Genomic DNA, 123,502 nt, shown 5'->3' with positions numbered 1-123,502 from the left:
CAAACACACTGAGAGAATTTTTAATGTAACCATACTCTGAATAATGTTAAAGGTTAAGAATGATGAGAGTTCAGACACTATATCTGACTATTGGAAAATTCAAAGGATGAAATCAAGCAAAGCAATGTTTATTGCAGAAAATTATGTGGTACTGCTATAAATTCTATGAACCAGAAAGGGCTGCTATTTATAATCATTTTTTTACTGTCTAAGACATAGAAGGGTTACCTTAAAGTTATTTTTCCAGTCATTCAAACAAATGTTGAAATCATAACTGATAGCATCTTGGAAAATTTCTAAAGCAAATGCTGAACCCAAGGGCTAGCAAGCTGTTGAAATTCACAAAAGCACCAATTGTGTAATAGAGGTGTAGTTTTGATTAGACCAGATGGAAAAAGAAGAAAACAGAAGGTTAACTGCAACCATTGATTTTTCCACTGTATGTTGCTCCACCAGACTCCAAGTAGGATTTTCTTCTCTTCTTCTAGAGCAGGGATGTCAAACTCAAGGCTCAGGGGCCAGATGCGGCCCACAGGGTGCTTATATCTGGCCCACGGGCCACTCTGGAAACAGTGAAGGGCCAGTCCGCGGTGCCTCTGCCAACAAAAAGGAGCTTGAGGAGGCCGCTGGCAGAGGGCTGCAGGAGGCCATTGCAGCTGATAATGGGGCCTAGGAGAATTGTGTGCAGCCCCCCACCCCTAAACTCTGCTTTCACTGGCAGAAGACTGCAGGAAACTGTTGCTGCTGAAAATTGAGGTCAGGAGCCCATGTTCTCTGGCAGAGCACTCCGGTCACCACAGTGAGGTCAAGCTGGCTACTTCCACCCTGACCACGCCCATCTTCCCCCTCCCCCCAGAGGTCAAACACAACCCTGGTGCAGCCCTCTATGAAATCACACCTATTCAAGAGACCATCAGGATCAACTGCCTTGTCAGAAGGAGGAACAAAACAATATCTCTATCACCACATTAAATAAAGCTTGTTTTAAGAGCACATTATTGAGTTACTATTCTTATGATAACATTCTGTAAATCTTGCAGCTGAACCTATTTTAAAAGTTGCTTTATGATGACTTAGCCCATCCCATCTAGTGGAAGCTGGACTGTCTGGAAGTGGCTTTCCAAGGTTTTAGTTTAGAGATGTGAGTGGCAATATCATATCTAGGCACCAGGATAGCAAAATGATAACACCAAGATTCAGCAATATTTTTGCTTTGGGGGAAAAATGTTAAACTTAGTACTCAGGTCTTGTCTCTAATGTTTACTAGTACTCTGGCTCAAACAAGCAAGAGCATTTAATGAGGGATTTGTTTTGCTCTCAATGGGGAAAGAGGAGGGATTCTTGTGATTCTACTTTTGTGTAAACATTATGTTTTCATATTGGTCCTAGTTAATATGAAGTGTGAGGTGTGATGCTAGTTTGCCTCGTGGGGCACCCTGGATAGCATGGAAGTGTGAACCAAACACACTTAGCAGAAATTGTCAGCCACACTACACTGAAGAATTGGCAGTTAATGACAGTTGGCAGTCAGACAACTTTGTAGAACTCCTGGCTCTCTAAATACATGACAATGGAGCCTGAGCCACATTGCACCATCAGCTCTACGAAGGTAGGAAGCCTTAGTGAAGGAGTACAACAAAATTACAACTTACTCAACAGCTGTCAACACACAGTGGAAAGTCAAATGGGCTGCTGAACGCCCAGATACAGGCAGTTACGTAGACGACCCTAACACAAAATATGCCAGATTTTGACCTCCCTTGCCAGCATTGGTCAACTCTGTACAGGATCTGTATCCAATGTGGTGTCTGCCAGTACTCATTGTTTAAGTGGGGTCTTGTCTCTACCCCTCAGTGTGACTGTGGTGCTCCTCAACAAAATATTCATCACATTGTGTCAATGTCCATCAAGAGCTTACATCGGTATCTGATTTTTCCGGCATAGACCACCCCGTCCTTGAATGGCTGTGTGGACTGGACATTAGCATTTGAGCTACTGTAAGTCTATGTGTTTGCCATACACCAAATAAATAAATAAATATGAAGTGTTTTTTATTAAGTGACATGCCCAGTTTTCTTCCTCTATAATGTATTTTTCAGTTCAAGTTATATTACCTGGTCTTTTTCACAGCAATCAATTTTTGTAATTGCTTATGCAACCACATGATATTAAAGGGGCGGGTGAACTCTTATACTTCTTTTCTTGCTGTCTCCAAAGTCTATTTCAGTTAAGCTTATCATACACTTCCAAATCAAACAGGTTCAATTTCAAGGAACATTTAATGTTTTGGAGGTGGGGAGAAAAATTACTAAGACATCAAGAATAAAGGCATTTTTGGCAGAGAAGTTGTAGACTAACCAAATAAGTATGGAAGAAAAAATATACATCTCATTTGAAGTAATGGATTGTTGCTATAGTTCAATTCAACGTTTGAATTATTATTTTTCTAGAAAAGGAAAGGGAGTTTTCTTGCAATCATTTTTTTAAAAAAAAACCCGTTTATTTATATATTATAATTATAGTTCCCTAACTATACAATAGAGTTTAAAACAAAGTAATCAAAACAACTCAGAGAAATCAAACTCTCAATGCTTGTTCAGACAAAATTATCTTAACTACCTAGCTGAAGACTGGTAGAAAAATACCAGGTTCATTTCCAAGAAGACCACAACTGGGAAGGATTGCTTTGAGATTTGATTGTGATTGAATTATCCTAAGGAATGGGATCTTGCAAGTACCCATTGGCCAAGCATACTCTATCTGGACAAGATGATTCCTACAGAACATAGAGCCAAGGAATATAGGTCAAAACCAGTGCTGTGAAATGTTAATAAAATTTTATGACTCTCCCTCTTGTTGACATCATCATCAACTTTGAAGTTACATTATATTGTAAATATCAACAAATACATATATACACTTTTTTCTGCTAATTAATTGGAGCAGTAAAATCTGTCTACTAAACAATGGAATTTTAGAGTTACCAAACTCTTTTTTTATTTACCCCAATAGAATTGGATGGCCTCCAAATAAGTTCAAATCATTTTTGAAATTAGGACTCAAAGACAAGTATATATGAAGTACCATATAATTTTTTTTTAAAAAAAAACCCTTTTAAATTCATTTCTGCTTTTGTTTCAACTGGTAAAAGCATTTTATGAGATTCCAGAAACTGGTCAAATCCTTCGTACTGAAATGAGAGAATTCTCACCCAGGCAGTCTGAAGTCTGAATGCTATCCTGAGAATTTTAAAATGTACTAGAAAAGGGCAATGGGATACTGCTTCTATACTGAAAGAAACTTATAAGGGGATGCCCAGGAAATAATCAGAAATAAAGCTGACGTGAAAAAAATTGTACCCAGAGAGCTCTAAACAAACTGTTTATTGCCCTAGTTAACATTCTTGAAAATTGGATATCTGATAATAGGAAATATTATTTCTCATGTAAGAATTTTGCATGTCAAAAGTACCGTAATGTCTCATTTTATTTATTACAGGCAGGGAGGAAGACTTGTTTAGTCCCTTTCTTTCTTAGTTTCCATTATAAAAGAGAATTATGACAGACCATCACTAGGAAAACATCTTGACACACTCTAGGATATCTAGCTGAGTTCTTCTACCATGAAAAGTAAGGTATTTTTGACTTCCCAGCAGCCTGAAGAAATAATAAACGTAATCTTTGGCCAGGTCATAGCTGCGTAACCATGCAATCATAATCAAGAGGAAGGTTTTAATAGAAACATCTCTTATTAAACCAAACCACTAGGTATAAAAATAGATTTGCTGGAAAAAAAGGAAACAAAAGAAAGCAGAAGAGACTTCCAAATAAAATAATATAGTCAATGGGATGAATCAGTTACTTATTATTTGCATTGATGAGATTTTGGATCTAAGTGCACATTTTAAGAGAAGGGAATAGTCTGTAGCTGAATAATGGGTAAGGATATACAAGTAACCAATCAGTAGTGTCATTATACAAATAAAAAGATGAAACCATTGCTTAGAAAAATAAACCATGAAAAGAAGACAGCTTAGAAATCAATAGGAATTTTTCTGTTATGTACACGATTCAAATATATACATGCCCAAGTGCTGGAATCAGACACAAAATCAAAATTTTGCAATTGGTCTTTTAGGTTTCCATTTGGAAATTGTCCTAAGCTGTGCTGCATAGACATTTTCACCTGAACCATTTCCTATCCCAGGTCCTCATGACTTCATCTCAAACACCTTCATCCCCAGATCATAGTTCAATGGAGCAGATGTTCTGAACATGTTTCTGAAACTTGAGTGTCCCCCGAGAATTTCAAAGAGCATTGCCTTCAAGCCAGCAGGCTTTTTCCATGCACTTGTTTCCTAGATCTAAAATGTGTATTTCCATCAGAGGCTTATGTGCTAATTTGTTTAGATGCTAGCAAGCCTTGCAGAACTGTATCCACTGAAGAGGGAAAAGATCTCTGAATAAAAGTGAAGGGGGAAAACTTCAAGATAATGAAGGGAAACTCTTTAAAATATTGACTGGATTAGAATGCTGCTAGAAGTAGAAGCAATGCAGAATTCTGGGGAATATGTTTGACCCATTAAAGAGGATATACTGAACGGCTACTTAAATCTAAATAATTGAAAGATATTCTGAGTTCATTTATCTGCAGTAACCATAGTTTCTAGAATACACTATATACATATATATGAGGCATAAGGAAATTGTGCACACACAAAGAGAGACCTATATGCATACATATATGGAGAAATCTAAAGTAATTATCTGAAATGTGTGTGTGTGTGTGTGTGTGTGTGTGTGTGTATTCAGGAGATGCCTATCTATATGTGTGTGTGTGTGTATTCAGATAATTAATATAGATTTCTCTATATAGTATATGTATGTGCACACATATACAGAAAAATCTATATTAGTTGTGTGTATACACAAAAACACACATATACATATATACACATACATACATACACACACAATTTCCTTATGGTTCAAATCTGTTTATATTGACTACTGAAGGCAAATAAATTAGAATTAGTCTGCCACTAAGACCTTTCTCCCCAATCTTTCAGGCATTTCTTTGCCTTAAAATTGTCTGAAAATAATATGTCATTGCTATTCCAAATGGAAAGAAAGAAGATTGAGGTTGAACACCTCTGCCTTTTTGAGTAATCAATTCAACTTTTCAACCATGTTAAAATTGTTTTTCTGATATTCAAATTACCATTTTCTCCCTCTATCCTACGCAAGGAAGAACAGATGTTCCCCTTCTGTCATGGAACACCTTTTCAGGCACCTGAAGATAGCTGTCATAGTGTCCCAATTCAATTCCATCTTCTCAAGCTTAAACATCACCAGTTCCTTCATTCCTCCTGAATTACGTAAACTTGATCAGATTCCTCCAATGTTCCAATCATAATGTAGGAAATCATGTGATTCTCTACATTACCTCTCTTCATATCTCACCTCATCCTAAGGATCATGTTCAAAGACTGCCTGATTTCCATTAGCAGGGTTGTTACGTGTCTTCCAAGGACACTGCTGAGGAAGAGAGCTCTCTCTGCCTTGGGAAACAAATATTCTAAAACCAGATTACTGCAAAAATAAGAATATTGCTTGGAGCCTGGCAAATGAGTTTGACAGGTATAAGACTATGGACGAGTGTGTGCATGCATGTACATATCCATCCCTCAAAGGCACAGGCAATGTTCATCCTACCATGTTTTTACCTGTTTAACTGATAATATTTATGGCGGGAGGGGAAGAAAAAGTTGCTGTTGTTTTTCCCCTTGAATATATGTCTGAAACTTCCTTTATATATGGAATCTGTAATCTTACCCATACTGTAGTGGAAGTTTGAATAAGCAGAGTTGCTGAATGCATAGTTATCTCTTATAGACTCAATGTATGTGTATATGGAACCTTGCACAGCTGAACTTTACTTGAAACTCATTTATTTATTTATTTATAAAAAAAAACCAGCTACACTAAAAAAGTGAACATAGGTCACTCCTGGATAACATGAGACTGAGATACCATTTAAAAAAAATTAAGTATACAAATATGATAATGGATGCGTTTTGGCCAATTAACATGATCGTATTTCAGAGGTGGGTTCCTACTGGTTTGGATTGGTTCGGCTGAGTAGGTAGCAACTTGGCCTGCCATGCCCCCAAACCGGTTCTATCGTCGGTGGCACTATCTTGATTTTCGGTTCTGCACATGTGCAGAACAATCTTCATTGCAAAAATGGAATTTTCCTCCTTTTCAAACGTTGTGCACATGCACAAATCTTTTTAGGTACGAATGGACATGTGCAAGGAGTGCATGTTTGGTGAAATTTGGCAAAAAAAAAATGTACGCAGAACCGGCAGTAATGCCAGCAGCACCCCACCCCTGCCGTATTTTGCTCAGAATGCAACCTGAAACAATATGTACAGACTTCAGCTAGTTGGTTGGTGTTTTTTTTTACAGGCTCAGTTTATAGTTCAATCTGTAATTTTGCCATTTTGTAAGTATGCCAATTATTTGGGTTAAGATGCACAGCTAAATAATCATATAGTTTTGTTAGGAATGGCAAAACCTAGATAATTTGCTAGGCATTACAGATATGGAATCAGTGTGTGTGTGTGTGTGTGTGTGTGTGTGTGTGTGTGTGTGTGTGTGTGTGTATGAGAGAGAGAGGGAGGGGAGAGAGAAAGGAGGAGGAGGAGGAGGAGGAGGAGGAAGGAAGGAAGGAAGGAATAAGGAGAGGGAGGGAGGGAAAGAAAGAAAGAAAGAAAGAAAGAAAGAAAGAAAGAAAGAAAGAAAGAAAGAAAGAAAGAAAGCTAGCTAGCTAACTATTGGAAACTTCTCTGTAAGTGGGGAAAAAGACATCTTGATTTCATTGTTTTATTTCAAAATGCTTAAAGACAAAAGCCTTGCCAAGACAGCATACACATTACTTTCCCATATTTGGGCTAAAAGTTTCTTAAGCTTTTATTCCCTAACAATTACTTGAGGAATTTTAAGTGGAAAAATTGCAGGCAACAAAGGGTTAAGTAATTATAGCCCTCACTATTTTTTTCCCTGTTCCAGATGGCTCTGGGGTTGCTGCAAGTTTGAGCAAAGAAATAGCCAACCTTAGTTGTTCATCACCAAAGATACATTATCTGCTCTAAAATATTTCATTTGGCTTGAGATGAATGATGATTTAGGATAATCTTCCTCAGCCTGGCACCTTTTGTAGGTGTTGAAGTACAGCTGTCATAATCCTCATTTAATAGAGATGACTGGAGATGTTGGCAATGTTGAGGAAACTAGCATAGGGGGTGGAGGAGGGGTGCAAGAGAGAAAGTTTAGGCAGTACTCATTGCAGTGAACCGTAAGCATCTTCCATAGCTTTGAAAGTCCTACTTTAGGTCAACAATTACTACATTTTCCTTGCTCAGTTCTTCTTTAAATGGATAGGGCTAGAGTCAGGAAAATGAAGCCTTAAAAAAATAAAAAAAATAATGACAGTAAAATTTAAATTAAAAATATTTTAAAATCAGTTATAAAAATATGCCAAATCCACAGCTGCAACAATTCTCTCGTAGAAAACCTGAATTTAAAAAATCATCATTTTGACATATAAAGATATGCAAAGGGTTTTTAAAGAGATTGAAGTTAAAGAAAGTATTAGGTACTGTTGTGACTCAGCAGAAACCTCCCGTGAGTTGTTTTGGGATGCAGGGCTGACCGACTCACAGGAGAGGATAATGAGCAGCTGTGGTTCATTAGGATCTCCTCCTGCAGATAAAAGACTGATGGTGCCATGTCCTAGTTGCAGAAGTCAACGTTTGTTACATCCCGTTCCGTTCCTGTTCTAGTCAAGTCTCTGTTTGTTTGCAATCATCGAGAAGAATCACTTGGATTAGTGATTTGATTTATATAAACCTGTTTTGCTGTAGTTTACTTTTGCCAGAGAATTTATCTGTGTTTATTTTGGGCTCGCAGCCATCAAGAGCCGGGACTGATAAAAACATTCCTTTGCAAGCTGTGTGTGGCTGTCGTTTCTGAACGGGCAAGGTGGGGGTCAGAACAGTTTGACTTCTGCCCAGACAAACCTCCATTCATAAATTATGCAGCAACTTTACGCTAAGAATGCCAGACTGGCCCAGCAAATAACAGTATTGGCTGATCAAATTTCTCAATTGCAGAGAGCTGCAAAACCCCCACAACCAAGGAGGAAGTGCCCAGTGGCTATGCTGGATAGATTTGATGGAAATCAAGCCATGTTTGCAGCATTTCTGGGACAATGCCAGCTGTTCCTGAGTTTGAGAGCAGAGGACTTTCCCACTGACCGGACGAAGGTGGGATTTATTATTAGTTTACTCTCAGGCACAGCTGCCCGTTGTGCTACCCCTTGTTAACTCAGCCTAGCCTGTTGTTGGATGACTTCCAGGGTTTTTGTCAATACTTTAAGCCTATGTTTGAGGATCCTATTAAGGGGGAAACAGCAACCAGTTGTCTTAAATCACTGCAGCAGGGGAGTGGTTCATTGCAAGACTATGTGAGTGAATTCAGGCTTCGTAGCCAGGATTCAGCATGGAATGAACCAGCTCTGATGGACACTTTCCAAGACGGGTTGTCTGAAGCCTTGCAAGATGAACTGGCGAGGGTGGACAGGCCACCGACGTTCGACGCATTGGTCCACTTGTGCCTTCGAATAGACACCCGGCTGCAGAGTCGGAGGCCTCGCCATGCATTCCAGGAGACCACTAGCGTGCCAGTTCATCAAGAGACTGCAGTGGAATGGGAGGAACCCATGGAGTTGGGTGCTGTCAGACCTCGAGTGTCATGTACAGAGATGGACCGACGATGTACTGAGGGGTTGTGTTTCTACTGTGGGGATCCTGGACACCTGGCGGGGAGTTGCCCCAAGAAGAATAGAAGGGTTGCGCGGTCTGCGGCCGTCCCTCAGCAACGAACTATTGTGTCAGACAACCGGCACATTTGTGCAGCTCTGATACCCCGCTCGCACAATGTAGCGTCCATTCGTGGGGTGTGGAATCCAAGGGCGGATGCCCAGCCTAGGCAATTGGAGAACTCTGACCCTGTGGACTTGCTTCCACCCCGGACAGTTCTACCCATCGCATCCTGCACTGCAGTTTATCATCCCGTGAGCATACAGTCTCTGATACGGGATGCGCAGCAGGGTGATGAATGGGTGGAACGATGAAAGGCTGAAGTAGGTACGGCTTCCCTGTGGACTTTGGAGGAGGATCTTTTGAAGTATCGGGGCCAGCTCTATGTTCCCATAGGGCCCATCCGTAGACGGGTGCTCTCTCAGGTTCATGGCGCTTCTGCAGCGAGACATTGGTTTTTTTTCCAGACATTGCGCTTGGTATCCCGTAGGTTTTGGTGGCCCCGCTTAAAAAATGACGTGCGGAAGTGCGTGGAGTCATGTGTCCAGTGCCAATGGGCCAGGTCTGCGAGGAGGGCTTTGCCATGATTGCAGCCTTTGCCGCCCCAGTCCCCGCAGCACAGGGCTTCGTTTCTAGGATCTCGGCGGGGCACCAGTGTCTTGGACTGTGTTCTGTGGAGGCCGTCACCCACCCTTCCAGGCCGCATCCTGAGCGTCGGAACTGGGGGACGTGCCCTGCGGTGGGGGATAGTGTTGTGGGCTGGCAGGAGTCATTGGAGCTGCTGACAGACTCCGAAGGCAAGGGGTCTTATGAGTTGGCCTTGGAGGAGGTGGAGGACCTTGGACAGGGTGTTAGGGCCCGGCAGGAGCCATTGGAGCTGCAGCCAGAATACAACAGTACGGGGGCTGGTGGGTCGGCCTTGGAGAAGGTGGAGGACCCTGGACGGGGTGTTGACACCATGCAGGGTGGGAAGAGACGTGGTGGCCACCGGATACCGGGGGAGCATTGGATCAAGGGGAATGTTCCTGAAGGTATTCGGGAGTTATATAAGGAGACACACATGCTGAGGATTACTCAGCGTAAGGAACAAAGGAGGAAACACAGGTAATGTCGGGCCTATCTTATGGACAACCCATTCCGACCACATTCAGACCGTCAGACCTGGGGGAGGGCTCTGTGGTGAGGGATAGTGTTGTGACTCAGCAGAAACCTCCTGTGAGTTGTTTTGGGATGGAGGGCTGACCAACTCACAGGTGAGGATAATGAGCAGTTGTGGCTCATTAGGATCTCCTCCTGCGGATAAAAGACTGATGGTGCCGTGCCTTAGTTGCAGAAGTCAATGTTCGTTACATCCCGTTCCGTTCCTGTTCTAGTCAAGTCACTGTTTGTTTGCAATCATCGAGAAGAAGCACTTGGATAAGTGATTTGATTTATATAAACCTGTTTTGCTGTAGTTTACTTTTGCCAGAGAATTTATCTGTGTTTATTTTGGACTCGCAGCCATCAAGAGCCGGGACTGATAAAAACATTCCTTTGCAAGCTGTGTGTGGCTGTCGTTTCTGAACGGGCAAGGTGGGGGTCAGAACAGGTACACAATTAAAGTTACCCACAATACCATATATGACATGTTTATAAGAATAATAATGTATTTGTCCAAAATCTAATACTCACTTTGGGAAGTATTATAGTCTTAAATATATACTTTTTTCTGACCTCTCAACTTATGTAATATAAACACCAAAAATAGATGAAATTGGTGCAAATCTCTTCTTGGCCACAAATACCCTTTGCTCCTTAAGCATGAATTCAATGGGGGGGAGCACCTCTCAAATTTCAGTTTTGAAAGTCACTCAGTCTTACTGGGATTGAGCCTGATTCTGTTTCTTCCCATTCAGATCCCATAATCTTCAAACCTCCAGCAAGAATTTGATATGGGATTGTGAGATCTACTCCCAAAGCTTATGAAAGCATATTCAGGAGGTATCTTCTTAACCTAGACAAATTCAAAAGTTAATATTTGGGGGAATTTGAATGGATGGGAGGGAGAGAAGAAGGAAATATAGGCAATAGATCACTGAAAATAAACATTCACTATCTTCAGCTATCATGCAGCAAATCAAGATCCAGAGAACAACCATAGAAAAAGCATATTATTTAAGCATAGGTACAATTGAGGGGGATGATATGCAATCTGCCACTATATATATCAGGAAAATATTTACTCTGTTCTTCCAACTGCCTAGTGCTTTGAAATTGCAGAATCAAAATTATACAGACCCTGACTATGTAACCAAGGAGAGCCAAATTAGTTTGGACCAAACTCCTTACTGGCCCCCTGTTACACCAGAAGAGTTATCCCGATTGATCGGAGCCGTAAAGGCTAATAAGGCACCTGGTGCTGATAATGTCTTGCCAGAAATAATCAAAAAGAACGCCAGTTGGTGGGCTCTACTTTTAGCATCTCTGTTTACATTTATAAGCATCTCTGTTTACATTTATAGATAAAACAGGCCATATGCCAAGAGGTTGGGGAGTAGCAATTATCATACCCATTTATTAAAAAGGTAATAGAAATGACCCAGGCAATTATAGACCCATTAGTCTTCTGAGCGTTATTGGTAAACTGCATGCCAAACACCTAAACTATAAACTTCAGGATTGGCTAATTTCAGGGGGGATAATCAAAGATGAACATGCCGGTTTTAGAGAAAATCCTCTCTTTTTGTGGCCTTCCTTGATTTTAAGCAGGCCACCCTCTAGGCAAAATTAAAATGCACCACTATTGATAAACGCCTCCTCTTCCTCATACAAAAAGTGTATACCAATTCCACCTTGAAAGTGATGTGTAATTCCCAAGGGAGTTTAACCAGTAAGGGTACAAAATGGGGTATGGCAGGGTTGCATCCTGTCCGCCTCCCTCTTTAACTTCTATATTAATCCTCTGATTTATCTCTTACCTAAGCCTGATTTCCACCCTCCTAACCTAGCACAACACAAAGTTCCAATTCTCTTATATGCTGATGATACCGCTATGATTTCACATACCCCTGTGGGACTGAAGAGAGCAATTAGGGCAACACTCGGCTACTGCAGGCAAAACAAGTTGGTCCTTAACTTTGATAAATCAAAAAAAATAGTTTTTGCTAAAAAAAAAACCTAGCCAATACCCCTGGAAAATAGAAGGACATTATTTGGAACAGGTTAGAACATTTAAATACCTTGGGGTGGTTTTCCATTAGCAAGGGACATGGAAGACACACCTGGATCACACATTGCAAGCAGCCAATAGGTCCTCAAATGCAATTAAACGCTTATTTTACACAGGCGGAGGTCAGTTAGTACCTGCTGCCTTAAAACTTTTCGAGGCCAAAACATTGGCACAAATTCTATATGGGACACAAACTGGAATCCTTGCAAGAAAGACTTGCTAGAAACCATACAAACCAAATTCCTGCGAGCCATCTTAGCTGCACCCAAAGGAACTCCAAATGCCCAGTTAAGAATTGAGACAGGAATGCCTCAAATTCAGGTAAGAGCCTGGAAGATGATGATCATTCATTGGCTTAAAATGCATTTTTTTTCCAGAGGGACTGTCTCCACTAGTGTTGACTGACAACTTCCCTTCCCCCTGAAAACAGGCAATTGATCACAGGATGGGCTCTTATGGACTCTCACCGGTATTCTTAATGTCTCTAGGCTTTGATCAAGCAAAGCTAGTAATAATCAATAGAATGAAGGACATGGAGTTCCAAGAAGAACTAAATAGGTTGCCTCTCCACAGTAGGGACAGAATCAAACAGGGTGTGTGGGAATCGCAAGATATCTAAATGACCTGATCTTCCCAAAACAAAGAATAGCTTTCTTCAGAGCCAGTTTTAACATTCTTCCTTCAGCACTCCTCCAGGGCAGGTATAAGAGAACACCTATTGCAGAACGGGTTTGAGCTGAGGTGGCGCAGTGGGTAGGGTGCAGTACTGCAGCCACTTGAGCTGACTGCTAGTTCTGCAGCTCGGCGGTTCAAATCTCACCGGCTTAGGGTTGACTCAGCCTTCCATCCTTCCGAGGTGGGTAAAATGAGGACCCAGATTGTGGGGGCGATATGCTGACTCTGTAAACCGCTTAGAGAGGGCTGAAAGCTCTATGAAGCGGTATATAAGTCTAACTGCTATTGCTAACTGCTATATGTGGTAAAGGAGAAGTTGAAAATATTTCACATGTTCTATTACACTGCGAGCTATACAGAGTTTGTAGGTCTGCACATATTCTCCCTTTTGAGGACTGGGAAATGAAGGATGCGAGAGCCAGGGTAACAAACTAGAAGAACCTTTATTCGAACAGTAGAACGAAGTGACAGCGATTCAAACAGGCGCTGGTCGCGCCAAGGTATTTATATAACGTTAACAGCCAATAGGAGACCAGGGACTGGGCAGCAACAGCTGTCAAGTCCCTGGTCCAATCAAAGGTATCTCTCAGCCAGCAACAGCTCCTGCTGCATCTCAGCCAATCCGGAGGCAGCAGGCTGTTGCTGGCCTTTAGTAAAGTACTGAACTGAATGAGCTATATTTGCATAGCTCATGAATATACAACACCCCTTCCCCCCGGATCAGCGCATGCTCCCCTGGTGGAGCATGCGTAGTCCTGTAAATAGGCGGGGCGGCGCCGGACCCGCCCAGATCTTCGCAATTCTACAGGAGTCGTCGGCGGAGGTGGACCTGCTTGTTGTAGCTCCTCCCTGAAGGGGGTGCAGCTCCAAGGGACGCCATCTTGGAAAGGCCCAGAAGGCGGGCTCAACAACAAAGGTAGGCTGGGCCGAGGTGGCGCGTCCCTAGCGACAGTGTATGGCATGGGAGGAGAGTCACTGGGGGTAGGAGCGATAGGAGGAGTCTCTGCGGCGGTTTGAGCAGTCTGTGGGGCTCCCCGGGCCTGGTGTTGCGAAGGCCCGACGCCGTGTTTCTTCGGATTGAGCACCTTCATCATCTGGCAATGGGAAGGCGAGGCCTGATTCAGCAAAGGCCTCATTCGGCAACTCCGGCTGTGCGGTGTTGTCTTGGAAGTGGCCCGGAACGCCGGCTGGTGGCGGGAGGCGCCTCCTTAGTTGATCCAGGTGGCGCCTCCATTGGGATCCGTCAGCCAGTCCGACCCTAAAAGAACAAGGGCCTGTGAGGGCGGTTACGGTGGCCGGAACCCATTGGGGATCCCCGGAGAAGGAGCGGGCCCAGACCAGGTCCCCCAACTTAAAAGAACGGGCAGGGAGGACCCCCAGGTTGCTCGGCTGATCCCCTGAATAGAGCAGATGGAGCCTATCCAGGGGAGTCCGCAGGCGCCGGCCCATCAAGAGCTCCGCGGGGCTTTTGTTGGTTGTTGGGCAGGGGGTGGAATGTTGGCTTAGCAGGTAAGCTGCCACTCTCGCCTGCCAGTCGCCCTGGTCCATGCGGCCCAGGGCCTCCTTGGCTGAGCGGACCGCCCGCTCCGCCCAGCCATTGCTGGCCGGGTGGTATGGTGCTGTGGGCACGTGCCGGATCCCTTGCTCAGCCAGGAACCTCTGGAATGTGGTGGACGTAAATTGGGGCCCGTTGTCAGAAACTACAATGTCCGGCAACCCGTGGGTTGCAAATAACCTCCTTAAGGCCCGGACCGTACTCTCGGCCGTGGTGGAGCCCATCAGGACCAGCTCCACCCACCGGGAGTAGGCGTCCACCACAATCAAGAAGTTCTGGCCGTGGAAGGGACCAGCGAAATCAATGTGGAGGCGTGACCACAGGCCTCTCGGAGCCTCCCACTCTCGAGCAGGCCCGGCGGGGGGGTTGGGCCTCGATTGTTGGCATGTAGTGCAGCGGCCTACATAGGCCGCTATCTCTGAATCCAGCAAGGGCCACCAGACATAGCTACGGGCCAAAGCCTTCATCCGCGCTATGCCTGGGTGATCCTTGTGGAGCAGAGGCAGAACTTGTGGCCTAAGTGCAGCAGGGATCACTACCCGATCCCCCCAAACGAGACACCCCCCGTGGAGGGAGAGCTCCGCTTGCCTAGCTTTGAAGGGCCTAAAGCCCTCTGCCACTTTGTCTGTAGGCCATCCCCTCAAGACCCAGGAAGCGACCTGGGAGAGTATTGGATCGGCCTTTGTGTAGGCCGCAATGTCCGCGGCAGAGATGGGGAGGCCGGAGGATGCGATTGAAAGGACAGAGAGGCCTGGCACAGGGGCGGTGTCAGTCTCCGGCAAGGGGCAGCGGCTCAGGGCATCAGCATGCCCTAGCTGCTTGCCAGGACGGTACTGCAGCGTATAAGAATACGCTGCAAGGAATTCCGTCCAGCGTGTCATGCGGGGGGAGAGGATGGGGGGGGGTCGGCTTGTCACCTGCCAGAAGCCCAAGGAGCGGCTTATGGTCAGTGACAAGAGTGAAAGGCCGACCGTAGAGGTAATCGTGAAACCTCTTAATCCCGGACACTGCAGCCAGAGCCTCCTTGTCGATCTGGCTGTAATTGCGCTCCGCCGAGGAGAGTGTCCGGGAATAAAAGGCCACAGGGGCCTCCGAGCCATTCGGGAGGACATGGCTCAGGACCGCCCCGACCCCGTAGGGGGAGGCGTCACACGCTAGCATCAGAGGCATCCTGTCATTGTATTGAATCAGGACTGCCGATGACGTCAGCGTCTCTTTGACAGCCGCGAACGCATGCGCTTCGCGGCTCCCCCAGCGCCAGACCGCAGATCGGTCGAGCAACCGATGCAGCGGCTCGGCTAGTGACGCCTTGTGAGGAATGAATGGGGCGTAGAAGTTCAGAAGCCCTAGGAACGCCTGCAGCTCCGCCTTGGAGGTGGGTGCCGGGGCGTTCCTAATGGCTAATACCTTTGAAGGTGTGGGGTGGATGCCTTGGGCGTCAATCAAGAAGCCCAAGAATTCCACCTTAGGAACAGCAAACGAGCATTTGCTGCGCTTGAGTTTTAGGCCCGCGCCCCTGAAACGACTGAGGACCTTCCTTAGTATTTCGATGAGCTCTGAGCGGCTGGAAGCAGCGATCAGAACATCATCGAAATATGGTACAACGCCCGGTAGCCCATGGAGCAGCCGCTCCATGAGGCTCTGGAAGATCCCCGGGGCCACGGAAACGCCGAATTGAAGGCGGCGACAACGAAAAGCCCCACGATGGGTGACGATGGTCTGGGCAGCCGCCGCATCGTCATCCACTGGGAGCTGTTGGTAGGCCTGCGCCATATCCAGTTTGGCGAATGTGCAACCCTGCCCCAAGGAATGGAGCAGGTGTTGCACTACAGGGACTGGATAGGGGTTTGCCTGAAGGGCCAAGTTGATCGTCAACTTGTAGTCGGCGCAGATCCTCACCGACCCGTCAGGCTTGACTGGGAGGACGATGGGTGTCTCCCAGCGGGCATGGTCAACGGGCTCGATGACTCCCTGCGTCAGGAGCTTATCAAGCTCGGCGTCAACCTTGGCCCTTAAGGCAAAAGGCACCCTGCGGGCTTTCAGCCTAATGGGAGCAACCTGAGGATCGAGGCTCAGAGAGATGGGTGTGCCCCGATAGCAGCCGAGTTGGCCGTCGAAGACGTCGGCAAATTCGTTTAAAACGTCTTCCAAGGAAGTGGGAACTACCCGGTGCACCCCCCCAATGGACAACCCCAGGGCAGGAAACCAATCCAGGCCCAGGAGGGCCGGCAGGGCTTTTTTTACTACCAAGATTGGCAGCTTCCCTTGGAAAGCGCCGTATTTAACAGTAATAGGGAAGGACCCCAGGGTGGGAATTAAGTTTCCCTGGTAGTCCCTTAAAACCGTTTGGGCAACTTTTGGGCAGAGGCGGGAGAACGCAACCCAGGACAGCAGAGAGCGGGAGGAGCCGGAGTCCACCTCCATCTGGCACGGCTGACCTTCCAGCTGGACGGTGGCTGCGATCTTCCGGGCTCCGGCGGAGGCCTGGCTGACCGAGCCCTCAGCAGCTTGCGGCAGGGATACGTTGTGGCAGTCATCTCCCCGGCGGGTTGGCCGCGGTGGCTGGCGGCGCGGCTGCGGTCTAGATTGCGCGTTGGCTTGGAAGAAGGCGGGGGCTGGCAAGGACGCCCGGCAGACTTGGGCAATGTGCCCCGGCTTCTGGCAACGCAGGCAGATAGCATTTCAGAATTGGCAGACTGAGCGGTCGTGGCGGCCGCCACAACTGAGACAGCTTGTCCTGGTTGCCTGGGTTGCCGCTGCTGGTGCAGGCTGTCTTCGCCTCGGTTGCGCCCGCAACTGCCCCACAGTTTCGGAGGTTGGCTCATCGGGAGGTGGCACTTCGTCAACCTCATAGATCTGGGATGCTGGTGGAGCGTGTGGATTGGTCCCTGGTGCCTGAGAGGCCAGCTGCAGCCGTTCTAGGTCAGCGGTGGACTGCTCCGAGAGCTCGGCCGCTCTGGCAGTCTCCACCGCTTGCAGCAGCGTGATGTCGTGGTTGTGGAACATTCGGCCTCTCAGGTGGACGTCCCGCACTCCACACACGAATTGCTCCACCAGGTTTTCCTCCAAGTTTGAAAAGTCACACTGTGCGGCAGTGGTGTGCAGGGATTCCAAAAATTGGCTTATGGATTCGCCTGGCTTTTGTACCCGGCGGCGGAATGCGAACCGGCGGGCGATTTTTGAAGGAGTCGGGGCGTAATGTCCCTTCAGCCTGGCCATTAAGTTGTCCCAGCCAAGCTTGTATGCTGGCCTTGGAGCGGCCAAGGCCCTGGCAGAGGCGAACATGGAAGGTTCGCAGCAGGAGAGGAAAAAGCTACATTTTTCTTCATCTGTTTGTGCCTGGTTTTTTGATGCGATGAGGTACGTCTCAAACCGCTCCATGAATCCCTCCCAGGATTCTCCGGCCGAGCCGAATGGAGCGAATGGGGGCAAGACTGAATTCATTTTGGCGGAGAGTTAAGTGGCAGGCACGCAGTGGAGAGCGAGGCAAAAAAGGAAAAGAATTTTTCCTCCGTCAGCGTTCGTTGCCGGCGCGGATCGCGGCTTGTGGCAGCTGGCTGAATCTTCTCTCTCTCTCTTCCCTAGGCTACTCGGGAATCGCTGAATCCCATCCTCATCGCCAGTTTTGAGGACTGGGAAATGAAGGATGCGAGAGCCAGGGTAACAAACTAGAAGAACCTTTATTCGAACAGTAGAACGAAGTGACAGCGATTCAAACAGGCGCTGGTCGCGCCAAGGTATTTATATAACGTTAACAGCCAATAGGAGACCAGGGACTGGGCAGCAACAGCTGTCAAGTCCCTGGTCCAATCAAAGGTATCTCTCAGCCAGCAACAGCTCCTGCTGCGTCTCAGCCAATCCGGAGGCAGCAGGCTGTTGCTGGCCTTTAGTAAAGTACTGAACTGAATGAGCTATATTTGCATAGCTCATGAATATACAACACTCCCCTTATTAGAGAGATTGCCAGGGAGGGCAGACAATTTTTATGTAGGCTTTCTCCTCCAGGTCACAAACCCGGCTACCACATATGCAGCGGCAAAGTTCTGTGTTGCTGCAATGTCCACAAAAAAATTGGTTACAGAAGTATAGTTGTCATCTTGTACCAATTATTTGGACATATCTCTAACAATTTCTGGACCATTGTATTTAATCCCATACTTATCAGCTTTGCACCCAGGTAAACCAGGGAGTGACCTGAACAATTTGAGAACATGTATGTTATTATCCACTTTTAACGTCAATACTTTTAAATTATATTTCAATGTCAGTACTTTTAACATATGGTAAAAAGTAATGTGTATTGCTGGTCTTTGACCATAATAAAGATTTATACTTATACTGTAGAAGCAAAAAGAAAAATAATTTTGGCCTCATTCATCCACCAAAAGAATCTGGGCCACCAATTGCTATTTGAGTGAGAACACTTGATATGGGACGATCAACCTAGTCCTAGTCCAAAAGCTAATTTTAAACCATCTGGTTCTGGGGTTCAGGAATCCCCCCCTTTTCTCCTTCCCTATATCTGCTAATACTAAGACTCAGGTGTCTCCTAAAGCGACTACATTGTATATTGTGAACTCAAATGTAAAGATTTCTAATTTCCTGGTAGAGGGCTTGACCTCCATATAATAACATCTGGCTATTCACATCTTAGAAATCCCCCAAAGAATGAAATTGGTAATGTGAAACCTACCTCCTAATGATCAATTTTCTAATATGTCTATTCTTTTTTCTTTCCAAGCCTGGTTGGAAGCTTATTTTCTTTTTCTCTCAAACTCTCTTTGAATTGCAATGAGCCACTGAGCAGAAAGAAAAAGTGAGAAAAAGATTAACACAATCAAAATAGGGAACAATCTTGAAGAAGAGTACTGTAAAATTGTTGGCCATATCCATTGAAAGGGCACTTCTGTCCAGAACAGTTCTGTTTATTGTTAGCCAATTCTACTGATCTATTATATTCCATAGGAATAAGGAATTTTGCTTCCAGAAAATATAACTCACCCTGCTAAGAATATTATATTGTTCCTATTTTTAAAACAGTAAACTACCCAGAATTATCTGGGAGTCTTAAAATTGCTTGAGAGAGGGGAAGGCTGCTACGTAATATGTGAGATAAATTAGGCACATTAAAACAATGTTATTATTTGGCCCACACAGAATTGCCAATGTTACTTTAGATATTGTGATATGATATACAGTGGTTGAAAGGCAACACAAAAAACAATGGAATTTGTAGATGATTAAAAGTGAAACACAAATTGAGGAAATGTAAAGTTCCTCATTAATTGAAGTTGCTGTAAGTTTCTGACAGACTAACTTTAAATTATTACTATTTTAAATGAAACCATATAACTACAAGACCTTGAAAATTTTGCTTTGGAGCGAAAAAAGTAATTTCGATGGCATACGTGGACAGGCGCAATGGTATGTGGGAATGGCCTTTGGAAACAGAGGGAAAAGTAGTACCAGACCAGATTAGCATCCCAAGCGGTGTTTAGATCTGGCCGCAGGGCTGCTCTGGAAACAGCAAAGGACCACCCCACAGTGCCTCTGCCAGCAGAAATGGAGCTCAGGAGGGCCCTCCCAAGTTCTGTTTCCACTGGCAGAGGGTTGCAGGAGGCTGTCACAGCCGAAAATGGAGCTTGGGAGCCCATTTTCGCTGGCAGAGTGCTCAGGCAACCACAGGCGTCTCTGACATTAGTGATGTCAAACTGGCCACGTCCAGCCTGGCCACGCCCACCCCGGCTCCCCGAGGTCAAACACAGCCCTGATGTGGCCCTCAATGAAATAGAGTTTGACATCCCCCATCCTACAATAAAACATGCTTTTTATCTGGATTGCCTTGCAATATCAATAATAGGTGAAAAGGTGCCATAGGCTGCTTCACCCCAAGAACAAAGGCAGACAATTTAGCTCAGAAAAGCAAAGGTCATATTTCAAGGGTGGACTGTTGAACTGAATATGCCCGACTGTGGTGGAATGAGCAAGCAAACCAGCACTTTAAAATCCCTCTATTGTAGATGCCGATAAATGTATGCAGTATGAGCACAGATGCTTGCTTCTTTATGCAACTGTTTTGAAAACATGTTGAAGATTAAAGAAATAAATCTATCAAAAGCATTGGATTGGTTAGAAAGCATAATAATATAAATTGTTAGCATAAAAGCTTAATGTTTTGGTGATGGACATTAAAACTGTAAAAGAAGAAAAACCGATCACAAATCCTGAAAAATCTCTTGAGAATCAGAAGGCAAAAAAAGGGGGGGGGAATGAGGCAGATGTCTACCTGTATTACTTCCAAATGTTTTCAGCTTCAGGCAGAGACATACATAGAGATAAATGGTTTCTCCAATCAAATAAAGCAGATCTTTATTTCTCATGATGGAGGAGGAACTGGAAATGAGGGAGTAGACTGGCTTTTCTTTGAATTTGTGTAATGAATGGAAGCTTCTGCTCCATGGGTTCATTGAGGCCAAACTTTGCAAACCACAGATCCTCCATATGCAACTAAAGGGTAGCATCCACAATATAGTCAGTGTGGAAACCTATGAGCGATTACAGGCTGGTGTGGCAAGTCTGAAACCAGACCTAATAGAAGTTGAATCCCAAATCTAAATTCTGGGGAAATTGTAAAGATCAGAGAAAGGAAACTGATTTTTCCATCCACTATATTTGTAATTATAAATTTTAATTTTTATCTGTGGTTTTCCCATTTACAGTAACATGCAGATGCAGATACCTTCAAATACTGGGAAGGAATTTCCTCTTTCTGACTCTTTCTGAATTTGTTTTCAGTTTCCAAAATTCAGAATTCTTCCCTGTAAGTACAGCAGTCAATGTTGAATGAGATGAATGTGGCCTTTTAAAGACTTGTTACATGAAAAGATATTTTCAGTCATTTGACCAATGCTCTCATATGTTCACACATACACAGCAAGGAAATACAAATGTAATGATGTGAAATCTCAACCAGTTTTGGGGTTTTTTAGCAGCCTTATGTCCAACATTGGTCATAACTGCAGTTGGTGAGCTTTTTATGTCACCTAAGAAAAGAGTTTTTAAGGCACAAGAGGGGAAAGGGAGAAAAATGCATTTCACTGAGAAATTAATGGTCACCGTGACACTATAATTCATAGGCAACAACTATAGTTCAAATGATTATTTAACAGTATTGGTGGCACTGAAATTCCCTTTTTCTTAATTTGCCCAAAGTAGCTAATGCAATAAAAAATAAGAAGCGTGGATAAAAATAGCAAAATAAAATAACATAAAGTTTGATGCTTCATTTTAATCACAATGCATTTAACACGTTACTTTATTAGTACCTATGTATTTTTTCTAGATCCAAAATTACAAATCAGTGAAAACTCTAGAAAGGTTTATTTGATACACCCAAGGATTTGATGTGGTCATGCAATTTTCATTCATGTGATAAAAGAAATAAAGCTTTTTGAAATACAAAAATACAGCAGCAGAAGCGTGCTGGGCCCATAACCAGTGTTAGGGGTATCTCCATTGGGAGACAGAGAGTAGCGCAGCGGAATGTACAGCGAGAGAGAAGGAATGTTGCTAGTAGAAGAAACACATGAATAGAGTCTCAGACACTGCTAGTAAAAACAAGTAGCTTTACTACTAACAATAGCTTCACAAGCAGTGATAGTAGATGTGTGCCCAAACACAATTCAAAGAACAAAACAATTGCTTACAATCGCAGTTCACGTTCCAGTCATCAAACGAGCAAGTAGTCATCAAGCATAGGACAAGCAGAGAGAGAGAGAGAGTGAGCTTTCCTGACTCCCTCTTATTGCAAAATTAATTACAGCTGAATGTAAAAGTCAATTACAGCTAATAAGTACATTCACCCATTTACATAAGGTGACCAGATTTTCAGATTGGTAAAGACGGACACCTTTGACGTGTGTGTGTGTGTGTGGTGTTGATTTAAAATTTTATATGGAGCAACAAAAAATTTCATACAACGCAAAAATAGTATTGTAATTTTTTTTATTTCAACATAACTACAATTTACAAATATAAATTGTAACTGTTGCCAAACATCAAAATTTTGATCACGTGACCATGAGGATGCTGCAATGGTTGCTAAGTGTGAAAATCGCCGCTAAGTGTGAAAAATGGTCATCAGTCACTTTTTTCAATGCTATTGTAACTTTGGTCACTAAGCCCATTATACCACCTTTCTTGCCACAGTTCTTAAGTGAATAACTGCAGCTGGTATTTTGTATTTTGGATAGAATCTTTTTTTAAATAGCCTAAGACAATTTAAAAAAAGAATCCACACAGAATAAATTGAAGTAAAACATTTCAAACTATTCTTTCTATGCACAATATATTTCAAAGTATTGTGCATAGAATTTTTAAACATGGTTTCACTTCAATTTATTTTGGATAGAAGCTTTTTTTAAATAGTCTAAGACAATTTAAAAAAAGAATCTACACAGAATTTTAAAAAAATCCTATGCACAATAAATAAAATATTATTTTAAAATACATTAAAAAAATAAAAGAAAAAACCCAGCTCACTTACCAGCAGGCTTGCTCTACAAGTCAACCCAGAATGATGTAGATGTTAATACAAAGAACTGAGCAAATTGAAATGGTGAAATTAGTCAGGGAAATATTTTTCAAAGAAACTTTGCCACCATTTTGGAGCAAACCTCCAACCTCCGTGCCCCTCCCCTCTGGAAAATCCAGGAAGTAACAGTCACTTCCCTCTCTAGCCAAGTGTTTCCTGGAGCTCTATAGTACTTGGTCATTTTTTCTTATAAAAGTGAGTAAAAGGGGCGCGGGGGGTCCATTTTGTTGCTTTAACATTTTAATATCTTCAATGAAAGTACTGAGACAGAGACAGAGAGGGATTAGACAGGGTGTCTTTTGTCTTGCCCCGGTTAGGATTTCTTAAGCAAATCCACTGGGCTTTCAACATGAAGCCAGAAAATCAGGACTTTTTAAAAACGGCCCGGGACACGGGATACATTGTTATAAAGCGTGACCATCCCGCTGAAATCGGGACATCTGGTCACCTTACATTTAAAGCAACATCGACCATTTGTTATTGTATATAAATCTATATTGCCTACCCAACACTAGGAGTATATTCCCAAGATTCTCCCCTTTGGGTACTTATCTTATTTTATTCCTGGTCAGATGAATACATTTAATATGTGGAATGAGGTGTCAAGATTAATTGACCTGGGCAGTTTCTGTTTCCTAGAATTAATGGTAGTAGAAAAATTGTAAGTGTGTGTGTGGGGGGGGGGGGGAGATCGAGAGAAAGAAAAAGAAAAAGAAAAGGAGGAGGAGGGAGACAGGGAGAGAGAGAGATTTCTAATTTTCCATAAGAGATTATCTCATGTTTTTACATAATAGCATTTGAAAGTATAAAACAATATACACATTTACATTCTGTTTCTGTCGGCAAACTATATCTTTAGTTGGAGATTTTTAGCTACTTTGTTTTTAGCTACTTAGTTGTCAGTCACCCCTGCTATAAATTCTATGGTACTGGAAATCATCTACAAGGAACTGAACTCATGGATCTTCACATTTCCGATGATCATACATAGTGCATTTGCTATCTAGGCCCTAGTATTCAGAGGTTGTAGGAAAAGATATAGACAATATGGAAGCTCTCAAAATTGTATATAATCTTCTCTCATGTTCTCAGACCACAAAGATACAGTTTTTCTATTATGCTATTCCCTGTATATAGGTTTTTATATGATTACCATTCCTTCTGGAGGCAAATGACTTTTTTTTAATTATTATTTTTATAGGGAAATGTATGTTGCAGACCAGGTTAAGAAAGATCTTTATAGCAAATACTTAACATGTTTGTGGAGGGATGGGGATTTGACATTAAATAACATATACAGTCAAGAGAATAACTTAAATATATATTTTTAAACAACCATTGCAATTCCTATAGTGTGATAATGGGCTGGGTAGAATAAAATTGGAATATAAAAATAGGGGTATATGATTTCTTCTTTTCTTTTTCAGTTCTTGTTCCCTGACTAGCTAGTTCTCATTAAATATGACATAAAACAGCTCTACCTGTTATAAAATCTGTGTGATGTAACTTTTTGTTTTGGACACCTCAATTTTAAAGTACATTTTTCAGAAGACACACATCTTAAAAGTTGGTAATAGAATTTATTCAGATCACAAAGACTAGTTAAATCTACATCTCCCTTCTGATTCATCCACTTGTTCACTGCTTGCTTAATGTGCAGCTGTATATAACAGAAAAAAACCACATTTTAACATCATGCCTAGAGATGATAATGTGAATAAAGTTGGATTTAGACCAGAGGTGGGTTGCTACCGGTTCGGCCCGGATTGGGCGAACCGGTAGTAGCAGTGGTGGGAAGCTCTGTGCTTAAAAAATTAGAAATTTAACTAGGCATTTGGCTTTAATACCCATAATAAACACCTTTTCAACTCTTGAAGTGTTCTACTTTCATTCCAATAAACTGTCTTTAAATGCTGTGTATTACATCCAGATGCCACTATGTCTGTCGAAGTGAAGAATTTGGACTGCTTGATCACCCTCAACTTGGTGAATATTGCTTTTGCCAGATTGCAATTTGACGGAGAACGCATAAGAAAAAGGACCGTTTCAGACCATAGAATTGTATTCTAACTCCACCCATGCAGCAGGATACAAGGAAGCTTTGTGTTTCTACAGGTGAAGCCTACACATTCAAGTCCCTCTGAAATGATTATTATTTTTGCTTCAGTAATTACTGCAGCAAGAAAAAACATCTCTGTAACCTCCCTGCCCTCAAAGTTCAAAGAATACGCAACCACATGTGATTCTTTTTCCTGTACACACTGATGTCATGTTTCATGTTGAGACCTTAAGTGCACTAGAAGATCTGCTTTCTCTTAAAAATAGTCAATACCATTAGCTTCATAGCTTCATTTAAAGCTGACTATCTTCAAGCAAGCATGAAATTATGTTCTCATGGACATTTCTTGAGGTTGTAAGATACTAAAAATGTTTTACGATATTGACACTTTTTATGCAGGCTAAAATATTTGTATATCCCATGGTTTTATTCTTCGTAAACTTAAGGGCTAGGAATTTAAGCAAACAGATGCAAATTCTTAAAGAGCTAAAATGCAATGTCTGAGGTTCTACTGTGTTGAAATATAATGGTGTTTTTAAAACAACAACAATAACCTTAACCCCATATGCAGGTGTGGGTTCTGGCAGTCACTACTGCCAGTTTGCTCGTTTCCACGCTGCACACACGCACAGTCTAATAAAAATTGCTTTGCACATGCACAGAAGCAAAAAACAAGATGGCAGCGCCTAGGGTGACACCAGGAGAACTGGTTCCAGTGGTCCAGGCCACCAAACCACTACCAGTTCAGCCGAACCGTCTGAACCGGTAGGAACCCACCACTGTCCTAATGTATATAAGCTCTAAACTAACCATATATATACATATATGTTTTTATGTGTGTGTTTGTGTATGTGTGTGTGTGTGCATGCACACACACAACTTCCTTAGATGAGTAAAAGGTGTGCAAACAATATTTATCCCATGGGATGGCAGAATAATGACAATAGCAGATTTAACAAGACTCTGGCCTATGTTACAATGCATCATATTGACAACTGTTCTCCTTGAACTGCACAGGTCACTGAAAGGACTGCATATAACGCACTATTCCACTTTTCCATATGTGGAAGGCTTTCAGAATGAAAACTCTACAGTGGAAAGCCACACATTAAGGGAGACTCAAAGGCCAAGCAACTATCTTGTTAGCTTCGGCAAATCATTAAAAAAAACAACCTAGATTACCTAAGCAAGGGATACAATAGACACAATTGTGTGTGCTCTTAAAAGTGTAGTGGAAGCCATCCTTGGTTTTACTATCTAAAGTTAAAGACTCATGTGCAAGAGTTAGTAGTTACAACTAGATTTAGCTTGTAGTTAAGAAAAATATCAAGGTAAAAGTTCTGGAATATTTTTGTCCAGTACAGTTATGGTGGCAAAAATAATATTGAAACGATTTTTGAATTTTTTGAGAATAAGAATTTCTTCCTTAATTAGTGTGATGGATGAAGAACTACACTATACTGGAGCAGTCATTTCTTCAATTGAAGTTGTAGAGCAGGACTGTCAAACTCGCGGCCTGTGGCCAGATGCGTCACGCACTGGCCACGCCCAACCCGGTTTAGCAAAGGGGAAAATAGTCACAATATGTCATGTGAGGATGCTGTGACAATGCGAGTTTGACACCCTTGTTGTAGAGGAACAAGAATCTCTTTGTGCAATTCAGGGCCACACAACTTCTGGCAGTTATTGAATGTTAAAAGTGTGCTTTATGTGTCCTCATAAACATCAGGGGTTTGCTGATTTTAAAAAATGGTTGCTTGGTGCATATGGCAAGTCACCGACCAGACATTAAGAGAAGACAATAAGGTTGATTACTGCCATATTTTTGGTTGTTCTGGATATTCTAACAGTTCTGAATTTTCATTTACTTTGTTTCCTAATTGGCAGACTATAGCAATTCACCATTTTTGTTATGCCTTTGTGGTATAAGAGCCCAGGGACTTTCTTATAAATAAATAAAAAAATTAAAATCAGAGAGGACAGGAATAGAGGAATGCCAGAGATTAAATCCAGAAGCATTTTGGTCCCTCTAGCCACCATTATGGTTATTAGGATTGAATCCCATTATGATAATGTTGGAGTTTTTGAACTTTTCTTTCATACCAAAATAAATGTGTCATTATGTCTGATATAATTGTTTGGCTAAATAAATCAGAATTGGGGTTATTTATAAAAATAATCCCCAACTAGAGCTTTTATGCATCTTGATTTAGCCAGTTATCAAAACCACCACTAATATTTTAATAATAGATAAGCATTTATTTACTTAATGCATATGCTGTCCATCTTGCTATCCAAAGGGATTCTACATGGCAAGTATCCCTCTATCTTCCCCATTCTTCTAGTTTCAACTAGAAATAACAGAGCTCATTCCCCCCCTGCCTCTCATTTTGGTTTATGGAGGAACTCAATTCAGATTGGCATGCCAAATATACTCAGACTCATTTGCTCATTTGCATTATTGCTCGAGTCATCCAGTGATAGATCTGTTGCCATATTCTCTGAAATGCATTCACTCTGAATTGCACATGGTTTATTCTGTCAGTGACTTTAATGTTCTCCTCTGTTTGATACAGCATAAAATGCAATTTATTTTGAAAAGTGTGGGGGGGGGGAGGTTATTAGCCTTTTTAAATCCCACCTTTATTACTTTATAAGTAATTCAAGGAAGTGAACAGACATCATATTCTTTCCTCCTCCTATTTTCCCCAGAACAGGTTGGCTGAGAGAGAATGACTGATGCAAAGTCACCCAGCTGGCCTTCATACCGCAACAGGAATCTCAATGTGTTAAAGGGACTTAAAAACAAGGCTGGCTTTAGGTCTATGGCAACCTAGACAGTTGGCAGGGGTACCAAGATTAAACACTTCTGACATACACAATAAAAAAAATGAAAAGTGGTATCAGCACAGTGTGCCCATATAATTTTGTAAAATTAGTGCCCTATGAAAACAGGAGGTGCTGATGTAATTAAAATTGGATGAAACAGTAAATAGAATGAACATATCAAAAAAAAATATCTGAGATTGAAAATCTTTAGCATAAAGTTTAAAAAAAAATCCCAAATGATTTAGGAATTCACCAGAAGTTGAACTAAGCCAGTGTTTTTCAACCACTGTGCCGTGGCACACTAGTGTGCCGTGACATAGTGTAAGGTGTGCCGTGGGAAAAACACCCGCCTATAGTCAATATAGGCACAGAGTTAATTTTTTTTAACATTTTCTAATGGTGGTGTGCCTCGTGATTTTTTTCATGAAAAAAGTGTGCCTTTGCACAAAAAAGGTTGAAAAACACTGAACTAAGCTATATGGCAGTGATGGCTAACATTTTTGTCGCCCTTCCCCCTTGCCCATTTTTGGCTTCCAGGTTGATGCAGGCTTTCCAGGCCCAAAATGGGGCATGGGGGAGGGACACATGTGCCCCCCCCCGTGCCCTGTTTTGGCTTCCAGGTTGGTGGTGGAGGACTTCTAGGCCCAAACGCTTCCCCATGTCCTGTTTTGGGCCTGGAAAGCTTCCTACATCAACTTGGAAACCAAAATGGGGCATGGGGGCCCCATGCAAGGCCCCAAAATGCAATACCAGTGCCCCCGTGCATGCATCCTGGCCCCTGCGCACACGTGGCAGAGACCCAAAGAACAATTGCCTAGTGGGAGATGCACACCACACATACATGTGCAGTGAAGCTGGCCTGGGGTGATGGCTGGCGTGCCCGCAGAGGGCTCTGTGTGCCACCTGTGGCACACATGCCACAGGTGGCACAAAGGTTTGCCATGACAGCTCTAGGGGGTGTTAGAATATGACTTTGCCTACAACAGCAAAATATCTAAAGCTGGCCCTGAATATAAAGAGGCCTCCAGTGGTACATTCACTTTGATTCTTAAAAGTACTAGCTTCCCTTTAGGTTGATGTTCCTATTTATAAAGCCTAGAATACAAGAAAAAAAAAAACGAAGTTAAAGGGTTTCTCACATAGTTGAAACAAAATGTGTGTAAACTGGAATTGGCCAGTCACTGGACAGGAAGGAAGGTTCTTAGATGGCCATTTAGAGTTGAGTAGATCACTTTCAGATCACATCACACACACCCCAGTTATGTTTCCAAGATGCACTATGTTGTCTGTGCAAGCTTTGTGTCGAGAAGAGTGTTACCCCTTTCACAACTAAACAACTAATAACGATTTTACACAGCCTCAGCAGTGGGTGGAGAATGAAATAGAGGTGACATCACGAGCTCATGTCCATCAAAAATAACTACTAATGTATTTTTGGGCCATGGTAAGCAGAATGCAAGGTTAACTTTCTAGGCGATCCTATATTTGTTCAGGGAGCTCAATCAAAATGTGTTCTGGTTCTCCCCAAGGCTCAAAAGTGCTTTTAGGAATTTAGACACGATCGTTCTTGGTGATGTAGTTTTTACATTTTCTCCCCCATAAAATGACAAAAAGAATTGTAGTTGACTCCCTGCACTAGGGGAAATATTGCATGCACAATGTTTATCTAAATTGTTGTCCATTGAGAGAAAAGGATTGCGTTATGGCAGAGACCATCTATAAAAGAGAATCAGTGTAACAACACTACCACCATCAGGACAATTGCAGTAAATTCAAATGATTCAGTATTATTTTTACTAGCCTTGTCAAGGTTCTTTTTCTGGAGTATGTTTCACCCTATGATTACTTCCTTTCAAAATGTTATGCTTAAGATATAGCAATAAAACATAAATAGCAACATATTCATTTTTAAGGTATCTTTATTTAGATTGTATCATCCAGGTTTGGCTTTAATTACCCCCCCCCCCCAAAAAAATATCTTAAATCTCAAGAGTTCATACTGTAAATGCTGGTTTTCTATCAAACTGCTGTACAAAAAAATGTAACATTTATACAGTAATTTAATAAGTTTAATTTATACAGTACAATTTAATACATTTTTTTAAAAAAAGCAAAGAACTAATTAGCTGGCAAAAATAACAATTTTTTAAATTTAATTTATTTCAAAATGGCACCCAAAAAGCAGTTTTAAAAACCTTTAATCTTGAGACAATTAAACTGTATGTAATTCTTCAGAAATCAAAAGGTTTAGTACCCAAGTAGATACATGATGAGGAAACGAGGATTAATTGCTTTATTAAAAATTGGATATAAGATCTGCTGTTCCTAGTGGCAGTTGATTGAATAGTTCAAGTATAATTCAAACTGTTATTGATTGCTCTACGCAAGATCTCCCCCTTTGAGGTCATGCAAATAGGGAGCCAGATGATCTGACTATGTTTCACTCCCAGTTTAAAAGTTTCATTCACTCCTTGGGGACCCTGTGGCTCGCAGATATAAGAATGTAGGATTTCAGATCCACGACAATCCACTCACAGAGCTCCCACTGCCTCATTCAGTTGTGTTCCACAACATAACTAACAATAGTTCTCCAAAGAGAGAAGTGTAAACTATGGGCATTTGAAGTAAATGTGCAGTTAAGCAGCTATACACATTAACTGCCCATAGACTCCAAACTTCAACCACCTAAGGAGTGCATAAATTAAGGTGCAAACAACTAGTTTTAAGTGTGTCCCAAAGTCTCAACTGTAAAGTTACACACACAAATCTACATTGCCCAAGATTTCTTGTTCAATGAGAATTGGTCAGGTTTGCTGATACCCAGTATCATGTTTATACACCAAAAATGTGGAAAATTAAAAATAAAGTTTTTAAGCAAAAGAAAAAAACAGCAGAAAAACATTTTGGAAAATGATAAGAGGCATTCTCCAAGAACCTATTAGAACTAAGCTTGGCATGGAGTGAGCTAAATGGGCAGACCGTTCTCTGATTAATGGAATGAGCCAATGATACATGATATCTCAAAGACTGGACATACGACATTTCTATCAGAAAGACAGCTTTTGTTTTTAAAAAAAACCTGTACAGATAAAGTTGCAGTTAAATTGATATTTTAAATTGGTGTTTGACAACTGACAGCCCACATGCACAACCTTCCCTCTAGCCTTTGATCCATGTGTAAAAGGTTGACCCACTTGGTCCAATGAGCTAAAATTGTCCTCGTATGAAGAATTCCAAGTAGTTTGGCCCAGAGAAGAAATGCAAAGGAGATGTACTATATAAAAACTTGCCTATCCCAGGATTAAATATTGGTGAATTACATATAAATGATAACTTCAAATTAATCCTAATACAGAAGCCAAGAAAACTCTTGGATTAAAAATGCACCTTGTGATAAAGCAGAAATTATCAGGTTTGACATATCATTTGCTGAACAGCCTTCACAATGGGACATGACCAGAAGCCTCTGGCATAACTGATCCTATGTCTTCACTAGTGACCATATAATTAGCACAAGAACAGCTAATCCTATTGCAAGTACAAGAATGAGGATGCATATTTTCTTCCGGGACTTGCGCTGAATGAGGGGAAGAAAAAAAAGGATACTATTAGTTTAACTTTCCAAAGGTACAGAAACACACGTTTGATCATATGAGATCATTCCCTTGCTCTCTCAAATGAGTGCTTCAATGAGTTGCTTTTGCCTGTTTCAATATTGGGTTTTTATGCCCTAGATTCCCGCTAACAAATTTATTTATTTAGCTTATGACACATAGCACAGGTAGTCCTCAACTTATGACCACAATAGAGCCCATAGTTTCTTTTGCTAAGCGAGAGAAACATTAAGTGAATTTTGCCCCATTTTATGACCTTTCTTGCTACAGTTGTTAAATGAATCACTGCAGTTGTTAAATTAGTAACAGGGCTGTTAAGTGAATCCGGCTTCCTTATTGACTTTGCTTGCCAAAAGGATCACAAAAGGTGTATCACATGAACCCGGGACACTATATCCATGATAAATATGAACTAGTTGGGCAGCATTCAATTTTTGATCACGTGACCATGGGGATTCTACAATGGTCGTAAGTGTGAAAAAAAATCGTAAGTCACTTTTTTCAGTAGCGCTGTAACTTTGAATGGTCACTAAGCGAACTGTTGTAAAGTCAAGGACTACCTGTACATGGAAAACAGTAGTAAAACTATACAAAAGGAGTACATAATACTATGGTGTACATAAAATGGAAACATGTAGTCAATTTTGTAAGGCTTGAAGAATTCAAAAAGTTATATATAAGTTATAGGTTACACTTTGAAATACGTTGGTTCATGAGAATGGAACAAGTCTTCTATACTTTAATATATAGGTCAGAGGTCCAAACTCGATTTCATTGAAGGCCGCATCAGGGTTGTGTTTGACCTTGGGGAGCCAGGGTGGGCATGGTCAGCCTGACATCACTTGTGTCGGGGGCCCCTGTGATGGCCTGAACACTCTGCCAGCAAAAACAGGTTCCCGAGCTCCGTTTTCGGCTGTGACGGCCTCCTGCAATCCTCTGCCAGCAAAAACGGAGCTCAGGAGGACCTTCCTAAACGCCTTTTTAGCTAGCAGAGGATCGCAGGAGGCTGTCGCAGTTGAAAACGCAGCTCAGGAGCCCCAATTTCACTGGCAGAGGCACTGCAGGCCAGTCCTTCGCTGTTTCCAGGGCAACTCCGCTACTCAGATTTAAGCATCCCATGGGCCAGATCCAACATCGGGCTTAAATGACACCCTAATCTAGGCCATTTTGCCAATTAAGCACCCTGTTAGTTGGAGAAAATCTGCTTTTCCTTCTGCATAAGCTCTCAAATGGCAGCTAGTCATTAAATGATCCAGTGTCTGACAAGGAGCACCAGTCACATTCAGGGAAAGATACTTTGCCCTATTTAAAGTCAGCCTTGACAGATGCCATGCAAAGTTGAGAACCCTATTCAGAATTTTCCAGCATTGGTGGGTGGCATCAAAATCCTCTAATTTTTGTGCCGGGTCAGATATATATTTTTTTCCAGAATCTGGATGATCAATAATCCCATTTATTTTCCACTGGAATTTTATATCAAAGTTAGTATTGTGCAGTTGCAGTGCAAGTATCAAGTGTGGGGTTGATAGAGGAAGAAGAGGCAATTGATCTGCAGTGGCAAAATTCAGACTACACAGATGCTTGACTTGCATCAAAACTTTGGCCTCCAAGGCAAGGAAGCATTGCCTTGGAAAGCCAGGGGAAGCGCAAAGGTATGCCTAATCTGAAATGTAAAATTTAAGTTCTTAGTACATGAAAAATGTCTAAAATACAGGCAGTCCACGTTTAGCATGGTAATAAAGAGTTCATTTTCTAACCAATGTCTGCATTTACAAGAAGAAAAGTCTTTGGTGTGAAACTGATTAAAGTCTGGTCAGTTTCAGACAGATTGCACCTAGCTGGAGAGGCTTCTAATCAACTAACATCACAAAGCTGAGCTTGTTAACTTGCAGTTAGCACTCTTGAAGGTTGCACTGTCCTGCCAAGAAAAACAGCTGTGGAAGAGATAGCTTGTTTAAGCAATCTCTCTGCCTTGCCAGAGGGCAAAAAGAGGTGAAGGAATATGCTAGGTACCAGATTATTATACTAGGGAACCTTATCTGTAGAAGAGAATATGGGTTATTATAATGCAGATGTTTCATTGATATGTTACCTAGTTTGATAATGAAAAGTCTGCAAGAAAAATACCAAGGTCAGACAGTACCAAAGACCCCACAGAACTTTATTTAAATGAAAGAGCAGCAAGCAGTGATTTGGTAGTATCTCTCTCTCTTCCTCTCTGTGTCACATGTTCACTTAGCAACCATTTCACTTAATCGATAAGTCATCAGAACCAATTGCAGTTACTAAATGAGGATTATCTGTGGTACTTTTGCTTATGGTAATCTTTACCTGGTACTCGGATGCTCTCGACAACTGCTGGTTTGCCTGCTGAACGTGGACTTCAGCTGTTTCTACATTAGCTTCTATGCTATCTTTGAGAAAGGAGAAAAAGAGCATTACAATTTGTCTTTTACAATTGACATGCGTGCAGAAACATCTTGCTCTTTATATTTTTATATCCATTTTGTAGACATAAATCCCAAGAACAATTATTTGAAAAGATATTAAATTAAAAGCAAGGACAGTGGTACATGTTCCAATACAGGTATTGTTATTATTATTAGCATATGGCATTGTTACATAAGGCAGGAAACTAGAGTGCAATTGCATACTAGTAGTATGGCTGCCAATGTACCGACCCTGTTGCAAGAAATGTTCGCACACTTCCCCTAGTGCACTACAAGAGGGCGAGCTGGTTTTGCACCAGAAGAAAAACAAGCAGCTCTTCCTGTAGTGTCATCCAAGGCCCCTTCCCTCTCTGGAGTTCCCTTGCAATATAGGGTGCCGCAATCAGGAAGGTTCAGAGGATAGGAATCTGACGGGCTGCATGGAGCACCAGCTCGTCCCCCTCCACCAAAGTAGTACCTATTTTATCTATTCACATAGAACATGTTTCTAAACTTTTAGAAGTTTAGACAGAAGCTGAGGTGAGTGATGGGAACTCACTCGACACACAATGCTAGAACTCGAACCACTGGAGCAGAAACTAACTCCAGCATCATTAAGCCACTAAGCTGCCATATCTCTTCCAATACAGGTAGTCCTCGACTTACAACCATTTGTTTAGTGAGATTTGAAGTTATAACAACACTGAACAAAGTGACTTATAACCAGTCCTTGCACTTATAGCCATTGTAATGTTCCCGCAGTCCCATGATCAAAATTTGGGAACTGGGTAACGAGCATGTATGTACGATGGTTGCAATATCCTGAGGTCATGTGATCACCAGTTGGTTACTGATAAGTCAAGTCAATGGGGGTAGCTGGGTTAGTTTAATGACATAATTCATTTAACAACTGCAGTGATTCACTTAACAACCATGGCAAAAAGATTGTAACATAAGGCACCATTCACTTAACAACTGCCTTACTTGGCAACAGGAATTTTAGTTCCAATTGTGGTCATAAGTTGAGGAGTCCCTGTGCCAGATGCTGCCAGAAATGCCAATAACAGTATCCTGATACTAGGAAAATATGTATTTTCTCTCCCAAACAATAGGAATCAAGACAGCAAAACAGACTAAATACTTTAAAAGTGGAGAAGCTACACTGAATACCCGTAAACTATGGGGTGGAAGGGAGAAAAATAATCCATAATGTTCTAATTAAACCAGAATACTTCTAACAATTCTGCTATGCATCCTGATCATTTTAACTCTCTGATCTGAACTCTCTGTAAAGTAAAGCTTCAGGAAAACCTGAAAAATTCTAGGGAACAATTTAATAAATTCTAACTCTTGAATATTTTTATTCCCAAAGAAGGGGAACACCTGCTGTTACATGACGGTACCTGCACTACAGCTGGTATTGTACTGAAATTGAACAAGGCATTCCATAACCAATTGCCCCACCCATGTAATTTGAGCTAAAACTCTCATCCTACCTATATAACATGTTCCTGGTAACTAAGCTCTTTAAATCAATCTCGCTTCAGATCCTGGTGTACCAAAGTTCTCTTAATGCAAGTCTTTTTCCTAATTAATTCTAGATTTTCCTCAACTGCTGCAGCATTTGTACTTGTAAAAGCTAATACAATATAACTAGCATACCCAAACGCGGCAAAAAAGCATCTCAAAAGGTTGACTTTTACTTACCTATCACATCTCCTTGTTCATGAATCATCATCCCCAAATCTTTAAATATTTCATTTATGTCAAGAATGTCTGACTACGAAGAAAGAAACTGTATTAAAACAATGTTCAACACCGAACAATGCAATCACAGGAATAAACCACAAGCAATTTAGAGTAGAGAGAAGGAAGGAAACAGACATAGGACGGAGATGTTTTGATGAGACAGGTAGTTTGGAAGCAATTTTCAATTTATAATATGGTATATTTGAGAAAAGTAGAAAAACTACCCCTGGAGAATGTAAATTTGAAGAGTAGGATAAATATTATGAAGGGGTTACTCATTAAGAGAGATTATACATCGATAATAGTGAAATGTGTGTGTGTTTGTGTGATCTGTATCAATATCACAGGCATAAACAACCTTTGTACATTTGTGTGGATATTATTTAATTTTAAAAAATGCAATTAAAAAATCGCAAAGTACAAAGTAGAATGAATGTGTTTCAAATTCTGAATGTAAGCATCAGCATGATTATGTTCATTTCCTACCTTTTTAAAAATATAATTTTAGGCTTAATTAATTCTTCCAATAAAATCATTTAAAAATCACAGGCATCCCGAATAAGAACAGAAAAAGTACGAAGAATTCTGAGGCAATTATTCACTTCATGTTTACATCATATAATAATAACCAGGACAGAAGTATCTTAGTACCTCTGGTTCCACAACCTTCATAAAATTCAAAGACTTCGGATTTTACAAATTGCTGTACTTTCGTTTTAGCAAGTTCTCTGCTAAATGTGTGGATTACACTTAGGTGATTCTATAGCAGTATTTACCCCAAAACTGGAGAAATTCATTTGTCTTAGGAACCAGGCTCTAACTTCCAATGGGAATTGACATCCTAGCAGATCTTCAAGATTATGAAAGACCATTTTAATGGCACTGATATCCAGGAAGAAAGCAAACTTTAAACTCTTGTAAAGAAGGGAATGCTATGTGATGTTCTAAGTAATGGCATACTTATTAATTATGGGAACTAATAATTTAAAGAGCAACAAGTTCTATCTTGAGCTGTTTTAGTTCATGGACATAATATAATAAATAACATCTTGTTCTTGATCTCATCAGCCAGTGCTCACCTCCAGCTGCCTGATGGCCGATTCTCTTTCTTCAATGAGCCGAAGGTCATCTTCTGTGATTTCTTCATCTAGTACTTGGGTCTGAGGTTGGCTTTGGGTTAAACATACACAGAACACATTATGCACTACACATACATAGTACATTATACACTATTAGGCTGTTATATGTGGAAAAAATATATACTGACTGCATTAAAAGAGATAATTCAGGAGATCTGTAACCTCAAAGTAAATAATGGTTGTAAGCAATCCTCCCAATATTCCTACTTAAGATTTTTTTTGTCTTTTTTTATTCCAACTACAAAATACTTCTTAAAGGGTTCCTCTTAAGAAATTTTGAGATGCATTTTGGTAAATTGCAATCCTATAGATCGTTCAATGGAAGCAAACACCACCATTAAATTAACTTTTATGTCGTGAGGAGACTAGGTTACAGGTACTGTGTTTTCGCCAAAATAAAACAGCGTCATATTTTCTTTTGACCTCCGAAATAAGCGCTTGGCCTTATTTTGGGGGAGATCTTGTTATTTTTTAGGTGCAGGAGGCGGCAAGCATGGTCACCTCATGGCTGCTGCTGTGTTGCAGTATTTTCGGGGAGGGCTTATTTTAGCACATGCACTCAAAAGCCCGATTGGCCTTATAATCCAGGGAGGTCTTATTTTCAGGGAAACACGGTAGTCCTTGAGTTATGTATATAGTACAGCACCACAGTCATAACTTGTGATGATTGTACAGCAACGACTGAATGAAATCATGACTATTATTACATATCATGATAGTATACTATCCATGATTCTCCTAGATGTTCGGTTTGTATACTAGAGCAGTGGTCCCCAACCTTTTTATCGCCGCGGACCAGTCAGCCTTTGATAATTTTACCGTGGCCCGCTGAGCGCGCGCAGGGGTGGGGGTACGTTGTTCCCTCTCTTCCCTGGAGCCTTTGCGCACGGCCCAGGAGCTTTTTCGCTGCAGCGAACATCAGAAGCCCAAAGCAGCATATATAAGTCTAATAAATAAATATTGTGCCATTTTTTCCTGCAACAACAGTGAGATTGGTTCATCTGAGAGCAAATGACCAAAATTACCCAGTGGACTTTTAGGTAAGGGACACCATTGACGGGGGGGGGGGGGGGATGTTTGATTTAAAAAAATTGTTTCACTTAACAAATGTGGCAAGAAAAATTGTAAAATGGGGCAAAACTCAATCAATTTCTCACTTAACAACATACATTTTGGGCTCAATTGTGGTCGTGCATTGAGGACTACCTGCACTTACCTTCAGTGTTACTTCATTCTACTGTAGCATTAAATTTCATATAGAACAAGCTTGTTCTTTCAGAATTGTGGAATTGTTATATAACTGTCTACCTTTAGAAAAGTTTCTCTTGAGTTAAACTCAGCTCCTATAATTTTATTGATGTGTCGTAATTTTCTTAGCAGTAGTATGAAAATTGTCATTGTTGCTTTTGGACAATTTTTAATATTTTACTATTAAATATACAGTACTGAGATTCCCAGGTGGGTTCCCCTCCAATTATTAGCCAGGTTCAACCCTGCTCATCTTTTTGAGAGCAGGCAAAAACAGCCAGGTTACATCCCTACAAATTGAAAGCTCTCTCTCTCTCTCTCCCCTCCCTTCCTGTCTCTCTGTCACTCTGTGTGTATGTGTGTGTGTGTGTCTATCTCTCACTCACTCACTTAATCACACACTCTGTGTGTGTCTGTCTCTCCCTCCCTCTCTATCACTCTATCCCTTTCCCCTCCCTTCCTCTCTCTGTCACTCTGTGTGTATATGTATGTGTGTGTGTCTATCTGTTTCTCACTCACTCACTCTGTGTGTGCATCTCTCTCTGTGTCTCTGTCTGTCTGTTTTTCTGTCTGTCTCTCCCTCCTTCCCAACCTGCAGATGGGCTCCGGACCAGTGGAGCCTCTTCCTTCTTTTTAACCAGGTGGTCTTTATTAAGGCATAAAAATGAACCTTAATTAGAGGCTTAACAAAAGAAGCTGGAAAGAGATAATGAGATAATGGAGCCAAGAAGCTGAAACCTGGAACTGGAGAAAAACCTTTTCTATCCCCTTACCAGCCCATTCGGGAAGACGATCCCTCCCCCCGTGGATGGGTTCTAGACCAGCGTAGCCTCCCTGGACATTACAGCAGCAGCAGCCCCAAGTGTGCCGATCTCGGCGTTTTTCACATCGGGGCGTGCTGCAAGAGGGAGTGAGTGAAGACCGGGGATTCAGTAGAAAGGAAAGCAACTTCAGAGCTACGGCTGGCGTTGGGCCGGCAAAGGCTTCCCACTGACCTCCCCCCACTCCGAGTTCCTGACAGATCGAATTATTTCAGCAACAGCTTCCCCCACCATGGCGCCCAGCCTCCCCCTCGTACGTCACCTCCGCTCCGTTCTCCAGCAAGCCTCATGGGGTTTTTTGCCTTTAGGAATAAGAATGTTTAAAAGGCTTTTTTTTTTTAATTTGAAAAAAAGATGATGCAGGTTCTGAAAGAGTGAATCTCCGTCGCACTGCTATGCTTTTTCTTCCTCCAAATAATGGTCACTGCTTATTGTAGCGAGTCAGCCTCCTAACTTCAGTCCAGGCTCTGCAACTACCTTCTCTCCCCACCCCCCCAAACCCACAGAAACAGGAGGGAATCGGTCATTATCATTAGCACTCTCTCCCACGCCTGGCCTCCCCTTCGGAGGTAAGGGGCGGGGAAGAGCAGATCTCCCGGGGACACAAATATTCCCCAAGTGCCACCACCCACTTCTCGTAGCTCCCCCCACAAAAAACAGGAGCGGAGTGAAATAATGCTACGCTTTGGAAACATGGATCTCCAATGCCAGGGCCATGCCAGGAGCTTCGGGGGTTCCCTCCAGGCTACCTGCACAGCCAGCAGCCGCATCCACAGGCTCCGTGGAGAAAGGCAGGCCATGGGAAAGGGGAGCAAGTGCGCTCCCTGGCTCCCCGCTCCAATCTCGCCCGCCCAGTTCCCAGACCCTCTCTTTGGAAAGAGTTCTCCAGCAGCCTCTGGCGAGGTGTTTTCCCCGCCCCACTCGGGCGCAAAGCAAATAAAGCAAATAAAATATAAAATGCTGGTTTACCTTTCTCTGCTGCTTCTCTCCCTGGCTGGAGCCAAGAGGAGATCCCTGTCCTAGTCTTCCTGCTGCCCTCGTGGCATGGGCAAAACGGACGGTACTTTGTCCCTTCTGTCTCCCCGTTGCTCAGAAAAGCAACTCCGGGAAGGTCCTTTGGTGGCAGCCCCCGGCCGCTGCAGCGATCATGGCCCCCGGCCGCTGCGCGGCCCGGTGCCAGGTACTCCACGGCCCGGCACCGGTCCGCGGACCGGGGGTTGGGGACCACTGTACTAGAGGATTCATGGGAAGAAGGCAATGCCCTTTTACAGTTCATCTGTCACTCCTATCAATCCTCCAATTTCTCTTCAAATTGCAGACAATAATGACAGGAGACAGACCATTCAAACAGGGACTTTCGAACAATGCATATGAACAATGAGATAAAAAGTCATTAATTCTGAAAAAACAGAATAACAAGTTAAAACCACAGTGTACTTTGTAATACAGTAGTGTTGTATTATTGTTGCTTATTAGAGATGCAAGCATTTATATCTCTAATAAGAAGCCGTGGTGGGGCAGTGGATAGAATGCACTATTGCAGACTAAATCCTGCCTTCCACTGTCAGGAGTTCAATCCTCACCGGCTCAAGATTGACTCAGCCTTCCATCATTCAGAGGTCAGTAAAATGATTCTTAGAGAGTTCTGTAAAGTGCTATGAAGTGGTATATACAGTACTGTGCAAAGGTTTTAGGCAGGTGTGAAAAAATGCTGTAAACAAAGAATGCTTTCAAAAATGGAAGTGTTAAACATTTATGTTCAAAAATGAACAAAATGCAATGAATGAACAAAAGAGAAATCTAAATCAAATCAATATTTGGTGTGACCACCCTTTGCCTTCAAAACAGCAGCATTTCTTCTAGGTACACTTGCACACAGTCTTTGAAGGAACTCAGCTGGTAGGTTGTTCCAAACATCTTGGAGAACTAACCACAGATCTTCTGTGGATGTAGGCTTTCTCACCTCCTTCTGTCTCTTCATGTAATCCCAGACACACTCGATAATGTTGAGATCCAGGCTCTGTGGGGGCCATGCCATCATTTCCAGTACTTCTTGTTCTTTTTTACGCTGAAGATAGTTCTTAATGACTTTGGTTGTATGTTTGGGGTCGTTGTCTGCTGCAAAATAAATTTGGGGCCAATCATATGCCTTCCTGATGGTATTGCATGATGGATAAGTATCTGCCTGTATTTCTCAGCATTGAGACCACCATTAATCCTGACCAAATCTCCAACTCCATTTGCAGAAATGCAGCCACAAACATTCAAGGAACCTCCACCATGCTCCACTGTTGCCTGCAGACACTCATTATTGTACTGCTCTCCAGCCATTCGATGAACACACTGCCTTCTGCTACAGCCAAATATTTCAAATTTTGACTCATCAGTCCAGAGCACCTGCTGCCATTTTTCTGCACCCCAGTTCCTATGTTTTCATGCATACTTTAGTCGCTTGGCCTTGTTCCCACATCGGAGGTATGGCTTGTTGGCTGCAACTCTTCCATGAAGACCACTTCTGGCCAGACTTCTCCGGACAGTAGATGGGTGTACCTGGGTCCCACTGGTTTCTGCCAGTTCTGAGCTGATGGCACTGTTGGACATCTTCCGATTTCGAAGGGTAATAAGCTTGATGTGTCTTTCATCTGCTGCACTGTTTCCTTGGCCGACCACTGCGTCTACGATCCTCAATGTTGCCCGTTTCTTTGTGCTTCTTCAAAAGAGCTTGAACAGCACATCTTGAAACTCCAGTTTGCTTTGAAATCTTTGTCTGGGAAAGACCTTGTTGATGCAGTATAACTACCTTGTGTCTTGTTGCTGTGCTCAATCTTGCCATGACATGAAGCTGTCTTTCACAACCTCACCTTGGTAGCAGAGTTTGGCTGTTCCTCACAGTTTTACACCTCCTACACAGTTGTTTCTGTGTCAGTTCATCACTGGGTGTCAATCTATGTGTGACATTGATGATCATTAGCATCTTTTTGGTATAAGTGGTTGATCATACACCTGACTATAATCCTACAAAATTCCCTGACTTTGTGCAAGTGTACCTATGAGAACGGATGCTGGTTTGAAGACAAAAGGTAGTAACATCAAATATTGATTTGATTTGGATTTTTCTTTTGTTCGCTCACTTTGCATTTTGAAAATTGACAAAAATAAACAATCCTTATTTATATTTCTGAAAGCATTCTTTGTTTACAGCATTTTTTCACACCTGCCTAAAACTTTTGCACAATACTGTAAGTCTAAGTGCTATTGCTATTGTAATAAAATTAAACACAGTGTTTTTTTCATACTTTAATTTATTTTAAGTGGAATGATTTTATATTCTATCACTTTTCTTACCTATCCCAAGATACAAGGGTTCCTTCTTTGTAACTTTCTTCTGGGGCACCACCCTGTCAAGCGATATAAAAATAAAAACGTATAACTTTAGAAGAGAAGTCAAATGTACTTCAATACTCACCAGCAAGAGTTCAGCACTTAATCAGATAAAAGAACAGATCAGGAGGCCTGAACTAGTTCTAAATTAAACTCTGATATAACAAGAAGAGATCAAGGGGGTCTATGAAATGTAATTCTAGAATCTGATATTAGAAGATTTGTGTACCGCAAGCATTCAACACTGTGTCATGCCCAACACTGTGTCATGCCCAAATCCAAGCATAAAAGTGATTTAGAGTATGGCTTAATACAGAAAATTTAAAAGATGAAAAAAAATGCACCTAACATCTTTCTGATGTTAGCCATAGTCTAAAATAGGTATTAGACTATTAAGCCATAGTCTAAAATAGGTATGAACATGTGTGAATTTTAATAATGAAAACTGAAAGACAGAGAATGAAGGCAAAACAGAAATGGGACATCATGGACGTTGGAGATTAGCCATTCCCATGGATTGGGAATATTTCATTTTCCTATTTTCAGAAAACAAGAGTGGGTATCTGTCTAGAATATCAGATAGATCTTATAATGCACACGGAAAAACAACTGGGATAAGGTTAGATGCAACTGCTTACAATAGTAATATAAAATAGGAACTTTTGTAGATTAAAGACTAAATTGCCTTTTCTGATTATTGTGATCCTGAACACCCTTCAGAGATGGTTGGGACATTCCTCTAAATATTATGAGATCAGTGCAAGAGTGATCCAATTTTAGATTTTCTGTTCTGTCCACAGCAGCAGTTTTATCCCATATCCCAATCTTTCATAAAGGCTTTTTAGGGTAGAGAGGAGGGTGCAGAAGGTTGTATGGGATGAAGAGATTAAAACATTCTAACAGTTTTAAATTCACCTATAAGGATTAAGCTAATACACTTCCAAGTTCAGTAATACTGTATTTCCCCAAAAATAAGACCGGGTCTTATTTTCTTTTAACACCCCCCCCCCCAAATGGCTAGGGCTTCTTTACAGGAGTGGGGTGTAATTATTGACTCAGCTCATGGTGGCGGCACCAACAGCCCCACACAGCAGGAGCCCTGTGCCTGCCCACTTCTTCTGTGGCCACTTGCTGCTGCTTGCATGCGTCGCCCCTGGCCTCCATTTCGCCATCCAGAAAGCCCTCTGCAGCTGAGAAACGGGCTCTGGATTGACCCATGTGTTGCCCCCTGGCTCCCGTTTTCCATTCAGATTCACCCGGACCTCTTTTATCAGCTACAGATGCCTTCCAGGAATCCCTCTGCAGCCAATAACAGAGCTCAAGATTGATCCGAGGTGGTCAGGATGTTAATTAGGGCTAATTTTGGGGGTAGGGTTTAATTTGAGCGCATGTATTCAAAAACATGATAAGACCTTTTTTCAGGATGGGTCTTTACGGGAAACACGGTAACAGCTTAGGATTCAGTGCTCAATGCAGACTTCAATCCCATAGAAAACAATAGCAGAAAGCAATGATTAGAGAGATGATTTGGTGTATTGGTTAAGGCATCGAGCTAGAAACAAAGAGATTATGAGTTCTAGTCTTGCCTTAAGCACAAAGACTGTTAGGTAACTTTAGATCAGTTACTTTCTCTTAACCCCAGGAAGACAGCACTGGAAAAACTTTTCTGAAAAACCTTGACAAGGAAACTTGTAGAGACTTGTCTGGGTAGTGTCTAAGAATCAGATATGATCTAACAGAAAAAAAATATGCAGAGAATCTTAACGTAAATATTTAGTTAGGCAAGTGTAATATCATATTGTTGTACATTACACAGTGTTAACTCTTCTATTCAGGTGTCTGTAAATCCTACACACACACTGACAAAAATAAGGCTGAGTGTCTTCCTTTTTGGACCACCGTGCTACTGTATTCAGATCTGACTTGGGTTGCATGATTCCTGGACACAAGAAAATCTCTCGTTATTGTCTCTTGTCTCAAAATATTTATCTAATCTATAATTTATTGCGATTATAGAAGATCTGGCATATGACCAACTGTTATTGCATTTCCTAAATGGACTTTAGAAATGGATTGCACAGAAATGATATTAATACTGTACTTCATGCACTCTAAAACATATACTGTAATGAGAAAAGAAATGGTATCATCTATTCCATTTCTTTCGATATCTTCCAGAATTAGTGAAAGTGTGGATTAATGAATTATACTTACTGATACTCTAGAACTGGCTCGAACTCTTGCTACAAATTCTCTCTCCTTCTCAGCAGCTTGTCTTTGGACCCGCTGGAAATTTGTAAGCGCTGTGGTGAACTCATTCACTAGTCGATCCTTTTGAATTCTTCTCTGTCTCTGAACAAAGAAGGCAAACAAAATACATTAAAATAATTTCATTGCAAACCAGTTCTTCAAATAATCTGCTGAAGTTTGGAGAATTTGAATTTTATACATGTTTTTCTGTTTTTCTGTTTTTCTGTTAAAATTTGACAGGCCTCCACATATAGACTGGGTTCACATATCATACGATGCCATTATATTACACCATAACATAATATATGGACCCAGAAAAGAATTGTCCTATAGAATTCCATGTCTCATTCCAACGGAAATCAAATTCCTTCTTTAAAATGAATGTCAAACTGGTCAAAATTCAGACACTATGGCAAAGTATTCTGCAATCATCTTCCCCTAATTATTTTTATGTAATTTTGTAAAGTATATAATTTAAATAAGTATATATACGTAAAAGTACACACACACAAACATATATATATGTATGTATGTATGTATGTATGTATGTATATACATACATACATACATATGTATATGTATATGTATATATGTTATATTTGTGCTGATAAATAAATAAAGGGAGACTAGTATAGATCTATTTCAAGCTATTTAGCTCTCATCAGCTAGCCATACCCTTACTGGGATTTGAACCTGGGCTATATTACATATTAGACAGACATCTTAGCCATTAGGCCACAGGCTCTGATCTGTTATCAGCCAAGCCAGGCTGATAACGGATACATATACATATACATGTACATGTACATGTATTTGTATATGTATATACATATACATCACGTGACAATGTGGCACCACGAGTTTGACACCCGTGCTTTAACAGTTCAAGATGATGCACATGGAGATTGCTTCTAATTGCTGCATCTGGGGGTAACTTGGGCAGAGAACTAACTAAAGTCATCAAGAAGAGGAGTAACAAGTCCTTCTACCTTACATACTACATCTGATAGATAGGTAAATAGGAATGCAAGAGATATACAAGAAGTCAGGGTCCCATTGATTTTGGAAGTACATTTGGTGGGACCATGTAAAAGGACCTTTTCAGCAGTAGCCTTTTCTTTGTGGAACATCAACATCCCACCCTGTTGCTTTTCTGAAAGATCCAAAAATATGATTTTATCAGAGGGCCTGGGGACCATGAATGGAGAAGGAGCAAGCAACTGTATTGCTGCTACTGCCATGGGGGTGAAGGTTATAGGGAGTTGTGGTGACACAATGATTAGAATGCAGAATTGCAGAATGACTCTGCTCACTCCCAGGAGTTTGATGCTGACTGGCTCAAGGTTAACTCAGCCTTCCATCCTTCTGGGATCAGAAAAATGAAGATCCAGAATGTTGGTGGCAATATGCTGATTCTGTAAAACCATTTAGAGAGGGCTCTAAAGCACTATGACATGGTATATAAGTCTAAGTGTTGTTATTGTAAGTTTTTATGTTCTGGATTTTTATATGCTGTAAGCTGCTGGGGATCAACTATGTGCGAGTTGGGTGGCCATATAAATTTGTTTTAACTAACCAATTAATTAATTAAACACAATTCACTGATAAGCTGAACATCTGTTTCTCACACATGTGTGCTGGAAGGACTTAAATGAAAGAGTTTGAATAATCTAACTTCTCCTTTCTTAAAAGCACAGGAGGCTATTTACAGGCCAAACATAATGAAATCAAATGTTATGCTATGTGTCTTTTACATAAACATCCCCCAAGAGAATAGTTATCAGGAGGGATGTGCAAAACATTTCAGCCACCTGTTTTGATCTCAGAATAATACATTCACATTTCAAGGGGTTAAGTCCAATCTCACATCTTTTTTTTAATGTGAAGATTTGTTAAAATTCTTTTCCCCAGCCTAGTCAAGGCAGCAGTTGGCAATTACTGTTATTAATTTAGAAAGGGCAGAATGAGGTGGAAGAGAATACGGAGGAGAAAGCAATGGATTCAACACATACCAAGAGAAAAGGAAACTACTTACACAAGAGTGTCTACTAAATAAATTATTGCTGTTTTGAAAAGCTTCTATGCTGCAGGGAACTTAAGCGTGTATTCTGATAATGAACTGCAGTTAAAGCTCATAGATGATGTGTTTTCTTGTGGTTATTCTTGAAGTTAAGAAACAGTATCAAACCAGAGACACTCACACCAGCAATTCATTTACATGCTCAAACAAGAACTTCACTTACAATATCACAATAAAGATTCAGGAGGAGACATGCCAAACCTGATATCAGATCTGTATCCTTACATCGTAAGGACTGTAAGGATACAAGCAACAAAGTTATAGTCATACAGTCATAAGTGGGAGGAGATGGATTAGTAATTACTATTAATTTTCACGTTCCTATCATCTATCTCCTCCCACTTATGACTGTATGATTATAACTTTGTTGCTTGTATCCTTACGATTTATATTGACTGTTTCCTAGTAGGATTTGATTGCTTATTTGTAACCTATGACTATCATTAAATGTTGTACCTTATGATTCATGATGAATGTATCTTTTCTTTTATGTACACTGAGAGCATTTGCACAAAAGACATTCCTTGTATGTCCAATCACACTTGGCCAATAAAGAATTCTCTTCTCTTCTATTCTATACATGGCTATTACAAACAAACAAAACGAAGCTGCATTTTCATGAAAACATTAAAAGAAACAGTCCAAACAGTTCAGAAATATCTAGCTTCTTAATTATGACAAATACACCAACTTCTTTTAATATGTTTTGCTCAACGCTTCCAGGCACATACCACAGACAACTTTATAAAAAACAAAATATTTATACAAACACTACATTCCTATTACCTGCTCACTTATTGAAGGCAGAATTCCAAATTCTTTTATGTATTTGTCTGTCTCTTTGGCAAGTTGGTTTGTATATTGCTGCTTTTGTTGCCTGGAACAGAAAGTTACAGGTAACTTGCTGGGTTATTTTACTAACATTGCTGTATAACTATCAACCGTCTTTAAGATAAACCTTTGGGAAATAGATGTTTATTACTCAATGTGTCCAAAATAACTCCTGGCTTTAGTTCAATGCAAATGAAGAACAGAGAATTGAATAGTGCTGGAGCAGATTTCACTTCATAAAAAGAATAGTTATTGACCACAATTGGTGACATAAACTCCACAAAAATTTTTTAGTACACAAATAAAATCTTCATTTTAAGTTTGTTGCAGTTTGACTGCAACATTCAATAATAAATGTCAAAAGGTAGCAAATGTGTAGTTCAAATTTTCGGAATCAATTTGATGGCTTTTATTAGTTCAATACTGGGTTTTTTTGTTTCCATCTGGCTATCTGGCAATGCCAACAATATACTTGATGTATTAACATGTCAATAAATGTTCACTCTCTCTCTTTCTCGTTTGTTCTCAAATGTTTTCAAGATGCTGAACACTTTGATAAGACCCCAGAACTTATTGAGAAGTTATCTACAATGCAACCCAAGGAAAGGTAATCTCATGAAGCACTTACAGCTGTTGCCGCAATTCATGTGTGTCTTGTGGGGTTCCAAGTTGATTCAGCACTCTTTGTATTTCTGCAGCTGTTTGGGGGTGGGGGAAAGAGATAGAGATTTTGTAAGTGATACAGTTCCACCACAATGACATGCATCCCTAATTGAAAATTAAGAAATACACACCAGTTAATAGGGTTAGGGAAAATCCAATTCAACACAACTATTGTGATACACGTGTACACTATATAAAATGGATCACGGTAAAACTGAACCAGTGAAAGCTGAACTCTTTCAAATCACATTTTAAAAATCTTTTAGCACTTTAAGTAGAACTGATGCTACACAAATACCAAATGCTTAAGAACATTCTCACTTGATATCAATAATCTCATATCTTCAATCTTATGTTAAGAGAACAATTAATGTACATCAAAACAAGTCAACCAGAAGGTTTATAACAAGGTACAGATTATTCCTGTCTGTATTATTTCATGAATAATGAATATACTACAGATGTCACAAATATTGGCAGAGAAAAGATTTTAAATCTAGTTCTTAACCCCCTAAAATGTAATAAGATTATTTATAATTTAACAACAGGAAAGAAGGATTGTATGTGGAGATGACCTACTGTTGTGATTAGGAATCCTATCTTAAAAAATCAAAAACTTCATCCAAATGTACACAAATTATGGGATATGCTCATTAGAATTAACCCTTTCCACATACATCAATTGGTACATGAAATCAAGAATGAAAAGATTTGTATTTTGTAATCACACATATGAAGGGGTAGTTAAGTTGAAATGACACATCTATCAATTGTCAAGTAATCATTTTTTACTTTTCAATTTAGATTTCACTTATTCTAGTCCTGAAATTGGTGTAGTCTTCCTCAAACTGATGCTCACCAGTTGTGTTAAATTTGAACACTAGACAGGTACTCTGAAGGCAGTGAGAACCAGAATAAATGTACTCAAGAATTCAACATGGCTAACATACATCCTGGAAAATTAGTATGAATTCGTACCATCAATCCAGGCCATTGAATACGTGATCTGCAAGGGGTGGGGATGGGGAATATTGTTCAAAATATCGTAGGTTTATGAAACTATATTAAACATATTTTGTGCTATGATTGAAATGAAATTTAGCAGGATTTTAGTAGTTCGTATTTAAATGTGAATTTAAAGTATTTTCAGTTTTACAGTATTTTTTAACTTTAAATTATTTATTATTAAATTTATTTGGTATACAGACCACTAGCACATTTTATGAGTGATTGCCACTTGCTGGCCATTTTTCTTTGGTCTTAGAGATTAATTCCATGTCAAAATTCACCCAAGAAATATAAAGTTCTAGTAAATGAATTCAGAGCAATTAAAAATAATTAAAGATCAGGCTAAATTACAAGGAAACATTCTATTTGTTAATTTAGCAGTCTCTCTGTTGATGTGAACCAATAGGTGCCAGTATCTAACTGGACTTATAGCCTGATTAGCATTTGGATGGGAGATCTCCAGGTGATATCAGCAGTGTAGGTGAAGTTGGAACATCCAGGTGGCAATGGCAAACTACTTCCCAGATGTTGTCAACTAAACAAGGATGTCAGGAGTGGAGCTTGACTTGAAGGAGATGTTATCATTTATTCATGCAGTAGATTGATTGAAAATGTGCCATTAATTAGTTACAGTAAATCTAGTTAAGGTGGACTGAAAGCCAGCTTCTTACAAAAATAAATTATAAACTACGTATATCCTTACACCTCTACCCTTTTCTCCCTGACTTCTACTATGTAACGTTAACGTTTGAGATATTGGATGGGCCCCTAAAATGGAGAAAACTCAGTAAACCAATTATGTTTTTGTTGTTGTTGGTTGCAAAGTCGTGTCTGACCCATCGCGACTCCATGGACAACATTTCTCCAAGCCTTCCTGTCCCCTACCATCCTCTGGAGTCCATTTAAGCTCATGCCTACTGCACTGTTCCCTCTAAGGTGCGCGCCTGCGCGGCCGCGCACCTTGCAAGAAAGCCCCGCGCAGAGTTTCTATCTGCCGCGCAGAGAAACTCTGTAAAGGAAACGTTTTGCAGGCGGCTACAACTGGATCCGGCAGTGCTGTTGCCTGTTGGAGGAGGAGGAGGTGGTGAACCAGCCTGCCACCACGGGCCACAGCCAGCCCCGCCGCTCTTCCCGCCCCCTTCCCAGCCCCAGTCCAGCGGACGCAAAAGAAGCAGCCCGGGGCTCCGCTGCCATCCCAGGGGAGGAAAATCGTGTTGGACCAGCAATGGCTGCAACAGTGAGGAGTTAGGAAGTGGGGGATGCAAATGCCCAGCTGTCCGCAAGGCATAGAAATCCTCCCATTCCCCACAATCCTGTCAGAGCTGAAGAAGCTCTGTGCAACCCCCCCCCCCTTTGTTCCCATCTTGCCTGAGCTCAAAACCGCAGCCTTTAAACGAGGCTCAGCGTAACGCGGAGGGAGGAAGGCGTTTCCTTCTGGGGAAAGAGCTGGAGGCCGGGAGAAAGATCCAAACGCGGACCCTGGCTATCTCCCGCCACCACCTCCTTGCTTCCAGGAACTCCCCGCAACCCCCCGCCCCACAAGAGAGACATCAGCGCCGCCCCGAGGGACAGGAGGGGTCCCGGGCGCAGCGGCATCGTCTGTCTCCCCCCCCCCGCCCGAATAGGGACTCCCAAGTTTTCTAACATTATCTGTTTCTTCTGTTTTTCAATGCAATCAGAGACAAAAATGTTATGTCTGAAATTAAAACACAAGAAGATTGGTATAACTTCAGAATATAGGAGAAATATAAGCTTATTTACTAGATATTCAGGAATAAAACCAACCTTATGAATAGCTTTCACACAGGAAAAAATATTTCAGAATGCAGAAATGAAGAAGCTGGAGACTTGCTTTGCAACATATTTTATGCACCAATTAGGAAATTTTAATTTTAAAAAACTTAAGAGAAAAAAATACCCCTCACAATAACCCATATTCTTAGAGACTTTCATTTTGGATCTACACATGAGGGTGCCTTAGCACCTTGGAGCCATACAGTGGTAGGAAGGGACTGTGATAATAGTTAAATTCTATTTTAATCCACTCACACTTTATAATTCTATGCCTAATGTTAATCTTTATTTATTCTCAATAACACATTAAAACCTTTAAAATGCTTTTGTATGAAATCATGCTAGAAAGAATCATGTGTCTCTAACAATTTTATTGAAATTATAAAACAGGCAGTGACATTTTAATAATTTGAGTCACAGTTTACAGAAAGCAAAATTGATTGGGGTTATTATAATTCCCCATTTGTTACCAGAGTTTACTTCTGACAAAAAACAGGACGAAGCCCTAGGAAGGGCTACTGATCTGCGCATGTGCGAGACCGGAAGATGGCGCCCAGGCGTTTTGCTCCGATCTGACGAGGCGAGCAAACGCTGAAAAAAAGCCTAAATATCAAACAACTTCGACTCTCCAGGAGGGTCCTGGGGATGTCCGGAATTCGAGGGACCCGAGGAGCCCAGACCTTGGCGGGGGTCGCCGTTTTTGGGCGACCCCGGACTGCACAACTTCGGAGGTCTGTTTTACCTGCTGTTTTGTCTGCTGGGAGCGGCCTGCGTTATTCGGCGGTGGGGGGCGGCGGCGTTATGTCGGCGTCTCCCAGCGCCCTAACCGATTTCATCGGGCCTGAAAGGGAGAGAGAACCAGCTCAGACTGAACCAGCTGAACCAGCCCAGACCTTTGCGGGGGTCGCTGCTTCTGGGCGACCCCGGACTGTACAACTTTGGTGGTCTGAAAGCCGTGAGCTGCTTGCATTACTCGGTGGGGGGGGCGGCGCCACGTTTGCTACAACGGCAGCGTTTTTCGGCGATCTAGGCGATTTCATCGTGCCTATTGAGCTGCCTCACTGGGGCTTTGTAAGACCATTATTGCTCTGGAGGGAGAGAGGACGAATTGAACTAATGTGGGGTCTGAGCAGATTGGATGGACGATTTTCTCTTTTGATGTTGCATCGGCCCCTCCGGACAGCTGCCCTTACTATCCAGCCTCACTTTCCTTCCAGCATCGCCTCCTCCCTCCCTTGCCCCTGCTCGGTCAAGTGGCCCTCTGGACGCATTTTACTCTTTGCCCTCCCTGGTTGCGGTGAGGCCTTTCCCTGCGTCTTCCATCTACCATCTGACGCCCCCCTACTGTGGCATTTTAACCCTTGCCCACCTTTGGTCACAGACTTTGGATTTTCAGCCCCGCTAGCTCAGTTCCATCTGGCTTTAAACATTATTAACACGACCACCTGCTACCATCTCTGGGACTATATCTGGGGCATCGCTTGTGGAAGAAGACCCCCTGTTTTCCCCAATTGTTCCGGACTCTTTGGACCTATTCAGACCTGTAAAAAAGGGGGACGTGAGTTACGCCCCTGTATACCCTCTCTGGACCAGAACTGGACGCTAATTATTATTGAGAGCCAATTGGCTCTGCCTGGACTCGCACCCTAATCAACTGCGCAATCCACTTTTTCTTTCTTTTCTCTACCTCTTCTTTTCTTACTTTGTATGGGATATGTTAGTGGTATGTATGTAATTGAATGAATGATCCCACTTTTTATTGCCATTATTGTTGTATTTTTATGTTTTTAACTTACGTGGGAATTGTTTGGGAGAGTGTTTGAGTATGTATGATTCGGAGGGCCTGCCGGGAGTGGCGGGGGCGATGGGGGTGGTTGAGGGGACCAGCGACACAGGAGAGGGTCGGGGTATTGCGGTCGTAACAGGGAGGGGCAGATACGGCGGGGACTTTAGGGCAGGCCATTACCGGGGAAGGAGGGTTCGCTACATTGCAGAGATCCCTCCTTCCGGCCCTAGGAGTCCCACTCCAAGACCAGATGGCGTGAGTAGTCAGGACCCTGGTCTCAGGCTGTTGTCGCTAAATGCCAGGTCTGTTGTCCATAAAGCTCCTCTCGTCCGGGACTTAATTTTAGACGAGAGGGCAGACCTGGCATGTATTACTGAGACCTGGCTGGGCCCAGAGGGAGGAGTCCCCCTTGTAGAACTGTGCCCAGAAGGATTTCAGGTGCTGCATCAGCCTAGAGCCCAGGGAAGGGGTGGAGGTGTGGCCGCCGTTATCCGGGAGTCGTTAGTTCCTCGTAGGGTCCCTGCTCCGGAGATTGTCGGGTGTGAGTCTTTGCTGTTAAAGTTGGACCTCAAGGGTCAAGTGGGTCTGCTGCTAACGTACCTGCCTCCCAACAGCGTTGCAGCAGCCCTCCCCTCGCTCCTCGAGTCGGTAGCCGAGCTGGCAATTGAGTTCCCTAGGCTGATGGTCCTGGGGGACTTCAATTTGCCGTCGCTCGGTGAAAGCTCTGATGGGGCGCAGGAGTTCATGGCTTCCATGACAGCCATGGGCTTGACCCAAGTAATTCGAGGCTCAACCCATTCAGCGGGACACATGCTTGACCTCGTATTTCTCTCGGAGCAGTGGATTTGTGATCTTGGTCTGAGGGGGAGTGACATCATACCCCTGTCGTGGTCAGACCACTGCCTACTGAGGCTCGACTTCCGGAGGCCAAACCCCCACTGTAGGGAGGAGGAACCGACCAGGTGGTTCCGCCCCAGGCGTCTTATGGAGCCGTTAAGGTTCCAGACAGAGCTTGGGGTTATTCCTGACACTCTCGCCCACAGTCCGGTGGAGACTCTGACTGCTGCGTGGCACTCGGCAGCGTCGGAGGCCCTCGACCGGATTGCGCCACTGCGGCCCCTCCGAGACAGCGGATCCCGGAGACCCCCTTGGTTTACCGAGGAGCTCCGGGAGATGAAGCGCCGGAGGAGATGCCTAGAGCACCGTTGGAGGTCCGACAAGTCCGAATCGAACCGAGCAATGGTAACCACCTGCACCAGGGAATACACCAGGGCACTCAGGGCAGCAAAAAGATCACATATAGCCACCCTGGTTGCATCCGCTGAGTCCCGTCCGGCCGCCCTGTTTAGGGTAACCCGCTCCCTACTGAACAAAAGGGAGGCGGGGGAACCCTTGCAGGGCAGAGCCGAAGAATATGCCCAATTTCTAGCGGACAAAATTGCTCGGTTTCGGTCGGACTTGGACTCCATTCCTGCAGTTCCAGCCGAGACACTGGGGGACCAAGTAGAACAGCTCTGGGTTGAGTTTCAGGATGTTACCCCCGGGGATGTGGACAAGGCCATGAGAGCTGTAAGTACCTCCACCTGTGCTTTGGATCCGTGTCCCTCATGGCTGGTCAGGGACTGCAGTGAGGTGACACGAGGCTGGATCCAGGCGGTTGTGACCGCCTCCCTTCGGGAGGGGAACTTCCCCGCCGCACTGAAAGCGGCGGTGGTGAGACCCCTCCTGAAGAAACCATCCTTGGATCCGGCTGTCCTTAATAGTTATCGCCCTGTCTCCAACCTTCCCTTTCTGGGAAAGGTTGTCGAGAAGGTGGTGGCCTTTCAGCTCCAACGGTCCTTGGAGGAAGCAAACTACCTAGACCCCTTCCAGTCAGGCTTCAGACCCGGCTACAGCACAGAAACCGCTTTGGTCGCATTGATGGATGATCTTTGGAGAGCCAGAGATGAAGGACATCCCTCCATCCTGGTCCTCCTTGACCTCTCAGCGGCTTTCGATACCGTCGACCATGGTATCCTTCTGCGACGACTGCGGGAGGTGGGAGTGGGAGGCACCGTGTTACGGTGGTTCTCCTCCTACCTCTCGGACAGGTCGCAGTCGGTGTTAGTGGGGGGGCAGAGATCGTCCCCTAGGCCCCTAAATTATGGGGTGCCTCAGGGGTCGGTCTTATCCCCCCTACTATTCAACATCTACATGAAACCGCTGGGAGAGATCATCCGCAGGCACGGGATCAGATACCATCAATATGCGGACGATACTCAATTGTATCTGTCCGCCCCGTGCCAACTCAATGAAGCGGTGGATGTGGTGAGCCGGGGTCTTGAGGCCGTTATGGACTGGATGAGGGTTAACAAGCTTGTGCTCAACCCGGAAAAGACCGAGTGGCTGTTGTGTTTTCCTCCCAAAGATTTGACTAATATACCATCACTCAGGCTGGGGGGTCAAATTCTATACCCCTCAGAGAGGGTTCGCAACTTGGGAGTCCTCCTGGATCCGCAGCTGTCATTTGACCACCACCTAACGGCTGTGACCAGGGGGGCATTCGCCCAGGTTCGCCTGGTGCGCCAGTTGCGACCCTTCCTGAATCGGGAGGCTCTCACAACAGTCACTCGGGCCCTAGTGATCTCTAGGCTGGAATACTGCAATGTGCTCTACATGGGGCTGCCCTTGAAGAGCATCCGGCGACTTCAGCTAGTGCAGAACGCAGCCGCGCGAGTGATTGCGGGTGCTCCTCGATTCACCCGCATAACACCTATCCTCCGCGAGCTGCGCTGGCTACCTGTCGATCTCCGGATGCGCTTCAAGGTGCTATTAATCACCCATAAAGCCCTTCATGGCAGTGGATCTGGATACTTGAGAGACCGCCTTCTGCCAATTACATCCCTGCGACCAATAAGATCTCATAGGTTAGGCCTCCTCCGTATTCCATCGGCCAGCCAGTGTCGGCTGGCAACTACAAGGAGGAGGGCCTTCTCAGCAGTAGCCCCGGCCCTTTGGAACGAGCTCCCTGTAGAGATCCGCACCCTCTCCACCGTCCAAGCCTTCCGCACAGCCCTGAAGAACTGGCTCGCCCGCCAGGCCTGGGGATAAGGATAGTGACCCCTCCCGAATGATGAATGTATGTTGCTTACCATTTTAGTATTTGTCTCTATTTTGTTGTCTGTATCCCCCCCCTTCCTAGTTTATGTGAGCCGCCCTGAGTCCCCTCAGGGAAAAGGGCGGCCTACAAATTCCAATAAACTATAAACTATAAACTATAACTATTTTACACATTCCTTGAGGGGCTTAATAGTTAAGGCGCTGGACTAGGATTTAAGAGACCTGGTTCAAAACTACCCTCAAGACACAGCCACTTTTTTTTCGCAGGAAGGGGGAGTTGAGCTGGTGCTCTGCAGATTTTGATTTTAGAAAAAGAAAATAAAGGCTTCTTGGTCCACCTGGACCGGAAAGTCAAAATCCAGAAAATTAACCTTGTTTAGGAAAGTTTTGCACTGATGGAAAAATAGTGTTTTCCAGTGAAAGTTTTTTCCTTACTTTTCCTTGTTTGCTTTATTGGCCTCTATTCCTTCTCTTCTCTCCTCTCCTCTTTCTTCCTTTTTTCTTTCCTTCCTTCCTTCTTTCTTCCTTTCCTCTTTCTCTCTCTTTCTTTTTTCTGCCTCTTTTTCTTATCCTCCCACCCTCCTCTCCCCTTTCTTTTTCTCTTTCTCCTCTTTCCTTTTTTGTCTCTCCCTCTGTCTCTGTCTCTCTCTCCCTCTCCCTTCTTTCCTTCCTCCCTCCCTTCCTCTCCCCTCTTTGTTTGCTTCGTTAAGTGCTCCAATTGCTAATCTATATCAGTTGGTAATTTATTCATAACTTGCTAATATCACTGCAGACTATTGGATAGTAAGGGGGAAAGTATAGTCCTCAACTTACAACAGTTCACTTAATGACTAAAACTACATCAGCACTGAAAAAAGTGAATTACAGCTGTTCTTCACACATGATCATTGCAGCATCCCCATGGTCATATGATCAAAATTTGGATCTTTGGCAACTGCCTCATATTTATGATGGTTGCAGTGTCCTGGGGTCACCTTTTGCAACCATCTGCCAAGGAAAGTCAGTAGGAAAGTCAGACTGACTTAACAACCAGGTTACTGATTTAACCGCAGTGATTCACTTAACTGTAGCAAGAAAGGTTGTAAAATGGGGCAAAACTCACTTAACAAATGTCTCCCTTAGCAATAGAAACTTTGGGCTCAATGATGGTCGTAGATTGAGGACTACCTGTATAGGGAGATTTCGTTACTTAATGGATATTTACATGGTAGAATTGAGTTTCAAATAACACTAAGTTCGTTGTCTTGGGTGACATCTATGGAAAAAATCCAGGTGCTCAGGTATGAAAATGTGCTGCTCAAACACTATACTTTTCCGCTCACACGGAAAAAAAATTAGAGGGAACATTGGCCTACTGCTTCGGTGACTCCATCCAGCCACTTCATTCTCTGTCATCCCTTTCTTCTTTTGCCCTTAATCTTTCCCAGCATTAGGCATTCTCCAGTGAGATGTTTTAATTGATTAAAGAAAAATCAAAGAACTATGCTGGATTAGAACAGGGTGGGCAGCCTGTTGTAGTCCAAATGTCTTGAACCCCCATATCAAATTAGCATGGCCAATGGCTAGAGAATGAATCTGCAACAAAAGCCACCCTTGCTTACAAATACTGTATAATCAAGGCATCACCTAGTGCAAGAATTGTCCTCAAAAGTACATCAAGAAGAATATAGAAAGAAAAGTGGAATGGTGGAAGTGCTTAACTTTACTGTAAATGATGCTGATTTTTTAAAACCATGTCCTTCTACGACTAAAATGATGATACACTGATGAAATATTTTGCAAAAATAAGTGCTGTCACTCAAGCAGCAAAAATATTATTGATCAGCATGGAACTATGAAGGATAAAGTCCTTAAAAGTCAAACTACAAACTGTTGCTCCGGAGAGGTTTCATAAACTTTCACACTATACCCTACAGAAAAAACTGGAAAAAAAAATCTAAGGAATGATGGCTTGACATTGATCACATATAAAACAGTTTTGCATCATTACTATTCCTTTGTTCTGCAATGGGATAAATAGAGAAAAAAATAATGTTTTATAATGTTACTTTTAGAAGATGTCAATGATGCTCAGGGTCACAGAACACTCTACATTAAAGATCATTATCATTTTATTCCTATACTACAAGGAAGAACAACCATTAAGCTAGTAACTAAGACATTTCTAAACCGTAAGTTAATTAAATTGAAATACATTTGGTTATTTTTTTTTAGATAATATGGTTGTCATTTTATAAAAAGGTTTCCTGTCTTCTGATCCACTTAATAGGTTATTATCAACAGTAATGACCAAATTCACATCTTGAACTAATATAGTGAATAATTGCCTGGGTTGGCATAAAACCGTGATGGCAAACCTATAGCACACGTGCCACAGGTTGCATGCGGAGCCATTTCTGAGGGCACAGGAGTCGATGCCCTGTCAGCTCCAGTGCGCATGTGCATGCTGGCCAGCTGATTTTCAGCCTTGATTTTCGGCCATTTTTCGCCCTCCAAAAAACCGCCTAATGTGTAAACTGGAAGTTCAGGAACGGACTTTCAGTTTGCACATTGGGCTATTTTTTGCTCTCTGGAAACATCAGAGAAGCCTCCTAAAGCCTCGGGAGAGTGAAAAATGGATCTACTGGGCCCACTAGAAGTTGGAAAACATGCTGTTTCCACCTCCGGAGGGCTTTGGGGGGGGGCAGGGGAAGCCGTTTTCACCGACCCCAGGCTCCAAGAAAGCCATGCATACATGTGCGGGGCAAGGGGGTCATGTGCACATGTAGTGGACACATCATGGGGGTCATTAAATTATGGGAGGGGGCACGAGCACGCCCGATAGTGCACGTTTTTGGCACCCGTAGCGAAAAAGGCTCACCATCACTACTATAAGCTATAATACTAAGCTATAAACCATAGGAATTAAAGTTTACTACATCCTCAGTCAATGCATTATGAACTCATCAAGATATGTGAACCATATGAATATGTTCATTTTTATTTTCTAAAATAAGAATATTTTAGTACATCAGGTTACCACCAGCAGCTAAAAGGAAAAGAAGGCAAAGAACTAGGCAAAGAAGCATTCTATAGTGGTATATGGGAAAGACTTTGAATTATGGGTTAAAGAGATGCTGCCAAGGGAATGGTCAAATAAGAGAGAACATAGCCCAGAGTTGAACAATGGGCAGAGCAAAAGGCTCAAGAGGGACCCTCCCTAGTTTCTCAGGCTGTCAAGATGGCAGGAAAGTTGTACTTTCACATTTGCATGATTCTGTTAATATAGCTTTACAAAAATAGCTCATCTGGTCATGTTTCCTGTCTGGTTTGCCTCCTTAATTTTACTGATTTCTTCTTTCCTTTGATAACCATGAAGTCTATATGTAGTTTAAGAGCAGATTTTATTAACTGAACATTATAAAAATTATGTTTTTATGACCAGAAATAACATACAGGGGATTTGCATTATGTAATAATTATAACAACTCCCTTGCTAGCTACATAGCATCTAAGTATTATATGCACAGAATGACTATTCAATTAAGAGGAAATAATTATACTATCCATCTTGATCCATCTTAAATACAAATAAACCATAGTTTTGTGGTTTCATTGATTCATGTATTTTTAAAGATAAATTGCTAGTGTTAATTTCATGGTTAGTGTTCCATGACCCTTGAACTGAATCTTGTTCTATCGAGAATGATTCAGAAGTTAATAAATCACAGTAGTAAGGTTAGATACAAAACTGTGTCAACATCATAATCTAATTGCCTGTGTTTACTCTCCTGTTATTCCTACTGAAGAACTTTTCCACTTTTGGAGTTCTGAAGTTGAAAAAGGAAAGAATTCAAATGCTCAATAGTGGGTGGGAGGGCGAGAACTGTTAGTGGCTAGGTTCAAACAATGTTCTATTATATTTTTAATTAAGGAGATCCAGTTGATCAATATGTGTCAGATTTATGTTAACCCAATGTCATTCTATGTTCCTCAATCAGGGAGGAACACTCTGTTGCCTTCCAGATGTCTCAACTCCTGGATGTTGCAACCTCCACTCTTTCTAATCATAAGTGATGCTGGCTGGTCCCACACGAGTAGATTACTACAGGCCCTATCATTTCTCAAAGCGACTGTCATGTAACAATTTCCTTCCTTTCATTTATTATTACCACCAAAGATTGCTCCTCACTGCAAACTCTTTCACAGTAATGGAATATATGGCAGAGCCTATGAAGTAGTTGTGTTCATCTTGGATTCTGATAGTTGTTTATAGTTTTATCCTGATTTCCAACTGTATATTTGTTGTTATGCTGTTTGGGTAGCTCACAACAATTTAAAAAGGCAACCCAGAATCATTACAATGAGATGGGTTGCCTTGCAAATCTAAATAAATAAATAGCAATCAATTCTAGAGCAAACTGGTGTGTTACAGATATTTTGAACTAGAGCTTCTACATGATTGGCCAGTGGGAGTTAAATTTCAAAATGTCAGAACTAAATTGCTTTTTCAGTGGAAAGGATCTTCGTATATCTTGTCTTCTGCCCACAATTTCACCACACAAACAACAAATCTCCCAAGCAGTTTGGATGTTATTTGCACGTGAAATAAGAATGAGTCATATTGGTAAATATTTACATGTCCATGTATGAAAACAAATGGGGCAACTCTGATTTAAATAAAATGTGGTTGAAGGCAAAGGAGAAGGTAGAGCAAACGAAGCTTAACAAATACTTTTAAACATATACAGGTAATCCTTGGCTTACAACAGTTTATTTAGAAACTGTTTAAAGTTACAATGGCACCGATAAAAGTGATTCATGACCATGTTTCACACTATGTCCTTTGCAGCATCCCTGTGGTCATGTGATCAAAATTCAGACCCTTGGTAACTGACATGCACCTATGACAGCTGCAGTTTCTAATTTTCCTAGGAGAGATGAGTGCGGGCCATCTTATGGACAATTCATTCCGACCGCATCCGGACCGTCAGACCTGGGGAAAGGGCCCTGCAGTGGGGGATAGTGTTGTAACTCAGCAGAAACCTGTGAGTTGTTTCAGGATGCAGGATAATGAGCAGTTGCTCGTTAGGGTCTTCTCCTGCAGATAAAAGACTGATGGTGCCACGCCTTAGTCGCAGAAGTCAACGTCGTTCGTCCGTTTGTTAGTTCCGTTCCATTCCTGGTCTAGTTCGTGTTCATGATTCAAGAAGCACTTGGATAAGTGATTTGCTTTATGTAAACCTGGTTTGCTGTGAGAGTTTGTTTTTGTATTTGCTGTGTAACTTTTTGCCAGAAAATTTATCTATGTTTATTTTGGGCTTGCAGCCAGCTTGAGCTGGGACTGATAAAAATATTTCCTTTGAAGCTCTGTCTGGCTGTCGTTTGTGAAAGAGCAAAGAGGGGGGTCAGAACACATATGTATGAGGGGAACCTTTACCTTTTTACCTTTTTAAAAAACGGGAGTTCTTACATTACCAGCACAATACCATTCAAATGGAGGAGAGATTCACACTATTCTTTTGAATAGACACAATTTCTAATGAAACAATGTCCCTATTTAAAAATCTATACAAACCTGGTGGTTTTTTTAAATCATCCATTTTACACACACACACACACTCCTTGCTACTTGAATATCCTTCTTTTCCTATTAAAGTTTGGCATTCAACCATGTTGCTATCCTAGATTTTCAAAGCTGTGAATAATTTTAGTGAATGCTTCACTAATTCATTAATTCCATTCTAAAATTATTCTGGGCTTATTATGCATATGAATAACAAGCTGAACAATGACGCTTTCAAGAATAGTAGAGAGACCAAGGATGGACTGATATGGATGGCATATTGAACAAAAACAATTGTTTTTTTTTATTATGAGATTAAGAATAGCTTGCTCCCAGGATTATACATCTGCTCTTCCTTCTACCATGTGGCCACAGAGATACCGGAAAGCCTTCATTACATGATAAAATTTATCACAGCTCACCAAGTCATTTGAAGCCAGATAAATGATAGTTTGCTTAGGTGGTGGATATAAGTAAACTTCAACAATTTATGAATCTGGTTTGTGATCACTTATTGTAATCAACCAGTTTAAAATGCAGTTGGCATGATAATTTGTGGTTAGTCCAAAACAGAATTGAACCTTTTCGCTTTCCTTCTGACAAGGTTTCAGGAGAATATGAGGAAGTGTATGAGATTGTAAATCTTTTCAGAATTAATTTTGAAGGTGCTACAGAGAATTCTACAAACATGAATGTCTCCCCCCAGTAGAAGTGGAGCTTTGAATTCAGGCTAGGAAGAGGACTTGCTAAATCTACACAATATATACACAATGAAGCATTTTTAGAACATCTCTTTGTGAAGTATGCCAACCTTTCAAAAGGAAAAGCATGTGTGATGTGTGAATAATTTATTGTCTAACTTTTTAATCCATTCTAAAATGATCATGTTAAAGTAAAAAGATTTCTGAACACATCAGTATACTGTGAGGACCATGAAGAGTTGTTACATCTCCAGAGTCCAGTGCTGCTTGTTCCAGAGATTGAAGCAAAAGCAGAACTACTTCTATTGTTCATTTTCTTAATTAAACACATACTCTAGCTGGACAGATCCCATTTCAGTTCCATGTGCATTGAGAGAGACAGCATTATGCACAGTATGTTTATGGAGATTCTCAGTCAGATCATGGTTGTCCCAAAGGTGCTTTTTCAAGAGGCAACTGGACTTTCTGATTTTTCTTTGAAGATGTTTTGCTTCTCAGCTTCTGACTGGAGCTTAAGAAGCTTCTTGGATGAGAAGCAAAACGTCTTCAAAGAAAGAACAGAAAGTTCAGTTGCTTCTTTAAAAAGCACCTTTGGGATGATTATGCACAGTACTTTATTCTGTACTATGGTTCCAAATGAGTTGCACTTAAGATATCCATCAAGGCTTGACAAGTCCCACTTGGACAAGTTTCTCATGCCTCTGGTACTTTCACATCAAACTGCTGTGGCCTGATTTAGTTTATCTGAGTACTATCTCTTGTTTCAGGAGCCATCATCTCTTGTTGTGAGAGCCATTATCTTTTTCTTCTTTGAACTCTTAATTTTCTTTAGGTTTTGGGAACGAAAAGTATAAACCTCATACTGATACCTTTTATCATATTCATTTCACCAATTAATATGAAGCATAAACATTCTTGCAATACTTCTTCTCTTTTAACAAGAGTTTTGCTTTTTCTACTTTTAAAATATATGAATACCTGCCTTGAATTAGCACCATCATTTAAAACAGCAAAACAAAATTTCTGCTTATAATTTCCTCCCAGAAGGTTTAATAACAGGTAATAAGAGAGGAAATTGAATGGCATATATTCAAGTTCTGCATGAGGAAAAGATGTTTCCAGGCCAATTTTGTCCTCTGCAGTGTTTTCTTACCATAAAAAACATTACACAAGATGAATTCACTCTTAATTCTTCACAACTCAGAATATATACTTTAGATAAGACTACCAAGAGGTTTAATTAGTAAGCTAGTGCCAAACATTCACCACTCAACAGGCACAAAATATTACTGCCTAACTAATAAAGTCAAGAATTACAAAAATGACAGCATGCTATTTACTTGTGGACGTTTAAAATATCTTTTAAATGAAATCTGCATCAGTCAAAAAATTGTTAATATGAGTAGTCAACTTACTGCATTGTGTGATTTTCTGTATATTAGACGTTATACGTTGGGCCAACTGGTTAGCATCCCCAGCAGTGTTTGCATTATCCGCCATGGTTTATTATAAGCCAACTAGTCATATAGTTCAGGGACCACTAAGCAACAACACCTGCAAAGAAAGAAACACAGTTTAAGGCCTTATGCACAATGAGGAACTGTGCTGTAGAACTCACATTAACAAAGTCCTTTCTTAAAAAAAAAAATTTGGAAAAAAAAAACAACCCCGGTTAAAATACAAAATTACAACAAAAGAGAAAAGATGAGAGATGGCAACAACAGGGAAAGTTTAAAATTTGATATTAAAACAAACAAAAGAATAACAAAAAAAAGGTTACTTCCAACTCTCTTCAATATCATTACTATTCTATAAAAAAATAAACTCTTGTTTTGGATTATCAAAAGAAAGATACAAAATTAAAAATATAAATACAAATAATAACAGCAACAGTATACATCATGATCTCTTAATTTGAAGAAAACACACCCATACGTGCATCATATTACCATTCCAAAAATATACATTACTGGATATTTCTATAATAAAAATCTATAATAGAATAACCCTCCACGTTCAGATTAGCCAAAACATAAACATCTAAGATAAAAATGTGTAGCTATCAATCTCCCTACATTTCTACAATCAGAATAATCCAATCCTTCTTGAAATCAGTAACAGATATCCCAAAGGTGCTTTTTCAAAAGGGAAATGGACTTTCTTCCTTTTTACTGGAAGACATTTCATTTTTAATCCAAGAAGCTTCTTTAGTAGTTCTTCAGAACATAAGAAGCTTCTTGGATGAGAAGTGAAATGTCTTCCAGGAAAAAAACAAAGTCCAGCTGCCTTTTGAAAAAGCACCTTTGGGACAACTATGACCTGGAAGACTGAGAAACCCCCCAGACACTAACAAATACCCAAATATATAAATACTGTACATCTGCATAACCAGAATCCCAAATATTACTGGTGGGTTCCCATGTAAAAAATAATAATTTGGTACACAATTTGCTTTCCTTTTACTAGTTGTAACATTTTAAAAGAAATATTAAATTCTGTTTTCATTACTTTTTATAGTCCATATGGTTTATTTTTGTAGGCTTCCCATTTTTCCTGAAAAAATTGTTTTCATGTTGGCATTTGCACCCCTAAAGAGGAATGAAAGCTTAGCAAGGAAGCAAAAGGAGAGTTCAGGACAATGAGACATTGAGGGCAGTTAAGACTTCCAGCAAATCCCAAAGGAAACACACTAATAAATAAGGACAGCTAGATGGGGAAGGAAGACACAATTCTGAAAAACTGTCTATGTAGAGAAGACCAACACATTTCTACACAAAGATGCAACGAATACACATCTAACACAGATTGAAATGATCAAACAGAGATCCAACCTAGAACTAAGAAGAAATTTCCTGACAGTGAGAAAAATTAACCAGTGGAATGGCTTGCCTCCAGAAGTTGTGGGTACTTATCACTGGAGACTTTTAAAAAGTGATTGGACAGCCATCTGTCCGAAATGATATAAGGTCTCCTGCTTGAACAGAAGGTTAGCCTAGAAAACTTCCAAGGTCCCTCCCAATTTTATTATTCTGCGTTCTACATCAATTTCCCCCAAACTGTTATCTTCCAGGTTCACTGAATTATATAATGCTCAGACATCATGAAGGATAAAAAAAAACAACATAAATGTTTTTGCCTATTTCAGGAAGCTTTATCTCTGCAAACCTCCCTGTCCTGTGAACGTAAAAACCTTTGCTAAACCCTATTTGTTAGACGTATGTTTTTTTTTAAATGAAAATATGTCAAGAAGTAGCCGAGATATTTCTAAGAAGGCATAAGACCAATGAATAAGAACATTATGAAGCCTTCCACCAAATTTCAAAAAAACATCGCAGAAGCTACAATAAAGATACAAGCTGCAGTTTTTCAAACCTATTTTTAAGTTCTTTTTCAATTCCTTTTACTTTACACATGGCGATATTTCCTCTTTCTCTCTTTTCAGTCTTCAGCAATTTCTGCGGAATTGGCTTATGGAGGTCAAAGAAGTTTCTCAGAGATTCATTAAACTCATTATTAGGTCAGGGTTTCCTTCATCATACTGTGTAAGATATTAATCTTGAAAAATCAGCAGGTTTTCTTTAAAAACACAAAATATTTTTTATTCTAAAATAAAACCAACCACCATTCCTATCACCCTATTCCCTTTTGGGATAAGCAACATATAATAAGGTGAGGAAATGAAGATAGTATAGCCTTTATTGTCACTGTGCATCATGTATACAATGAAATTGGGGTGGTTGTTGTTGTTGTTTTTGCTTTATGGCAAGATAGGACTGTGGTATAAAAACAAAGTAAATAAAAATATAGAAATAGCAAAAAATGTGGTATATTACAAACACCCTTCACTGTGTTTCTCTTTACCTTTCTATCTCTGCAGTTCACCCTATATCCCTTCATCATTTCAATATAATTGGTTTTTTTGCCATCTTTGGACTTTCCCATCTCTATCATTTTCAAGAACTCAAACATTCCAGCTTTCCCAGTCTTCCTCTCCCTCTCCAACAACTAGGTACTTCTGATTTGTTATGAGAGTTAATCATTCATTCAGTTTCCTTGAACAAACCACTTCTTCTAGACTGGTTGCTCACTTTTGTATGGATTCACATTCATTCAGCTCCCATTCATTCTTGATCTACTTCTGGTTTTACCACTCAAGTTTTAAGTACACGCAATTATTTACTTTTGCATTTCTCTACGCTCCACTGCTCTTTTAACAAGTGAGGCAGAAAGTATGCTCTTATGCCTGACTAAGATGATTAAAGGCCAGGAGACTAAAATATAAGAAGAACAGTTGCAGGATTTGGGGTTGGCTAGTCTAGAGAAAAAAAGAACAAGGGGGGACATGATAGTAGTATTCCAGTATTTGTGCAGTTACCACAAAGAGGAGAGGGTCAACATATTTTCCAAAGCAGCAGAAGGCAAGATAAGAAACAATGGATGGAAATATCCAGGGATATTTCTGCCAATATCCCTGTAGCACTTATATTTTCCATGATGCTCTGGATGATATCACCAAACTCTTCAGAAGTATTCCAAGAGGAAGACATCTATATTCATGGCCCTCAACCAAAGTCAAATGTAGATACTATTCCTTGGCTGACTTCATACATAGGGTAATGCCACTGTTCATTTATCTGCACTTGCTAAATAAATGCCAGTTGACTGTTTGCCCATAACACATAACTCTATAAATCATGCATTATAAACCAGTATGGGTGGATTCATACCAAGCCAAAATCAAACTAACCACATTATAATTTAATATCATTTAATGAAAATAGCCATTGTTTCAAACTGCAAGACTGATTGCACAATCAGCAGAAAGTCACAAACAATTCCTTGGTGTCCTAATATTATTCAGCGGTACTCAAATTAGAATTGTTGTCTAAAAAAAAACTTTTAATATTAGTTATACTATTGATGAGAAAACGCATAAGCAGCAATGTACAAATTTTAAACAGAGGAGTTTATTCAAATAACTACTTGAGGGGCCAAACTGACTAAGCCTTGATCTTACAAAATACTTATCTAATACTTATCTAAATACTTTGCAAACATTCCTGAAATTTTCAAAAAAGCATCTCAACAAAAATGAACTGAAATTTCTGTTCCACTCAGATTTAAAAAAAATATATCAAAAAGTTCTCAAAAAATTACAAACGGAAAGAGAGAAAAGCCATATGGAGGATGATTAATTGCATCTTTTCTAACCTGTTTTTCCGCTTAGGAAACTAGGAGCAACTCTTTTAGTCAATCCAGTATTCAATTCCCACACAGGGTGGATACAGTTCAGCCCTTTCAGCAATTAGCACTGAGAAACTTACTGCTTCTGATCCTAAACCTGAGATGCACCCATTATTCTCTGTGTGTGTGCACGCATGTATATATGTATGCGTATATATCACACATATCTCTCTCTCATGTATGTATGTATGTATGTATGCATGCATCATATACATACATATATATACATACACATACAGATTTAGATTTAGATTGCAATAGCACTTAGGCTTATATATACTTATGTTTATATACTGCTTTTACAGCCCTCTTAAATGGTTTACAGAGTCAGCATATTGTTCCCAACAATTTGGGTCCTCATTTTACCAACCTCGAAAGAATGGAAGGTTGAGTCAACCTTGAGCCTGGTGAGATTTTAATTGCCAAATTGCAGTCAGCTGGTAGTCAGCAGAAAGTAGTCTGCAGTACTGCACTCTAACCACTGTGCCACCGTGGCTCATACATAATACATATACATAATAAACATAATCAACAATAACACGATACACTGAAAAGCAAAGGCTTATTAAGTTTTGTCAAGCTAATTTAGGAGCTATTGACAATCTTCCGCCATGGTGGTGCTTAATCTCCTCTTAAAACAATATAAGGCTCCCAACACCACAGCATTTCCCCCAAAAAACACAACAAAGTTTAAGTTAATTATGGGTTACATGCTTAATTATCAATTTATAACAGGGGCTGGGCTTGCATATCACATAGTCTAGTTGGGTTCAAACATTTGTGTTCCAATCAAACAAGCCCAATTATTAATTTTAAATAATTGTGAACTTAATAAGTGAGCTTGTTACCCCCCAGAACTCTTTCACCCAGAAGCCTTTTTCTTCACTTTTTAATCTTCTTTACATTGACAGATGTGCACATTAGCTCTCAAAAGAGTTTCACTGCAGACTTTCGTAAAGAAAGGATAAGAGATACCTATCTCATTTCTTTCAACATTCTCCAGTTGCATAGTCCTTGAACCTTCCAACCTACACCAAGCTTTTCTAAACAAGATTCATTTAACATGACACACCGATTAACAGAGTTGGAGGGGACCTTGCAGGTCATCTAGTCCAACCCCCTGCCCAAGCAGGAGACCCTACATCTGCCTCTACCTAGGATGAAACTCACAACCTCCTGATTATGAGGAGAGTGTTCCACCTGTGATGGGGTGGTTTGTGAACCCAGGCAACTGCAATTTTAATTAACCATCGTCAAATAAACCCAAAGTCCTACTTCATATAGCCCCCCCCACCTCTATATATGATAACTGTATTTAGGGTAACTGTATTAAACTAAAAGGAGTCTGATTTACTTAAAATTGAGAAGGGGGGTGGGCCTTTTCATGACTGATATCATCATGTGCCATTAAGAGTGTTTTCTATTCCTGGGGATCACATACATTTAACTAGATTTTCTCCAGGTCTTTGGCCTCTTCACGCCAACAATGTATTCTATAGCAGGGGTCTCCAACCTTGGCAACTTTAAGTCTGGCGGACTTCCAGCTTGCTGGGGAATTCCGCCAGGCTTAAAGTTGCCAAGGTTGGAGAGCCCTGTTCTATAGTAAACTTCTACAAGGGAGACTATAGCAGCAGGCTCATCAACCTACAAGAACTCAAGACTCCCGCATAAAATTACCCAGGCACGGATATGTTTACGCGCAGGCTTAATCCCGTTTTCCCTCCCTCCGAAAGGCTTTTTAACCCATACAGAATCGCAATTTCCCCTACATTATACCCCTCACGTGATTGCTCCACCCAGAGAGACGAGGCGCTGAGCAAACGCCAGAAAGGAAGGGGCTAATTTATTTCCCGTTTCCTGGCGGTCAACCCCACGGGTCTTCTCCACACTCCTCGGGCGCGAGGCACCCCACAATTAATCCCTTCGCTCCTCGCCTCCCAGGGATGCTGCAAGAAAAAAAAAAAACCCGCCTGGGCAGCGCAGCAGGAAAGGCAGGCGAAATTCCACAGCATCAGGAAACCAAGGGCAGGAAAAGCAGGGGAGGCCGGGCAGAGAGACGGGCAGACAGACAGAGAAGGAGACTTCGCCCGCTTGTTAGGACAACCTCCAAACGTATCCAACGAGCACCGGGGGACAGGCTCGGCGAAGCGCGGGGGGCTAGTTGAGGCAGGAGGAGGGTTGCTGGCGCAGATTAACCTCCTGCTCTCCCAATGTAGGAGGGGGAAATGCGGAACTAGCGCCCAGCAAAGCAGCCTCGGTGTTCAGCTGGGAAACTGGGCCCAGCGAATCTTCCCTTATCTCCCCCCACTCCACCAAAGAGAGCCCCACCATCTCTCCTCCCCCTACCCAATCCTTCCCTCGGGATTGCAGTAGTTCTGCGTCGGGGCGGCGGCCACCTGAGCCTATGCCACGCACACAGCCCGAGAGGGAACAGGGGCAGCCACAAGCAGGACACACACACTCCTTCAATGCACTACTCGCTTCTTACCCCCAAGCTCGTAGATTTGGCCTCTCGGCGTGTCCCGGGTGTGGGGTGGACGGAGACGGGGCCAGGTGTCCGGGTTCCGGACTTGGATCGTCCGAGCGCTCAGCTGATCCGCCGGAGACGGCCACTCCCCTCAACCCAGCCCAGTTTACTGCAGCATGAGCTATTCCCGGAAAAGGAGGAGAAGGAACCAAGGCAGGCCCCGCCTCGCTTCCAAAAGACGCTTCACAGCTGAGATTTCGGTCGGCATAACCTGCTATGGGGAAACCAGACACGCGTGGGTTACACGACTTGCGCGCACGTGCCCCCCCCCCGGCTGGTCCGGGGACTCTGTCCTAATCAGCTACTACAACAACGAACCACTAGGCTCATGTGTGAAAAAGGCGGTGGCGGCAAATAAAAGGGTCTCCCCAGAAACCAGTTTGCCCCCAAATATCTTTTAACTGCCTGACCTTTTAAAAGCGCACATACACCCACACACGCGCGAGAAACACGTTACTAGCGAAAGGCGATACAAACGGAACAGTGCAGTCTGTTATTTCTGAACCTTCCCTTCCTTTTTTCTTGTTTATTTTTTTAAATTTATTTGGTTTGTCAAGCATGTATGACAAAACAAGTATAAGTAGGACTACCTGTACATGACCGCATCCTCCACTTGTCCACAACCCACTGGGAGGGCAATCCCACAATCAGATGTGCCCCATTGCAACTTTAATCATCTCCAAGTCTCTTGGAAGTTATTTCTATACTTCTTATGCAGATCTTTTCAGAAGATTACATACATTTGTTGTAGCTGCTCCGTTAGTTGCTGTTGATTTTAGTATTTATTTAATTTATTTAAACAATTTATAAGTCGTTATATCTCATACAGTGATCTTAGGCAGCTCATAATAACCAGTAAAAATAGAATTAAAAGGAAACATTTCCTAGCAAAGGGAGACCAACCAAATTATTAATTTTTAAACTCAACCGCAACCCTAGCCCAGTGCTTGGTGTCGGTGCAACCTTCTGGAAGTTGAAAGTGATTCTGACATCAGACATACGGGGCGGAAGTGTATTCAGCAGGTTCTGACCAGTTCTGGAGAACCAGTAGTGGAAATTTTGAATAGTTCGGAGAACCAGTAAATACCACCTCTGACTGGCCCCACCCCCATCTATTCTCTGCCTCCCGAGACCCAGCTGATTGGGAGGGAATGGGGATTTTAGAGTACCCTTCCCTTGCCACGCCCACCAAGCCATGCCATGCCCACCAAGCCACGGCCATAGAACTTTATAGTAAAAATTTTTGAATCCCACCACTGATAGGGGGACCTTCAAATCTCAGATGAGAGGCTTTTCCCAAGGATTGCAGTAGCTGTAGAGAAAGTGAGCCTCCAAAGTCCCATCAGAGGACACCATTTAAGGCAAGGGACCTTGATCGTGTTCACTTTATCTGATCTAATAGGATGGGCAGATATCCTTGGAGAGACATGGCCCCTGTGCCATGTAAAGCTTTAAAGACAATCACCAGTCTTGTATTGAACTCAGAAAGCAACTGGGGGCCAGTTTAGCTCATGTAACAGTGGTATAGCTCTGGCGAACAGAGGGGCACTCTGAACATCAAGGCTGGTGCATTATGGATCCATTGCAGCTTATGGATGGTCTTCAAGAGTAGACCCACATAGAGCACACTGCAGTGAGCCAGTTGAAAAGTGATTAAGGCATGAGTAACCATGAGCAAAGTAATCCAGGAATAGGTGCGATGAATGCATTAAGATTGTAGGAAGTTAGCATCCACCCCTTTCCTAGGAAAATGGAATATTCTAGGAAATATTAAAAAGGCAGAATAAAATATTTCCCCTAAAAGAGAAATAGAAATCTTAAGGCAGAAACGCAGCCCCAGCTCCCTGTCCCCAGCTGATATTTTGGTTATCTACAAGACAAAAGACTGGGCCAGCTTATCTACAACACAAAAGACCCTCAACTCCAGAGTAATAGGATTAGCTCTCACTCAAGATCCAAACCAGGAGAAAGCCATTAAGCCATAATAGGAATTGTCCAAAGCCCCTTCATTACAAAATCACCCAACAAGATATAATCTGGCCCCATGGGAGTCCGACAACCAACCAGAGTACATTTTATGTTTTATTGCAAATTTATATCTTACACAGGAACAGGAAGGTCCAAGGCAGGGCCCAAGAGAGACTATACATCTATCTCCCTCTCTCACCCATGTGATCTTTTTTGCCCAGGACCTCAAACCACGTGGTCCTGTCCACCATTAAACCATTTTTCCAAACAGTCTCCATATTTCTATGTCTATGTCTCCACTTGGAACCGAACCCAGATGGACATTTCTTCCAACAAGATGAATTTGTGCAAAGGTCCCCCTGGCTACAGCTGCTCACTCCTCTTCTGGCAGAAGCCATGAGTACAGGATGACGCCCCCCCCCCCAAATTTCACAGTTCTGTCAGGAGGATGTTAGTGTTACCCCAAACAGAGATATGACCTATCCTGATGTGGGGAAGGAGGGCAAGGCACACACCCACAGCATCTTGCAATGGTTGACTTGCAGCTGGTTTCTCCCCATCCAGTGCCCCACATTCTCAATCTGCAGAACTGATGCAGGAAGAAAACATGGTTGATGGTACTGAAAGCTGCAGAGAGTCCAGAAAAGGACAGACCACTCCCATCCTGAGCCCTCCAAAGGTCATCCACAAGTATGAATTATGCTGTCTTAATCAGTGGTTGGATTCAAAAATGGATGTGGCAGGGGAAGGATGCTGCAAAATTCCCATTCCCTCCCAATCAGCTGGGACTCAGGAGGCAGATAATAGATGGGGGTGGCGCCAGTCAGAGGTGGTATTTACAGGTTCTCTGAACTACTCAAACTTTCTGCTACCGGTTCTCCAGAACCTCCTGGTCCAGGGGTGGGTTCCGGAAGTCGCTACTTCTGGTTTGCTCATGCCTGCGTCGTTCATGCTTGATGCGTGCTATGTGTGCATGTGCAGTGCAATAAAAATTGCTCTACGCATGTGCAGAAGCAAAAACAAGATGGCGGCACCTATGGCACAACTGGGAGAACCTGTTCAGGAGTATGCCAGGCCTGGGTCTCTGCCAGTTCCAGCGACCCAGGCCATCAAATCACTACTGGTTCGGCCAAACTGGTCTGAACCAGTAGGAACCCACCACTGCTCTGGTCTTAATACAATAAACCTCTCCTGAATCCTGACTGCAAAAGGTTAAAGTAATATACTTCATACAGGGCCCTCTGAGCCTGGGAGATCCTCATAAATATCAAATAGCACTTTTTGCATTCTTAGGTAAAAGAAAAACATTGGCCTTGAAGCAGTGGTGGGTTGCAAGTGGTACGCCCCGATACGGGCATACCAGAGCCTGCCCAGAGCACTGGGTACCGTTCCGTTCTGGTGCTCCAGAGGGCCCACCCGCCCGCCTGCGCTCCTTACCTGTCTTTAAACCCTTCAGCACTTCCGCACACGTGCATGGCACATGCAGCACCTGCATGACGCTCCGCCCAACAGCTGGAGCATCGCGGAGGCGTCTCTGGATGGTAAGACATATGCATGCACACCGCATGCATTCAGGTGGAGGAAGCCCGGTTGCAACAGGATCAGGAACCCACCACTGCCTTGAAGACTAAGCACGACAGGACGCATGTGCAAGGAAGGAAGATGGCTACCTGAGCTCCGTCGCTCAGGTTTTGAGAAAGAATAACAACCAAAATATATGGAACCAAAGACTGGAAATTGCGGGAAAGGGATTGCTGTGCAAGACCAACATCAAGGGAGGTTCAGAGAGGCAGCTACCTGGAGGAGTGCTGCTTTCGGGCGGCTCTCGGACGGTGCTGTTGCCCTCGGTGACTCCTGCTCCGATAACTGCGATCTCGGCCCCGTTGCCGCGGGGAGCCGTTGGGCCCATGCCGGGCTGTGCCGATATGCCGGTGTGCTGTGTTCTGCTGTGCTCCGCTGCCTCGGGGGGACGGTGAGTTTGCGGTGATGTGTCTTGGGACTGGGCGGCTGACTTCTTTTGCCGCCCCCGCTGTTCCAGGCACCCCTCTCCTCTTCTTCTCTGCCTCTCTGTCACCACCGCTGCGGGGCTTCTTTCTACCCGACGCTTTGGCTGCTGCGGCCTCGGCTTCTTAGACCCCGCACCCAGCCTCTTTTGCTGTTGCTGCTGCCATCCGCTGCTGTCCCGGGTGCGCCTCCTCGGACGGCGCTGTCTCTCTGACCACCTCGCCCCTGGTGTCGCCATTTTGGGGAGTCGGTGTGCCCAGAGATCGAGCGACCATCCTCCTCCGCTGCCGCCATCCCTGGCTCCGGACGTGGCCTCACTTTCTTCTTGTCTTCCGATTCGATCTCTCGGACAATGCCACCATGAGGGACTTTTTCTGTTCGCCGCTCCGGCTGCTGCAACGGCTATGGAGATCTTTTGTCATGCCGGTAGCTTTGCGTTTTGCCCTATGTCACATGGCCCTCGCAGAAGGAGACGGCGGGAGATGAAGAAGACGTGGACGGGGATCCAGCGCCTTCTCCAACTGGCGCCTACTCCCCCAGCCACCTCAGACTTTTGGACTTTTTGCATTTTTCCGGAGCTTGCAGGAGGGAAAAGAGAGAACAAGGAACTTTTTCCTCCCAAATCACTATTGGTCCCAGCCACTTCGAACTTGCGCTAACCGCCTTTGCGGAATTAAGAACTGTGTTTCTAGCCTGTCTGTTGAGAGCATGAATGTATGAATGAAGAGAGAATGTACCCACTTTTTAAATTAACTAATTTATTATATTATTGTATTCTTTTTAATGATTATTGTGGGGTGTGTATGAGGAGAGTGTTTGTGTGGTACATATGATAGGACTGAGAGTGCGGCCTGGAGCCCCCTCCACTGAGTGCAGAAGCAGAAGTGGATGGGAGCCCAGATCCCCCTCCCGTCCTAGAATGAATGGTACATGCGGCCTGCTGGGAAGAATGGGGGCCATGGGAGAGGGGGGAGGGTCTACGGGGATGGGGGAGGGTCGGAGCATTTCGGTTACGACCAGGAGGGGCAGATATGACGGGAGCTGTAGGGCTAGCCATTACCGGGGAAGAAGGGCTCGCTACATCACAGCGATTCCTTGTTCCGGCCCCTCAAGCTCAACTCAAGGACCTGGTGACAGAGGAGATCAGGGCCCTGGTCTCAGGTTGCTGTTGCTGAATGCCAGGTCTGTGGTAAATAAAGCTCCCCTCATCCGGGACTTAATATTAGACGAGGGGGCAGACCTGGCATGTATAACTGAAACCTGGCTGGGCCAAGAGGGAGGAGTCCCCCTCTCAGAAATGTGCCCAGAAGGGTTCCAGGTGCTCCACCAACCGCGACACCAAAAATGGGTGGGGGAGTTGCAGTTATTATCCGAAGGTTGTTAGTTCCTCGCAGGATCCCTACCCCAGAAATTGTGGGGTGTGAGTCTCTCCTCTTGAAGTTGGACCTAGGGGTTCAATTGGGCTTGTTCCTGACGTACCTACCTCCCAGCTGCATCACAACAGCCCTGCCTGCGCTCCTAGAATCAGTAGCCGGGTTGGCGGTGGAGTTCCCCAGACTAATGGTACTGGGGGACTTTAATCTGCCATCTCTGGGTGAACACTCTGATGGGGCACAGGAGTTCATGGCTTCCATGACAACTTTATTTTTTTTATTAATTCCTTTTCTTTTTACTTTGTAAGCCGCCCGGAGTCCTTCGTGATTGGGCGGCCTATAAATTTACTAAATAAATAAAATAAATAAATAAACTCTAAAATATCTGAAGGTTGGTTCGAGACAGCTATATTATTAAGTTTGAATAGTTTTGTTTTTATATTATTAAATCTGAATCACTACAACTTACATACTGGCAGGCAAATATTTTTAAGTGAGTAAATAAGTAAACACATTTATATAAACTGATATTTAATTTTAAACCCTATTAAACTTGTTAGTTCTTGAATGTTCACGATGGCTACATAGACATGGTTACAGTTTTCATGTTGGCCAGCAGATGGCAGACCGATAACAACAAGAAGCAGATTTCAGTCTTTGTGTTTGGATTTCCCCCCTAATGCATTTAGAAATGTTACACTGCCTTAGGACCACAATTGAGTCCAAAATTTCTGTTGCTAAGGGAGACAATTGTTAAGTGAGTTTTACCCCATTTTACGCTCTTTTTTGACACAGTTAAGTGAATTGCTGCAGTTGTTAAGTAAGTAACACGGTTATTAAGTAAATCTGGGTTCTCCATTGACTTTCCTTGTCAGAAATTCACAAAAGGTGATTGCATGACCCCAGGACACTGCAACCATCATAAATATGAGTCAGTTGCTAAGCATCTGAATTTTGATCACGTGGCTATGGGGATGCTGCAACGGTCGTAAATATTAAAAACGGCCATGAGTCACTTTTTCCAGGGCCATTGTAACTTTAAACGGTCACTGAATGAAATATTGTAAATTGATGACTACCTGGGCACCATCAGGTTCTAGAGGCTCTCCAATCATGTTCCTAATTTATTTGATACATTACTAACCTATGCTACCATGTGTGAAAATCATATAAGAAATAAAGGTGGAAAGATTATTGTAAGAATAATCTTACAATTATAAGAATAACAGAATAATAGAGTTGGAAGAGAGCTTTCAGGTCTTCTAGTCTACCCCGCTGCTAAAGTAGGAAATTCTATGCCCGTGATAGTAAACCTATGGCACGCCAAGCTCTTTCTGCTGTCAAGTGCGCCGTTGCCCCAGGTGATAAAAAGCGTCTACAACAGAGATCTAAAACAAGATGGATTGATGACACCAGCAAGTATTGGGGGCCCAATTAGCAAAAGAAAGTTCAGGACATATTGGTTGTAAACATGTGGAAGAGGCCTTCATGCTGCAATACATATACAATGGCTAGGATGATGGTGATGATGAGTGTTTTTTTTGTTTTTTTTAACCGAATTAACTATTTGAAGACAGAATTTCCTGGTATTCTCTTGTACTTTGTTTCAAAGCAGAGATTTTTTTTCCTATCCAGAAAGATTAAGAATAAATAATATGTCTAGTCACTATTATCTAATAAATATATATTTGAATAGGGGGTGCAATGGATCCTCGGTTAAAAACTGACCTTGTCAGCTGCAGAGCTGCACTGACCTTGTCAGCTGACAATCCAGGTTTGAGACCCAAGCACTGAGCAATGGGGTGAGCTCCCATTACTTACCGCAGCCCCTGCCCACCTAGCACTTTGAAACAGTGGTGGGTTGCAGCAGCTGCTACTGCCGGTTTGCTCAGGGACACACCGCGTGTACACGATTTGCACGCACTTGAGATATGCTGTGTGCACATGCACAGTATAATGGAAGTTGCTCTGCGCATGCGCAGAAGCAAAAAACAAAATGGCAGCATCTACAGCGCTGCTGGGAGAACAGAGGCGTGTCAGGCCTGGGCCGCTGCCGGTTTCAGCAGCTCACAATGGCAAGCTACTACCAATTCGGCCGAACCGGTCTGAACTGGTTTGAAAGCATGCAAATGTGAGTAGAGTAGATAAATAGGTACCACTTCAGTGGGGAGGTAAACAGGGTTCAGTGGTTTGGTGTATAGTCATACTGATCACATGACCATGGATATTGTCTTTGGCTAATGCTGGTTCCCTTGGCCAAGGAACAGAGATTAACACCGTGCCCTAGGGTCAGATTAACAGGGAAATCTTTACTTTTATATACAGGTAGTCCTCGGGTTATGACCACCCTTGAGCCCAAAATTTCTGTTGCTAAGAGAGACACTTGTTAAGTGAGCTTTGCCCCATTTTACAACCTTTCTTGTCACAGTCATGGCTCACATTCATGTGGTGCATGCTGGGCCCCGATCCGGAACCCACCACTGGGCCAGACAGAAAATAGGCTTCAATTTATTTCAGAGTGAAACTCTGGGTAACTAATACAATAAAAACGTCAGTCCAAAAATAAAAGGTGAGATCTGATTTGGTCTAGTGATTTTAATGGGACTATTTTAATTCACGTTAGGCTTGAACCCAACCTCACAATCCATTCTGTCAGGTTGCAAAAGAAGCCTTTATGTGTGGAGTCCTGAAAAGCCAGTAATGGTTCTGCCTAATGATATGGAAGAATGGAATCTTGAATAAAATGTTTCTGCACACAATCGGCAAGTAATATATTGGGAGAAGATGACAAGCTTAGAGAAAGTATGAAATAATTTCACCAAGCTGTAGATGTTACATGCAAAGTGTCATCTAGCCACAAGGGGGAGCCAAATATCAGTGTCAAAAAATCATTTTCATAGTCAGCTAATACTGCCCAAAGATCAAGTGTCTGTGGGTGCTGCACTTATGCGTGCACGCACACCCACACACCCACCCACACACCCACACCCACACACACACGTGTATTGTTTATTCAATCTGTTTTAGATTTTGGTTTGTTAGATTTACAGTATATCCACCCTGAATTTCTTCCAAGAGCTTAAGTTACCTTACAACAAGCCTGTGAGATATGTCGAAGTTTCTGGAGCAGATGTCCCTATTTCCCATTGTTGTCCTAGTCTAATATTTTAACACTATTTTAAACAGGTTATGAATTTCTTTTTAGGCTGTGTTGTTAACAATAGGTTTAGCATTCAGAAGCTACTTCTCACATTTTCCAGCTGCACAGAACTCCTTTTCAGTTCCTCAGTTGATGTTAGCAAAATTTTAAATGTTGCCTGAGACTATTCTGTGTTTCTCTGAATAACAGAGTTGGAAGGGACCTTGGAGGTCTTCTAGTCCAACTCTTGTACAAGCAGGAGACCCTATACCATTCCAGAGCAGTAGTTGTTCATTTTCTCCTTAAAAGCCTCAAGTGATGGAGAGCCCACAACTTCTGATGGCAAAACTTCCTCTTCCTCTTCATGTGCAGTTAAAAGAATGTGTGATTTATTCCGATTTTTAAAAACTTTGTAGATTACAGATTTTAATCTCTTTTAATTGCTTTTAATATATAAACATAAAGAAGGAGAACAATAGGCATATACAAAAAAGTAGAGAACATTTTAAAACATAAAGGGAGAGGGAAGAAGAGAGAGAGAGAGAGAGAGAGAGAGAGAGAGAGAGAGAGAGAGAGAGAGAGAGAGAGAGAGAGAGTTGAAATAAATATAAATACAACAAAAATCTCAACCATCAAGTTAACTTGAACACACACAGTAATATTGATTAAGCCCTCCACAACATCAATGGAAGGATGATTCATTTATAGTAAGTATTTGTTTTCCATCCAGCATTTTAACCCATGTGTAACACAGTTTTTCCACAGTCAATACTGTAGAGAACAACAAAAGCTAACAATGGCTTCCTGGCAACAAACAGACAACCCACCTTACCAGTATGCAAGGTTCCTGCTCCCCCAGACTTTTTCATAATATCTTCTCACACACAAAAATCATCCAGGGTAGCTGTGAACAGCTGTGTAGATCAGAGTGGTTTCACACATTGCATTAAACCAGAATGTAATGTTCACTATTGGCTTCGCCTGTTGTCTGATTATGCTGTTATGATTTCTAAACAAGAGTTTGTGGCACCTGGTTGTATTTACCAAACCAACTGTGGTTTAATGCACAACTCATTATTAAATAATCTCTACTGTAGGTGTGTGAATCTGGTTATTATCCTTGCCGTGTATATTGCAGGACCCAGTCTGAAAATGCATAGGGCAGCACCTACCTATGTCAAGATATCTATGCCATTCTTAAATGGTATTGTTGGAAGAAATGTCCTTCTGGGTTCAGTTCCAAGTGGGGAAAAAGACGCTGGAAACATGGAAGCTGCTTGGAAAGAAGGTTTAATGGTGGACAGGATCACATGGCTTGAGCTCCTAAGCAGAATCTCATAGCTTGAGTTCTTGAGCAGAAAAGGAAAGAGATGCTGAGAATCCCTGGATTTTATGTCGTTTCCTGGGCTTTGAACTTCCTGGGGCACAGGAAGAGTACCCTGAGTGGTTGCTGTCATAGCTAGCTCTGTAGGTTGTCTGTGTGCCATGTTTGGTTGAAACTTGATGGATGGTGCAATGAAGGGCAATGAAATGGGGTAGATCTTTGTTATGTAGAATAGACTGGGCGGGGTCTTAATGGCGCATTAACAAAGGCCGGGGCTGAGTTTCTGCTGCTCTGAGTTTCTACTTCTTTTAGGGGAAATATTCTGCCTTTTTAGTATATCCCCAAATATTTCATTTTTCTAGGAGAGGGGTTGGTTTTAACTTCTAACAGTATCCATACTTCCATTTGATATATAATAAAACTTGTGCTGAACCTCAGAAAATATTTACCATCTTGGAATAATGAGATCTTATATTTTGGTTACTCTACAGCAGGGGTGTCCAAACTTAGGAACTTTAAGACTTGTGGACTTCAACTCCCAGAATTCCCCAGCTGGGGAATTCTGGGAGTTGAAGTCCATAAGTCTTAAAGTTCCCAAGTTTGGACACCCCTGCTCTACAGTAACTTGTGAGATTGTAGCTTTTGGAAGTGATGGATGCCAGCCACTGGAAAACCCAGACTGTTTTCACAATAATATAACCTAGTACAGACATAGCTGAAATATCATTTTTCCTCCGTGACTCAATTTCTGAACTTATTATCTAATAAAGGTTTGCTGCCATTCAAATGCATGTACTGATTAATTCATTACCTAACAAAGTTGCTGCTTTAATGCAGATTTTGGATGTCATTTTTCATTTCACAGCTTGAAAAGGCTTCTTCTTCTTTTAGAACAGGTAATTGACAGTCTTACATTGCAACTGGTAACAAAACTGAAAGGAAATAGGTAAGAGCTACCTTATTTATATTGCTCAGTGTGGTAGCTTATTCATGAACAATTTGTCAGCTATGCATTCAAATACACACCTCTAAGTTAAATGAGCTTTAACTTAGATGGCAGTTTGGTGGTTTGAATCCTTAGAGTCGCATAATGGAGTGAGCTCCCGTTATGTGTCCCAGCTTCTGCCAAGCATGTAAAAATGCAAGTAGAAAAATAGGAACCACCTTTGGTGGGAAGGTAATAGCGTTCTGTGTGCCTTTGGCATTTAGTCATGCCAGCCACATGACCACGGAAACATCTTCGGACAGCGCTGGCTCTTCGGCTTTGAAACGGAGATAAGCACCACCCCCTAGAGTTGGGAATGACTAGCACAGTGATGCCGAACCTTTTCGGCACCGAGAGCCCAAACTGGAACATGTGGGCATGTGTGTGTGTGCTGGAGTGCCGGAAACTCGAAGACCAGCTGGCCACCACGTGTATGCTTGGTTTTTCCTGACATTTTTTGAGCCGTTTTCAGGCTGTTTTTGGCCTAAAATGGCCCAACGAACAGCCTGAAAAATAACTTGTTTTTTTTGGCATTTTCAGGCCGTTCTAGAAGCTTTTTCAGGTCATTTTTTGGCTGTTTTTGGCCATTTCCCATCACTCTGGAGCCTGCAAAGACATACACGCCAGAAATGATAAGAGCAGCTGTCAAAGAGATGGCTCTGCATGCAACCTTTGGTACGTGTGCCATAGGTTTGCCATCACGGAACTAGCACATATGTGTGATGGGAACCTTTACCTTTAAGTTAAATGAATAATGGACCATCAATTTTTCTTTTAAATTGCACCCAATTTGTTATGATTTTATTCAGAATACAACATGTTGGACTCTATTGTACCATGAAATATTTATAGGAAGTCCTTTTTTAACTACCAGAAATGAGAACAGCAATTCAGTCATTAAGTGCACTGCACTGCAATTGTTTCTGATGTTATGTGCTTTCTTTTGTTTTACAAAGCTGTGAAGGTCACAATTATTATCAGGTTGATTTCTCACCCATCTCGCTGATGACTCTAAAAAGTATGAGAATTGTTTGTAAAGTTTTTTTTACCAATGTTGCTAAATGAGGCAGTCACTAAATGAGGATTAGCTACATATTGCCTTTTTCTAAGCCTTTTTCATGGGAGAAAAATATGATAAACAAGTGAAAACTATAAGAAGGTCCCTAATTGATCAGATTAAAGCTGACCAGCATTGTTTTCCCAACAAGCAACCAACAAGATCTCAAGAAACTGATACAAAAGCCAAAGGCAGGATATCTTCCTTTCTCTTTATATTGGTTATTGAAGGATAGACTGCCTCTGTTCATGAAGTTTCAATGACATGTAACCAGTACCTAACACTTGAAAGCAAATTTGTAGTGAGACAGAGAAGACATCCTATTTATCATTCTTGCCATGATGAAATTAATAGTCTAATGTGTAATTATAAAAAAACAAAACAGCTTGTGGTGGGGGAAAGTGTGTCATTGCTGAAAGCCTTCCTTCCTTCATAATGGCACACATATTGTCAGTCAAATACAAAGGAGTGGAACTCAAATTGTGATGTTGTAAATTATATTTCATCATTTCAGTGTTATTGGGGTTAGGATTACGAGAGAGGGTTTGGACATATTCACTGGAGGTTTTGCAGCCTGTTCTAAGCCTTGAAGAATTAATGCCTGATAGTCCCAGAGGGATGTCTCCATAGGGATTCCATTGAGGATCTTGTTGTGGAAACCGTTAATTTAGCGCAGCCTAAAGGCTTCCTCTGTCTGCGGTTTTTAAGATTTTTCCAATGGCACTACTCAATCTTTCACTTTCTTCCCCATTAAGGAGAGTAGCCATTAATTGCTCCAAATCCTGTCATGTCGGATTATGGGTTCTGATAATAACCATAAACAGGTCAATAACTTCCTGAGGCTTAGTGGACAACGGTCCATAATGTAGTTTCCAATTCAACAGATCTGTAGTGGTGAACGGGACATATTGAAACAAAGGCTGAATCTCTACTTGTCCCTGTCCATATATAATTCTTTGATCCATTTGGCGAAGTGGGGCTAGGGGCTGACTTCTGGTTCGGGCAGCAACGGGAGAAGTCCATTGGGTTATAGGAGAGGGGGGTTCCGCTAGAAGGACTTTCCACCTTTTGCTCATCCCTCTGGTCACTTTGTCCTACTGCCCCTTGATTAATTCCACCGCTGGCATTTGAAGGCTGTCTTGGGTGATAGAGAGGAGCATATGGAGGGGGACCTTCTTCTTCAGAGGGTGCTGTTTGGAAGAGAGGCTTTTTCTCTTTTTGACCTTGCTTTTGCCATTTTCTTTTATTCAAGCCACACAGACCTTCATGGCTTCCTTTTTACATTTACGAAGCCAGTCAGGATTTTGTTGCACTGCTATCTGCCACTGGTCAATATACTGATGTTGATCTGGGTTTTAGCATCTGTTATGATCTGATGTACTTTTGAAATGATGTCTGGATTAAAACTGCCTTCAGGTTTCCATCCTACATTAAAGGACGCCTTCTTCACCATCTCAATACATAGGGACAGTCAAAAACTCTTTACTTTTGAGTGGGAAGACCCCGTAACAGGTTGTAAGAGGCAGTACGCTTGGACTAGGCTTCCCCAAGGATTTAAATATTCACCTACCCTTTTTGGTGAAGCCTTGGCCTCGGACCTAGAAAATTTCCAGCCTTGCAAAAATGGAGATGTGCTACTCCAATACGTGGACGATATCTTAGTAACAGGACAGACAAAGGAGACTTGTTGAAAAAATACCAATCAACTGCTCCATCTGTTAATGGACAAGGGATATCATGCCTCAAGAAAAAAAGCACAGTTAGTAAAACCCCAAGTCAAATATTTGGGATATACCATAAGTCAAGGACAAAGAGCAATAGGACATGAGCGAAAAGATGCTGTGTGCCAAATTACGGAACCAACAACCAGGAAAGTGTTGCAGGGATTTTTGGGCGCAGTAGGATATTGCAGAATTTGGATTCCAAATTTTGCACTTTTAGCCAAACCTTTGTACACCTCCATGAAGGGGGGTGAAAAAGAACCCTTCATTTGGGGGCTGGAACAAAAATGGGCATTTGACGCCCTAAAATCAGAATTATCTCAAGCTCTGGTAATGGAACTCCCCAATTTAGAAAAACCTTTTAATCTCTTTGTGGATTCAAAAGGCAATACAGCTCTGGGAGTCCTGACGCAAGAAAAGGGAATGCAGTCACTAAAAACCAAAATGGCGGCAGCCCAGCAACGGCAAGGGAACTGGTTTGGGGATGTGGCAGGCCTGGGTCACTGCTGGTTCTACACTCCGTTGCCAATTTTTCCATTGCAGTGCAGCACCCAGAATACACTTTGATAGACAGGGGGTGGAGTGGATAATTTAACAACTGGTTTGCCTGAACCGGTGCAAAGCGGCTGAATCCCACCACGGACCCTAGTTATAATTAATAACTTGAAATCTAGCTCAGATTTAAAAAGGAGATTTGCACATGAGAGGAGGAGAGGTACAGCAAGAGGGCAAGGTGTGTGTAGCAACTATTCCTGATTTTTTTTTCACAATAACTGGATGGCCTGGAAACATTCTCTCTTCCCATATCTGAAGTAAGCTTAATGTCATAATTGAGGAGGGCTGGATTTGCAGTTCACCCTATCCAACAATGCTGATACACAATATACGTACTTTGTTTGGTTTTGGTTCAGCCTGTCATTTAACCCAACAGATATGATTAAACAAATAATGGGATAGAACAATGTGTCAAGCAGCTACATATCTGCTTGCTTGATATACAAGTGCAAAAGCCAATGTCCATGGCTTTGATATCAACAAAAAGGAGACAAGTCACATCTTGCTGTTGATCAAGAGAACTCAGCTTTTATTGCTTAGACATAATTGAAGCTCAAAGATACTGAACAGATTATTGATATTTACATATTTCTTCACATCAAATAATTTGTTCCAGAGAGATTCATTTATGTTTCTTATTTGCAAGCAGGATACGATCAAACATGGGGAAAATATTTTCTAATAAATAAGTAGTGATGATTAGGTTTTGAACATGCAACTACATATAACATCTTTCACAAAGAACATTTCTTTTTTCTCCCATTTGTCTTTTTGTTATTATTCCTTATTATAGTTGAAATATAGATGTATTATTTTAAATTTTAAAAGCAAATGAACTTTGATTTACTGATGTCACCAAGTAAAATTGCCTTCTACAATTAATCTCTGGTTCCTATTTTTTCCGATTAACCTGTATGAGCTTTCAACCCTATTTTCACTGTTTGGTTGAAATGAATGGCTTACCTGTAGGCCTGGACAATGCTGATCCCATTTGTCTATGGAGATTCTCAGTCATCCAGGTCATGGTTGTCCCAAAGGTACTTTTACAATAGGCAACTGGACTTTCTGGTTTTTCCGTGAAGACATTTTGCTTCTCATCCAAGAAGCTTCTTCAGCTTTTGGATGAGAAGTGAAACGTCTTCAAAGTAAAACAAGAAAGTCCAGTTGCCTCTTGAAAAAGCACCTTTGAGCTGATCTCATTTCATTACTAAAACAAAATCATTCTTGTAATAAATGTAGAAAGAAAAAGAAATAAATAACAGCCCATTAGGTTGTCTTGAAAATAATGGAATCAAGTTGGAATCCTTTGACAGTGGACTTTAGCACTACTCTCCGGGAAAAAAAAATGCGGTGCAATAGGCAGCAAATTAATTAATTAATTAATTAATTAATTAATTAATTAAATTACCTACCCAAGAAGGTGATTATTTGGCGTGGGTCATGAAAGAGCCGAAAATGATGAGATATTTAATTCATTATTGTTATTTGATTGTCAGGAAGAGGAAGATTTTTTTCATCTCTTGATACCGAAATTGCTTTGTTGACCTTCAGTTGTATGTGCTTTAATTGCAAGGTGGATGTGAATGCTATTTTCTACTCCCCCCACAACCATATTTGCCATCCCAACCATAGATTATTCCTCTTGATATAGATCAATTGCAGACGTTCTTGTAGAGAAGGCCTGGCATGTTAAAATGAGCTTCACAGCTTTCCTGAACCAACGATAGGAAAACACATAAATCAAGGGGTTACAGGCAGAATTAAAGTAAGCAAACCAAATAAGAACATCAAACACAACAGAAGGGGTAATGAAATCCAGCAGGCTATCTACCATAGTGTCTATGGTAAATGGCAACCAACAAAGGAGGTAGATTCCTACGGCGATACCTAAGGTTTTTGCTGCCTTCCTTTCTCTTTTTGCAGCTCCTGTTTGATGTTTGCTCCCTCTGGGCTTTTTGTTCATGCTCCTGATCTGTTTAGCTTGTCTAGTTGCCACTATAAATATTTTGATGTATAACCCTATCATGATGAGACAGGGGAAAAAGAAGACAGGGAAGTTGATCCAGCCCCAGAGTTTGTTGTACAGCAGCTGACAACTCCCAATGCAGGGCAAGCTTTGCAAAAACCGCCCTAACTCTTCCTCAATTCCTTTGCTGTAAAGGAAGATGGATGTGTAAACCACAGGCACCCCCCACCCCAGGGTTATGTAGATGCAAGCAACCCGTAGGGTGAACTTGGTGGGATAGAGCAAAGGATCACAGATGGCAGAGTGACGGTCGACAGAGATAAAACAGAGGTGCAATATGGAAGTCAAGCAAAAGACAGTGTCCAGAAAAGTGTGCAACCGGCAAAAGTCATCTCCAAAATACCAGCAGCTCTCCACAGAGCGGATTGTGCTGAAGGGAAGGACAGTTAAGCCCAGGAGGAGATCTGCCAGGGCAAGAGAGAGTAGCAAGAAGTTAGTAGGAGTATGAAGTGCTTTGAAGTGATAGATGGAAATCACCACCAAGAGATTCCCCATAATGGTAACTAACACACCAATAGCACAGACCATGTAAATGGCTAACTGGACTCCAAACGGATGGAGGGTTCTTGAGCAGGATCCATTCATCATAAAGCACAGCGGCACTGGCGTAGTTTCTTCTGCTGTGGAGCTCATTTGGCTTCCTACTGCGTTAAATTTCTGCTACAGCAAACGTTCTGCAATAAAAAGAGGGGATTATGTGAATCTCGAGTAGTACTAGTCCCTGTCTACTGTCCCATTTATTTGTACCCATTTCCTGAGTTCTTATTCATGTTTATTCCTATTCGTACATGAGTGACAAACAAAACAAAATAATATAATAAAGTAATAAAATAAAATAACATAAAATAATAATATAATAATAACATAAAATAATAATATAATATAATAATATAATAATAACATAAAATAATAATATAATAAAATATAATAAAATATAATAGTATAATAAAAGTATAATAATATAATAGTATAATAATAAAATAATATAATAATATAATAAAATAAAATAATAAAATAATAATAATAAAATAAAATAATAAGATAAGATAAACAAATAAATAAAATGTGATCCCCAACACTGGGAAACAATATCAGAAGTTGAAAGATTGCTATTGTAGCCTAAGGCACTAAATGAAAAATGTGTCATCATTCGATCTGGTATAATCCCATTGGTTTAATATTCAACATTATTCAGCTCTTCTCTTTCTTGATGTGTCACTGTGGAATCATTCTTAGTTTTTATCTTTGCCATCAATCAATATGCTCATCTGTTATATATTTTATCTTTTTTTAAAAAAATATGAAAAGGTTTGTTCCTTCCTTCCCATGCGCCCCTCCTCTTCTCTGTCCCTCCAGGACAGCTATGGTTAAATACCCCTTAACATAGCAGGGAATCTGACGGTTCTTCACAGAGCTGGAGAACACATCCTATTGCTGAGATTCAAGCCATACCTCTTCCCATTTTTTCATTTCTGTGATCATTGAAACAGGGAAATTTAAAGATGAATTCAGTTTTTCTAGCTAGACAAGACAGCTGTGGTGGCACAGTGGTTAGAATGCAGTATTGCAGGCTAACTCAGCTGACTGCCAAGAGTTCGATCCTGACCAGCTCAAGGTTGACTCAGCTTTCCATCCTTTCAAGATGGGTAAAATGAGGACACAGTTTGTTGGGGACAATATGCTGGCATTGTAAACTGCCCAGTCTCTCTCAACAGTAAAGCACTATGGAGCGGTATATAATCTAAGTGCTATTGTTATGACAGTTGGAGGTTGTACACAAATTTACCTATTCAGCTTTTGAGACAAGGTCTTAATAAAAGTAAGGAAGGGTTTCCCCCCATTTAATTTGTAACAGGGTTTTGGAACAACTAGATATTTCTGTATTGAAGGGTTCTGCCCAGTAAGAGAAAGAGAAGGGAGAATTAAGATGCATTTTGGGGACTCCTACACAAGGAAATACTGGAAGAGGCAAAGGGGAATTTGAGAGGGTTATCAGATCTCCTTGTTAAAAAATGAATTTGATTTTTATTTTTATAGAAGGTTGTATGACAATGTGTACAGGAATGCCAAAGAAGGATTTGTTCAAAGTGGTTTGATCAAATCCTTGAAGATGAAGGAACAAAGACAGATGCTACAAGAGTTACAACTTGATTCCATATGAGGAATGTAAGGCAGGGGGGTATTTGTGGACAATCTCAGAGAAGGTGGGGTTACTCACTATTACCTGAATTACTCTTGTCTCTCTCATATAATCTGGCCCCAGATTAACAGGAGAAAGAGAAAGGAAACATCTGTTTGTCCAGATCAGCAAGTAAAATATATTCTTGCCACCTTACCTATGACATCTATGACTGAAGAGCTCTTCGCTAGCAAATTACCTACCCTGAATGGTATATATTTCTCAGTATTCTAATGTATCTCTCTAATATTTTCTACTTACAACTTTTTCTTGTCATCTTCTCTTCCACCAAGTACCAAGCTTATGATTCTCTCGTCATTATTCTCTTCCCAAACTTACCAAATTACTTGCCAGGGTGGGTGAATGGATGGAGTGCTTCTGCTTTTTCCTTTCCTGTAGCTTAAACAAGACTGCTGGGAGGCTGGATAAATGCATTCATGCCCAATATCTTCATTTTTCTATTTGGACAAATAAGTATTTTTTTTTTAAAAAAAACCCACACAAAAATGGAGAAAGACAGAAGAGAACAGCTCAGTTTTTCAAAATAATCATATTGAAATTAGAGGCTCTCTGAGCCAGAAGGAGCGCTGTGTACATATGTATGAATAGCATATGATTGTGCATTGGCTAAATGATTTTTTTGTGTGCTTAATCTTGTATTTTTTTTTGTATCGCTGGAAAGTGGGTTCTTTTTATAAACAAAAGATAATAATTGATTATAATATGAATGAGAAAACAAAGGGTTGTTTAAAAAGTGCAAATACATATATGAGTGGGGGAGAGATTCTGGTCCGCTCCCTGATGAAAAAAATGTATTTCTTCCTCTGTTTCTTTTTCCTTTCAAGCAGGCTTTCCTTCATTTTCAGTTGCATCAAAAATATAAATAGAAAACCAGCTTGCAGGGAACAATTACAATGCAATTATTCTTTAGCTGATGTGCTGATGTACTGTTTAATAATTAAACTTCTACTTTACAAAACAAATAAGCTGGGATAAAGAATTCTGCAATATAAATAGTGTCTATGCCGATTTGGAAATGTGGAAAGGCGGAAGTAAAGCTGAATAATGGGAATACACAATTGATAGGTATGTCAGGAGACATCTGTTTTCAAATCAAACATCTTTTCAGCTTCAAGGCTGAATATACAGTACATTAAAATGAGCTCAGTGTGTTATTCCAATAAACCTAAAGGCTTTTTTTTTACAACTGCAACCAAAGAAAAAAGAACATGTGCTTTCTTGGCTTGGAAGTGAAATATGTAAATAACATAGGAGAAAAAGGAGCTTACCTGGTAGAATCCACTGCATTAATTTTCAAAGTCTGTCTTCATTGTGTATCTGAGGAATAGGAAATCAAGTAAGGCCTTATATAAGCCAGTTGGAATAATAGGCCTCTCTAGTGAATATTACATTGGAAGGTGTGGTCTCCAACATGTTCATTTAACAGCAATGTCCATGGAAGTGCATGGATATTTATGGACCAGCATATTCCTTGCTGCTTAACGAATGATAGCATCCTACAAAATAAGTGTCATAATGACTTGCTCCATTAAAGATTGCAGAGCTGCTACTTAAGAGACAAACAGCGTATAAAATCGACTCTAAGAGTGGCACCTACCTCTGAGTTGTGCTGGACTGCAGCTCCAATCATTCCTAGATAGTACCTCCTCATGATTGCTATTTGTTTAGCTCAGACATAGCTGCCCAAAGTAGCTGCATCAGTGAGATGGATGACATAAAAATCAACTACAAAAGTAAATTAGAGGTAGTAGGCTAATATTAGCAGTTGCTGAAATAAGAGACTTAAATGGACAAATATTTATTTATTGTGTTGTTATATCCTCTCTTTCCAATAGGAACTCAAAGAGGTACAGTATACACTATGATCCTTCTTATTTTTACCTAAAACAACAATCTTAGATACGTTGTTCTGAGAGAAAATGGCTGCCCCAAAGTCACCAACTATGCTTCCAGGTCTGAGGTAGACTAAAACCTGGGTTTTTCTTCTCCTAGTCCAACACATGAACCCTTATTCATTGTACAAATATATCAGGGGTGGGTTGCTGCTGGTGTTGCTGCCAGTTCATTGCGTGCAAGCTTTGCGCGCATGCACCATTGCCTGTAAATAATTCTGCGCATGCGCAGAACATTAAAAAAGAACAAAAAAACCATGCCGGCAGCGGCAACCAGGGAACCGGTTTGGAGGTGTGGCCAGCCTGGGTCGCTGCCAGTTCTGCGACCCATGCCAACATTCCACTACCTCTTTGGCCGAACCGGTGTGAACCAGTAGCAACCCACCTCTGAAATATATCTGTCTTCTGCTAGTAGAATTCCCATTGGTTACTAGTCATCACAATTTATTATTATTTATTATTATATAACACAATGTATTATCCAGGCACTTTGGTTAACGAAAGGGAAAAATAACAGATATACTGATAGTGCTATATGGTAATACATATAATAATTATAGCAATATTTATAATTATATTAGCTTATTTATAATCATATTAATTGCTTGCTCCTGGGAAGGAAAGCTATGGCATATCTAGATAGCATAATAAAAAGCAGAGACATCACCCTGCCAACAAAAGTGTTTATAGTCAAGACTATGTTTTTTCCAGTTGCAATGTATGGCTATAAAATTTGGACCATAAAAAAGGCTGAGTACCAAAGAATTGAGGCCTTTGAACTATGATGCTGGAAAAGACTCCTGCGAGTCCCTTGGACTGCAAGGCAATCAAACTGGTCAGTCCTAGAGGAGATCAACCCTGACTGTCTTTAGAAGGCCAGATCCTGAAGAGGAAACTGAAATTCTTTGACCACTTAATGAGAAGGAAGGACTCACTGGAGAAGAACCTAATGCTGGGAAAGTTTGAGGGCAAAAGAAGAAAGGGACAACAGAGAATGAGGTAGCTGGATGGATTCACCAAAGCAGTAGGCATGAGCTTAAATGGATTCCAGAGGATGGAAGAGGACAGGAAGACCTGGAGGAACACTGTCCATGGGGTTGCGATGGGTTGGACATGACTTCACAGCTAACAACAACAAAAACAACCTATAATTACAGACAACATTCATATTTTCCTTAAGTATAACAATAATCTTTCTTCATCCAACTTCTACCTCTTATCTCTAACCATTGATAAAACGTATTCCATGTTGAATAGTACTCTATATCACCTTTATCTTTCATTTTCAATGTCAATCTATCCATCTCTGCACAGTCTAATATTTTTCGGATTACATTTTCATCTGGTAGGGTGTTCTCATTTTTCCAATATTGGGCAAATACAATTGTTGCTGTGTCAATACATGTAGCATTAAATATATAGTCCTTTTATCATAACTTTCTGGTTTTATACCTAACAAAAATATTTTACATTCATAATGGATGTCAATCAATATTGCTACCACCTTACTTATTTATGTTAAGAAGTGACATTTGCACCTTTGGAGGCACTTTTTAAAATTTTCTAAGCAAATAAAAGAAAAAGACTCAGGTTTAGAAGGTTAAGTATCTATGATTGCATGTTATCATACATTGTATTGAAATATCAAAGGTACGTAAGTATCTAAGGTATTTAAGTTTCTAAGATAAATAAAAAGGTGGTTTCTCAACAGATTCATGATTGAGCTTCATTGTTTTTTTAATCTTTATTGTCATTAAGCATATTACACACACCTTAGCTCTTCATTTTAAGCATCCAGTAAGTTTGTGTGTGTGGAAGAACTTTTGTTCTTCAAATCCCATAATTTGGTTGGGGCCAGTTAGGCCACTACCATAGAAAAACATGCAGTTCTCCATCGTGTTCCTCCCATTCTAAACTATAAACAGTGTAAACTATGAATATTGACATAATATTTCTGTATCACGTCTGCAGTAAACAGTGAAATGTCCCAGGTTACATAATTCTCAGATCTACTGTATAAAGTCAAATCGTTCAGAATTTTAAACAAAAAAGAATTGAAAGTGCCTGATTTCTGGATTTATTAAAACATATTCCTTATTAATAGGAAAACAAAGAAAAGATATAATTACACACAATGGAAGAAGGTGATATCAGAGGGCTGGGTACAAATACGCTGTATATGTTGTTCATAGCAAAGAAAATATAGAGATAAAAACATGTTATACACAACAAAGTCTAAGTATCCTTTGACTGCCAAGGATAAAGGAAGAACATATTTCAGAGGTCAGTTGCTACCATTTAAAAAGTAAAGGTTACCCTCACACATATGTGCTAGTTGTTCCTGACTATATGGGGTGGTGCTCATTTCCATTTCAAAGCTGAAGAGCCAGCGCTGTCTAAAGACGTCTCCGTGGTCATGTGGCCAGCATGACTAAACACTAAAGGCACATGAAGCGCTGTTACCTTCCCACCAAAGTGATCCATATTTTTCTACTTGCATTTTTACATGCTTTCAAACTGCTAGGTTGGCAGAAGCTGGGACAAGTAACGGGAGCTAACAACTTTCTCCAAAGAAGAGAAGGACCAGAGGAGACATGATAGCAGTGTTCCAATATTTGAGGGGCTGCCACAGAAATGAGGGGGGGTCAAGCTATTTTCCAAAGCATCTGAAGGCCAGACAAAGAGTAATGGATGAAAACTGATCAAGTAGAGATTCAACCAAGGAATAAGGAGGGAACAATCAAGCAATGGAATATTTTGCCTTCAGAAGTTGTGGGAGCATCATCACTGGAAGTGATCAAGAAGAGACTGGACTGCCATTTGTCAGAAATGATGTAGGGTTTCCTGCTTGGGCGGAAAGGTTGGATTAGATGACCTACAAGATCCCTTCCAACTCTGTTAATCTATTAAATACCAATATGAATCCACCACCCCAACCACACTGTATGACACTATTGAGAAGCTTACCAAAATCTTTGATGGCCATGGAGCAGATCAGTACATTGAAGAATGCAGCTGTTTGAAATGGAGGACAGAGATGATCAATACTATACCCTGCCCTCTTTGTTAATTTTTAAGTTGATTTAAATAATGTTTATCATTTTAATGTTTTTATCTTGTTGCTTGTATTGATGGTAAGTTGTCTAGAGCCCTCTCTAGGCAAAATGTGTGGCATATAAGTTTAATAAGTAAAACCAAATAAATATTGCCACACATGATGAGAACTATGGCTAAATCCACATATATCTGAGTGGGGATCTTATATTTTTATGATGCAAAGCTCTTATCTCCCTGCAGGCTCCAGAGATTACTGGAATTCATAATGTGTTGTTGAGAAACAAATATGTCATTCAGAAGAGAAGAACACAGGAGGTTCTGTGGAAAGAGAACACAATCAACAATAATCAGAGCTTGTGATAAATATAGGGAGCAATGGTTCACTGTATAAATACATGCAGTGGGCATACCTCCTTTTTTTATAAAGGGCAGTCCTTTATTTCAGCTAGCTGTCATTTTTTTAATTGAATTATTTCTTTTTTTGGTTTTGCTCTTGAATTTTCCTTTGTAAAGCAGTCTTAAGCATCAACCATTATTTTTGTATTGTACTGAACCTCTTTCAAATCTGCCCCCTTACAGATTTGTTCTTTATTTTTTCCCCAAGAAAATATGATCACGGTAGCAGTACCTAAATAGAGATCTCCTTGTTTAAAATCACACTAACGTTGCATATTTCCAAGGGTTGTATGGGTGGACAAAGGATAATAAAAATCTACCTCTAGCTTACTTGCACTAAATGAACCGCAGATCCCATTGTTTAGGAGAGAAACCCATTTAAGTTAAATTGTGGTGTTAAGAAAATTAGATATGTGTATAAAATCGACTGCACAGACTCCATTTCTAATCCTAAAACGATTCTGCACCAATTATTCATACTGTGTTAATCCAGGAACTAAGGTTCACTTAAAATGGGTGAATTAAATTCTGAAACATTTCTAGCTCAATCACTATTAGGCTCCTTTTTTCAGAGAGTTTTTAACCAAAGTAATTTCCAGAAGATTCAGCTCCATTATTTTAATAAGACAGAGCTATTGTGAGGTTAATGATAAATGCAGCATGTTAATAAACAACACAGTATACTCACTGGTGGTTTTCTTTCTTTTTTTATTTCTTTTTTCCCCAACTATATCTTGGCTATTAACAGCTATTTTTCAAGGCTATTGAACCCACCCCACCCCCCAATTTCAGACATATCATGTTTTAATTCAATAAGGCATTCAAATGGTGGCTTATCTTATTTCACTACTACAGGAATATGCTTATCCTCATGAAGCATATAGATGTCAATTTGAAGCCTTCTGGACTCCTTTCCTATAATTCTTTAACATTAAGGGAGATTTGGGTCAAACAGATGTGGAGTTTTGTGCAAAGTGAAGTAGGACATCATGAGACGGAAGAGACAAGGCCTGGAAACTAAATGATCATTCATATCTCTCCTAACCTTATTCACATATTCGAAATTTGGAATATAAAAATAGTTTTTCGGGCGGGTTTTTTTCTTACTCACTAAATCTTTCATTTGTTCAGGTTCTTAAGCAAAATACTATTTTGCCCTGACAGTCCATCAAGAATGATGTCTCAGGACATTGTCTGAGAATATGCAAGACACTAGGCTTTCTTGAACACTGGTTCTAGTGAGTGGTGGGAGGGGCATGGCGACTTCTGTGATGAAGAACATGTAGGATTATATATTATGTGCAATTGCACTTTATTGCATTGCATTCCATTGGAAATCCTGAATTAATTACTACTGTTATTATTAATATTGGTGTGGGTGCATATATGTATCAACCCAGTGGTGAGATTCAATTTTTACTACCGGTTCTGTGGGCGTGGCTTGGTGGGTGTGGCATGGCATGGCTTGGTGGACGTGGCAGGGGAAGGTTACTGCAAAATCCCGGTTCTCTCCCAATCAGCTGGGTCTCGGGAGGCAGAGAATAGATGGGGGCGGGGCCAGTCAGAGGTGGTATTTACTGGTTCTCTGAACTACTTAAAATTTCTGCTACCTGTTCTCCAGAACTGGTCAGAATCTGCTGAATACCACTTCTGTATCAATCAGATTCATAGTGTGGCTTACAGTTTATTTACCAGATCTTTCCAGCTTCTTCTTTTTTTATCAAGCAAGAACACCATATCAATGGAAGTGTTCCATCAAGCAATATTTTGCTGACCAGTTGGCTCTGAGAAATACAGAAAAACAAAAGAAAAAACACAATTTATGGCAGAACAAATTACTTAAAGTTCAGAGAAAGCAGTGTAAAAAGAAACGTCAGCTAAGTTTCTTTGAAGAGGATGGGCTTTCCTGTAAAATATTTATTCATAGTATTGCATTATGTCATGTAAAAGATTGTTGCAGATTGAACCAGCTTACTTCACAATGCTGCAAATGAATCTATTTACAATACATTCTTGCTTGTTATGAAGAAGCAAGTATAAACTCCATTTATGAATATTAAAATTAAAAATAGAGATACCATTTTTAAAGTATGCAAACAGTTTGATTAACAGTTAGATAAGATTAAAGAGTTTTTTTAAAAAAAGAAAAGAACATCGTTCCTTATTAATCAGGTACAAAAGTATGTTTTTGAATATTTTTTCCATGTAAAATTAAGCTGGAAGGATTAAAATGTACGATTTTATTTCAGAATATTGCGGAAAAGTACCATCTTGGTAGAAATTCCTGCTTCTGGTTTAAATAATATGAATTCTGCAATTTTTTTTGCATATGTTGCTGAGATGCATATGAGGCTGGAGTGTTCTTGATATTTATACATGGAAGGTAATTGGGAGGTGATTTGGAGGAGATTCTCATATCTGTTGTCATAAATTCTCTTTGAAATACCCCTTGCAACTTTTCACTCTGTTGCTGAAATGGAAGAAGTTCTCATCTCAACGCTGACCCTCTCGTGAATTATATACTATCTTTCAGGGGGGAAAATTCCTCTTCTTTTATGCCAGATGTGGCCTCCTGAGAGTTTTCACCACATCATTTCACGAAAACTGCCCTTTTCAGTTTTCTCTTGATATTAAGGACACAACCCATTAATATAAAGCCTCTAGCACTACCAGCCTGCAGGATGAGATATGATTTTTTAAAAACAGACATCTCTTTTAAACCAGTTTTTAAATATAGGATTGTAGAACAGTGTGGATGAAATCGCATGTGTAGTGTCTTCCTAATTTACATAGTTTTACATTCAAGAGTATATAAAGACTGTAGAATGTCCAGGGCTTCCTGAAGTATCAGCTGGACAATTGCCAAAGGTTCCTGAAAAACACTTCTCACCATCATCACCAGAATCCTCCCCTTTCATTGATGATACTAATTCTATCCTCTGCCACATTTCTTCCATCCATATGACATTTAAGAGGCTGGGTGTTAGATTTATAGACCGTTTTCTGTCCTTGCACAAAGGATACCATTTCAGGTTTTAAAAAACAACACTGATTGCCTTAGTTTGATCAATGAGACATTTATTCATTTATTTATTCATTTATTCATTCATTCATTTATTTATGTTCAGGAAAGAGATTAGCAGTAGAGAAATGTTGTTGGAATATCTTTCCTGAGAGGATGTATCTAAAAGCTTTTTGAAACCATGGGTAAAAAAAGCCATATATTAATGGGTTACAGCTGGAGTTGAAGTAACCAAGCCAATTGAGGCCATCAAACAGCACAGCAGGAGTTGAAAAACCTAAAAAAGGGTCAATTAAAATTGTGACAAAACATGGAAACCAACAGAAGAGGAAAACCCCTATCACAATACTTAAGGTCTTAGCAGCTTTTCTGTCTGTGCTTTTAGAAAGCTGGTTAGAATTTTTATCGCCTGAACTTTTCATGACCCTCAGATGTTTTTTAGACACCTGGAAAATTTTTACATAAATTCCAGTTATCACAGAGGCAGGAATGAAGAAACAAAATGAAAACAGAACAGTTCCCCAAAGTTTATTAAATATTATTGGACAAGAACTAGAACATGCAACCAAAACTTCATAAAAATCGATGTCAGAAGCATACGCTTCAGACAAACCCAACCCAAAAGCAAAAGAACATGGCACTGACCAGCAAACGATAATTAATTGCCTGATTCTAGGGACTGTAATTTTTTGTGAATAATGAAGGGGATAGCAGATGGCGTAGAATCGATCTACTGCAATTAAGCAAAGGTGAAAAATAGACACCAAGCAGAGCATCAAGTCAAAACTGTAGTGGATCTTGCAGAAAGTCATTCCAAAATACCAACAATTTTCCACTGATCTAACCATGCTGTAGGGCATAATGAAGGAGCCAAGGAGGAAATCGGTGATGGCCATGGAAAGGATGAGGAAGTTAGTTGGGGAATGCAGCTGTCTGAAATAGGCGATTGAGATGATGATAGTCATATTTCCGAAGACGGTGATGATGATACATCCACTTAGACATATATATATAGCTCCTCGCATACCTGCAGGCCATGGATTTTCAGGACAGGATTTATTTCCAAATTCAGAACAATCAATGATATGCTTGGAGGCATTAGGAAAACCCATAGTATTTTATCTGAAATTGAGACAAGTATTAGATGCAGAAATGTATACGCCTGTCTGTAACCCCACTTAACTGAATTATTTTACATTAGAATCCCCAGAATGTACCATTATTTTCCCAAAAATAAGACAGGGTCTTATTTTCTTTTGACCACTGAAATAATCACTTGGCCTTATTTTCAGGGGAGGTCTTATTATTTTTGAGGTGCAGGAGGCAGCGAGTGACGTCATCTCATGGCTGCTGCTGTGTTGCAATATTTTTGGGAAGGGCTTATTTTTAAGGGAGGGTTTATTTTAGTGCATGCACTCAAAAGCTCAATTGGATTTACTATTCATGGAGGTCTTATTTTTGAAGAAATAGGGTACCTTGTAATCATAGGAAGTTATTCATTCCTTCAAGATTCAAAATCTTTTACAGCTTATTTATTTAAAATATTTATAACTAACTATCACAGAATATCTACCTGTAATCATTTTCTATTTCTCATATTTCTGAATAGGACTATGTAAAAGAAATGTGGCTCATTTTATTTTCCTTGTAAAATAATTTGAATAATTTCCACTGGTAGATTGAACTTAGCATAAAGTTATGTAAACTAAGATAGCTGCTAATTTTCAGCCCCCTCTTACTTATTGCAGCTTTCTGCTATCCCCTTCCATTACAGAAGATCTCCAGAAATTTTTAAGGTAAGAAAGGATTAATAAAGAAGATGGACCATCCTTTCACCTATCCTTTTCTCTTTCAATATCCCTCCATACTAGGTAAATTGACTCAGAAACTAGCTCTTCCTTCTTGGACTTTGTTTTTTAGGATACCCACTTATTATTCCAGTTTAATATCCTAAATGAAAGAAAGGCCTTTTTCTTAGCACTTCTGGCTGGAAAATACAAAAAGATATCATATTCATTCCAAGTATGTCCATGTAACTCAGGACATATAGAAATTATTGAACAAATGTTGCCAATTGTATACAAAACCTCAAAATGCTCTGATTATTTTACTTCTGACTGCCAGAAGAAGACACAACAATTAACAGTATAAGCAATTTCTACTTTCCTACAACTCTGAATCAACACAAAAGGTTGCCAGGGTTTGTTGGTGGCATGCAGAATCAGGCAAAGAATAATTAAGAGGAATTCAAGTTGCCTGAGAATGAATAGCTCAGAAATAACCCAGGCTCCATATTAACCAGTAGTCACTCTTTAACTTATTTCTTACTTTGGGGGTTATTGTACATGCCATATCAATTATTATTTATACACTCTTTTCAGGTTTCTTACATTTATTCTTGATAATGTTAGTGTTTTATTTCTCTCCCCCCCCCCCCGTGTGTGTGTGTGTGTGTATGAGAGAGAGAGAGAGAGACAGAGAGAGAGATTTTACTTCTATTATTATCAGTTTAGTTTTGGATATTTGAATACCAATTCCCTTCTGTTGGTTAATGACTTCAATTAAGTTATTTCCTTCTACCTTCCTTTTAGTCGTTCTTCCTTTTTGTAGATACAGCCCTTTTCCAAATAATGCTTCTGGATTCACATGGAAAGGAGTTGTAATGCTCTTATTCTGTAATGCTGCAGATCAAATGTACAATTGGAGTCAAATTTAAAAAAAATCAGTTATAAGTCTCAGCAAGAATTTCATGATTGCACTGAATGGAACCTGCAACCACAGTATTGCTGATCGGTTTCACAACATTTATTCCTGCTAAATATATTCTCAAATATTAATAAGCTTCACAGACATATATTACTAGAATCCATCCCACTGTTAGCAACACACAGTACACTGCAGCTCCTTCTTTCTTTCATCTCCTACCCAGTGGTGGAATTCAAATAATTTAACAACCGCCTGCCCTAATGATTTCTTTCAACAAGCAGTTCGCCAAACTGCTCAGAAACTTAACAACCGATTCTCCTGAAGTGGTGTGAACTGGCTGAATCCCACCACTGCTCCTACCTGAAAGCCGTTTGCATGGACTTACTGAAATTATCAATGTTCTGTTGGATATCCAGAAGATCTAGTTCTTTTTCCAAAAAACAAATAGGGATATAATCATGCTGTGGTTTTATAACACAGCAATTCAACTCCCCAGAGACTATTGGACACATAAACAATTGCTCAGAATGTTGGGGAGAAGCATTGAGGTTGATTGTTACCAATGAGACTGAAGCTCCTGGATGACTTATTCCTTTCAAGGCCATTATAGTCTCAGCTATGAAACAGCATCTACCAGGTGTTATAACTTACTCAAGAGTGACACTTTTAGATCAGAGTGCAATCATAAAATGAGATTTCTTTCAGTCAAGCTGTTGTTGAAAATCTCCTCTGCGGGCCAAATTAGATTGTGTGAAGTTAAGTTTTAAATTTTGTGAATAGGAAAAGGAGAAGAATCAAAGTCAGTATATGGTAGGAGAGGTTGAATTTAGAATCCTAGAACTGGAAAAGCCAATTTAAGCCCCTCAGTCAATTTGCTGATCAATATAGATTAAAGCAAGGAATTTGTAATAATTGCAGATAAAAGTAGCATCACTTTGTAGCTTTTTTTTTACAACAACCTTTTTTTTTAAAAAAAACACCTTTGCTTTTGCTAGGAAACTGCTTCTGGAATTTGTGCTTGAGGTGGGAAAAAAATGAAACTTTGATTTTGGGTTTCGCCAATTAGGTTTGTTGTTATAGAAACAGTTAGTTTATAGTATGTAAAAGTAAAAAGTTGAGGTTTTATTTTATTATGTTATTCTACTGCACCAAAAGGAGTTGGAGGTCAATATTTTTTTCTTTCTTTTTCCCTCTTGCCGTACACTTTTCCTCTTTTCTTCTGTTATTTTCTCATTATTGTGGTTTTTTTTGTGCTTTGTATTTATATTAAATCTTGATAAACTAATAAAAAAATTGAACAAGGCAATGACTGAAAGGGATTCAATCTTCTATCTGGTTGATTTATTGGGATATCAATACAATTAATGATATATAACCAGTCCTTATAAAGAGTGAAGGTGGTTCATAAACAAGAAAAATATAGAATTGGGCTGCCTTGGCAAAGTGTCTGGGCTGCTTTGTTAGTTATAACATCAGACCCTCTGCCAAGGAAGCCCAAATCTCTGTGCATATAAAAGAGTCATCAGAATCAGAGGTGGTATTCAGCAGGTTCTGACCAGTTCAGGAGAACCGGTAGCAGAAATTTTGAGTAGTTTGGAGAACTGGTAAATACTACCTCTGACTGGCCCCACCCCATCTATTCTCTGCCTCCTGAGTCCCAGCTGATGGAGAGGGAATGGGGATTTTGCAGTATCCTTCCCCTGGAGTGGGGAGGAGATTTTACTGTATCCTTGCCCTGGAGTGGGGAGAGAATGGAGATTTTGCAGTATCCTTCCCCTGGAGTGGGGAGGAGATTTTACTGTATCCTTGTCCTGGAGTGGGGAGAGAATGGAGATTTTGCAGTATCTTTTCCCTGCCACGCCCACCAAGCCACACCTACAGAACCAGTAGTACAAAAAATTGAATCCCACCACTGATCAGAATGGTAGTTTTTAAAGGTATATAAAAAAGCAAAACAGAGCTCAGAAAGCAAGGCGTTCCATAATATAGGAGCACCACTGAGAAAGTTGACTTCCAGCTCCTATTCTTCATTGTATAAAGAATGAGGACTCTAAGCCTGCATGAAGTGAAATCCCAAAGAGAGGGACCATCAGATTAAATCCTGTGTAATTCTTTATACTTTGAATTGAACCCTGAAAACCTAATTGGCAACAGCTGTAATGCTTCTAAACCTAGTCTTCCTGGTTGTTGCCTTTTGGACTAGATTCAGCATTTGAGTCATTTCTAAAGGACAATTCTATATTGAAATAATGATAATCTAGACATGACTTAATAGAGGCACAAGTCAAAACAACTTTGATCCCAAAAGATCTGCAATTGGTGTACCAACCAAACCCTGGCCAAGGGCTCCTTGCCCCTGGCTTCCATCTGATGCTTAAAGAGCATTGTTATCATTAGGATTAAAATCTACTTTCTAGAATCTAATTACCTGCTTTCTGGAAAAAAATTTCCTGACTTCTTCTGTGTAATATACACTATTATTTCTCTTTTCAAAGAATTCCCAGTAGTATCATAGAATTTAATTTCCAGTTTCCTAATCATCTTCCCTGCCTGTTCCTGAAGCTGGTCCAGTTTATCCAAATGCTTTTTACCTGTAAATGGGGATGCTTAGAGCTGCACATAATACTCAGTATGGGGTTATGAACAACGCAAAACAAACTGGAACTACTGATTTCTGTGATTTGGAAACGTAAACCCTGTTGATACAAACTAAAATTGCATCTGTTTTATTTTTTATTTTTTTGCATTCATTTCACATTACTTGTGCTCAAACTGAAAAGAATTACAACCATTTATCTATTCATCCATCCATCTGTTCATCCATCTATTTATCTATTCATCCATCAATCCATCCACCTATCTACCTACCTTAACTGCCCATCCACATCCACATATTATTCATATTAAATTATATGATATATGAAAAGAAAGTGACAGTGACTGAGCAGCAATGACAATTCAGAACAATTCTATGCCCAGACACACCTCAAACATTACACATTCTTTTCTGGTGCCACCCTAAGTAGAGAGGACACTTTGACTTCCTCTTATCTCTAGTCCTCATAGTGACAAATGTTTGTTTATATTCTTGGCATTCCAACTTTTCCTGTTCTCATAAAGCTATGCATCCATCTGTGCATTCTTTGTGTTATTTTCAGCTCATTGCTCTTTTGTATCAGCTCATTTAATCTCTTTCTCAGCTGAATCTACTTCATAAGACTACTATTGTGAGGATAAAGTAAATAGAGATTCTGGGTAGGCGACCTTGAACTCTGAAGAATATAAGGCAGAATATAAAACTAATAAATAAATCCCTTTTGGGGCTCCGGGGATAAGCACAAAACATAGTAAACTTTTTTGTAGCAGCAATTGAGAACTGAATAAGGCAAACTTTTTGCATCCTAATCCTTATAATTAAAGTGCTGTAGAGGTAGAGTTATGGAATAATCAGTAGGGAATCTACATTGATCCATCTGTAGCCATAGAAACTTATGGGATGGTGCTGGGCATAGAGTTGTTGCTGTGGGGAAAGGTGGAGGAAGAACTGTGTGCAGCTTATTCCACTTTGACCTTCTGGAGCAAGCGTGTCAAACTTGCGGTGTTACATTGTCGTCATGTGACATATTGCGACATTTCCCCCCTTTGCTAAACAGGTGGGCATGGCCAGCACATGACACATCTGGGCTACAAGTTTGACACGTGATTCTGTCTTAAAATCTCAGTAATTTCCCATTGTAGATATATTCCATGTTTCCTCTCCATTTTTCTATAACTTGCATTAAATTATCCTTAAATTGTCTATAAATGACACACCATGCTGTTCAATGTTGTTACAATTCTCTTAATCTATTATGTAAAAAAAGAAGCAGTAAACATCTCACTTTATTCATCATCTTAAAATGGGGGCCATCTTAGTCTTTTGTTCATCCTTGATATCCAGTTCCAAGATTGCAGTTAGTTGTACAAATCTTATTTCAAAATTCTGGCCCACCTTAAATTTAATTAATCCATCTACTTTGAAACTGGAAGAGAAGCTAATGCCATCTTAATCTCCGCAGTAAGAAAAAAAGAAGAGAGAGGAGAGGAGAAGAGAAAAAAAACCTTTGTAATTCCCTGGTCTGATACTTATTCTTTGCTTCAGTCACTGATCAAAATAAATTGCTTATAATAAATTTATAATCAGCCAAAAGTTTTTCTCTGCCTCTGCTTTTCCAAATTCTGATTTATGGCAGTTGGTGAATTAAAACTTCCTGCACAATCAGGGTTAAGTTGTCCATTATCAGTAAGAGGACATGCTTTTTTTCCATTGGTTATATTAGCTGGAAGGAATTCAAACAAAGTAAAAGTATTAGCTTCTGTTTAAGATCCAAAGCCAAATTTAGAGTTTATAATTGAGTGGGTTTGTCATTTCTCTGCTTTCTATTCTTCTGTTCAAAAGCGTTTCAAACAAAGAACTTCAGGGGGGGGGGGGGTGTTACAATCCTCTACCTTCGTTTCTTCATTTTTTTAGGGGAAAAAAGTCCTGATCTGACCATCAGGATTTTTTTGCCTTTTACAGATTTAATTTATAATTGTGGGTTAGATAAATTCTCTTACCAGGCCTTTCATCTGTCCTGGTCTCAGCCTGCTGCATTTGCTTGTCAAAAAGCCAGCATCTTGTTAGCCATGTTAATGATTGCTGCCCCAACTCTGATTCATAGGCAAATCTCTAATCCACGAGGGATCAGTTGCTTCCCTCAGGGTCTGATGAGTCGCTGCCCATCTTCGCTCCCACCTCCAGGAATCTTGGAATTGGATTGTCAGACAGAGACTCTTTAGAGCCCACACACCCCATGTCTGTCCAGCTGGAGAACTTCCTGTCGACCAGTGGAAGAATGATTGAGCTGAATCCATATGCACAGGATCTCTAGATTACTAGTAAGAATCCATCCTTATTGTTAACCTTGCTAACAGCCTATTTTCACTGCTCTCAATAATCTGTTCTATTGGAAGAAATATCCATCTGATTCAGTTCCAAGCTGGGAAAAAGACACTGGAAACATGGAGGCTGATTGGAAAGATGGTTTAATGATGAACAGAACCACATGGGTTCTGGTGCAGCTGAGCACATGAAGTTGAGAGTGGGGGGTATTTATATCTTGACTTGGGCTTTGCACTTGAGCTTCCTGTTACTGTACAAGAACATGTATTCTATTGGCTGTTGTCAAGACTCCCATGGTACCATATATAAATCCTAAGAGTTTCTCTGAGCTACGTTTGGTTGAAGTTTATGCAATGATGCAATGAAGGGGCTTGTTGGGCAATTCCTATTGTGGTTGAGGGCTAATCCTACCTTTGTTCAGGCCTTGCTGCAGAGAATTTACTTATTAATAGAGCTATCTATCTCTTTATCTCTTAAGTGCTGACATCTGCTGAGGGCTGTTAAGAAAGGTGGGGGCTGCTTTTCAAGAACATGTTTCTCCATTTCTCATCCAGGGAAATATAATATTCTGCCTGTTTAATATTTCACAAAATATTTCATTCTTCTAGGAGAGAGGTGGGTACTAACTTTCTACAGTTCAAAAGTTTTCAGGAAAGTTAAGTATATGATGCCATCTAATGAAAACCCATTGGAAGCAGATGGGGAATGCTCTTTGGGGATTGACCAATGAGTGTAGCAATTAGAAGTGTTGATAGCAAATGTCACACTTAATAGGGGAAATGATGCTCTAAAGGCCAAAGTTTGCATCCTGGCAAACATGAGTATATTGGGGTTGGTCAAAAACACAAACCATATTCTTCACATGCTTCAGATTTGCTGTCCTGCTGGGTTTCAGTAGAAACCAGAGACCTCATTAACCCATTTCTGTGGTACTTCTTGGCTATAATAAACGAGAGCTATGCAACAGAGGTGATTAAGGCTCTAATGAAGTTAAGTGTTGCTGGACTTTTGCAAAATGTTACTTTCCCAAATGAGGCCTTCTGTTTTGAAAACAGATGGCAAGAAGCCTCTCTGGGAATCTGCAGTGTTTGTCTCTAATCAGACACAAGAGGATGAAGTTTTTTTTTAAGTTCAAGTATACACTTAAGTGGTGGTAAGCTTTATATAAACTTTCTTTGGAAGGAATGTAATATATAACAAAGACTATTCACTGGTTCATAGAACTAAAAGAACGATAAGACAAATATTCAATCCAAAGTTCAGAGAACTGTTTTCAAAATCAATCAAGGAAAATTAAATTGAAGAGCTGCATGTGTGAGTCATTTTCTAATCCAAGAGAAATGGTTGCTGATCCTGAAGATGTTCTCAGTATCAACTACTGGCACCAGGTCCTCATTTTCAGAATCCACTAATTCAAGCAGACATCCTGATAATCGGATTAAAATGATGTCTCATTGCCTTTCCTTCAATGTTGCGCCCATCAGTTTAAAAACTGCAAAACTAAGCATAAGCCTGACCTTCTGGAATCTCACTTGTTTAATCTTCAAAATGCTTAGCACCCATTTCTAGTTAAAGCCATTTCTTCGCAGAATAGATATCCCTAAAAAAACCTCTCCTTAAACCTTGCTGGAAAGATTACCACAATTACTTTGGTTTTTATCATGAGGTGATTCTTCAACTGTATTGTACATGAACGCAAAGTTTAGAAATCTGGAGATAAAACCCCAGGGTGATAATAGACAAGATGTTTTTGTATAGAAACTGAATCGCATTGCAATTAAATCTCTTTTCACTCAAAATTCTGAAATCCAAACTGATCTCTGAGCTTCATGTACAATTGCCGGTCAAATTATTACCAATGATTACAAACTCATGGATATTTATCCTCTGCCTATTCTTAGTATGATCCTGATGACTAGTAGTTTCAGAGAGGGTGTCAAATTTAATATTTGTCCTGTTTTGAGCCATAGTTTCTTATGCAAGGTTTTAAAGTTTTGTAGACCTTAACTGTGGAAAGTTTAATGAACAGTTGACTGTTCCAGGCACCTATAAAATGAAACACAGAGATCACAGGGGCTAATCCCTTCAGATGTAGCAGCAGGATTGCATTTTGTGAGGAAAGCAGCAAATCAGTTTGTGCTGTGCGTTTCTTGATCTGCTAATGGCAGTCAATTATGCAGAAGTGAAGAAGGGAAGGAAATGCACACTGGGATGACATCATGGCATCGATACATGTTGCCATGTATTGCAAGAGCAAAAATACACACATGTGACATGATAGCTGTATTTTATCTGTAATCATGGGCCACAATCAGTTTGCACAAAGGAAACCAGGTGCTGAGTTTGTACTGAATTCATTCTGAAGATAGAGTAGCAGAATTATACTGGAAGGGACCTTGGAGGTCTTCTAGTACAAGCCCCTGCTCAAGCAGGAGACCCTCTTGTCAGTGCTGCACTACAAACAGATTGATCCCTTAGGATATGGAGGGGAAATTTAATCCCCCCCCCATATTCCATTTCTACTATCATTTCTCAACTGTTTATAGCACCCTGCTCTTTGATGGGGAAAACAGAAGGAGCTTCACTGACTAAATAAGACAAGTGAGAGAAATCTATGGGGAAGACAGAGATTTCAAACTGGGAGAAGAAAGTAATACATTTTAAAGATTTACCGTATTTTCTTTTTCTCAAACAGAAAACAACGCAGAGTATATATTGGGACAGGATGAATAATTTTGGTTTAAAATCTATGGGTCTTTCCAGTCAATGGGCTGGATTCAAGGTTTGTCAAAGTTGCGCTCGTAAAATCAGTGAGACCTGTTATTTATTTATTAGAAATTTTCAAACAAAAATGAGAACAAGAATAAAAGAATAAAAATACAGTGACAGGACGATAGGCACGTTAGTGCACTTCTGCACGTCCCTTCTACTAACCACTTAAGTCTGAAGTAAGGTCCACAGAAGTCAATTTGTGGCTGAAACTGTATCTGAAACAACTGAATCAGGTAGAGCATTCCAGACTTTGACAACTCTATTACAGAAATCATATTTTTACAGTCGTTTAGAATGATTTACATTAAGTTTAAAGCAGTTGATAGCGGCCATATTATTACGATTAAAACAAAAAAAGCCATTTACAGGTAAAACATTATTACATATAATTTTGTATGCAATACCTAGGTCTGACTGCAAATGATGCACTTCTAAGTTATCCAAACTGAGAATTTCGAGCCTAGTAGCAAAAGAAATTCTATTGTGTACAGAAAAGTGCAAGACTTTTCTCGTGAAATACTTCTGAACTGCTCGATTGTACCGATGTCAGATATATATGATGGGGATTCCGAACAGTTGAACAATACTCTAAGATTGGTCTAGAATAAGTTTTATAAGCTCTAATTAACAATACAATGTTTCCAGGAAAAAAACCCTGCATAAAATTAAATTTATAACTTTTAATGCTTTTTAGCAACGCTGTTATAGTGAACTTTGGAGCATAGGTCCTTGACAAAGTGAGGGCCATCAGCTAGTTCAGTGTCACCTAGCTTATACTTGACATTCTGATTACATTTACCAATATGAAAGACAGAGCATTTATTGATCGAAATTTGAAGTTGCCAAATGGGTGACCATTCAGACACATAGTCGAGATCATTTTGCAAAACAACGGAATTATCTGTAGTATTGAATAATTTTACATCATCGGCAAAAAGGAAGCAATTGCTTTTAAGTTGATCACATAAATTGTTGATATAGAGCAAGAAAAGCATAGGACTTAAGACGCTGCCTTGTGGAACACCACTGTTAACTGATGCAAGGTTAGACAGTTCCCTATTTTGACTTTCTGCAGTCTATTAAACAGGAAAGCAGCAATCCATTTGTTCGCAAGGACCAGAAATGCTGTAAGAGTTTAATTTCAACAGCAGTTTATTATGTACTACTGTTTCAAAAGCCTTACAAAGATCTATGTAAATTGCATCTACAGCTTTGCCTTGATCAAGACGTGTAGCCCAGATGTTTTTACAGTGCAAAAATTGGAGATTACTGATGAGTTTTTCCCAAAGCCAAACTGTTTGTCGGATAGCAAGTTGTTTGTCTCTAAGTGATGAACAATGGATTGGTTTATAATTGATTCCATAACTTTGCATGCAATACAACACAAAGAGATTGCTCTATAATTTTCAACTGAACTAGGGTTATCCTTTTTAAAAAATTAGTATAACTATAGCTGATGGATTCGTAACTGGCTGACCAACCACACTCAACGTGTAGTCCTCAATGGAACTGCATCTTCATGGAGGGAAGTATGCAGTGGAGTACCCCAAAGCTCTGTTTTGGGCCCAGTATTCTTCAACATCTTCATCAATGATTTGGATGAGGGAATACATGGCGAACTCATCAAACTTGCAGATGATACCAAGCTGGCAGGAATAGCTAATACTCCAGAAGACAGGCTTAAGATACAGAAGGATCTTGTCAAACTTGAACATTGGGCACTATCTAATAAAATGAAATTAAATGGTGAAAAGAGTAAGGTTCTACATTTAGGCAACAAAAACAAAATGCACAGACACAGTATAGGTGCTACCTTGCTCAACAATAGTAACTGTGAAATGGATCTTGGAGTCCTAGTGGACAACCATTTAAATATGAGCCAGCAGTGTTCAGCAGCTGCCAAAAAAGCCAATACAGTTCTAGGCTGCATAAACAGAGGGATAGAATCAAGATCACATGAAGTTTTAATACCACTTTATAATGCCTTGGTAAGGCCACACTTGGAATTCTGCATTCAGTTTTGGTCACCACAATGTAGAAAAGATGTGGAGACTCTAGAAAGAGTACAGAGAAGAGCAACAAAGATGATTAGGGAACTGGAGACGAAAACATATGAAGAACAGTTGCAGGAAGTGGGTATGTCTAGTTTAATAGAAAGAAGGAGTAGGGGAGACATGATAGCAGTGTTCCAATATCTCAGGGGTTGCCACAAAGAAGAGGGAGTCAAACTATTCACCAAGGCACCTGAGGGTAGAACAAGAAGCAATGAGTGGAAACTAATCAAGGAGAGAAGCAACTTAGAACTGAGGAGAATTTTCCTGACAGTTAGAACGATTGATCAGTGGAACAACTTGCCTCCAGAAGTTGTTAATGCCCCAACACTGGAAGTCTTTAAGATGATGTTGGACAGCCATTTGTCTGAAAAGGTATAGGGTTTCCTGCCTAGGCAGGTGGTTGGACTAGAAGACCTTCAAGGTCCCTTCCAACTCTGCTATTGTATTGTATTGTATTGTATTGATGACCATAGATCAGGCCGATCTTGTTAGAGTCAGTGCTGTTGATTTCAAGGGGAAAATCTGTTTCAAGGTCTATCCTAAATACTGTCAAGTCAGCTTCCAGCTCCTGACTTTAGAAAGCAAACAGCAGATTATTAAGATGCTCAGCAGTGCTGAAGCAATTAGTGGAGCTTTTATAACAAGAGGCAATCCACATCCAAAGCTAAGGCTTCTATGCAAACGTGACAAATAGGCAGCTTTAGTGAAAGGTTTGGTAGCTTCCTAAAGACTTTTGTGTGGCATAGGTGTAGGTCACAAAGGTGGAAGAGCAGGTACCTTTTGATAGGAGGAGAAGGGAGATGGTTCATCTCTTTGGGAATTCTAATAGCTTTATGACTTCATCCCTGCAGGTTAAAATGTCACATAGTGCCAATTATCAGTGATCAGAGCGAAGATGCCTTCCTAGAGATAAGCTGCTCTTCAGTGAGGTTCCTAGACCCTGGGGAAGCTTTCCTCTTTTTGTAACCCACTCTCAGAGGGGAGAGTGAGGGTGAGAGTTTGGGTCAGGTTTAAGGTGTGAGTGAGGGTGAGAGGGTTAGGAGGAGGAGGAAGAGGGTGAAAGAGTGAGGGTGAGGGAGAGGCTGAGAGGGAGAGTAGGTTGAAAGTCAGGGTCAGGGTCAGGGAGGATAATAGGTATGGGGGATGAAAGGAAGAAAAGATAAAAAGGGGAAGGGGAAGGGGAAAAAGGTATGGAGGAGGAGGGGAACAAAAAGGTGCGATAGAATGGATAGGAGAGGAGAGGGAGACAGGATAGGGAGGGAAGAGAAGGGGGGATAGGAAGGGGAGGGGCATGAAGTGAAGTGGAGTGGGCCTGGTATGAGAGGGGAGGGTAGGAGAACAGGACAGGCAGAGAGATAAAGATAGGTACAAATAGGGATGGGGAAATTTTAATGCCGCTATTACTTCACCCAGGCTGGTTATTATCAGAGATAAGGGAGAAGGAGGGAGAGACAAGAGTGGGAGAAGAATAGGGAAGCGGAAGGGGTGGGGAACGAAGAGGTAGACTGGACTGGAGAAGAAGGGGACAGGGAGGGGGGAATCCTAATGTCTTTAAGACTTCATCCATGCAGGTTATTATAAGAGGTAAGTGAGAAGGAGGGAGAGGAAGGGTGAGGGGAATGAGGAGGAGAGGGGGAAAGACAGGAAGGACAGAGGGAAAGGAAGGAGGAATGGGGATAAAGAGGTGCAATGAGCCAGGGAAAAGAGACAAGGGGGGAGGGGGAGGTGACACACAGAAGGACACACTTTGTGTACTTCCCCCAAAGCCATAGATGCAGTCACCAGAACCTTTCCAAATTTTCTTGTTGAACTCCTAAAACATGGCAGTAGGTAGAATGCATATTTTACAGAAGAAAATACTGAGAGAAGTTTCAAATATCTAAAAGGCAATAATATGCCAGAGGGGTAGTCATCTTCTTGAGGGCAGGATATAAACTGAAAAGTTATAATGAAAAGGAAGATGACTCAGGATGAACTTTAGGAGGAGTTCAGAACTGTCAAGCAGACTCACAAACTGCTTTGAAGACTGGTGAACTTGCCTTCATTCAAATGGAGACTGGATGGTGAACTGGTGACCGTTTAAATGGTTTTTGGAATGAGCATAGGATGTATTGCATTGAATTTATGGTCCCCTCCAAGGCATACATTCTATTATTCTCTGATTCATCACATTGACCATTTAAGTTTAATTCAGTTTAAATTTACAATTCATTGTTGCTGTTCCAGATTGTCCCATATTTTGGATGTAGCCTTTAAAATGCCATTCAAAAGCCAAATGCAGCCTTCATTCTCCCCAGAAGGTGCATAGCCTCACTTCAGATAGAAAGTGGCTAGCTTGTATGAACACTTCTATAATTGCATAGGGCTTGCTCAGTCTTTACAAAAGCCAATAAATATTGTGAAGACAGAGTGCTTCTGTCAAAGGAAACTGGCATTATAAAAACTTCTTTTATGGTTCATGTTAGATTTCTTTTGAAAATTATACTTTCAATCCAACATACTCAAGTCAAATAGAAAATACTAGGGCACAGTTTTTATTAACAGAAGCGTTTGATTTCAGTCTATTAAATTAAGCACACTGGGAGTTAAGGTTTGTTAAAAATCATAAGACTGAGAGACTATTTATTCATTGAATGACAACTTAATAAATGTGACTGAATATATGGACATGCAGAATAGTTAATCCAACTCATAGTTGATCAGCTTGCACTATGTCTTTTATAATAAAAATATCAATATAAATGATTATATTATTTTAAATTGCAAAGAATTATTTTTGTCAGCTGGGTTCTCAGTCCCAAGTACAATTAATTCTCATATAGTATGTATCTATAGAACATGAATTCATTCATACATGATTATTAAATAGAGGAATGATATTTATGTAGCATTGTCTATGTACAACTTTCCTGAGTCTCAATTTTGTTCTTATAAGAAATGGGAAGTGAACATTACCAGCACTTCTCAGCTGAACACTTGCCACTTTGTCTGTCCAAGTCACTTACTACCTGTACACTACTTTATAGTATCTATTGTGCCCTCTCCTAAGTGTGGATATTATTTCTTCCTAAGTGTGCTGCCCTCTCACCAACTAAGTAAACTAGAACATGCCAAAGGATGTATTTATTTATTTAGTATATGGCCATACCAGTGGTGGGTTTCAAATTTTTTTAGAACCTCTTCTGTAGGTGTGGCCTGCTTTGTGGGAGTGGCTTGCTGGCCATGTGACCGGGTGGGAGTGGCCAACTTGTAAAATGTGGTGAAACTCACTTAACAATGCTTTTGCTTAGCAACCAAAATGTTGCCTCAGAAACTCTGGCATTTGAAGCATGCAAGTCTTAAAGCTGTCAAATTACAAGACCCTTGCAACCCTAACCCTTTAGGGAAAAAACCCCCAGGGATGCTCAAACTTGGCAGCTTTAAGACTTGTGGACTTCAACTCCCAGAATTCCTCCTCTCGCTCTTCATCTTGATGATGTGTGGATGGGCGGTGGGAGGGTGCTGGAACCGGTTCTAAACGGCACTGTAGATTTGTGGAACCTCTTCTATAGAAGAGGTTAGAACTGGCAGGAACCCACCCCTGGGCCATACCAAAGAAGTATGTTTGTGATGAAATATCCAGTAGAGAAAAGTGGGGGGAGCTTACTCAGCTGAGGAAAACTCTTGAAATTCTAGATTGTTTTGAAAGAAATGACATAATGTGTGCCATCAAGTGTGCTGTTTGCTTAAGGAAGGTTGTGTTATGGACTTCTGAAGATATCTTGAAAAAATATTAGGATTATTTTTTAAAGTATGTAAACAAATATCTCTGGGGCACTCAGCTTAAAGTTAGTGAAATAGCAAAGACAGATCAGCCACCAGAATCAAATATGGCACAAATTTGTGTTATCTTTTGTATCTCATCCTGGTCTCCTTGCAGTACGGAGGCCTTCCCTTCATAGGTCCATGCCAAAGTCCATGTTGTTTCTGGAAAGAAGTAATCTACACATATTATTTGGTTATTTTCATTTTTTAATGAGCCATTTCTGTTAAACTTACAAGTAACAGCTGGGAGCACAAAGTTACATTAAACTGCTCCTTCACCCTCACCTCTGAGGAGAACGAACTACTGAGGATCTGTGTTTCCCTTTCAGTATGGTTTAGTCCAAAAATAATTGAGTTCTGGATGAGTCCTGCTGAAAAACCCTTCCCAGTAAAATCAGCTTCAAGGCCCTTCGAAACCATAAATAAAAGTATGCATAAACAATTGGGTTAAGTGTGGAATTCAAATAACCAAACCAAACCATTGCATCAATAAGAATGGGTGGGATTGTATAATTCATAAATGGGCTCAATATGATGCAGAAGAAGAATGGCGACCAGCATATGAGGAAAACTCCAACCACTATACTTAATGTTTTTGCAGCTTTTCGTTCTCTGTTGTGGGAAATATGATGCTGTAGTTCAAACCTTATCTGTACTTGGCTCATAGCAACTGTAATGGACCTGGCTTGCCTTTGGGCTATTATGTATATCTTCCCATAGACAACTAGCATGACAAACCCAGGGATGTAGAAGGAAAACATGGAGGCCACCACACCCGAAGTTTCATTGAAAAAGACAAAGCATCCTCCCACACAATAAATAAACTCGTGGAACATTTCTTCCGCCCCCAATAAGTTGAGTTGCAAAAAGACCAGTCCAAAAGCAAACAAGGCAGGAAATATCCAACTGATAAAAATCATGATTAATATGACAGAAGTGTTTATCTTGGTTTTGTACCGCAGTGGGTCACAGACTGCGTAGTAACGGTCAATTGAGATAAAGGAAAGATGGAAAATGGAAGCAGTGCTCAGCATGATATCCACACTGGTGTGGATTTTGCAGAAGAACTCTCCAAAGTACCAGCAGTTCTCAACCGATCTTATCATGCTGTAAGGCATGACGCAGAAGCCGAGAAGGAAATCCACTGTGGCCATCGAGAGTATAAGGAAATTTGTAGGCGTGTGGAGCTTCTTAAAATGTGATACGGAGATGATAACAGCCAGATTGCCAGCCACAGTAGCCAGGATCACACACAGCATGAAGGTGTACATGGAAAATCGGATGCTCATTGACCAGCTGTTCTTTACGCAGGAGCCATTGATGGACTCACAGCACAACTGCATCCTTTCAAAAGGTTCAGATACATGCAAGCCCATCTCAGGTGCAGTCCTAGGGGATATCACATGTGCAATCTTATGGATATCTTCTTCTAGTTGCAAGAACCTTAAGAATTCCTTAGTCTTGTGTCATCCTGCAGAGGAATATCATCTGTCAAGGATAGATAGGAAGCACAATATGAATATTTAGAGTTGAGATAAAACTATTCTCCCACAACTTCAAAGCACATTAATCCTTGGTGGCACAGTGGTTACAGTGCAGTACTGCAGGCTACTTCTGCTGATCACCGGCTGCCAGCAGTTTGGCAAATAGAATCTCACCAGGCTCAAGGTTGACTCAACCTTCCATCCTCCTGAGGTGGGTAAAATGAGAACCCAGATTGTTGGGGCAATATGCTGACTCCAGCAGTGGACTTCAAAAATTTTAGCAAGGGGTTCTCTGCCCCGTTACTTGATGGGCATGGCCATCGTGGGTGTGGCCTAGTCATCCTCCTGCACCATGGTGGGGGGGCATTTTTGCCCTCCCTATGCCATTTTTTTTTGCCCTCCGCGAGCCTCACCACACACTCTGCACTTAACCTGCATCCAAAACAGGCTGTGTGGGGACTCCTGGGAGGGGAGGGGAGGGGTGGATGGAGTCAGCAGGAGTGGGATTTGGGGGTTCTCCAAACTGCACAGAATTTTAGCTGGAGCTTCTCCTGAACCCCTGCGAACCCCCAGCAGCCCACCCCTGGCTGACTCTGTAAACCACTTAGAGAGGGCAGTAAAGCACTGTGAAGCGGTATATAAGTCTAAGTGCTATTGCTATTCCTTGTCCTGTGGTGTGTGCGTATCTTGTCTGTGTCTGCGTGTGTTCAAGAAATCATATAGCGGACTAGTAATAACAGGGCGTCTACTTATTTCCATAACTTCTCCTGGATTGTCACTCTAATTTTTTGACTCACAAGACAGGGCAGAAAGAAATTCTCTGGTTTTGATTGGGCTCCAGGGACCATCCGAATGCCAAGTCAGAAGAGAAAGGGAACAGGAAGCCCTGCTATGGATAGGTAAGGCATGATGTCAAAAAAGGGGGAGAGGCTAATGATCATTTGCTTGTGACCATGGCTATACTGTAAAGAGGAAAATCATTGTATTACACCACTGGCCAGTATTTATTGTACATTGTTTCAACTTTTTCATCAAAACTGTAGGACTAATCAGGTTTATTCAGCTAAGCTACCCCAAAACCTGACCACTGACCTGCAGTTCTGCATAACAACCCGCTGGGAGATCCAGCATCCTCTGTTGTGTAAACAATAAACAGTAACAGTGTTGGAAGGGACCTTGGAGGTCATGTAGTCCAATCCCCTGCTCAATGCTAGCCCAATGGATTTAAGCAATTTGATGTGCTGGACATTTTTGCTTGGACACATTCAATGATTTATGGCCTGGTCCTGTATAACTTGGAGACGAAATGGTAAAATAAGGAGTCTTGAGACAATTGCAGTTTTATGAACGCCATCTTTCTTTCCTCTGGAAGCAATGCATTTTTATACTGTTAATTGCCCTATTTTAATAGTAATCTTATTTTAGCAAGTTGATATGCTATGAACCTGATATGAAAGCAACCCTCTGAAATAATTATATGGCTTCTCAAAGGGAAAAGAGCAACCCATTACTCCCCCTCAACCCTCACAGTCTTAGAATTTACATAGCTTTCTCCAATTCATTCTAATGCAAGGAACAGCTTTACTGGAAGGTATTGACCTCATAAATCTGCTAGATTAACAGATTAACAGAGTTGGAAGGGACCTTGTAGGTCATCTAGTATTCTAGTCCAACCCCCTGCTGAAGCAGGAGACCCTAATCATTTCTGATATTTAGCAGTCCAATTTCTTTTTGAAAGCTTCCAGTGATGAAGCTCCCACAACTTCTTTTGTGAAAATATATTTTATTCATTTTTTCACATTCCATTTGCAATCACTTATATACAGGGTATTTACTATAAGAAAAGGAAAAAAAAAGGGAATAAAACGAACAAATAAAAAGGAAACACAACTCATCATTCACAACCCCACCTAACCCTTCCATCCTCCATACACCCCATCTACCCCCTCCAACTTTCCTTTCTCCCTCTAACACTCCCCTCCTACTTCCCTTTCCCCTCAAGCCTTCCTTCTCCCCTTACTCCCCAGACACCCTCCTTACATTCCCCTTACTCCTTCCTTACTCCTCCCTCTTCTTTCCCTCTACCTCCCTCCTTGGTGTATGCCTTTATTCGAGTGTTGTTTGATCTGATAAAAGTAAAATGAACCAAGGGAAGAAAAAAAATAAAAGAAAAAAAGAACCACCGTATATAAATACATTCTTGTTCTTATTAAGACTATGTTAACACCCCCCCACCCCCCACCCCCCACAAATCCCCATCCCTAATCCTCCCGACTTCCCAGGGCCCACACCTGGCACTACCTTCTGTCTAAAATATCTTGTATACATATGGATTAAAAAATAAAAGTAATATGTCAAAAGAAAGAAAAACAGAAAAAAAAGAAGAGAGAAAAGAAAAGAGAAAAGAAAAAAAAAGAAAAAAAAGAAACCACTCTTTGTGTTGATCTCAGCCCCCCATCTTTATCTATGCTTAAATAGTATAAATCATTCTATCTATATTTTATTCTCGTCTCTTACTTCTTTGCTATTTACCCCAACCTTCTCTCATGATCCCTTCCGATAAAATTTAAGCAACGTGGTTCATGCCACATATTCAAATATGACTTTACAGAAGAGTAATCAAACTTTCCCTTCTAGTAAAATTTAAACAGCGTAAATGATCTTTCTTAACCTCCTTTTCAAACAGTAATTCAAAATAATCTAGCCAAGCTTCCCCTTCTTAGTAAAATTAAGCAGCGTAGATCAAATATTACTTTACACAGAAATCAATTTGTATCTTAAGATAATTCCAACTGACTTTCTCTTCTAATAGGATTTAAATAACGTAGTTCATTCCACATGCATTTTACCCTCATCCCTTACTTGTCTGATATTTACCACTATCAAATTTATACTAGCATTTGTTTAAAATCTAACTCAAAGCAATTTCAACCAACTTTCCCTTCTAATAAAAGTTAAATAGCATGGATCACTCCACATATTCAAATAATACTTTCAGCAAGAGTCAGTTAACCTTCTGTTTTAAAGTAGTCCCTTCTAACAAAGTTTAAGCAACATAAATCATTCCGCATTCTTTTTACACTTATCTTAAGATAATCCCAACCGGCTTTCTGTTCTAATAAGCTTTAAACAACGTAAATCATTCCACATATATTTTACCCTCATCCCTTGCTTGTCTGATGTTTACCACTATCAAATTTATGCTAACGTTAATTTAAAATCTAGCTCAAAGTAGTTTCACCCAGCTTTCCCTTCTAATAAGAATTAGTCCGCTTTTTCTACCGGAGAGAGGTCTCAAACCCCCATTCAGTCCTCAACTTTGGCGAGTATTTTGAAATGTCTAAATTCTCGATCTCCGTTTTTCTGCTTCTCCGAGGGAGGAAGGGCTACCCCCTCCATCTTGCAGCCCCATGGCCTGTCGCTTGCCTTCTCCTTCCGCTTGTCTCTCCTCTCTTCCAAGCGAATCAGGAAGTCCCGCCTTCAGAGTCCTACAATAGAAATCTTGAGCCTCCGAAACAGAGTTAAGACGAAATCTTTGATTCTCAAATGTAACCGTGATACCGGCAGGGGCCTCCCATCTGTATCGAATCTGTTGACTCCTAAGCTCCTTAGTTAAAAAGGTGTAGTCCCTTCTTGCTTTCAGCATCTGGAAAGGAATATCTTTGAAGACAATCAGGTCCTGGTCATCAACTCAGAGACTGTTATTATGAAACTTTTGCACAATCGCATTTCTAGATTCTTTTGTAAAGAAATGTATAATTATGTCCCTCGGGAGCTGTCGCTGTTCCGCTATCAATGAGTTCTGGCGATAGATTTTCCGAATCTGCCAATCAAAGTTAAGTCCCGGGCTTCCCACCGCATGGCTGAAGGCTTCAGCAAAGGTCTGTTTCAGATTCTCTTGCTCCTTTTCACAGAATCCTCTGACTCTTATTGCGAATGCCTTCCTATTAAAATTTATCATCATAAGCTGTTCTTCATTGTCTCTAATTTTTTGTTGTAAAATTTGAATATTGGTAGTCAAATTAAAATTAGCCTTCTCCAAACTTTCCAATTTGTTCTCTATTTCAGCAGAGTAATCTGACAGGGCAGACACGGCTGCAAACGTATTCGCCTTCATTTGATTAACTTTAGACTTTAAATCATCATATAGTTCCAATACAAATTCCTTAATTTCTTGTTTAAAGGCATTAAACATTTTAAGGAGATATTCCTGTGTTAAAAATTCTCCAGTAGAGGGCATAGGAGACAAAGGCTGTGGTTCCAGTAAAAATTCTTTAAATTCTTTAGACACATTTGTAGCAAGACGCTTCTTTGACCTGGGTGCCATAATAAATAAACAAGTAAGCAGCGCTTTGCTCCCTTCTGTTTCCAAAGAAGAAGGGTTTATTTTGTTAAGGAGCGGTCTGCAGGAAGGTAAAACTGGCTAAGTACATCCACTATCAATCACCCACGGAGAGAAATCGCCATTTTGAAGTCCGTTTAGACAAAGAAGTCTCTAAGACAGATGGTGCTGGTATTTAAGATAGTAATAAAAGCATAAATCTCACAGGAGTGGGACCCGCCCGTATCAACCTAGCTTGAAAAAAACTTTGTTTTGTCCTGGGGGGGGCTAGCCTGTCTGGGGCTGCCAAAAAAAAAAAAAGGCAGCTGAGAAGAACTGGCTGGAGATAAAAGCTCCGCTCCGGCTGGATCTAATCTCTATCCACAGCCAAAAAAAGAAAAAGGCTGTGGTTTACGAATAGACCCTTGCCTACAGAGCTACTCCCTGCCCCTTTCTTAGCCAAAAAGGGGAGATATCTATGATCTTATTTAGATATACAGACCAGATATCTGAGGAGCTCGGTGGAGCCCTCCTCGGCAACAGGCCACGCCCCCAGGAAGTCCCGCTCCCACAACTTCTGAAGGCATCTTCTGTTGCATTGGTTGATTGCTCTCACTGTCAGAAAATTTCTCCTTATTTCTGGATTGAATCTCTCCTTGTTCAGTTTCCATCCATTATTCCTTGTCTGGCCTTCAGGTACTTTGGAAAATAGCTTGACCCCTCTCTATGGCAAATATTGGAACACTGCTATCATGTCCCCTCTAGTCCTTCTCTTCACTAGACTAGCCACGCCCAGTTCTGCAACCATTCATCGTATGTTTTAACCTGCATTCCACTAATCATCTTGCACTCTTTCTAGAGTCTCAACATCTTTTTAGTATGTAGTAACCAAAACTAGATGTAGTATTCTAGATATGGTCTTATTAAGGCTTACTAAGGTATTAATCAGTTGATGTCACTGTTCATTGCTGTACTACTTCTCTTCACTATTTTTGCTCATGTTGTGTTGCCTACATCTAGCCATTTTTGTTTATTCAGGATGTTGTGTTGAAATAAACCACAGCTTAGTAAAGTCTGTGAAATTAACCCTAAGAATGGCATACCTCCCCTTATGAATGATAATAATGCAAAAATATTGTGATACACTGTAAGGAGCCCACTTTATTTAACACCCAAGGATTTTATCAGACCTGGATATGATATCAGACCTGGATAGCTAGCCTGTATTACTTTATTAATTGATTAGTCTTATGACCCTATCATGTAGCTAGCCATGTTCTAGGCCAGTGATGGTTAACCTTTTCTCCACTGAGTGCTGAAACTGGAGCGTGTGGATGTGCCAGAGCACGAGAACCCGGAAGAGAGCAGCTGGCAGATGCACATGCGCGAGGCGGCCAGCTGCTCTTCCAGGTTCTGTCATGTGCATGTGCCCCTGATCAGTTGTCCGGCATGTATGCACATGCCAGAAGCTGGAAGAAAGTGGCTGGCTGGTGCGCATGCCCACAAAGAGGTTCCATAGGTTCATCATCACGGTTCTAGGCTTTAGCTATCCTTGCAATGTTTTTCCTTTAAACAATTATCCTTTTTATAGTTTTAAATATTGTTTAATTGATTAATCACTAGGATTAAATCAAATTCCTAGTCAGGAATGCCCATAAGCATACACAGAATCCTTTAAACTCCAAGAATATGAGACTTGATCTGAGTCCCATGTAATAATTATTCTAGGAAATAGCGCAGATTTGTGTCCTAGGACACAAATAAATGCAGAGAGGGAATATTATTTTGCTGATAGAGAATTATTTCTGTAATCCTGGCCCTGGGACTAAAATATACTGTCCCCTCCATGGAAGCACAGTGCTGGTAACATTGAGAGCTTTAGTCTAAACAGGAGGATGCCTTTGTAAAATAGATGAGAGCAGCAGAAAGGTCAGTGTTTTTCAGAAATGGGATTGTTGCGATTAAGGAGCCGGGAATGCCCAGTGGTTAGAATACACTATTGCAGACTAATTCTGCTGACTGCTAGCAGCTCAATTCTCACTGGCTCAAGGATGACTCAGCCTTCCATCCTTCCAAGGTTGGTAAAATAAGGACCCAGATTGTTGGGGGCCCTATGCGGACTCTGTAAACTGCTTAGAGTAGGCTGTAAAGCACTGTGAAGCTGTATATAAGTCTAAGTGTTATTGCTGTGTTGCAATAAAGGAAGTAAAATAAAAGGCAAAAATTGCAGAGTATATTTTGCAAAGTAAAAGGGAGAGATATGAGATGAAGAAAAAATAGATTGGAAGAGGGGGAACAAGAGAAACGAAGAAGATAATTTGTATATTTATTATGATTTTCTTTTTATTTATAGCTGTCTAGAAAGACGTCAGGCAAGATCCACATTGGAAACTTAATCCAAAGCAAGAATGAACATTGGCACTTAGGTCACCATGACTAGGCAGTACTGTAATGGATTCAAAATTGAGAATGCAAATCATATCAAATACTAGTTGAGGCTAGAATAAACATCTTTTCCTCAATCTTGGCTCATATCCCTCCTTGCCCCACAGCATTTGCCCAGTAAAGGATGATTGTGCTTTCTATTGCTATAGGTTCTAGAAAAAACCCTCAATATTCAAAAATTGGATAGCAGGAATTACACAGTATTACCAGCCTCCAGGTTTTTGTTTTTTGTTTTGTTAGAATAGCCTGCTTGCTTGGAATTCTCCAGGGTGCTACTATCAGAATATAAAAATAACAGAGTTGGAAGGGACCTTAGAGGTCTTCTAGTCCAATTCCCTGCTCAAGCAGAAGACCCTATACCATTTTGGACAAGTGGCTGTCCAATCTTTTCTCAAAAACCTCCAGTGTTGGAGCACCCACAACTTCTGGGGGCAAGTGGTTCCACTGATTGATTGCTCTTTCAGGAAATTTCTTCTTTGCCCTATCCTTTCTTGATCCCAGGTATATGGTATTTGAGACTTTTCACTTCGCCTAAGATAAGAGTAAAGGAGTTATCTTGGCTAAAGCAATACAAGATGGTGACTTATTTATAGAATAAGTCACGCAATTCTGGCTTGCCAGACCTACCGGTTAATTGTTAGAGAAGACTGAGATTTAAGTTAATTTTGCAGGGATAAAATTGAGATGAACTGGCGTTCTTTGGTAACCTAATGAAGGTGATTGCTAAGCAAATGAGGGACAGAGCTGATATCTGAAAGTTTCATCTTATGCAAGTAGAAGCAACCTTCACTAACATTATTAACAAAAGTAAAAGCTTGTATTTTTTTTAGTAGAAGCAAAGGCTAGGAAGAGAGTCGGTTTGGTTTAGCCAAAAAGAGCCGAGGTGGCGCAGTGGTTAAATGCAGCACTGCAGGCTACTTCAGCTGACTGCTAGTTCAGCAGTTCAGCGGTTCAAATCTCACCGGCTCAGGGTTGACTCAGCCTTCCATCCTTCCGAGGTGGGTAAAATGAGGACCCGGATTGTTGTTGGGGGCGATATGCTGACTCTGTAAACCGCTTAGAGAGGGCTGAAAGCCCTATGAAGCGGTATATAAGTCTAACTGCTATTGCTAGCGCAGGAGTGTCAAACTCACGGCCCAGGAGCCAGATCTGGCCTACAGGGTGCTTAGTGGGGCTGCCCTGGAAACAGCAAAGGATTGTCCCATGGTGCCTTTGCTACCAAAAATAGAGCTCAGGTGGCTGTGTGAAGCCCTCCTGAACTCCATTTTCACTGGAAGAAGGTTGCAGGAAGCCATCACAGCCAAAAACAGAGCTTTTGAGTGCCACGGGCGGCACTCCCAAGCTCCATTTTTGCTGGCAGAGGGTTGCAGGAGGCTGTTGCAGCCAAAAACAGAGCTCGGGAGCTCATTTTCGCTGGCAGAGGACTCCGGCCACCATAGGAGCCCCCGACATGAGTGATGTCGAGGTGGCCATACCCACCCTGGCCCACAAGGTCAAACACCACCCTGATGTGGCCCTCAATGAAATTGAGTTTGACATCCCTGGTCTAGCGCTTAAGGCATCAGGCTAGAAACTGGGGAACAGGAGTTCTAGTCCTATCTTAGGCATAAAGCAACCTGGGTGACATTGAGCCAGTTACTCTCTCTTTCTTAGCTCCAGGAAGGAGACAATGGCAAACCATTTCTAAAAATCCTTGCCAAGGAAACTGCAGGAACTTCTCCAGACAGCTGCCAGGAGTCAAAACTGACTTGGAGTCACACACAGAAGGAAGTTAGGGATCATGGAATACCATGGCATGCCATGGAATTCCAACACTGGAGCTCTCTTTTCAGCTTACACATGTGCCTTTTATTTTTATTACAGTGGGTGTGCTGGGCTTGACAGTGGGTATCCTGAGTTTGATAGCTTGATTGTCTTGACCATGATAAGGTATTTTGTGAATAGTCATGTCCCCCTTAGACATAAACATCCTCCAAGGATCCTACATGTTGCTATCAGCTCTGAAAGATTTTCTGTTTCTCATTTAAAAAGACCAGATATTTTTTTTAAAAAAAAACCATAGTGAAAATGCAAAATATTAAAAAGCATGGTAGGTATCAAGATGTTAATAGAATAGAATAAGTGTCCCTTTTTGGTGAAGTTATTTCATAACTGATTGAGATGTTATTTTAAAAGGATTTAAAAGTTCTGGAGTTTTAAAACGAGAACCTATCCAATTTTGCTGAAGACACTTCATTTCCCAAGACTGATTTCCAATGAAATGGGCATAGTGATTTGTTGGGGAAAGTATGAATAAAATAAATAAGAGAAAAAACTTATATAAAGAAGTTATTTCTAACCTTCATCATAGCAAATATAAACCAAATGTTGATTCTTCAACCACTTGTAATGTTACAGATATTTATCTCTTCATCCCAAATCCCATCTCTTATCCATTTAAAAAATCAATTAAAAATCATCTTTTCAGTTCTGATGTCAGTGGAGGGTCCTTAAAGGATGGCCAGAATTTCTTGTTTTAACCTTGATCAAATAAATCAACTTTAACTTTGTTTTACTTCTAACAA

At 41.0% G+C, this 123,502-nt stretch overlaps 3 protein-coding genes and 1 pseudogene across 3 annotated transcripts; all 4 read right to left on the bottom strand.

Moving 5' to 3' along the window:
* Positions 1-29,704: 29,704 nt before the first annotated feature.
* LOC106546491 (syntaxin-7) lies at positions 29,705-69,826 on the bottom strand. Its single transcript, XM_014063368.2, has 10 exons — positions 69,674-69,826; positions 63,357-63,495; positions 47,974-48,043; positions 47,301-47,391; positions 44,399-44,536; positions 42,149-42,201; positions 36,675-36,765; positions 35,554-35,626; positions 33,749-33,831; positions 29,705-31,380 (listed from the first exon to the last, which is right to left on the bottom strand). Exons 2-10 carry the CDS (start codon positions 63,439-63,441, stop codon positions 31,285-31,287), a joined length of 780 nt encoding a protein of 259 aa, XP_013918843.2. The 5' UTR covers positions 63,442-63,495; positions 69,674-69,826; the 3' UTR covers positions 29,705-31,284.
* Positions 69,827-84,485: 14,659 nt separating this feature from the next.
* LOC148045087 (trace amine-associated receptor 5-like) lies at positions 84,486-86,497 on the bottom strand. The gene has a single exon (XM_087719140.1). It carries the CDS (start codon positions 86,495-86,497, stop codon positions 85,472-85,474), a length of 1,026 nt encoding a protein of 341 aa, XP_087575266.1. The 3' UTR covers positions 84,486-85,471.
* A 10,026-nt stretch (positions 86,498-96,523) lies between these two features.
* On the bottom strand, positions 96,524-97,558 carry LOC148045086 (trace amine-associated receptor 2 pseudogene; annotated as a pseudogene).
* Positions 97,559-112,908: 15,350 nt separating this feature from the next.
* On the bottom strand, positions 112,909-114,159 carry LOC106543071 (trace amine-associated receptor 1). Its single transcript, XM_087719139.1, has one exon. The coding sequence runs from the start codon at positions 114,062-114,064 to the stop codon at positions 113,024-113,026; it is 1,041 nt and encodes a 346-aa protein (XP_087575265.1). The 5' UTR covers positions 114,065-114,159; the 3' UTR covers positions 112,909-113,023.
* Between the last annotated feature and the right edge of the window lie 9,343 nt (positions 114,160-123,502).

Source organism: Thamnophis sirtalis, unplaced genomic scaffold (genome assembly GCF_051295495.1).
Source record: "Thamnophis sirtalis isolate CommonGarterSnake01/CBP01778 unplaced genomic scaffold, rThaSir2_p1.2 scaffold_6, whole genome shotgun sequence".
Lineage (NCBI taxonomy): Eukaryota > Metazoa > Chordata > Lepidosauria > Squamata > Natricidae > Thamnophis > Thamnophis sirtalis.
The sequence above is the reverse complement of the archived record's forward strand: the minus strand, read 5'-3'. Positions and strand labels throughout refer to the sequence as shown.

What these genes read in the sequence shown, in the direction of transcription:
- LOC106546491 (XM_014063368.2), bottom strand. Translation starts at nt 63,441, where the DNA reads ATGGCGGATAATGCAAACACTGCTGGGGATGCTAACCAGTTGGCCCAA. An exon ending in TGCCTTCAATAAGTGAGCAG is followed by an intron (nt 44,537 to 47,300) that starts GTAATAGGAATG and finishes TTCTTTGTTCAG; the next exon opens with AGACAGAGAAGAATTCAAAA. An exon ending in CGAGAGCATCCGAGTACCAG is followed by an intron (nt 31,381 to 33,748) that starts GTAAAGATTACC and finishes CCCCTCATTCAG; the next exon opens with CGCAAGTCCCGGAAGAAAAT.
- LOC148045087 (XM_087719140.1), bottom strand. Translation starts at nt 86,497, where the DNA reads ATGAGCTCCACAGCAGAAGAAACTACGCCAGTGCCGCTGTGCTTTATG.
- LOC106543071 (XM_087719139.1), bottom strand. Translation starts at nt 114,064, where the DNA reads ATGGGCTTGCATGTATCTGAACCTTTTGAAAGGATGCAGTTGTGCTGT.